General features: G+C 46.6%; 3 protein-coding genes and 1 non-coding gene across 9 annotated transcripts; all 4 read right to left on the bottom strand.

Moving 5' to 3' along the window:
• Positions 1-54,049: 54,049 nt before the first annotated feature.
• LOC112668417 (melanoma-associated antigen 9-like) lies at positions 54,050-59,365 on the bottom strand. 4 transcript variants are annotated; one of them, XM_025460690.3, is made up of 3 exons: positions 59,213-59,365; positions 55,841-55,934; positions 54,050-55,678 (listed from the first exon to the last, which is right to left on the bottom strand). In XM_025460690.3, exon 3 carries the CDS (start codon positions 55,655-55,657, stop codon positions 54,569-54,571), a length of 1,089 nt encoding a protein of 362 aa, XP_025316475.1. In that variant the 5' UTR covers positions 55,658-55,678; positions 55,841-55,934; positions 59,213-59,365; the 3' UTR covers positions 54,050-54,568. The 4 variants fall into 4 exon arrangements, with proteins under 4 accessions (XP_025316475.1, XP_025316477.1, XP_035567400.1 ...); XM_025460692.3 differs by having other exon boundaries at positions 59,161-59,331; XM_035711507.2 differs by lacking the exon at positions 59,213-59,365 and adding an exon at positions 58,284-58,753.
• A 4,484-nt stretch (positions 59,366-63,849) lies between these two features.
• On the bottom strand, positions 63,850-70,198 carry LOC112668418 (melanoma-associated antigen 8-like). Of its 3 annotated transcripts, none has more exons than XM_025460693.3 (3): positions 69,806-70,198; positions 65,641-65,734; positions 63,850-65,501 (listed from the first exon to the last, which is right to left on the bottom strand). In XM_025460693.3, the coding sequence occupies exon 3, from the start codon at positions 65,478-65,480 to the stop codon at positions 64,362-64,364; it is 1,119 nt and encodes a 372-aa protein (XP_025316478.1). In that variant the 5' UTR covers positions 65,481-65,501; positions 65,641-65,734; positions 69,806-70,198; the 3' UTR covers positions 63,850-64,361. The 3 variants fall into 3 exon arrangements, with proteins under 3 accessions (XP_025316478.1, XP_025316479.1, XP_025316480.1); XM_025460694.2 differs by lacking the exon at positions 69,806-70,198 and adding an exon at positions 68,763-68,911; XM_025460695.3 differs by lacking the exon at positions 69,806-70,198 and adding an exon at positions 68,169-68,675.
• Positions 70,199-81,673: 11,475 nt separating this feature from the next.
• LOC112668603 (small nucleolar RNA SNORA62/SNORA6 family) lies at positions 81,674-81,823 on the bottom strand. The gene has a single exon (XR_003141735.1). It is a non-coding gene; the product is annotated as a small nucleolar RNA SNORA62/SNORA6 family (small nucleolar RNA).
• A 667-nt stretch (positions 81,824-82,490) lies between these two features.
• GABRQ (gamma-aminobutyric acid type A receptor subunit theta) lies at positions 82,491-104,807 on the bottom strand. The gene is made up of 9 exons (XM_025460683.3): positions 104,608-104,807; positions 102,419-102,507; positions 95,405-95,472; positions 93,826-94,046; positions 91,810-91,892; positions 91,232-91,369; positions 90,555-90,707; positions 88,874-89,124; positions 82,491-88,256 (listed from the first exon to the last, which is right to left on the bottom strand). Exons 1-9 carry the CDS (start codon positions 104,754-104,756, stop codon positions 87,276-87,278), a joined length of 2,133 nt encoding a protein of 710 aa, XP_025316468.1. The 5' UTR covers positions 104,757-104,807; the 3' UTR covers positions 82,491-87,275.
• Between the last annotated feature and the right edge of the window lie 2,142 nt (positions 104,808-106,949).

The following is a 106,949-nucleotide window of genomic DNA, read 5'->3' as shown; positions in this document are numbered from 1 at the left end:
AGTCCAAGTGGGGACATTTTAGAAAGACCCTGGAGAGGGACGCCTGGGTGGCTCAATAGGTTAAGTGGCTTCCTTTGGCTCAGGTCATGATCCCAGTGTCCTTGGATGGAGACCCACATTGGGCTCCCTGCTCAGCGGAGGGAGTGTCTGCTTCCCTCTCCTTCCTGCTCATGCTCTGTATTGCTATCTCTGTCGCTGTTTCTTTGTCTCTCTCTCTCAAATAAATAAATAAGATCTCTAAAACAAAACCAAACAAACAAACAAAACCCAGAAAGATCCTGGAGAGTGAGAAGGGGCTGAGAAGTAGAGGGCCCAAGGTCAGTCCATGAGGAGAGGAAAAAGTGATTCAGGCGGGGGGGGGGGGGGGGGGGGGGGGGGGGGGGCTAGGGCACAGAAACAGAGCAAGGGTTGGTTTCTATGTAGATGGTCCAGCACTGTAGGGGCTTGGGGGTGGGGTGCTTGGGGGTGATGGGGAGGTGGAGGAAGCAGAGGTCAGTTTTCATGGGGCTGGAGGGGTGTGGGGGTGGGATTTCACACCGAGAGCTCAAAGATTGGTTCATGACAATTGGGAGGAAAGGGGGGGAGGGGGGAAGAGATTCCTTCACGTGGAGTTGAGGGGAATGCGAGAGAGGTTAGTTCATGTGAGGGTGGAGTAGAGAAGTTTAGGGGTGTAGTAGGATGGAGAGCAAGAGAGAGAAAGAGAGAGACAAGGTATTCCGTGTTGAGCTGGGTATCGGGAAGGAGAGGGAGATGAAGCTGGTGATGTAAGATGGACCAGAGAGAGGCATGCGGAGGTAGCAGGGATGTGGGTAAAGAGGAAGCAAAAGTGCCTTCCTATGGAGCTGGGGCAGAGAGTTGGAGGGGTGGAGGGGTGGAGGGGTGGAGGGGTGGAGGGGTGGAGGGGTGGTGGGGTGGAGGGGTGGTGGGGTGGGGATGAGAGGGAGCTGAGGTCACTTCCTACAAGGATGCAGCAGAGAGATCCAGGGAGATGGTGGGAGTGGGGACTTTAGGGGAGGGTTGGAGAAGGAGAAGTCAGTTCCTGTTGGGCCTAGAGGACCTTCTTAGTAACTCAGGGACGTAGGGAATTTCCTTGAAAGACCTCTCCAGTGGAGTAGTCTTTTCTTTGCTCCAAAGTGTTCCAACTGCTAGCAACAAGTTCTTTAATCCATAGCCGTATCAGGCTCCATAGGAGTAAAATCTATCTCAGAAAGTTGTTTAAAGAGAGGAGGGCAGTCCTTGGCTTTCAGACCTGGACTTGATGCTGGAACCAGGAGGTTGATAAGGCATGACAGGGCGGACATGTACACTGGCTGCCCTGGGTACCTCTTGGGGTCTATTTGCCTTCTATCAGATTTTACATGCTGATTTTTGTCACACTTTCAAATACTGTGAGTTTTGCCAACACACTGCAAGGGAGTGATACACTCAAAGCAGCCCTTTGCCAACAGCCACAAGTCAGCCACATTTCCACAGTCATCCTGAGACACACTGAAATGTCGCTTTGACTAGAACTGCTTGCACCCTCACGAAGCCAAGTTCCCCCACAGTCCAGGTACCACCTTTTTGGAGCCCTCCATGGCCATTGTGATAAGTGCCTTGTAGCAAGTGGCTCCCTCCTCCACGCCGTGTCTCAGCACCTGCTCAGCTCCACATCCTATATTCTAGAGGTCGCTGGCATATTGCGCATCTTCAGCTGTGGCAAAAGCAATCAGTCTGCACTGATCACAGCTGTAAAGCAGTGACACCATTCTAGCGGGCCATGCTGTGACATAGTGGACACATTTAGTGACCCAAATCTTCATCGGTGGCTCCTAGAACTCTCATAGAGGCTCCAGGTTCATTTCTAAAACGTGACAACCACAACTTGTTTTCTCTAGCTTTTCCCTGCTGACCCTCAGTCTTCTCTTCTAAGTAACCACTGCCTTTCTCCTGCTTTCTGATTGCTACCACTTAGAGGCTTATAATTTTCATTTCCTTTTTCCTCCTTGCCCCAAATGTCTAGTAATGTCACCAAGATGACTCTACAGGAGTCACTCTGATCCACCCCTTCCTTTTTTTATTTCTGAAGCTAGCATGTCAACCCAAATTTGGGTTGCTGTAATGTCCTTCCTTCCTTGCCACGTGGCCCCTGGGATCTCTATGATGCGGTGTCTGCCCCATCTAGACTTCCTGGCAACTGTTCACTCCCTGGAACCCCTGGGATCCAGCAACCTTGCCACTCGCCTGGATTTCCTGCCATCTCGCTTTCCTATCCTCCGGCCTTTTTGAGCTTGAAAAATCAATCCTCTTGAAAGAATATGCCAACAAAAGAGGATTTATTTTCTTTCAGAAAGTTGCTCTTTTTCTTCCTTGCACTGACTAAAAAGCTTTTTACTTATCTGTCCTCAGCAGTTTTTGAAAGCCTCAATCCATTTTCAGCTTTAGCCTCCCTGAGACTTTTCTTTGGGATCCACATCATTGCTTTTTTTTGAAAATGCATTATTTGATGCGTTCTCTCCTTCTAGCTTTTACATTTATTTATGTATTTATTCATTCATTCAGCAAATACTTAACAAGCATCCAGGCCTTGACTCAGGCCCTGAAGTGAAAGAGACACACACTTGCTAGCTTCATGGGATTTACACTAGTGCTAGTGAAGGATTGAGAGGGGGCTATTTTAGACAGGGTAGCAAGGGAAGATCTCTCTGTTGAGATAACATTCTAGCAAAGACCTGAAGCCAAGCAGAGATCTGGGGAAAGAGTAGCCAGGCAGAGAAAACAGCAAGTGCAAAGTCCCCGAGTCAGGTGCGACCTTAGTGTGAGTGGGGAAAGCAAGCTAAGTGCAAAATGCCAAGTTGCAGAAGGAGGCAGGGGTTGGGTAAGTTAAGGTCTTGTAAACACCCCAAATGAGGGTTATGTTGTATAGGTTGGTGGTCAGCACTGGGATCTGAGCAGGAAAGTAACATGCCTTACACTGGAGTCTCACACTGGCAGCTGTGTTAAGAATTGCCTACTGCAGTATATATCTTTTCACAGTATGAGCTCATTTAGAGGTCTCCCTGGATAGTTACATGGCTGACTTAGAAAATTTTTTTTTGAATTTGGATTATTTGAGATTGAGAAATTTCTGGGGCAACTTTTGCTCTGAAATGCAAAGTGAGAGAGGCAGATTTCTCCTTCTTAGAATCCCCGTCTTTCACCAGCCACATTCCCTTCTAGGGTCTCTAGCAATGGGATCACAAATTATGCTCTGTGCTATTTTGCTTTCTGCCTTTTTCCTCCTCAGGTCCTCAAAATGTCATTATTATTTTCTCCCAAGTTCTGGTTATTTTCTCAGCCACAGCCAGTTCTTTCTTGCTGGTCACGTGTAATAGATCATTCTAGGGACAGTGGCTTTATTAACTCCCAGACCTAGGGTTTCCGAAACTCCTTATGGTTTAGAAAGGACTTGATCCTTGCATTATCAGTATTGGGCATGGATAATTATTATCCCATTTTACATATAAAGCAACCGAGGCTCAGGAAGTTTAAGCATGATAGCCAAGATTTAAGCTCAGAGTTTCTGACTCTAAACCTCATGTTCTTTCTACTCTATCACTCTTTTAAGTAAGACAATTTGATTCTTATTTCAGTGACTTTAAATACTCTTAAGTGGAAACAGGTTGGTTTATCCAATTCTCTTTCTCTCTGGTTTGGCTTACATTATTTCTATCTTAATTTCTCATTTAGAGTTTTGATTGCCTACAGCACCCACTAGGACCATTACTTAAATACATCACAGCTTCCTGCTATGGGTTTAGGCCCCCAAAGAGGTTCACATGACCAGTGCAATGATCAAGTTTATGTATCAACCTGACTGGGTTATAGGGTGTCAAACATCATTTTAGGTGTTTCTCTGATGATGTTTTTGGATGAGATTAACATTTAAATCTATAGACTGCAGGAAACAGATTGCCCTTCCTAATGTGGGTGGGCCTCATCCAATCAGAAGGTATTAATTAAACAAAAAGATTGACCCTTCCCCCAGTAACAGAGAAAGAATCCCTCCTTTGAACTGGGACATTGGCTTTTTCCTGCCTTCTGACTCAAACTGAAACATGAGCTCTTCTTGGATGTTGAGCCTGCCAGCGGTCAGACTAGAACTAACTACACCATTGGCACTGCTGGTTGTTAGACCTTCACAATTAGACTGAAACTTACACCATTGGCTCTCTTGGGCCTCCAATTTGATGATTTGCCCTGCATCTCCATAATTGTGTGAGCCAACTCCTTATAATCCATCCATCCATCCATCTCTCTATGTCTCTGTCTCGATGATAGATGATAGATAGATAGATAGATAATTATATGATTATATGTATATGTACAATCTATTGATTCGGTTTCTCTGGAGAACCCCAACTAATACAGCCAGCAGAGGGCAATCTCCTATCAAACACTGCCTGTTTCCCGTTTGGAACTCTTACACAATTGTTCTCTTCAAAAGGGAAAAAAAAAGTCTTCTTTTCCCCTCCAGACAGAAGAAGGTAACTTCAGACAGAGAAAGAAGCATAAAGAGCTGTTGGTATATGTGATAGGAAAAAGTCATCCCCAGAACAGGCCTGAGGCCTCCTGAGAAATGCATTCTGCATGAACTAGACACCAAGGTTCTGCTGGAAATCAAAGACCACATTATAATCAGTGGGATAAGCTAGAGGGCAAGATTTCACAGGTGGAACTTCTCTGACAGAAAGAACAATGGAATGAGCGGGAAGGATGATGGAAACTGACATTACTGACATAGTTTATGTGTATACATTATGTATAATCTTACATCCATTCCTATGTAAGAATGTAAATGCAGAAAACAAAATCTGGAGGTATGCATACCAAACTTTTTTTTTTTAAAAACAACAGAAGTTTTTATTTTATTTTTTATGATAGTCACACACACAGAGAGAGAGAGAGAGGCAGAGACATAGGCAGAGGGAGAAGCAGGCTCCACACACCGGGAGCCCGACGTGGGATTCGATCCCGGGTCTCCAGGATCGCGCCCTGGGCCAAAGGCAGGCGCCAAACCGCTGCGCCACCCAGGGATCCCTGCATACCAAACTTTTAACAGTGGTTTTCTTTGGAGAGAGGAAAGTGCTTGGAGGGGGCTAGAGTGAAATGGAGTTCTTCCTTTTATTCTGTTCTAGGTTTGAATTTCTTCAAGATTGTATTGATGTATGACTTATATTTTTTAAATGTTATTAAATAACACTTCACACATATTATGAAGGCTATCCTATTAAAAAAAAGCCAGAAAATAATAAGTGTTGATGAGGATGTGGAGACATGGGAACCCTGATACATGGCCCATGGGAATGTAACATGGTACAGCCATTTTGGGAAACAGTTTGGTGGTTTCTCAGGTTAAACATTGAACTATCATATGACACAAGAGTTTCACTCTTAAATATATTACCAAAAGAATTAAAAGTAGAAGGGGCTTGAAAAGATATTTGCACATCGATGTTCATAATAACACAATTTACAGTTGTCAAAAGATGCAAATTCAAGTGTCCATACACAGATGAATTGATAAACACAATGTGGTATATATACACAATGGAATATTATTTAGTTATGAAGAAGAAGTAAATTTTTATATATGCCAGGGTGCCTGGGTGGTTCAGTCATTAAACATCTTCCTTCGACTCAGGTCATGATCTCAGTGTCCTAGGATTGAGCCCCACATCAGGCTGCCAGCGCAGCAGCGGGGAGTCTGATTCTCCCTCTCCCTCTCCCTCTGTGATCTTTCTCATTCTCATTCTCTCTAAAATAAATAAATAAATAATAAATAAATAAATAAATAAATAAATAAATAAATCCTTAGATTTTTTTCTTATATGCTATAGCATGGATGGATCCTGAAAATGTGGAAAAGGGCAGACACAGAAGAACAAATATTATATAGTTCCAGGTATCTGATATACCTAGACTAGGCAAATTTATAGAGACAGAAGGTAGAGATTACCAGGGGTTGGAGGAAGGGGGAAAGAGGATCTATTATTTGATGACTATAGACTTTGCTGGGGATAATGAAAAATTTGAGTATAGATAGTGGTAATGGTTATACAGCCATGTGAATATATTTAATGTCACTGAGTGGTACACTTATGAATTGTTAAAATAATAAGTATTATTTTACCTATATTTTGATCACAATATAAAACCTGAACAATTCTTTTCTTCTTTTAAAAAAATATTTTATTTAAATTCCGTTAATTGACATAATGTATTATTAGCTTCAGAGGTAGAGTTCAGTGATTCATCAGTCTGATATAATACCCAGTGCTCATTCTATCACGTGCTCTCCTAATGCCCATCACCCAGTTACCCCATCCCTACCCCGCTCTCCTCCAGCGGTGCTCAGTTTGTTTCCTACGGTTAAGAGTCTCTTTTAAAACCTAAACAGTTCTGGGACAGCTGGGTGGCTCAGTGGTTGAGCGTCTGCCTTCGGCTCAGGGCATGATCCCAGGGTTTCGGGATCAAGTCCCAGTTGGACTCCTTGCATGGAGCCTGCTTCTCCCTCTGCCTATGTCTCTACCTCTCTCTCTCTCTGTGTCTCTTATGAATAAATAAATAAAATCTTTTTAAAAAAATCTTAAAAAAATAAAACCTGAACAATTCTTAAAAGAAAGGGCTGTTGCACTATTTAGATCCAGTTGCATCCTTTCACAAAAAAGAAAAGAGTGGTTTCTAGGGACTTTTTTTTTTTTAATTTTTTTTATTTATTTATGATAGTCACACAGAGAGAGAGAGAGGCGCAGAGACACAGGCAGAGGGAGAAGCAGGCTCCATGCACCGGGAGCCCGATGTGGGATTCGATCCCGGGTCTACCAGGATCGCGCCCTGGGCTAAAGGCAGGCACCAAACCGCTGCGCCACCCAGGGATCCCAGTTTCTAGGGACTATAGAGAGGTGGCCTTGGTTTTATGGATGATGTATTTGGGTGAAGCAGTGAGTGCTAAGGAAGTTTCTGAAAGTTGGAATATAATAAGGAGATGTGAGAATTCATTGTCATCCACTTCATGCTAAACTCCCTGAGAGTGAGTACTGAAATCATCTTTGCTCATCATTGCAACCTTAGAACCTAGTACGGTGTTTGGTGCACCATGGGCACTCAATAAATATGTGTTGAATAAATGAATGAATTTCTGTGATTAAAATTTACTATAAAATACAATTTCTGGGACGCCTGGGTGGCTCAGTGGTTTAGCGCCTGCCTTTGGCCCAGGGCGTGATCCTGGGGTCCCAGGATCGAGTCCCACGTGGGCTCCCTGCATGGAGCCTGCTTCTCCCTCTGCCTGTGTCTCTGCCTCTCTCTCCCTCTCTCTCTCTCTCTCTCTCTCTCTCTGTCTTTCATGAATAAATAAATAAAATCTTAAAGAACAATTTCTATCCTATCATTTTAGGCACCATGGTCAATTATTTGATGCACAATGAGAAGTACAAGCCTGGAATTCACATGCTTGGTTGTCATTAGCATAGAAATAGTGTTTTGGTTGGAGCATGCTAACTGCTGTATCAAACCATCTCTGTATCTCAGTGAGCTGAGTCAACAAAGGATTATATTTCACTCATGTTATAGTTCAAAATCAGTGGAAGTAGGTTGGAGAGGGGGTTGGGCTCTACTCCACACCAGCTATTAGAGACCCAGCTTCCTCTATCCAGTAGCTCCACAGGTCCTAGGCACTCCAAGACCTCCACTAGCTTCTTTGCATCTGAATGGCAGATGAGTGAAGACAGAAATCTTCGAGGACCATAAGTGAAGTTTGAGTGTCCAGATCCTTAAAAGGGCATACATCTTTTTTTCCTATACCCATTGGTCAGAACTCAGTCACATGACTACACTGAACACAAGGAATTCTGGGAAATGTGGTCTAGCTCCAAGTAAAGGAGGAAAAGGAAATGGTGTTTGATGAACACGTAGCATCCCCTATGTCATAAATAAAATAGATGTGGGGAGCACTCCTGGGGCAACTGTGTATTGCGCATGGTAAGGGAAATTTGCCAAGGACCAGAGTCCCAGGAGCTTCAGTGCTTAAGAAATAGGAAGAGGAGGAGAGGCAAAGCAAAGAGACTGAAAATAAGGAAAGTGACTGCAAGAATGTTACTAAGCAAGGGGAAAGTGTGTCGAGAGAGATCTTAGAAAGAGCAATGTATGTGGAAATCAGACTGTGGTAGCTTAGGGGTGGAATGTGAATGAGAAAGTAGACTACTATAAAAGGGTAAGAAGAAAAGGGTAGCAGCTAGTGGTCATGCAGAACTGACTGATCATGTAGAAGTGGCACAAGGAGGGGCACCTGGGTGGCTCAGCGGTTGAGCGCCTGCCTTTGGCTCAGGGCAATGATACTGGAGTCCCGCATCCGGCTCTCTGCAGGGAGCCTGCTTCTCCCTCTGCCTGTGTCTCTGCCTCCCACTGTGTGTGTGTGTGTGTCTCCTGAATCTTTTTCTAAAGATTTTATTTATTTATTGAGAGACACACAGAGAGAGGCAGAGACACAGGCAGAGGGAGAAGCAGGCTCCACGCAGGGAGCCCCATGCAGGACTTGATCTCGGGACTCCAGGATTACACCCTGGGCCGAAGGCAGGCGCTCAACCGCTGAGCCACCCAGGTGCCCCTTATTTTTTAATGGGAGAGACTTCAGAATGTTTGAATGTTTAAAGGGAAGGAACCACAGTAAATAAAGACAGTGTGGTATAGGGCAAGGAACAAATAAATGACTATTGGAACAGAAGAAATGGTCCCAAATCAGACTTCAGTGTATACGGTGATTTGGTTTATGTCAGGAAAGGTGTGAAATGACAGACTGTCTCTGATACACCTATGTATGTGGTCATCTATGTGTATACTTTTATTTTTTCAAGAAAGGACTTAAGGCAGCCTGAAAAGGTACATTCTGGTGACAAAATAAAACAAATGTTTAAAGAGGAAGAAAATGACATGTTGGGACAATGACATGAAACATGCATTTAGGTTTTATAACTGAACATCTCTTTAATACTTACTGCTTTAAATATCAGTCCCAAGCTGATTTGAGATGCCTTGATCAATTTGTGCTGTGAACCATTAGATAATTCCATTTATGTAACTTGTCTGCAATGCCACTTTTCAGGCAGAGACTCAAATTTATTCTAGATGTTGCTAAGAGAATCATGCAGTCCCTGCTCTTTGCCCTGTGTATTGTGCAACAGCCTTTGACCACAAGCAATAAAACCTGACACGAACGTTAGACAGGCACTGACTGTTCTGGCCTCAGAAACAGCTTCTAAGTAAGACAGGAAGTTCGTTTTCATTTCTCTATGATCGTATCTTGTTCCTGATCCCAGTGGCACCCTATAAGCCATCCTATTTACTATGAACTTTTTCCTAAGCTGTTTGATATCACTAAGGCTTCACGCATCCTTTTGTCTACAATGTCCTCTTATTTCTCCTCTTCCCACAGCAGACTCACTCTTAGCCTACAAGATCCAGCTTACCTGTCACATACTTTAGGGAAATTTTTTTTGTGACTGGCCTGGGCTGGATCTGTACTCCTCCCTGTGCTTCCCCAGCCCCTGTCTTTTCCATCATAGCTCTGGTGCTGCTAGATTAGCAAGATCACCCACTCCACTGACCTTGTGCTTCACCTCTGCATCCTTGGGGCCCAATGCCCAGCCTGGCCAGAGCTGGCATACTATGTGTGGTGAGACATTGTAGCACAGAGGTAGAGATTTCTGTTTAAAACCACAACTGACCTTGGGAATGCTTACATGAGAGTGCACCCTTGCCAAATTTTTCATCAAGCCTTACACTTACGATCTGTCCAGTGTGTTGGATATAAATTGTACCTTGATCAAACACTGTTAACCTAGAAAAAATTTAAAAAAGAAAACAGAAGAAAAATGTCCTTAATTACCTGCAATTGCTTTTCCTTTCCAGGAGAGTGACATGGTTTTTTTCTCAGTAGATAGCTCTTTGCTTAGGGAGATACTTGGCTGCCTTGGGGATGAGAGGAGAAAGTTAAAGAGAGAGCTTAATTGCTCCCCACATGAAGGCAACAGAATCTGGTACAGCCACTTTAACACTAAAGAAAGGTGTTGCCCTAGTGCTGAAGGACTTAGGGACCTCATGCAGCTGCCACTTTACTTTGTGACACCTATCAAAGGCCTTGCACATCCGCTCTTTTGTTTGATCATCAGGACCAATGTCCAAAGGCTTCAGAGTCTTTCTGTGAAAGGAACCAGCTGGGGTGATCACCTCAGCCTGGGGCATGGGTACCAACCACCAAGAAGCTTTGAGACACCAGAACCCTGAGCAGAAATACGCTGGTCATGGGCACCGGGGCAGGAGAACTGTGCCATAAGCCCCTGAGCCCACAGGACAGCAGAGGGACATACATGCCCTGGAAACTGCTCCAGATGTTCAGAATTGGGTGAGCTAGGGTACAGTTCATCCAGGCTGGGTGAGTTAGAAACACAGGCTTGAGGGGCAGACTAAGCTGAATCAGAGTCCTAGCATGGCTGCCTGGTAGCTTGTTACCCTGAGCAGGATACTTAACCTCTGCGTTTTGGGTCCCTTCTCTGTGAGAAAGTCATAGTCCTTACCTCACAGGCCTGGAAGTGCTGAAGGATACTGTATTAGTCTGCTTGAGCTGCCATAACCAAGTACCATCGACTGGGGGCTTAAACAACAGAAATGTATTGTCTCCCAGTTTTGGAGGCTGGAAATCTGAGATTCAAATATCAGCAGAGTTGATACCTTCTGAGCGCTTTCTCCTGGGCTTGTAGAGGACCCTTTTCTCTGTGTCCTCACATGCTCTTCTTTCTGTGTCTTAATCTTCTCTCCTTATAAGAATACCGATCAGATTTGATGAGGGCTCACCTATAGAACCTCATTTAACTTTAATTACTCCTTTAAAGACCCTGTATCTAAATATAGTTACATTCTGACTTGTTTATATGTTGTTGAGACTTCAATATATAAATTTTGTGGGGATACAATTCAGCTGAGAACAGATATTATCCCAGAGACTGGCATGCAGGAAGTCTCACTAAATATGTGTATAATTTTGCATGGGGATTTTCCTGTTGCCATACAATTAGTGCCTAGGGGACAAAGAGACAGGAAAAGTCCACTTTCTAAAGAATCCAGGCCAGTAGGAAGCAGACAAACTCCTCTGGGCTTTCTAAGACATCAGCAGAATCAGTAAGTACTGCTACCACCGCCCTGCTACAGACCATAGTACTGCCACCACCTCCACTTTTATTCCAGTTGTATTTTCTTAATTCTGGCAGTCTCCTCTACTAGACTGGAGCTCCCCAAGGCTCTGCTCTCTCCAGTTCTCTGTTCAACCCCCAGAACAATGGAGGGGACCATGACTCTGGCTATTCCTATCTTCCTGTGAAGAGGATCTCAGGAATGCCTTCCCATACTGAAGACCTTTTGGGGTTAAGCCTCTCCAGCTGCTGGTCTCTAAAGGCAGTTAAGAGCAAATACAGTGGTCCCTAAGGTGTGCTTTCCGACACATGAATTTGGACTCATTATATCTGCTCCCTATCGGTCAATTTTCTCTTTTGTAAAATGAGGGTTATAATTACGACTGATACATAATTTCTGGAGCCCAGTACAAAATAAAACTCCAGGGCTTCTTGTTCAAAAATTGAATTTCAAGGTGACAACAAAACATTATATCAACCACTTAGAGCCCTTCTAAGCATGAGACCCTGTGGGATTGCCTAGGTTACACACCCATGAGGGAGGCTGGTGTTAGTTCTAACCTTGGGCTTGCTCCTAAAACCAGACAGGTGTTGCTGCATGATAATCTTAGAGAAAATGTTTTACAAACAGCTGTTAGACATGAAGACCATAAAGCTTCCTAAAGCTCAGGGTCCTGACATCTGTTGGGCTCATTTGGACTTTCCTAATTAGTTTGTTTACTGCACAACATTCCTTGCTTATCCCCCTCTCAAGATCCCTCACCCAGTGTGCAACCCTCTTTCACTTGGCTATGGGCCAGGATGACCTACAATGATTAGAATTAAGGGAGACCACCCATTTCTTAATTAGGATTAAGATCCACAGCTGTTCTCACACCTCTGCCCTCAGTCTAGAGAAGTCTTGCTCATGGGGCAGCCTAGGAAATCCCAGCGTTCCCTAGCAACAAGGCAGAACCAGAGCTGTTGCTAGGGAAACCCTGGGATTTCCATAGCTACCGGGAGCACAGTGAGCATCTCCGCTGCCACAGCTGAATATATATCTGGTGTCAGCAGAAGAGGGGGAAGGGGAGGTGATGTTATGCTGCCAAAGGAGGCAGGGCTGGTTGCTCTGAATTTCATGATCTGCACAAAGAGGGGCGAACAGGTCACAAAGGGCAGGACATCCTCAAGGCTGACAAGTGGATGCTCTCTCCTAATACAAATAGAACTCTGAGAAATGGCTGGTCAACTCTTGTGTAGAGTTGTGTAGCCTGCTGGGCTCCCACGATGCCTGGTGCCCCTGGCACAGAAATCACCTACTATGTTGTATCTACACATTTGTGTGCCCTCTTAGTCCCAGCATCTGAGATCTTTCCAAGGCTGTGTCATGGGCTGCTGTGTCCCTAGTGGCCAACATAGGCCAGGGCTTCCTAACCTTCTCCTCACTCATCTGGGGAAGTCTGTGGGGTTTTTTCCAGAGTGTTTTTGAATGCATGAAACAAAAGGTAGGATAACAAAGAAAAGCAATTTTATTGAAATAGTCATTAAAAGATTTTTAAAATCGGGATCCCTGGGTGGCGCAGCGGTTTGGCGCCTGCCTTTGGCCCAGGGCGTGATCCTGGAGACCCGGGATCGAATCCCACATCGGGCTCCCGGTGCATGGAGCCTGCTTCTCCCTCTGCCTGTCTCTGCCTCTCTCTCCTTCTCTCTCTGTGACTATCATAAATAAATAAAAATTAAAAAAAAGATTTTTAAAATCACGGTCATGATATTATAAAATATATATGCATCTTCATTGATGCATTAAATAATAAGATTGGGGGATCCCTGGGTGGCGCAGCGGTTTGGCGCCTGCCTTTGGCCCAGGGCGCGATCCTGGAGACCCGGGATCGAATCCCACGTCAGGCTGCTGGTGCATGGAGCCTGCTTCTCCCTCTGCCTGTGTCTCTGCCTCTCTCTCTCTCTCTCTGTGACTATCATAAATAAATAAAAAATTAAAAAAAATAAATAATAAGATTGGATAGTAGGTCTAATAATCACTGTAATTTGAAAGTAGTGACAAGTGTAAAGGATATTTGAAGGGACCTGCTGCCACAGAAACATGATATGAAACTATCAGGGATTTCTCTTGGTGACAAAGTCAGAGGTACTGCTAATCCTCCTGTGGTTGGTTGCCTGTACTCGTTATCCATAATGCTAAATTTCAGTGAGAGGTCAGTGAAAATAAAGAATATTCTTCCTTCTTCTAAGTTCTATTTGGTTGTGAGCTCTGTGTTTGGAAATTGCACATCATATGAATGAATGGGAAATGAATGAATAAATGATGAAAGAGTAGAAGCTGAATAACTTGCTCAGGTTCCTTGAGCAAGTTAGTATCTCATCAAGAGGAAGGACGTTGTTCAGTCACCGCATTCCTTGTCACTTCTTTCTTTAAGAGCTGAGGAATTTCAACAAGTGGTCTTGTAACAAGTGGGTGCCTACATGCAAAAGAATTAAATTGGACCCTCATCTTATACCATATTGAAAAATTAACTTGGGCAGCCCAGGTGGCTCAGAGGTGTAGCGCCACCTTCAGCCCAGGGCGTGATCCTGAAGACCCGGGATCGAGTCCCACATCAGGCTCCCTGCATAGAGCCTGCTTTTCCCTCTGCCTGTGTCTCTGCCTCTGTGTGTGTGTGTGTGTGTCTCATGAATAAATAAATAAAATCTTTTTCCAAAAAAAGAAAAATTAACTCAAAATGTATGAAAGACCTAAAGAGATATGCTTAAAGCATAACACTTTTTGAAGAAAACACAGGGGAGAAACTTCATGATATTGTATGTGAAAGTGATTTCTTAAATATGACACCAAAAGCACAGGCAACAAAAGTACAAATAGATAAATTGGACTACATCAAAATTAGAAACTTCTGGGCATCAAAGGACACAACCAACAGAGTGAATGGGACAGAACATATTTGTAAATCATATATCTGATTAGGGGTTAGTATTCCAAATATATAAAGAACTTTTGCAACCAAACAACAATAAAACAAACAACCTGGTTTAAAAAAATGTGCAAAGGACTTGAGTAGACATTTCTCCAAAGCAGATATAGAAGTGGCCAATAAACATGAAAAGGTGCTCAAATTTACTAATGAGTAGGGAAATGCATATCAAAACCACAGTGAGATACAACCCCACACCCATTAGGATGTCTTCTATAAAAAAAAAATAAACAGAAAATAACAAGTGTTGGTGATAATGTGGAGAACTATCATATAGATCCAGCAATTACACTTCAAGTATATACCCCCAAAGAATTGAAAGTAGGGCCTTGAAGAGATATTTGTCTACCCATGTTCTTAGCATTATTCACAATAGCCATGAGGTGAAAACAAACCAAATGTCCACTGATGGATGAATGGATAAACAAATGTGATATATACATGCAATGGAATATTATTCAGTCTCAAAAAAGAAGGGAATTCTGACACATGCTACAGCATGAGTTAACCTTGAGGACATTATGATACGTGCAATAAATCAGTCATAGAAAGACAATTACTGTTATGATTCCTCTTACATGAGGTCCTTACAGGAGTCAAATTTATTGAGACACAAAGTAGAATGGTGGTTTCCAGGGGCTAGAGGGGGAGAAGGAAATGGGGAATTAGTGTTTAATGGGAATTGAATTTTAGTTTTGCAAAGTGAAAAGAGATCTGAAGATGAATAGTCATGATGGCTGCACAATAACGCAAATGCACTTAATGCCACTCAACTGTACACTTAAAAATCTGTAAAATGGCAAATTTTATGTTATGTGTATTTTACCATAATTAAAAAGATGTGAGGGAAAGGAGGAGGCAGCCTCTTGGCTTTAAAATGCTTTGTCAGGGAAAAAGCTGCCCATGAATCCTGGTGGGGGACTAGCTGGGAATCCACAACCTTCCTACATGGTCCTGCAACCTGAGGATGAGTGAGCTAGTATTTGGGATAAATGGGATAAATGAATCGCACAACACAACTGCTTTGTGGCATATTGGAGAAGGATGCCTGCTACAAGGACTCTTCGGTGGTGGGGGTGGTGTCAGGTGGCGCTGAGGGATATACTAACAGCCCTCAGGCCTTGCAGCCTTCTAATTTTTCAGCTTCTCATGTTCTGCAAGTAGGGCTGACACTCATGCAGCCATAGTGGCTTCTTAGCCAAATAGCTGGGGAAGCGAAGCCAGAGGAGGTGCTGGTCTACAATCCCATTATTAGTCATCAGAGGAGTGGGGGCCTGGTAAGCCTGAGTCCTGCACAGGGTGGCCCTCATAGGCCATAGAAGCTCAAGGGCACAAAGGTAGTGTCCGTTGAGGCCCCCAGCATGGCAGATCAGAGCTCCATTTGAGGGACGTGAGGACACTGGTCCTGAGATTGCAGCCAAGTGGAGAGAGTGGCAGGAAGCAAGGCTAGATAGGAGGCTAGCATCCTTGTTGTGCAGGACCCTGTGGGCCATGGAAAGGAATTTGGAATTTATTCTGAGGGAAGTAGGGAGCCACTGGAGGGTTTAAGCAGGAAAGCAATATAATCTAACTTACTTTTTAGTTAAGATCTTTCTGATAACTGTGCTGACCAGCACACAGTGAGGCAGGCTTCAGGTACTGGGCTCTCAGACAGTCCTTTCCACTAGTGGCAGCTCAAAGAGCCAAGGTCCCAGCCCAGTAGCCTTTCTTTGGAACTGCTGAAGCACAGTGGTGAGAGGCTGGGGCCTGCTGTCCCCTTCCTTTTTTTTTTTAATTTAATTTAATTTTTTATTTATTTATGATAGTCACAGAGAGAGAGAGAGAGAGAGAGAGAGAGAGAGAGAGAGAGGCAGAGACACACGCAGAGGGAGAAGCAGGCTCCATGCACCGGGAGCCTGACGTGGGATTCGATCCCGGGTCTCCAGGATCGCGCCCTGGGCCAAAGGCAGGCGCTAAACCGCTGCGCCACCCAGGGATCTTGCTGTCCCCTTCCTTTGTTGGCTTGTGCTCCTGGATTTAGAAGTTGAGACTTTGGGTCCAGGTACCAGTTGCAAACTAGTAAAGTTAGTGAGGGCAAGGGGCTAAACTGACTTCACTATCTTGTAAAGGCTCCCACTTCTAGGACTTTTGTCTCATGTGTCTTCTCAAGCTCCACTGCCAGAAACTCTGCTTCCTACCTCCAGAACTGCAAGCTCAAATAATGGTGCAAATTGTGCATTCTGTGGACACCCTCTGCCATGTTTGGTGACACCAAAATTGTCACATTCTGCAGAGTGATCCAATGAGGAAAAGACTGCAAACCATCCATTATATTTAGCAACACAGAGACAGAAAGCAGAGACTGAGGTTGTGTTCCTTTATCTATTTAACTAAATGTATTGAACATCCTCTATGTTGCAGGTACTGTGTTAAGGGAAACAGTAAATAAAGAATGACAAGAACCAGGAAGGATCCGGATTTCAAAGAAAAGAGAAAGTCCAGGCCCAAACCTGTGTCCCTTCTGCCTTCTCATTTTCTAAAAGAGGTTCTGGTGGCCATGAACTCTACCAATAGGCCCATATGACCCAATCGACCCACCTTCCCCCAGGTAGGTCATCCAGGTGGCACGACCCTAGGAGATCATGGGCCCCAGCAGGCTGAGCCAGGAGCTGGGTGGAGGGATATTCTCCTACCTCCTGTTGCTGGCAGGAGTATGGGTAGGATTTGAGGCAGCTTCAGGGATCAAGCCCCATAACCTGGCCTTTCCATCACTGATACCTACCGAGCATGCAGCAATACCCAGGGATCTTGACCTGGGACTTATAGCTCTAGAAGATGATAGACCAGGGCAGGTTGGCATGGGTTTTGATCAGGGAAAACTCATTGCTCCCTGCTTCCCTTCTGTTTACACTTATTGTGATTATTGTTGTATTTGGATGTGTCTCTACTATCTTATTTTGTGCTTTCTGTTTCTATGCTTCTTTCTTCTCCTTCCCTGCCATGTAATACATCCATCAAGGTTTCTTTGTTTTATTTTTTGGGTTTTGGGTTTTTTTATATTGAATTCTTTTCCCTTCTACTAGTTTGGAAGTTATGTATCTCAATTTTTTTTAGTGTTTTACCTTTGAGTATTCTATATGCACAATTGACTAAGTGAACCTGAAATTAACCGCTATGTCTACAGTCCTTTCAAACTGCACAATGATCTTAAAACATTTTTGCTCCCCTTTCCCATCTTATATTTTATCGTTGTCCAGTTATTTTTCCTTGTTTCTATTCTCCTCAAATTTAGCATTTTCTTTCTTTTTTAAAGATTTTATTCATTTATTCATGAGAGAGAGAGAGAGAGAGAGAGAGAGAGAGAGGCAGAGACACAGGCAGAGGGAGAAGCAGGCTCCATGCAGGGAGCCCGGCACAGGACTCAATCCCGGGTTTCCAGGATCACGCCCCGGGCTGAAGGCGGCGCTAAACAGCTGAGCCACCCAGGCTGCCCCAGATTTAGCATTTTCTTAATAATAATAATAATAATCATCATCATCATCATCATCATCACCATCATCTTCACTATTGTTTTATATATATAATAAATTATATTACAAAATTTTATTTTATTTGTAAGTATGATATATAAACTTACAAATGTAATTTATGATATAACTATATTTTATATAAATATGAATTCATAAATATATAAACACCTTTGGTGAACCCATCATCACTACTATGTAACGAACTGCAGGTGGTGGCAGTAATGAAAAGCTGCCCTTGCCTGGCTTCCCTGGACATCAAAGTGCACAATGGTAGCAGGTATGATAAAGGAAGAACATACTTTGTGTTCCAGGCTAAGCATAGGTGAGGGACTTGCTCATGAGCTCCTGTGCTACCATACTGTGGGAATTCCAGAGAACCCTGGGTGAAGCTTTGATGTTACTGACAAGTTTGTACTACCTATTGGAAGCCAGTTAAGATGATGGACTCAATGTAACATATCTCTGTGGTCAGATTCTGTTTGTCTTGAAATATTTACCAAAAATCATATGTTAAAACCAAGAAATGTATAACCCAACTCCATCACCTTACAAAAGAAAAATAGGCCCAGAAATGGGCAGTGGCCTGACCAGAATCACACCGGGTAGTCAGGACTAAAACCCAGTTTTGCTGCCTTTTACCTCCATGCTCCTTCCACTACAACATGCCATTCTCCTCCAGTCATTTGTAGCTTCCAATTCTGCTCTGCTTCTCCAGGATTATGTATCTCCGTTATCGACATCACTATCCACTGAATGGCCCAAATTAGAAATCTGGGAGTCATTCATGACACTTCCCTCTCCTTCAGTCCCCACACTCCCTCTATTTCCAGGTCTTACAACTTCCTCAAATCAATTCACTTCTCTCTACCTCCACTACCCTCACCCCAGTCAACTAATAAATATTTATTGAGGACTTAAATCTTCTGAGGCACCATTCTAGATAGTAGGACACAGCAAGTAGACAAGACAAAATCCCTGTCTTCAAGGATCCTACATTATAGAGTGTTTCTGTGTGTGTGTGTGTGTGTGTGTGTGTGTGTATGAAAGACAGATATATGCAGAAACAGACACATGCAGGCAGAGAAGTGATGGATAACAGGTAAATAAATACATGACTAAAAACATTGAATTCTTCAGTTTAAATGGATGAATTATATGGTAAGTGAACTATATCTTATTAAAGCTCTTTTAAAATGTATGTAGATAATTTGTTCTTCTCTTTATGTGGAACCTGTGTATTTTGCCCATTTTTATAGTGCATTGACTTTTTGCTTGTTAGCTTATAGGAGTTCCTTGTACTTCTGCATATCATTTCTTTGTTACATATACTTGTTTTAAATATATTTTTATAGGTGGAGCGCCTGGGTGGCTCAGTTGGTTGAGTATCTGGCTTGATTTCTGCTCAGGTCATGATATCAGGATTCTGAGATTGAGCCCTGAGTTGGGCTCTGCACTGGGCATGGAGCTGCTTAAGACTCTCCCTCTTCCTCTGCCCCTCCCCACCCCCACTCATGCTTTCTCTTTCTAAAAAAAAATACATTTTTTATAAGTGTGAAATATAGGTACAGAAAACTGCATATATATATAGTTTAATAATGATTATGAATACCCATATAACCACCATACAAGTCTAGATATAGAATATCACCAGCAGTGCAGAAGTGCCCCCCTGCCAATGTGAATCATAACCAACTTCCTCTACACTAAAGAGGGGGTTATAATAATAATTTCATTTTTTTTAGTTTTACCAACTTCCAATACATTTATTAACAATATTGTTTTGTTTCAACTGAATTTTGAACATTTTACTCACTTTTTATTTAAAAAAATGACTTACATATGTCTTAAGTTCATAGTTATGTGAGTTTTGGCAAGTGCATACATCTATGTATCCACCACCAAAATTAAGACATAGATCTTTCCCATGACCTCAGAAAGTTGCTCCATTCCATTTCCCATTCAATTTTCCCTCATCCAAGGCAACTGCTATTCTGATTTCCATCACTATATATTAGTTTTACAAGTTCTCAACCTTTATATACTTGGAATCATATAGTATATACTCCTGTGTCAAGATTCCCTCCCTCAAGAAGAAATGTGTGGGAAATATCAGAAAGGGAGACAGAACATAAAGATTCCTAACTCTGGGAAACGAACTAGGGGTGGTGGAAGGGGAGGAGGGCGGAGGGTGGGGGTGAGTGGGTGACGGGCACTGAGGGGGATACTTGACGGGATGAGCACTGGGTGTTATTCTGTATGTTGGTAAATTGAACACCAATAAAAATTATTTTATTAAAAAAATTCCCTCCCTCAATGTAATGTTTTTAAGATTCACGCATTGTGTTGCATGTATCAGTCTTGTATTCATTTTTATTGCTAAATTCCATTGTAAGGATAAATAAAATTTTGTTTAACCATTTATCTACTAAAAGACATTTGTATTGTTCCCATTTGGGGCTTTTATAACTCTGTTATGAACCTTTCTAAATATTCTTATACTTCTTTAGACATATGGCTTCAGTTATTTTGGAGAGAAAACCCAAAAATAGAATTTCTGGGACACAGGCTTAGTGTGTGTTTAAACATTAAAAACTACCTGTTTAAAAAAAAAACTACCTGTTTGGTCAGAGTCCTAAGAGATTTGTATATAGGAAGATTATTGGAAATACTTTCAGGGACAATATCTGAGAGGGAATAAAGAAAGTAGGAAAAGTAGCAGAGTGAGAGTTGAATTGTGGCTCAGTCATATTATGACTCTCCAAACCCTTGAGAAACTCTGGAGTTGGCAAAGAAGCCCAGTTTTTATACATCAGCACTGATCAGTCATTGGATGAAGTGTTTTCCTGGGGAGACTACGTAACCTTTGGTCAGGTTAAACCCTCCAGTTAAGGGCAGCCCGGTGGCTCAGCGGTTTAGCGCCGCCTTCAGCCCAGGGCGTGATCCTGGAAACCCGGGATTGAGTCCTGTGCTGGGCTCCCTGCATGGAGCCTGCTTCTCCCTCTGCCTGTGTCTCTGCCTCTCTCTCTCTCTGTGTGTCTCTCATAAATAAATACAATGGGTGACGGGCACTGGGTGTTATTCTGTATGTTAGTAAATTGAACACCAATAAAAAATAAATTAAAAATAAATAAATAAATAAATACAATCTTTAAAGAAAAAATAAACCCTCCAGTTAAAAAGTTTGTCATATTGGGGATCCCTGGGTGGCGCAGCGGTTTGGCGCCTGCCTTTGGCCCAGGGCGCGATCCTGGAGACCCGGGATCGAATCCCACGTCGGGCTCCCGGTGCATGGAGCCTGCTTCTCCCTCTGCCTGTGTCTCTGCCTCTCTCTCTCTCACTGTGTGCCTATCATAAATAAATAAAAAAAAAAAATTAAAAAAAAAAGTTTGTCATATTGCATTAAAAAGCATGATCCCATTATATTTTCTTTATAAAATTCTTTTTAAAAATATTTATTTATTTATTTATTTATTCATGAGAGACACATGGAGAGAGGCAGAGACATAGGCAGAGGGAGAAGCAGGCTCCATGCAGGGAGCCTGATGTGGGACTCAATCTTGGGTCTCCAGGATCACATCCTGGGCTGAAGGCAGGCGCTAAACTGTTGAGCTACCCAGGCATCCTTTTATAAAATTCTACTTTAAATATGAAGAAACAGATAGACTGAAAATAAAAGAATGGTAAATGATATACCATGGATTAGCTGCATTACTATCAGATAAAATAGATATCAGAGCAGGGAATATTACTAGAGAGTAAAAAATAGATCATATTGATGAAGAGGTCAATCTACCAGGAAGACACACTAATCTCAAATGTGTATCCACCTAATAATAGAGTTTCAAAAGAAATAAAGCAGAAACTTATAGGAGAAATAGACAAATCCACAATTATACTTGTAGATTTCAATACCTCTCTTTTAATAATTGATATTGATATCAGTAAAGATATGGAAGACTGGAACAGCAAGTCCACCAACATGACATAATTGGCATTTACAAAACACTTCACCCAACATCATCAATGTACACATTCTTTTCGGAAAACATATTTTTTAGGTGCACATGGAATATTCGCCAAGATAGAATATATTCTGAGTCATAAAACAAGATCAACGTATAAATGTATGTTCCCGTACAACAACATAATTAAATTAGAAACCAATGAAGAAAATCTGGAAAATCCTAAAATATTTGGAAATTTAAAATTAAACTTCCAAATAACTCACAGACCAAATATGAAATCCCAGGGGAAATTAGAAAATTTCTGCAGTTGAATTTGATTGAAATACAACACATAAAAGTTTGTGGGATTCAACTAAACCAGTACTTAAAACTATAAATGTTTATATCAGAAAATAGGAAAAGTTTCCTTTTTCCAACTTTATGTAAGTATAGCTGGCCATTAAAAATGTATATATTTGGGGTACACAATTTGATGGTTTGATACACATACACATTGTATGATATTCATCAGGCTAATGAATATATCCATTGCCTCACACTATTACCATTTTTTTCCTGTGGTAAGAACATTTAAGATGTACACTTTTAGCAAATTCAAAGCAATAACAATACAATATTGTTAACGATATAGTCACATTGCTCTACATTAGGTCTTCAGAATTTATTTGTCTTGCATAACTGAAATAAACTAAGATTCTACTTAATGAAATGAGAAACAGAAAAGTGAATTAAAACCAATGTAAGCTGGAAAACAGAAAAAAGCAATGACACTAAAAGCTGGGTCTTTAAAATGATCAATAAACTGCTAACCAAAATTCTGAGGACAAAATGAGAGAAGACACATAGTACCAGTGTCAGCAATGAGATGAGTAATGTAATCACAGACCCTATAGCTATTAAAAAGAATATTATGAACAGGTTTATGCCAATAAATTCAGCAACTTACAAGAAATGGGCAAATTTCTTATAAAGGAAACTACTGAAAAGGTAGTAAATAATATAAACAGCTTCATATCTATTAAAGAAATTGAATTAGTGGTTAAAATCTCCCCATCAATAAAGTTCTAGGCTTAGATGGCCTCACAGGTGAATCCTACCAAATTTTTAAGGAAAGAATCGTGCAATACTCCACAAACTTTCCCAGGAAATTTAAGATGAGCAAATACATCCCAACTTATTTTATGTGACCCTTATTACTGTGATACTGAAGATATCCACAGATAATACTACTACAACAAAATACTATAGACCAATATCCCTCATAAACTTAGATGCAAAAATACTTAACAAAATATTAGTAAATCAAATCCAGAAATGTATAAAAATGTATACACCATGACCAAGTGAGATTTATTTCAGGTGTGCAAGGCTGGTTCAACATTTGAAAATCAGTCATTGTAACCCACCATATCAATAGGCTAGAGAAAAATAATATAACTATAGTATTTTGAGCAGAAAAAGCATTTGACAACACCCAACACCCAGTTACGATAAAGACTCTAAGCAAAGTAGCAATAGAGTGGAATTACTATTACTTGATAAAGAGCATCCACAAAAACCCTACAGATAGCATCATACTTAAGGGTAAAAGACTAAATCCTTTTCCCCTAAGATTGGGAACAAGGTGGGATGCCTGGATGGCTCAGCGGTTGAGCATCTGCCTTTGGCTTAGGGTGTGGTCCTGGAGTTCCAGGATCGAGTCTCATATCTGGCTTCCTGCATGGAGCCTGCTTCTCCCTCTGCCTATGTCTCTGCTTCTCTCTTTCTGTGTCTTTCATAAATAAATAAAATATTTTTTAAAAAAGGAGCAAGATGAAGATGTTTGTTGTTACTACTCTTATTCAACATAGTACTAGAAGCTGTAGTCACTGCAAAGAGGCAAAGAGAACCGATAGATGGAAAATAAGCACATAATCAGCCATCAGGGAAATGTAAATTAAAACTACAATGAGATATCTCTATATATTTATCATAACAGTTCATAGAAATCATGACAACACCAAATGCTGGTAAGGATGTGGAAAAACTGCATCATTCCTATACCACTGGTAGGAATATAAAATGTTAGTCACTCTGAAAGATAGTTTGGCAGTTTCTAATGCAAGTGAACATGCAATTTACTTCCTAGAAATTGTGCTATTGGGTATTTATCACAGAGAAATGATAACTTAAGGAGATTTAACTTCAGTACTCAGTCTTTATCCAGTCCTTGTACTCAATGTCTGGCTAACTGTGGACCTAACAGTCTGGCCCCAACCCTGTAGAACCCACCTTCTCCATTCTCACACACTTGCCTTTTCCTTCCTCCCTCTCCATCATCAAAAACTCACAGACACACACATCTTGTCACAATTTGATTTTATCTTAGTCATTCTGACGGTATACCCTATTGGTGTAAAATTTGATATCTACATAGCTGACTATTTCTCAGTAGCCAGATCACAGAAACTTTGCAGGTAGTTCTGAGGCCTTGGGCATCATTCCAAAGTTACTGGCTACCCAGGTTGTTACTTGAAGTAGTGGGATTATCTATGCTTTCTTAGTCCTGGTAAGTCTCATTTTTTAATGATAAATTCTTTTTAAATATTTTATGTATTTATTTGAGAGAGAGACAGAGAGAGAACACAGAGGAAGAGGGAGAAGAAGACTCCCTGCTGAGAAAAGAGCTTAACTCGGAGCTTCATCCTAGGACCCTGAGATTGTGACCTGAGCCACCCAGGCACCCCTGGCTCATTTTGATTTAGCCTGAGACAGTGGCCTAATAGTGTTGACCCTCTAGGTTTCTTAGATTATATGGAAGGGGCGGGAATTTTTGGAGAAGTTTTTTCCTCAACCTCCCTTGAAGGGGTCTATTTACATCCATGGTTGTTTTGGCCTCCTGAAAGGAACAATAGAGTGAGCATAGAAAGGCACTGGTTTAAGGGGAACAGGAGGAGGGATGGATAAGAATAGCAGCTTCAGGAGAAGGGGTGCACTCTTCTTCTGAGGGCATGTGTGCCGGGAAAAGACAGGGGAGTAGTCTTATTGAGGGTATTAATGGAGAAGAGTAGGGGGAACTTGGGTTTGGTTACCTCACTTTGACACAACATCTGGACCTGGATTGATAGGGCATTTTCTTCTCTTCATCTCTTTGGTGCTTGAGGTAGGTTGTTCCATGGATGCACTAGGAGATTGTGGTTTTCTGGTCACTTTTGCCATGTCATCCTCTCTCTGGTCTATCCCAGATTCCCTGAACTCCCTATATATACCACCCCACCCCACCCCAACAATGAGGGGCTACACCCTTCAGCTTTGATTGGTCTGCAAGGCACTCCTCCAGCAAATGGAAGCCCTAAGAGCAGCTGAGACACCACAAGCACACTTTTGGCATTCCCATGGGGGAGGGGAGGCGCTGGGGAAGCCAAGATGCAGCTTACACATCTCACAGTGCATCACCCTGACACCTCTATAGTCCAAGAAGGGATGCTGGAGGGCCTAAATATCTGGTTGGAGGAAAGAAGTATTTTTAGCACCTCTAAAGAGTCCTCCAAACTGACCTTCCACCCCCTTATCATCTTCCCATGTTTAATTATGGTGGGTCACATGTCAGGGAGAAGGAAATACTTTTCCCCATGGCCACTCCATTCAGTGGTTCATTGTCTTCTCTCCTCTCCTCGTTACCTAGTGTTTGTATGTCTAACCTAAAATTCCTCCAAGGTATTTTAGATGTATTTAAGTCTACATGAAGATGTGAATTATCCCACTTTCCACTTACAAACTGCTCTTATGCACCATAAAAACTATACATTTTCTGGCTACCCCAGGTAATTTTTCCAACCATCTCCTTTTCCCAGTGTCCATGTAACTCTCCCAATTTTCTGTTTTCCAGTCCAAAATCACTGATTTTGGCTGTCAAGACTTCAGTGAATAAACTTGTTCCACCAAATACCTTGTTTCAAACCTGGGGATCATGTTCATCTCAGTAGGTATAGTATCCAGGCTTGGGTTTTAACAGTGCAGGGGGTATAAGGGAAATATTTCTATATATGAAGGTTGTGAAGGATGTTTTCATGTAGAAAACTAAAGCCTAAAATTAACAATATCACAGTGAGCTGTTCAAGATTCTACTTGAAGTTCTGTCTAGTACAAGAAGGTGAAAAAGAACTCCTGATTGAAAGGGAAGAGTAAAACTGTCTTTTTTCAAAGACCACAAGATAGTGCAGAAAATCCTATCAATCTAAAAAATGCTTTTGAGCTAATAATTGGGTCTATCAAAATTGCAGAGTATAAGACTAATATAAAAATCAATTGTATTTTTTATATTATAGCCACAAATATTTGGAAATTGAAATAAACAACACTGCAATTTTTAAAAAACCTTTAGAAAATATGGGATATTTAGAAATAAATCTCAAAAATATGTAGAAGATCTGTAAACTGAATACTACAAAACATTGCAGAGATAAATTTAACCTAAATATATGGAGATAGATATATTTTTCAAGGGTTGGAAGACTCAGTATTGTTTTTTTTAAGATTTTATTTATTTATTCATGAGAGACAGAGAGAGAGAGAGACAGAGACATAGGTAGAGGGAGAAGCAGGCTCCATACAGGGAGCTTGACATGGGACTCGATCCCAGGACTCCAGGATCACGCCCTGGGCCGAAGGCAGGTGCTAAACCACTGAGCTACCCAGGGATCCCCTGACTCAGTATTGTTAAGGTGTCAATTCTTTCCAAGCTTATTATAGGTTTAAGGCACTCCCAACCAAAATCCTGAAAACTTTTTAGTAGAAATTGGCAGCTAGATTCTAACATTCATATGAACATGGAAAGGGCCTACATAACTAAAAACTGTAAATAGAGGAACAAAGTTGAAAGGGTTGCACTCCTTGATTTTAGGCTTATTATAAAGTGGGAATAATAAGTACAGTATGATATTGGAATAATGACAGAAATATATCAATGGAACAGAATAGAATGCAGAAATAGATTCAAACATATATGCATATACAAACAATTGGTTTTCAATAATGATGCAAAGAAAGATTAAAGAGGGGAGAAACTATCTTTTCAACAATAGGATCTGGAATAATTGGATATCCATATACACCAAAAATTTTTTTGTCATATTTTTATTTTTATTTATTTTTTATTTTTATAAATTTATTTTTTATTGGTGTTCAATTTGCCAACATATAGAATAACACCCAGTGCTCCTCCCGTCAAGTGCCCACCTCAGTGCCCGTCACCCAGTCACCCCCACCCCCCCCCCCCCCGCCCACCTCCCCTTCCACCACCCCTAGTTCGTTTCCCAGAGTTAGTAGTCTCTCATGTTCTGTCTCCCTTTCTGATATTTCCCACTCATTTTCTCTCCTTTCCCCTTTATTCCCTTCCACTATTTTTTATATTCCCCAAATGAATGAGACCATATAAGGTTTGTCCTTCTCTGATTGACTTATTTCACTCAGCATAATACCCTCTAGTTCCATCCACGTCAAAGCAAATGGTGGTACACCAAAAATTTTTAATCCATATCTCAAGCTATATAAAAGAGTAACTCAAAATGGATCATAGACCTAAGTGTAAAAAAAAAAACATATAAATCTAGAGGAAAACACAGATGAACATCAGAAAACACAAGCTAAGAACACAGATGAGGGGATCCCTGGGTGGCGCAGCGGTTTGGCGCCTGCCTTTGGCCCAGGGCGCGATCCTGGAGACCCGGGATCGAGTCCCACGTCGGGCTCCCGGTGCATGGAGCCTGCTTCTCCCTCTGCCTGTGTCTCTGCCTCTCTCTCTCTCTCTCTCTCTCTCTCTCTCTGTGACTATCATAAATAAATAAAAATTAAAAAAAAAATTAAAAAAAAAAAGAAAACAGATGAACATACTTATTGTCTTTGGTTAGTCAACAATTTCTTAGATATAGCAAAAAAGCCTGATCCAGTAATAAAAATATTGATAAATTGGAGTTCATCCAAATTAATATCTTCTGGTCTTGAAAGACATTTAAGAGAGTGAAAAGACAAACTATAGACTGGGATAAAATATTCTAAAAACAAACATCTGAAAAGTTCTTGTTTTTAGAATACATAAAGAATTTTCGAGGAGGGGCAAGATGGCAGAAAAGTAGGGTCTCCAAATCACCTGTCCCCACCAAATTACCTAGATAACCTTCTAATCATCCTGAAAATCTATGAATTCGGCCTGAGATTTAAAGAGAGACCAGCTGGAATGCGACAGTGAGAAGAGTTCATGCTTCTATCAAGGTAGGAAGAGGGGGAAAAAGAAATAAAGAAAGAAAAGGCCTCCAAGGGGGAGGGGCCCCGCGAGGAGCCGGGCTGAGGCCGGGGCGAGTGTCCCCAGGACAGGAGAGCCCCGTCCCGGAGAAGCAGGAGCTGCACCGACCTTCCCGGGCGGAAAGGGGCTCCAGGGAGTTGGAGCAGGATCCAGGAGGGCGGGGATGCCCTCGGGCTCCCGGGGACACTAAGAGACACCTGCGCCCCGGGAGAGTGCGCCGAGCTCCCTAAGGGCTGCAGCGTGCACGGCAGGACCGGGAGCAGCTCAGAGGGGCTCGGGGGCGGCTCCGCGGAGGGGGCTGCGGGGCGGGAGCAGCTCGGAGGGGCTGGGGCAGAGGAAGAGGCTCCGTGCGGAGGGGGCTGCGCCGCCCCGGGAGTAGCTCGGCTGGGCTCCTAACTCTGGGAAACGAACTAGGGGTGGTGGAAGGGGTGGAGGTGAATGGGTGACGGGCACTGAGGAGGGCACTTGACGGGATGAGCACTGGGTGTTATTCTGTATATTGGTAAATTGAACACCAATAAAAAATAAATTTATTAAAAAAAAAGAATTTTCAGGGCAGCCTGGGTGGCTCAGGGGTTTAGCACCACCTTCAGCCCAGGGCATGATCCTGGAGACCTGGGATCCAGTCCCACATCCGGCTCCCTGCATGGAGCCTGCTTCTCCGTCTGCTTATGTCTCTGCCTCTCTCTCTTTCTCTGTGTCTCATGAATAAATTTTAAAAATCTTAAAATAGAGAATTTTCAATGCTCAATAAGAGAAAATAAAGCAATCCAATTAAAAAATGGACAAAAGGGATCCCTGGGTGGCGCAGCGGTTTGGCGCCTGCCTTTGGCCCAGGGCGCGATCCTGGAGACCCGGGATCGAATCCCACATCGGGCTCCTGGTGCATGGAGCCTGCTTCTCCCTCTGCCTGTGTCTCTGCCTCTCTCTCTCTCTCTCTCTCTGTGACTATCATAAATAAATAAAAATTTAAAAAAATGGACAAAAGATTTAGACACTTCTCCAAAAAACATACAGATGGCAGATATTTACATATATAGAAGCTCAACATTATTAGTCATTAGGGAAATGCAAATCAGAACCACAATAAGATACCACTACAGGTCGATCAGAATGTCTAAAATTGTAAAGACTGACCATACCAAGTGGTGGTGGAGTTATGGAACACTGAATTCTCATTATATGCCCTGGTAAGAATGTGAAATGGCACAACCATCTTCCAAAACAGTTTGGCACTTTCTCAAAAATATTAAACATACAGTTACTATGTGACATAAGCATCCCACTCAAAGGTAATTATAGAAAACTTTTAAAATGCAAAATAATCTATTGTGACAGAAAGCAGGCCAGTGGTTTCTTAGGGATGGGGGTGCAGGGAGGTGCAGGAAGGAAGAACGACGAATAGCTATGAGGGACCTTTGGGGATGATGGATATGTTCACTATCTTTATTATGATGATGGTTTCCTGGATGTATACAAGTGTCAAAACTTACCAAATTTACATTTTATGCAGTGTTTTGTATGCCAAATATACCTCAATAAAACTGTTTTTTTCAAATAAAAAATCATATTTTCTGCAGGAAAAAACACAACCTTTCAAGACAATAATGATAAAAAGATTTGATGAGAGGTACCTGGGTGGCTCAGTCGGTGAAGTGTCAGCCTTCAGCTCGGGTCCTGGGACTGAGCCCCAAGTCAGGATCCCTGCTCATGGGGAGTCTGCTTCTCCCTCTCCCTCTGCAGGTTCCCCTGCTTGTGGTCTCTCTGTCAAATAAACAAATAAAATTTTTAAAAAGATTTGGCGAAAGAGTATATGTATTTAATCACTGGGATTATTTAGTTATATGGATTATGATGTTGATAAAATAAGAACTGCTTTTTAAAATAGATTTTAGTTTTTAGAGCAGTTTAGGTTCATAGCAAAATTGACGGAAAGTACAGAGTTACCATATATCTCCTGTTCCCACACATGCACAAGTTCCCCTGCCATCCACATCTCACACTACCAGATACATTTATTACAATTAATATCCTTCCTTAACAGAAAGCACCATACCCAGATGGGTTCACTGGTAAATTATACCAAACATTTTAAGATTTTTTATTTATTCATAAGAGTCACACAGAGAGAGGCAGAGACTCAGGCAGAGGGAGAATCAGGCTCCCCGTGGGGAGCCGGATGTGGAGGTTCAATCCTAGGACCCTGGGATCACACCCTGAGCCGAAGGCAGACGCTCAACCACTGAGCCGCCTACACATCCCTCTACCAAACATTTAATGAAGAAATTATACCAATTCTCTACGATCTCTTTCAGATGATAAAAGCTATGAGGCCAGCATTGCCCTAATATCAAAATTAGGGGCACCTGGGTGGCTCGGTGGTGGCCTGCCTCTCCTTCTGCCTATGTCTCTGCCTCTCTCTGTCTCTCATGAATAAATAAAATCTTAAAATATTCAGACAAAGACATTACAAGAGAAGAAAACTGCAGACCAACATCTTTCATAAACATAAATGCAATATTCCTCAACAAAATATTTCAAATATAATCCAACGATGTATAAAAAGAATTATACACTAGAACCAAATGGGACTGATCCTAGGCATGGCTGGTTCAACATTAAAAAAAATCAGTTAATGCACTCTACCATATCAATAGGCTAAATAAGAAAAATCACATGATCATATCAATAAATGCAGAAAAATAATTTGACAAAATCCAATGTGCATTCATGATTAAAAAAAAAAACACACCTCTCAGTAAAGTGGAGGAACTTCCTTCCTCAAGTTGATTTTAAAAAATCTTTAAAAACCCTGGAGCTAACACCATAGATAATAGTGATGTGATAAACTCCAAGCTTTCCCACTAAGATCAGGAAAAAGGCAAGGATGTCCCCTCTCAACACTGCTTTTCAGTATTGTACTGGAAGTTCCAGTTAATGCAATGAGACAAAAAAGGGAAGTAAAAGATACAGATCGAGAAGGATGAAATAAAACTGTCTTTGTTCACAGATTACATGATCTCTATACTAAAATATGAAAAACTATCAACAAAAGTAATTCTGGAGGGATCCCTGGGTGGCGCAGCGGTTTGGCGCCTGCCTTTGGCCCAGGGCGTGATCCTGGAGACCCGGGATCGAATCCCACATCGGGCTCCCAGTGCATGGAGCCCGCTTCTCCCTCTGCCTGTGTCTCTGCCTCTCTCTCTCTCTCTCTCTCTCTCTGTATGACTATCATAAATAAATAAAAATTGAAAAAAATAAAATATTTAAAAAAAGTAATTCTGGAATAAGCAGTTTTAGCAAGGTTGCAGGATATAGGCTAGTACACAAAAGTTAATTACTTTCCTATATACTAGCAATGAAAAAAATTGGAGTTAGAAATTTAAAACACAATACCACTCATATTAGTACCATCCAAAATGCAATAGGTAGAAATCTTAAAAAAAAAAAAAAAAGTCGACAAGGTCTATATGAGGAAAACTACAAAACTCTGATGAACAAAATCAAAGAAAAGCTAAATTAATGGAGAAATATTTCATGTTCATGGATAAGAAGACTCAATATTGTCAAGATGTCAGTTCTTTTTTTTAAAAAAGATTTTATTTATTTATTCATGAGAGACAGAGAGAGAGAGAGAGAGAGGCAGAGACACAGGTAGAGGGAGAAGCAGGCTCCATGCAGGGAGCCTGACGTGGGACTCAATCCCAGGTGTCCAGGATCAGGCAGGCCCTGGGCTGAAGGCGGTGCTAAACCTCTGAGCCACCAGAGCTGCCCAAGATGTCAGTTCTTGAGACACCTGGGTGGCTCAGCAGTTGAGAGTATGCCTTTGGCTCAGGGCGTGATCCCAGGTTTGGGATCATATGGAACCACCTCACACCAGTGAGAATGAGGAAAATTAACAAGACAGGAGACCACAAGTGTTGGAGAGGATGCGGAGAAAAGGGAACCCTCTTGTACTGTTGGTGGGAATGTGAACTGGTGCAGCCACTCTGGAAAACTGTGTGGAGGTTCCTCAAAGAGTTAAAAATAGATCTGCCCTACGACCCAGCAATTGCACTGTTGCGGATTTACCCCAAAGATACAGATGCAGTGAAACGCCGGGACACCTGCACCCCGATGTTTATAGTAGCAATGTCCACAATAGCCAAACTGTGGAAGGAGCCTCGGTGTCCATCGAAAGATGAATGTATAAAGAAGCTGTGGTCTGTGTATACAATGGAATATTCCTCATCCATTAGAAATGACAAATACCCACCATTTGCTGCGACGTGGATGGACCTGGAGGGTATTATGCTGAGTGAAGTAAGTCAATCGGAGAAGGACAAACATTATATGGTCTCATTCATTTGGGGAATATAAAAAATAGTGGAAGGGAATAAAGGGGAAAGGAGAAAAAATGAGTGGGAAATATCAGAAAGGGAGACAGAACATGGAAGACTCCTAACTCTGGGAAACGAACTAGGGGTGGTGGAAGGGGAGGAGGGCGGGGGGTGGGGGTGAATGGGTGACGGGCACTGAGGGGGGCACTTGACAGGATGAGCACTGGGTGTTATTCTGTATGTTGGCAAATTGAACACCAATAAAAAATAAATTTATTATTTTTAAAAAAGAGAGCACATGAAAAAAAAATAAAGTTCATATGGAAAGAAAAAACACCCAGAATATTGAAGGAAACAGAATATTGAAGGAAAAGCACAAATTTGGAGGTTTGACACTACCTGACTTCAAAAGTTATAGAGCTACAGGGGCGCCTGGGTGGCTCAGCTGGTTAAGCATCTGCCTTTGGCTCAGATCATGATCTCAGGGTCCTGGAATCGAATCCACTGTCGGGTTCCCTGCTGAGTGGGGGATTTGCTTCTCCCTCTCCCTCTGCCCCTCCTCCCCCATGCTCTCTCTCTCAGATAAATAAATCTTTAAAAAAAATAAATAAATCTTTAAAAAACGTTATAGATCTACAGTAATCAAGGCAGTTTAGTATTAGTGAGAGAATAGACAGATAAATGACACAGAATAAAGAGCCCTGCATAAATATGGTCAACTGATCTCTGACACAGGATCAAAAGCAATATAATGAAGACAGGCAATCTTTTCAATAAATCGTGATGGGAAAATTGGATATGCATATGCAAAAATGAATCTACACATAGACCTTACACCCTTCACCATAAACTCGAAGTGGATCATAGACCAAAATGCAGAACACAAGAATATAGAACTTCTTGAAGATAATATAGGAGAAAATCTGAGTGATCTTAGGCTTGGAGATGATTCTTTAGATACAACGCCAAGGGCATCATCCATGAAAAAATGATAAGCTGGACTTCACTAAAATAAAAATAGTTTGCTCTACAAAAGACACCACCAAGAGAATGGACAGACAAGCCACAGATTGGAAGAAAATCTTTGCAAAGACTGATAAAAGACTGCTGTCCAAAATATACAAAGAACTCTTAAAATTCAATAATAAGAAAATAAAGAACCTGATTTAAAAACGGTCTAAAGATCTAAACAGAGCACTCATCAGCAAAGACATATGGAAGGAAAATAAACATATGAAATGATGCTCCACATTATAAGTCCTCAGAGGAATGCAAATTAAAACAAGGACATACTACGGTACACCTATTAGAATAGTTATAATCGAAAACACTGACAATACTAAATGCTGTTGAGAAGGTGAAGCAACAGGAACTCTCATTCATTCCTAGTGAGAGTGCAAGATAGTACTTCCACTTTGGAATGCAGGTTAGAGGTTTCTTACAAAACTATGCTCTTACCATACAATACAGCAATTTCATTCTTTGGCATTTACACAAAGGAGTTGAAAACGTGTCCATACAAATATCTGCACATGGATCTTTATAGGAGATTTATTAATAATTGCCAAAACTTGGACACAACCAAGGTATACTTCAGTAGGTGAATGGATTAAAAAAAAACTGGGGTAGATCCAGACAATGGAACATCAAAATTTCACAAATAAATAATGAAATAAATAAGCTATTGAGCCACAAAAAGGACTTCAATGCAGGCCACCTGGGTGGCTCAGTGGTTGAGCATCTGCCTTTGGCTCAGGTCATGATCCCGCGATCCCTGTGGGGAGCCTGCTTCTCCCTCTGCCTGTGTCTCTGCCTCTGTGTGTGTGTGTGTGTGTGTGTGTGTGTGTGTGTGTGAAATAAATAAATAAATAAATAAATAAATAAATAAAATATTAAAAAAAGAAAAGAACTTCAATGCATATCACTAAGTGAAAGAAGTCAACATGAAAGGGTTACATACTATATGACTCCAATTATATGACATTTTGGAAAAGGTAAAACTATGGAGACAGTAAAAGGGTCAGTTATTGCCAGGAGTTAGTGGGAAGAAAGCATGAACAGGCAGAGCACAGAGGGGTTTTAGGGCAGTGAAACTACTCTAGTATGATATTATAATGTCAGATACATGTGATTATACATTTGTCCAAACCCATAGAATGTACAACACCAAGAGTCAACCCTAATCTAAATTATGAGTTTTGGGTGATAATGATGGTGTTAATGCAGGTCAATCAATTATAACAAATGTACCACTCTGATGGGAGATATTGATAAACAGAAGATTATCCATGTGTCGGGGCAGGGAATATATGGGAAATCTTTGTACCTTCCTCTCAGTTTTGCTGTGAATCTAGAACTGTTCTGAAAAATAATCTTTTTTTGCACATATTTTTTATTGGAGTTCGATTTGCCAACATATAGCACAATACCCAGTGATCATCCCATCAAGTGCCCCCCTCAGTGCCCGTCACCCAGTCACCCCCATCCCCCGCCCATCTCCCCTTCCACTACCCCTTGTTCATTTCCCAGAGTTAGGAGTCTCTCATGTTCTGTCACCCTCACTGATATTTCCCACTCATTTTCTCTCTTTTCCCCCTTATTCCCTTTCACTAATTTTTATATTCCCCAAATGAATGAGACCATATAATGTTTGTCCTTCTCCAATTACTTACTTCACTCGCATCAAATACCCACCATTTGTTTCAACGTGGATGGAACTAAAAAATAATTTCTGATTAAAAAATAAGTGTCAGACTTAGACCTTAACGTTTTCATAATTACATTAAACTGACCAGCCTAAATGCATCAATTAAATGACAGTGGAAGAATAGATTTAACTATAGACCCAACTATATGGTATGTATAAAGAACTCAATGCAAATATAATGACATAAGTAAATTGAAAGTAAACAAGAATATCACTGTACTTTTATTAGTAACAGTAAAAAATTGCAAACAACCAAAATGTCCTTTACTAAAGAAATGGTTAAACTGTGCTTCTTACATATCATGGACTACTACTCAGCAATAAAAACGAGGAAACTCTTGGATACATGCAATAATTTGAATGACTTAAAGGGCATTATTCACAGTGAAAACATCCAATCTCCAAATGTCTCATGTTGTGTAATTCCATGATAAACTTTCTTGAAATAATAAAACTATAGAAATAGAAAACAGGTGGTTTTCAAGGAGCTAGGAATTGTGAAGGGAGAGGGATGAGTATGATTATGAAGAGATAGAGGTAGCACAAGGGAAGTCTTTGTAATGATGGAATAATTCTGTATCATGATTGTGGTGGTGGGCGCACAAATGTTTGGTTGTGAAATATTGGTAGGACTATACTAATACATTGTATCAGTGTCAGTCTCTGGGTTTTGATATGGTGCTATAGTAACCCCTGGGTGAAACTGGATAAAGGGTACACAGGACCTCTCCATACTATCTTTGCAGATTCCTTGAATCTTTAATTACTTCAAAATAAAAAAATTAAAAAGTGAATGCAGACTTCAATTTTTTACAATGTATATTTTCTTAATATCCTGAAAACCTTCCTCATGAAAACAATTAAAGTGCCACATAAGTAAATCAAAATTTCTTTTTAAAAGAAGACTTGTTTATTTATTTTGTGGACAGAGAAGGGGGAGGAGGGGCAGAGTGACCGTGAAAGAGAGAATCCTCAAGCAGACTCCCTGCTGAGTGTGGAGCCCATTACAGGGCTTTATCCCAGGACCCTGAGATCATGACTTGAGCTGAATTCAAGAGTCAGATGCTTAACTGACTGAATCACGCAGGTGCCCCAGTAAATCAAAGTTTCTTAATGCATCGCTTTTTGGCATCCACGTATGGAATTGACAGAAGCGATAAATGAAATGCTAGTGGGAATCCTGGGAAGTAACAGAGTTTCAAAGTTAGCTTTCATCCCTGGGGTTTCTAGAAAATCTTGGAAGCCCAGAGCTTCCATTTTGATGGGAGAACATAGGATTGGAAGTATACAGGATGGAAGATAAAGTCTAGAGCTTGCTCAAAGTAGGGAGTCTAGGGACACCTGCGTGGCTCAGCGGTTGAGCGTCTACCTTCGGCTCAGAGTGTGATCCCGGGGTCCTGGGATTGAGTCCCACATCGGCTCCCTGCGAGGAGTCTGCTTCTCCTTCTGCCTATGTCTCTGCCTCCTCTCTGTCTGTGTATCTGTCATGAATAAATAAACAAAGTCTTTTTTTAAAAAAAGTAAGGAGGGCAGCCCCGGTGGTTTAGCGGTTTAGCATCGCCATCTGCCGGGGGTGTGATCCTGGAGACCCGGGATCCAGTTCCTCATCGGGCTCCCCGCAGGGAGCCTGCTTCTCCCTCTGCCTGTGTCTCTGCCTCTTTGTCTCTGTGTCTTTCATGAATAAATGGGTAAAATCTTTTTAAAAAAGGGGGGGGGGAGTCTAATGGGAGATTAATTAATTAATAGGAGGTTTAATAGAAGGTCCCCTGCCTAGGAACTCACTACATTATCAGTAAAAGGATAAACAGTAATATGCCTGCCAGATAGGATGGTAAGGGAACTTGTTATTGCCTTGGCAATGGGTAGAGGAAAGAAATGCATCCTGAAAAATATTTTTAAATAATATATTTTATAAGGCCCTGGTACCTAGAGCATATAAAGAATTCTTACAACTCAAAAATAAAAGGACATATATTGCAATTAAAAATATGGGCAAAATATCTATTTATTTATGATAGTCACAGAGAGAGAGAGAGAGAGAGAGAGAGAGAGAGAGAGAGAGAGAGAGGCAGAGACACAGGCAGAGGGAGAAGCAGGCTCCATGCACCGGGAGCCCGATGTGGGATTCGATCCCGGGTCTCCAGGACCACGCCCTGAGCCAAAGGCAGGCGCCAAACCGCTGCGCCACCCAGGGATCCCCTGGGCAAAATATTTAAATAGGCATTTCTCCAAAATATGTATATGAATGACCACCAACTACATGAAAAGAAGCTAAAGGCGCTGCGGTTTGGCGCCGCCTGCAGCCCGGGGTGTGATCCTGGAGTCCCGGAATCGAGTCCCACGTCGGGCTCCCTGCACGGAGCCTGCTTCTCCCTCTGCCTGTGTCTCTGTCTCTCTGTTTCTCTGTCTCTCTCTCTCTCTCTCTCTGTCTCTCTCTCTCTCTCTCTGTGTGTGTCTCTATGAATGAATAAATAAAATCTTTAAAAAAAAAGAAAAGAAGTTAAAGATCATTGGTTATTAGCAAAATGCAAATCAAAACTACAGTTAGGGGCAGCCCGGGTGGCTCAGTGGTTTAGCGCCGCCTTCAGCCCGGGGCGTGATCCTGGAGACCCGGGATTGAGTCCCGCGTTGGGCTCCCTACATGGGGCCTGCTTCTCCCTCTGCCTGTGTCTCTGCCTCTCTCTCTCTCTCTCTCTCTGTGTGTGTCTCTATGAATAAATAAATAACATTTTAAAAACTACAGTTAGATACCACTTCACATCCATTAGGAGGATAGACTGTAAAAGGCAAGTAATAACAATTGTTGGCAAAGACATGGAGAAATTGGGACCTACTGTGGAAAACAGTTTGGCAATTGTTCAAAAAGGTAAACATTGAGTCATTTGTTTGACCCAACAATTCTACTTCTAAGCATACAACCAAGGGAAATGAAAATACATGTTCACACTAAAAGTTGAACATGCATACTTCCAGGAGCATTATTAATAATACCTAGAAGCTAGAAATAACCTAAATGCTCATCAGTGGATGGATAGATAAACACTATGTGGCATATCCATATAATAGAGTATTATTTGACCATACGAAATGAAGTAATGATACAGGCTATATAACATGGATGAAGCTCTTGAAAACAACCTAAGTGAAAGAAGACAGACATGAAAGGCCACTTGTTATACGATCCCATTTATCCGAAAGGTCTGTAATAGGCAAACTTGTAAAATAAGAAAGTAGACTAGTTAGGTGTCTGTGGCTGAGGATGTGGGATTGGAAAGAAATGGGGAGTGAATACTAATGGATACAGGACTACTTACTGGGTTGATGTTCTAATGTTGGCTGTGGTGATATTTGCACAACTGTGAACATACTAAAAAACACTGAATTGTATACTTTAAATTGATGAATTTTGTGGTATGTGAATTATAACTCAATAAAGTTATATGTAAAGTAGTGGATGGTTGGGAGTGTTAGAAACCTCTCATAAACAGCTAACATTTGTATATGCTGAATCCATTTCTTTTTTTTATGGAAGAGGAGAGCTTTCTTTTTTTAAGATTTATTTATTTATTCATGAGAGACACACACACACACAGAGGCAGAGACATAGACAGAAGGAGAAGCAGGCTCCATGCAGGGAACCTGATGTGGGACTCGATCCCAGGACTCCAGGATTATGTCCTGGGCCGAAGGCAGGTGCTAAACTGCTGAGCCACCCACGGATTCCCTAGTAAATCCACTTCTAATTTGAGTAAATGTTATATATCCCCATTGACAGCCTAATTCTGTGTTAGCAGGTCTATCTTTCTCCCATGACAACAAAGTATTCAGGAACCTTGGTGGAAGATCTAAGTCTCCACATACCCCTAGTGCACAGATGAGGAGACTGAGACCTAGAGAAGGGATTGCACTTGTAACTTACTAAGTCAGTGGCAGAGCAGTGACTAGAATGTGAATTTCCTAACCTCTTGTCGAGGGCTTTTAGTCACTGGACAGTTTTTCATTAACCTTATTTTCTTCTGCTTCCCCCCTTTTTTTCTGCCCACCAACAAAGCCCCCCCTCGAAATAAGCCCTTTTAGCTGTTTACTTCGTGAATTTATAAGTAGTTTTTTTCCTTCCCTCCATTTCTTCCTCCCCTTTCTCCTTCCTCTCTACCCCCTTTTCTTCTTTCCTCCTTCCCTTCCCTTCCTGTTTTAAAAAAACAGGCTACTATTTTCTCAGGGAGTGATTTTAAGGGGTTCTTTGGAGTTTACTGTAATCAAGGCCTGACTCTCCCTTTAATCCTCATCATTCCTCAAAGTCTCAAGTTTATCCTCTGGGGTTTGCTTTACAAGCACCATAGGCAGTGAGGATTGCAGACTTGGCAGGGGATAGGGGAAGTCAGGCAAGAAAGGAGTGGGAGAGAGCCGGGGCAATTACTATTCCACACAGGTCTGAGGCAATGCACCTTCTAACTGAGTGTCTTGGTTTCTTAATCTTATTTCCTCCTCTCCTCAGTGCTGCTGAGTGTCTTTACATTCAAAGTGGGAAGTATGCATTTAAATCATTCTGTCTGCTGCTTGGACCAAAGACCGCTATTTTTTTCTCCTTAATAATCTATCTTGTATTTGCAGCCTTTGTTTCTGATTATTTAGAGGGTGACTCATGTCTAGCTGTTGGATGGAGGGAGAGAAGAAACCTTCAGGGGCATGTGATGTGGGTAGGGGATGTGGAGAAACTCATCCATTAATGCCTGAAGTCTTGCTGCAATGCAGCAAGTCCTAAGAAGGCAAATGGGGCCTTAGGTAGGGGTGGGTGCTCTGCAGGGTGATATTGCCCCAACATTGATGTTTTCCACTACTTGGGGGCTTGTGTTCTTTTTACAGAACTAAGTCTGGGCTGACTGTCCAGTTCTGGCTTTCCTGCTGTCTCTCTGATTTTGAGATCCTTGCTTTCACCTTTGCAGAACTTACAGAACACTATTAAATCAGTTTTCTGTATTTGAAATACAATCACAGCAGTGACTATCACCTCCCCTCTTACATACAAAGGGATTGCTTTTCATTGCCTTCCTCAATGCTTCAGTATGGTTAGTCTATTTCTGCAGTCCTGATATTCAGCCTAGAGATCAGGTCTATTCCTCCTTCCTCTTTTCTTTTACCATTTCCTCTTTCTATTATTTTGCCTGGAAGCTGACTAGAGTGGAGGCTGTGCCTGCAGTGGATCCAGAATGGAAAGGACTCCAGGGACCTTGCCTTAGTCAAGGCACAGGCCTGACACTACCTCCCCGCAACTTCTAGCAGCCTTTTTAGGCACCAGATTTTAGCACACAGTGGATAGTGGACATAACTGTGCTTAGTCTCCTCTCTGGTGCAAACATTGTATCATAACCTCTGTCTCCTGGGCCAAAGGGCTTAGGCTGAGTGAGCAGGTCTCTGTCTGGCCAGTCCATGGTCTTTTCAGAGGGTGAGCACTTGAGCACTTGGCATTGTGGCACCTGGAAGAACCTCTAGTAGTGAGGGTACAGCTTAGGAAGGCATGGAGCTCATTTCCTGGATTGGAAAGGGCCTGTTAATATCAGACAGGCTGGAAGAGACTCAGGTAATATCACAAGGAACCCACAAGTTCAGCAAGGTTGCAGAATACAAGATCAATATACAAAAATTAATTGTATTTACATACAACTAAAATAAAAAAAATTGGAAACCCAAAATTAAAAACTTGTTTTCGGGGATCCCTGGGTGGCTCAGCGGTTTAGCGCCTGCCTTTGGCCGAGGGTGCGATCCTGAAGTCCCGGGATCGAGTCCCGCGTCAGGCTCCCTGCATGGAGCCTGCTTCTCCCTCTGCCTGTGTCTCTGCCTCTCTCTCTCTCTATGTCTATCGTGAATAAATAAATAAAATCTTTAAAAAAATAAAAATAAAAACTTCTTTTCAATAGCTCCAAAAATGCAATACTTAGGTAAAAATCTAACAAGAAATGCAAAGGATCTGTATGCTGAAAACACAAAATGCTGATAAGAGAAATCAAGACTTAAATAAATAGTAAGTACAGAAATATACTGTGTACATGGACTGGTAGACTCGATGTAGTGAAGATGTCAATTCTCCCTAAATTGATCTATACATTCAAAGCAATCCAATCAAAATTCCAGCAGGGAGTGAAATAAGTCAATCGGAGAAGGACAAACATTATATGTTCTCATTCATTTGGGGAATATAAAAAATAGTGAAAGGGAATAAAGGGGAAAGGAGAAAAAATGACTGGGAAATATCAGAAAGGGAGACAGAACATGAAAGACTCCTAACTCTGGGAAATGAACTAGGGGTGGTGGAAGGGGAGGTGGGCAGGGGATGGGGGTGACTGGGTGACGGGCACTGAGGTGGACACTTGAAGAGATAAGCACGGGGTGTTATTCTATATGCTGGCAAATTGAACACCAATAAAAAATAAATTTATAAAAAAATAAATTCAAATTAAAGAATAAAAAAAAATTCCAGCAGGATGGTTTTGGATATAAACTAGCTGATTAAACAAGTTTATGGGAAGGCAAAGGAACTAGAATAGCTAAAACAACTATGTAAAAGTAGAATAAAGTTGGAAGAATCACGTTACTTGATTTTAAGATAAGGCTATAGTAATCAAGATGGTATGGTATTGGTGAAAGGATACACACATAAATCAGTAGAACTGATTACAGAGAGCCCAGAGATGGACGCACACAAAGAAGACCAGTAGAGCTTTTTATGAAAGAGTAAGACAATTCAATTGAGACATGTTGGTCGTTTCAATAAGTGGTAATAGAACAATTAGACATTCATATTTTTAAAAAGGAAACAAAAGAAAAAACCTTCTACTTAAACCTCACACTTTATAGTACAAAATAAAGTTAAAAATGTATCATAGATCCAAATGTTAAGTGGAAACTGTAAAAATTTTAAAGAAAACATCAGAGAACATCTCATGACCTGGAGGTAGACTTCCTTAAAAATCAAAAACTTTTGCTCTGAGAAAAACAGAATAAAAAGTCAAGCTACTAAAGTCAAGACTGTTAGAAAATATTTGCAAATCATATATACAACAAAAGGCTTGTATCCAGAATATATAAAAGTTTTTCAAAACTCAAAATTTAGAAAGCAAATGCCCAATTTTAAAAATGGGCAAGTGATCTTGATAGACACATCACCGAAGTGGAGATATGGATGGCAAACATGCACATGGAAATTGTTCTACATTAATGAAGAGAAATGCAAATTAAAATTAAGATGAGGGGGGTGGGATCCCTGGGTGGCTCGGCGGTTTAGCACCTGCCTTCGGTCCAGGGCATGATCCTGGGGTCCCGGGATCAAGTTCCACATCGGGCTCCCTGCATAGAGCCTGCTTCTCCCTCTCCCTGTGTCTCTGCCCCTCCGTCTCTCTCGTGTGCGCACGCTCTCTCTCTCTCTGATGAATAAATAAAATCTTTTAAAAAAATAAAATTAGATGAGGTAACACAACATATATTTGAGAATGACTAAAATTTTAAAAATTACTGACATTACTAAATGTTAGCAAGGATAAATAGCAACTTGAACTCTCATATATCACTGGTCAGAATGTAAAATGATACAGCCTCTGTGGAAAATGATTTGGTAATTTCTTCTAAACATACACACACTAGATGACTCAGCAATGCCACTCCTGGAAGAAGTAAAAACTTATGTTCACACAAAAACCTACCTGTGAATGTTTATGGCAGCTCCATTCATATTTGCCAAAATCTGTTCATTTTTTGCCCAAACGTCCTTCAATGGGTGAATGGATAAATAAACTGTGGTGCACCCATACAATGGGTTACTACTCAGCAACAGAAAAGTAATGAGCTATTGATACACACAACAACTTGGGTGAACGTCAAATGCAATTTCCTGAGTGAAAGAAACCAGTCTCGATAAATTACATGCTCTGTTCTTCCATTTCTATAACATTTTTGAAAAAGACAAAACTACAGTAAAAGAAAACAGATGAGTGGTTGTCAAAGTTAGGTGCTGGGGGAAAGTATGACTATAAATGAATAACACATGAGAGGTTTTTTGAGGGGAGGGTTTGATGATACAGTTTTATATCTTGGTTGTGGTTACATGAATCCATATATCACTTTTAGTTGTATACCAAAAGAAAGAAATATTTTTACTGTTTGAAGTTTTAAAAAATAAAAACATAGAAAGCTAGAGTGACTATATTAATATGAGATAAAGTTAACTTTATAAGAAGGAAATTTACCATGGATAAAAGGAACATCACATGATGATAAAAGAATCAATTCACCAAGAAAACATAATAATCCTAAGTGTGTATACACCTGAAAGCAGAGCTTCAAAATATAAGAAAAAAAGTCTGATCCAGCTGAAAGAAAAAATAGTCACATCAACAATTACATTTGGAGACTCAACACTCTCTTCTCTGAGTAAATGACAGAAATAAACATCTTTGCAAAGTTCTGGGGAAGCAGAAGCAACATATGTAAAGAAAATGAGCCAAGCTCCATACTCTTGCTGAGAGCACTTGAATGTGATCTGAGGATACCTGAATGTGAACTAGTACGGCCGCTCTAGAGAACTGTGTAGAGGTTCCTCAAAGAGTTAAAAATAGGGCTACCCTACGACCCAGCAATTGCGCTACTGGGGATTTACCCCAAAGATACAGATGCAGTGAAAAGCCGAGACACCTGCACCCCAATGTTTATAGCAGCAATGTCCACAATAGCCAAACTGTGGAAGGAGCCTCGGTGTCCGTCAAAAGATGAATGGATAATGAAGATGTGATTTATGTATACAATGGAATATTCCTCAGCCATTAGAAATGACAAATACCCACCATTTGCTTCAATGTGTATGGAACTGGAGGGTATTATGCTGAGTGAAGCAAGTCAATTGGAGAGGGACAATCATTATGATTTCACTCATTCAGGGAATATAAGAGATAGAGAACAGGATTATAGGGGAAAGGAAGCAAAATGAGTGGGAAAAATTAGACAGGGTGACAAAACATGAGAGGCTCCTAACTCTGGGAAATGAACAAGGGGTGGTGGAAGGGGAGGCATGTGACGGGGTGGGGTGACTGAGTGATGAGCACTGAGGAGGGCACTTGATGGGATGAGCACTGGGTACTATACTATATGTTGGCAAATTGAACTTCAGTAAAAAAAAAAAAGGAAGCCTGGGCAAGAAGATAAAGAAGGCCCACCATATTTCTTGGAGTGGAGATATATCAGGTAAAGCACTAGTAAGAGCCTCTTTTCAAATGAGACTTTAAATCAGGTCTGGAAAGAAGAGACAGGGATAGTAGGTTGGAGGGAGGGTAGCCAATTCCTTGCTGAGAATAGAGACTAGTCAAGTGGGCAGAAAGATAACGTGTGCTTATGTGTGTCTGGGTTGGAGTGGGAGTAGGAGAGGGAGTGGGCAATGAGGAGTTTGGAAAATAAATGGGATGATAACTTATGCTGAGAGTGCAGAGGTTAGGGCACTATTTGCTGTTGGCATTGCTGGAAACCTAGACTGCAAAAGTAGCAGTCAGTGCACTGGGCACATTGGAGTCCATACAGATAGGTGTCTATGCAGGAGCAGGAGAGAATTCATGTCTGAAGAAGGGTCTTCTAGCACACAGATTTCCTATCTGTGCTCAGGAAGACACCAGCATTCTGTGGATGGGTGTCAAGGTCCACTTTGTGGGGTTAGGCAGGACTTTAGGATTATAGTCCTCACTTCAACAGTTCAACCAGACTGCTCTGCCTTGCTCATGTTCATGGAGTGGATTTCTGTGTGAAGGCTTCAGTCAATAAAGGAGGTCCTACATCTAAAATCTTGATGACCACAGTCCACAAGGTAAATGACACATCACAGAACCCTAGCCTCTAGATACCTGAGTCAAAGGGTGTCTCCAGGCCCCCGATCTGCTTATTATGAGCAACTTCTGTTACTGAAGAGCTGCCAACTGCCTAAAACTCACAGAGGAGGTTTGAAAAGATTGTGTCTGGATATGGGGGAAGGCGGAGAGTAAGCTCAGTTTTGCCAAAGTCTGCCAAGAGTAAAATCCTAACACATGATCTGACACAGCAGATGTGAGATTGAAAGGTCATTATTTTAACTGTATATATGAGCCACAAACACCAAGAATATATATATATATATTTTTAATGCCCTGAAATTGATTTTCTGGTTGAGTATTTTCTCCCCTTAACGTCTTTCCCAGTATTTATTTATTTATTTTTTTATAATAAATTTATTTTTTATTGGTGTTCACTTTACCAATATACAGAATAACACCCAGTGCCATTCCCCCTAGTGCCGCCCTTAGTGCCCGTCACCCATTCACCCCCACCCCCCACACTCCTCCCCTTCCACCACCCCTAGTTCGTTTCCCAGAGTTAGGAGTCTCTATGTTCTGTCTCCCTTTCTGGTATTTCCCACACATTTCTTCTCCCTTCCCTTATTATCCCTTTCACTATTATTTATATTCCCCAAATGAATGAGAACATATAATGTTTGTCCTTCTCCGGTTGACTTACTTCACTCAGCATAATACCCTCCAGTTCCATCCACGTTGAAGCAAATGGTGGTATTTGTCGTTTCTAATGGATGAGGAATATTCCATTGTATACATAGACCACATCTTCTTTATCCATTCATCTTTCGATGGACACCGAGGCTCCTTCCACAGTGTGGCTATTGTGGCCATTGCTGCTATAAACATCGGGGTGCAGGTGTCCCGGCGTTTCATTGCATCTGTATCTTTGGGGTAAATCCGCAACAGTGCAATTGCTGGGTGGTAGGGCAGGTCTATTTTTAACTGTTTGAGGAACCTCCACACAGTTTTCCAGAGTGGCTGCACCAGATCACATTCCCACCAACAGTGTAAGAGGGTTCCCTTTTCTCTGCATCCTCTCCAACATTTGTGGTTTCCTGCCTTGTTAATTCTCCCCATTCTCACTGGTGTGAGGTGGGATCTCATTGTGGTTTTGATTTGTATTTCCCTGATGGCCAGTGATGCGGAGCATTTTCTCATGTGCATGTTGGCCATGTCTATGTCTTCCTCTGTGAGATTTCTCTTCATGTCTTTTGCCCATTTCATGATTGGATTGTTTGTTTCTTTGGTGTTGAGTTTAATAAGTTCTTTATAAATCTTGGAAACTAGCCCTTTATCTGATACGTCATTTGCAAATATCTTCTCCCATTCTGTAGGTTGTCTTTGAGTTTTGTTGACCGTTTCTTTTGCTGTGCGGAAGCTTCTTATCTTGATGAAGTCCCAATAATTCATTTTTGCTTTTGTTTCTTTTGCCTTCGTGGATGTATCTTGCAAGAAGTTACTGTGGCCGAGTTCTAAGAGGGTGTTTCCTGTGTTCTCCTCTAGGATTTTGATGGAATCATGTCTCACATTTAGATCTTTCATCCATTTGAGTTTATATTTGTGTATGGTGCAAGAGAGTGGTCTAGTTTCATTCTTCTGCATGTGGATGTCCAATTTTCCCAGCACCATTTATTGAAGAGACTGTCTTTCTTCCAATGGATAGTCTTTCCTCCTTTATCGAATATTAGTTGACCATAAAGTTCAGGATCCACTTCTGGGTTCTCTATTCTGTTCCACTGATCTATGTGTCTGTTTTTGTGCCAGTACCACACTGTCTTGATGACCACAGCTTTGTAGTACAACCTGAAATCTGGCATTGTGATACCCCCAGATATGGTTTTCTTTTTTAAAATTCCCCTGGCTATTCAGGGTCTTTTCTGATTCCACACAAATCTTAAAATAATTTGTTCTAACTCTCTGAAGAAAGTCCATGGTATTTTGATAGGGATTGCAATAAACGTGTACATTGCCCTGGGTAACATTGACATTTTCACAATATTAATTCTTCCAATCCATGAGCATGGAATCTTTTTCCATCTCTTTGTGTCTTTCTCAATTTCTTTCAGAAGTGTTCTATAGTTTTTAGGGTATAGATCCTTTACCTCTTTGGTTAGATTTATTTCTAGGTATCTTATGCTTTTGGGTGCAATTGTAAATGGGATTGACTCCTTAATTTCTCTTTCTTCAGTCTCATTGCTAGTGTATAGAAATGCCACTGACTTCTGGGCATTGATTTTGTATCCTGCCATGCTACCAAATTGCTGTATGAGTTCTAGTAATCTTGGGGTGGAGGCTTTTGGGTTTTCTACGTAGAGTGTCATGTCATCTGCGAAGAGGGAGAGTTTGACTTCTTCATTGCCAATTTGAATGCCTTTAATGTCTTTTTGTTGTCTGATTGCTGAGGCTAGGACTTCCAGTACTATGTTGAATAGCAGTGGTGAGAGTGGACATCCCTGTCTTGTTCCTGATCTTAGGGGAAAGTCTCCCAGTGCTTCCCCACTGAGAATGATATTTGCTGTGGGCTTTTGGTAGATGGCTTTTAAGATGTTGAGGAATGTTCCCTCGATCCCTACACTCTGAAGAGTTTTGATTAGGAATGGATGCTGTATTTTGTCAAATGCTTTCTCTGCATCTAATGAGAGGATCCTATGGTGCTTGGTTTTTCTCTTGCTCTTATGAGGAATCACATTGATTGTTTTACAAGTGTTGAACCAGCCTTGTGTCCTGGGTATTTATCAATCCTACTTGGTCATGGTGAATAATTTTTTAATGTACTGTTGGTTCCTATTGGCTAGTATCTTGTTGAGAATTTTTGCATCCATGTTCATCAGGGATATTGGTCTGTAATTCTCCTTTTTGGTGGGGTCTTTGTCTGGTTTTGGAATTAAGGTGATGCTGGCCTCATAGAACGAATTTGGAAGTACTCCATCTCTTTCTATCTTTCCAAACAGCTTTAGTAGAATAGGTAGGGTTTCTTCTTCAAATGTTTGATAGAATTCCCCTGGGAAGCCATTCGGCCCTGGACTCTTGTGTCTTGGCAGGTTTTTGATGACTGCTTCAGTTTCCTCCCTGGTTATTGGCCTATTCACGTTTTCTATTTCTTCCTTTTCCAGTTTTGGTAGTTTGTGGCTTTCCAGGAATGCGTCCATTTCTTCTAGATTGCCTAATTTATTGGCGTATAGCTGTTCATAATATGTTTTTAAAATCGTTTGTATTTCCTTGGTGTTGGTAGTGATCTCTCCTTTCTCATTCATGATTTTATTAATTTGAGTCTTCTCTCTCTTCTTTTTAATAAGGCTGGCTAATGGTTTATCTATCTTATTAATTCTTTCAAAGAACCAACTCTTGGTTCTGTTGATCTGTTCCACAGTTCTTCTGGTCTCGATTTCGTTGAGTTCTGCTCGAATCTTTATTAACTCTCTTCTTCTGCTGGGCGTAGGATCTATTTGCTGTTTTTTTCTCTAGCTCCTTTATGTGTAAGGTTAGCTTTTGTATTTGAGTTCTTTCCAGTTTTTTAATGGATGCTTGTATTGCGATGTATTTCCCCCTTAGGACTGCTTTTGCTGCATCCCAAAGATTTTGAATGGTTGTAGCTTCATTCTCATTATTTTCCATGAATCTTTTTAATTCTTCCTTAATTTCCTGGTTGACCCTTCATCTTTCAGCAGGATGGTCCTTAACCTCCACGTGTTTGAGGTCCTTCCAAACTTCTTGTTGTGATCTAGTTCTAATTTCAAGGCATTATGGTCTGGGAATATGCAGGGGACAATCCCAATCTTTTGGTATCGGTTCAGACCCGATTTGTGACCCAGTATGTGGTCTATTCTGGAGAAAGTTCCATGTGCACTTGAGAAGAATGTGTATTCAGTTGAGTTTGGATGTAAAGTTCTGTAGATATCTGTGAAATCCATCTGGTCGAGTGTATCGTTTAAAGCTCTCATTTCTTTGGAGATGTTCTGCTTAGAAGACCTATCGAGGGATCCCTGGGTGGCGTAGCGGTTTGGCGCCTGCCTTTGGCCCAGGGCGCGATCCTGGAGATCCGGGATCGAATCCCACGTCGGGCTCCCAGTACATGGAGCCTGCTTCTCCCTCTGCCTGTGTCTCTGCCTCTCTCTCTCTCACTGTGTGCCTATCATAAATAAATAAAAATTTAAAAAAATACCTATTGAATATAGAAAGAGCTAGATTGAAGTCACCAAGTATAAGTGTATTATTATCTAAGTATTTCTTCACTTTGGTTATTAATTGATGTATATATTTGGTAGCTCCCACATTTGGGGCATATATATTGAGGATTGTTAAGTCCTCTTGTTGGATAGATCCTTTAAGTATGATATAGTGTCCCTCTTCATCTCTCACTACAGTCTTCGGGGTAAATTTTAGTTCATCTGATATAAGGATGGCTACCCCTGCTTTCTTTTGAGGACCATTTGAATGGTAAATGGTTCTCTAACCTTTTATTTTCAGGCTGTAGGTGTCCTTCTGTCTAAAATGAGTCTCTTGTAAACAGCAAATAGATGGGTCCTGCTTTTTTATCCAATCTGAAACCCTGCGCCTCTTGATGGGGTCATTAAGCCCGTTCACGTTCAGAGTTACTATTGAGAGATAGGAGTTTAGTGTCATCATGATATCTATTCAGTCCCTGGTTTTGTGGATTCTTCCATTGGACTTCTTAAAGGGGAATTTTAAGAGTCCCCCTTAAAATTTCTTGCAGAGCTGGTTTGGAGGTCACATATTCTTTCAGTTCCTGCCGGTCTTGAAAGCTCTTTATCTCTCCTTCCATTTTGAATGAGAGCGTTGCTGGATAAAGTATTTTTGGTTGCATGTTCTTCTCATTTAGGACCCTGAATATATCCTGCCAGCCCTTTCTGGTCTGCCAGGTCTCTGTGGAGAGGTCTGCTGTTACCCTAATACTCCTCCCCATAAAAGTCAGGTATTTCTTGTCTCTTGCTGCTTTAAGGATCTTCTCTTTATCTTTGGAATTTGCAAGCTTAACTATTAAATGTCGAGGTGTTGAACGGTTTTTATTGATTTTAGGCAGGGATCTCTCTATTTCCTGGATCAGCTATGATTTGTTCAAATACATATTCTGGCCCTCTGTCCCTTTCGGCGCCCTCGGGAAAGAAAAGAGAAAAAGAAAAAAGAAAAAAAGGAAGAAAAAAACAAAAAAAAAAGAGAAGAAAAAGAAAGGGAAAAAAGGGTGGGGAAGCAAACAGAAATCAAAAAGCAAAAAAGAAAAAAAGAAAAAAAAAAAAACCACGGGCGAGTATCTTCTAATTCTGTTATCTTTAAGTCCTTTGACTTCCCCTGGAACTTGTCCGTCTAGCTGGTCTTCTGGGGGAGGGGCCTGTTGTGTTGATTTTCAGGTGTTAGCACTTGGGGGAGCTGCTCTGCCCCCTGCCTGGTGCAGGGCTCACTGGGGGTTGTTTACCCCGTGAGGCCCCAGGAGGAACAACCCCAGTGGCGGCGGCCAGCTCTGGAGCCCTGGATTCAGCTCCCGCAGTAACTACAGAGCTCTCCGTCTGCAGGGGCCTGGAGGCTCCGGGGGCGGGGCCGCTGATCTGTTCAGCTTGGGGCAGGAGCGTCCTTGGGGTCCTGGGCCCTCCCGGCCTTTGCCTGTCCCAGGGGGAGGCCGGGTCCTGGGCCGTTTCCCTGGAGCCCTGTGCTCCCGGGCCTGCGCTGTTGGATTTGCGCTCCCGGTCTCGCAGCCGCCTCTCTGCGGAGCCTCCACCCGAGCCCCTCCGAGATGCTCCCGGGTCCAGCCCTCTAGGGAGCTCGGCGCACTCTTGCCGGGGCACAGGTGTCTTAGTGTCCCAGGGAGCCTGAGGGCATCCCCGCCCTCCTGGGGTCCTGCTCTAACTCCCTGCAAGAGCCTTTCCGCCCGGGAAGGTTGGTGCAGCTCCTGCTTCTCCGGGACGGTGCTTTCCTGTCCTGGGGGCACTCGCCCCGGCCTCAGCCCGGCTCCTCGGGGGCCCCTCCCCCTTGGATGCCTTTTGTTTCTTTATTTCTTTTTCCCTGTCTTCCTACCTTGATAGAAGCGTGAACTCTTCTCACTGTAGCATTCCAGCTATTCCCTCTTTAAATCTCAGGCTGAATTCGTAGATTTTCAGAATGATTTGAAGGTTATCTAGGTAATTTGGTGGGGAAAGGTGATTTGGGGACCCTACTCTTCTGCCATCTTGCCCCTCCTCAGACTCTTTCCCAAATTTAATCTGTACGGTTAGTTGCCAGTTGTGTCTGCTGGAGAGAAGACTATACTTTAGCATGTAGGATACTATCAATGCAACACTTTTTTAAACCTAAACCTATGGTCTCAAATTACCCGTACTGATGCAGCCTAAAAATGCCCAGCCTAAGCTTCTCTCCTGTTAGACCTCTGTTTCCTACTACTCACTGGACAGCCCCATCTGGAAAGCTGGCAAGGGCTCATCACTTACAAGGTTCACCCTGTCTCCTCCAACCTTTCCTCAACAACTCACCACAAATTTTTCTTCTCTTATCCTCATTCACTGATGAGAGTTAGAGTTTCTGCCAAGTGAGAAACCCCACAATTCAGGGTCATTAGAGACTCTCCCCACCACATCAATCTACCAACTATCTAAAACACTTTCACATCAAATTACTCACCATCCTCCCACTCAGGCTGAATTAAGTGCTTTGTCATGTTATTTTGCTTTGCTTACTTGATATTCTTTCTCAGCATATGTTCAATAAATCTTTGCTGGATGAATGATGAATCAATCAAGTTGCTAGATAGGATCATTCACAGACTCAAAATGTGGAGCATGCCCCCTGCCTGGGCCTTCCACCTTCATGGATAAAACTCACAGTTCTCCAACTGCTCACATAACCTGAGAATTCGCAAGGGAAACTAAAATTGAGGGTATCACCATGGACGTCTCTTCCCAGTTCCAAACACCATCTTGGAGGTGGGGATGCTCTCCACAGGATGGTCCATGGTGCTTCCTTCCTAGGAAACGTGGTCTATCAGGAGATTCCCCAGCCCATGCATGCGCCTTCTCCTGCCCTGGAACCCACCCTTCCTCACCAGTTGAATAAGAAAAGGCGCCATCTCCACAGGATTCCCACCCACCCCACAAACATGTGCACCTTGGGCCAGTCCGGTGACACAGGCCAGCCATCATGCCACAGCACGTGACTCGCGCCCCTGCTACGCCACGACCTCAAAAGCCCCGGGAGGCCTCCTGAGCCAGGGACACTATCATTACACAGTAGGTGCTCAACCAAACACGACTACATGATTTGTTATGACAACTGACTTTATCGCTGGGAGGAGTTTCTGAGGTCACATTTGCCTTGGAATTCTTTGAACTTTTTCAAGCATCTCTTGTGTGACACCTACTTCCAAATACTTCCAAATACAGGACCACGTCTAGTTTTCAAATGATTCTGTAATCTCAGCGGGGACGATTCGCTTTATGCATTTAATGGCCAGAGGCTACTACAGAGTAAGGTTCTGTGTCGGGGGAGAGAAGGTGATTCCTACCTGTTCTACACGGACCAGTGATGACTCATTAGCGGGCCAGGTCCAAGAGGTAGACAGAAGAACATGAGGGGAAAACCAGGGGAAGGCGCTGTCATTCGGGAAAGTGCTAAGTCTGGAAACATTGCCAGCACCTGGGCAGCCAGTTCCCGAAGACCTCTGGGGCTCAGACAGAAGAACTCTAGGTTAACGAGCCCACAGACACGCCCCAAATCCTGTTTGATTCTCAGTGTCACCTGCCTTCCTTAGCCCGGGTCTCGGAACCTTCACCACGGTATACTTCCTTTTGTCACCTGGGAGACACCACGCTGTCCTCACTCCTGATGTAGGAGTCAGAAAGCTGGCCACAGGCTGGGCAGGGAGGGGACAGCGTGGACTCGACATGGCTTCACACCAGGGTTGTAGTCTCCATCTCATCACTCACCAGCCATGTGATCCTGGGAAAAGGACCAACCCTGAGAGCCTCGGGGTTGTCACCTGGGAAGTACGTGGTTTGGAGCTGCCCCACCCCGTCGGACGGCAGGAATGTGTGTCGGGGATGGGAAGCACCTTGCAAGGCACCTGGCATATATTGGAACCTGGATGAACGGCAGCTATGTTGAATGCTGTCCTGTCCTGACCCCGGGGCCTCCCGCGCTCTCCTCTGGGATAGGTTTTGTTAGCCCGGCCAGAGTTAGAGTACCTGCAGCTCAACCTGACCTGGAACAGCTAATCGGCCAGAGAGGGTGCTTCAAATGAAACTCAATCCATTTTCTAAATCAGGGGCTGTATGTGGGCTATAGGAGGCTATGTGTGGAACTTGGGTGCGGGGAGTTGTCCCAGCTGGATACAACACAGAGGTGCGACAAGCCTACAGTTCGAGTCAAAGACCGACTCCTTCCCTCCCTCCCGGCTGCCCTTGCACCCAAACCACTGCTTTCCTTCAATTCTCCCCACCCAAACCTAGACCTTGCTGACGTACAGCTGTCCCAGTGACACTCAAGATAACCAAATTAAAAGTCTTTTTGATGCCGTGGGTTCTGACTTTCCATGGTCAGGAACAAGACAGTCAGTCGAGAGTCTTCGGGGCTCCACTTCAAGGAATATAGGACTGTGTTCCTCCGGAAATCCTTGCACAGGATGCATATAAAACACCTAGTCTGTGCACTGTGTTCCACTGCCCTGGGACCAGAGTGCAGGACAGCTTCCTCTCCTGCCCCTGGAAGACATAACTCTCTGGTTCGTCCATGATCCAGAAGGAAATTCTCAGAGCAATTGACCATGTTAGACTTTGCTCCCACCCCTAAGACACCCTGTCTCCATGTACGGGCGTGTCACCCCTCAACATCATGGTCATCAGCTGCACACAAGGAGTCACTGTGACGAGAGAACCCCAGCCACGGGGGCCTTGGCCCCTGCAGAGCCTGGCCCGGGAGCCGCCCCACCCCCTCATCCTTCTGCCACTTGGGGCTGGCAGGCTGGCCCAGGTCTCAGGGCACCCCTCCCCACCTTCCTGCAGGACACCGGCCGCTAGACACAGTCCCCAAAGGCTGCATGGCCCCAGGGCCCTCGTGTCCTCACTGCTCACACACAGGGCCTTGCAGGGAACAGAGCTCAGCCGCTGTGGGGCTGTGAGGGAGCCGCCAGCAGGGCTCCCCTGGCCTCAGACAGGACCCTTCTCTCACTTTCCCGAAAAACCAAGTGAATGCACGAGCGCACATCTATGTTACTTTGGAAAAATGACACACGGCACGGGTAAGAAGCAAAAGTGAACAAGGTTTATTTTCCTATTTCCACGCTCCAGCTCTTGCCTGCTCCACTCCTGGCCTTTCCAACAGATTCCAACGCCATTGCCCTGTGATTTTAACCACAACTCAAACAAAGAGCAAAGAGGGAAGGTCTCCCAACTTGTTTACAGGACATGACAAAACTGTTAACTCTTGAACTGGGGAAGTATGAACACAAAGGGGTGTGTGTCACTGACACACTGGGCTGAGGAAACCTTCTATCCCAAGGAACAAACATGGAGAGCTTCCTCAAAGAAACCAAGCTCTGTATTTCAGGGTGTTGCAGAGCCCAGGCCCCCAGAGAGGCTCTTGGCCATACTTTCCCCCAACCTGCCCTGACCCTTAACTGCTTAGAACGCCCAGGACTTTCTCTTTACACACCAAACAGGACAACACTGGGAGGAAGCACCCTAAGGCCTCCCTTCATGCCGGCCCCACCAAAGCTTGGAAAGGGCCTGGCCGCCTCTGGGGCTGTGGCCCCCTCTTCCTTATCTCAGAATCTGTTCACACAGGGCCAGGGAGGAAACCATGAGGCTGCTACTGACCTGGAACGCGTAGTCCATGACCTGAAACTTGCTGGTTTCCACATGGGCCCTGGGCCCCCACAGGAACTCATAGCGGGCAGGGTTACTGCCCACCACTGGCCGGCACTCCAGGTAGCCTTCCTGCACCCAGACATTGGTGAGGAGGTCCCTGGGCTCCCCATAGATGATGTGCTCCTGGCCATCGTATACCTCCATGACCCTCAGCGCCTCCCACACCTCCTCCTCAGGGGCACAGTCGTCCTCCAGGACGATCAACCCTAGGACCAGCCCCAGGAGGCTAGTCTTGGGCAGGCCCCCCTGACCGCTCACCATCCCATCCCAGGTGAGGCCCAGGATGATGTTGAGGTGATAACAGTGCTCGCTGGGATCCACTTCTATCACGTCTAGGCCAAGGACCAGCCGCAAGCAGCGGGATGCTTGGCTCAAGATGACGGGGAAGTCGTCCTGGAATTCTGGGGTGATGACCTCCAGCATCTCTGCCTTGCTGATGGGCTGCTTGATGCGATACTTGAGGAGCAGTAACATCACCAGCGCAGCCGTCTTCATGTGGAAACTGCCCTCGGGCTGCTCATCTTCCTGCTGTTCAGGTGGGGATGAACCCACCTCCTCTGGGCTGCTGGGGACAGCAGGTTGGGGCTGGCCAAGGCCACCCGATGCCCCACCACGGGGGTACGGGTCAGCATCTTCCTGCCCTTCACTTCCACTTGCAACCACCTCCCCTGGGCTGTTGGGGCCAGCAAGCTGGGGCTGGCCAAGGCCACTGGCTGCCCCATCATAGGGGAAGGAGTTGGCACTCTGAGAGCTCTGGAGAGGACTCAGGGACCCCTCAAGAGCAGACCCCTCCTGTGGGGTGCCAGGTAACACACCAGACAAGGAGAAGTAAGGGGAGGAGGACAGAGAGGGAGATGGGGGAGATGGAACCTGCCCCTCCTCCTCCTCCTGAGCCCTGGACTGCTGGGTATCCAGCAGGCCCTGCGCCTCTTCCGGGTCTTCTCCCAGCTCCCAAAGCTCATTGCTCTTCCCGAGGGACATGGTGTCAGATTCGGGCTGAAACTGAAGAGACAGGAGGGAAGGCCTGTCAGGGGGCAGCCCGGCCAAGAGACCCTGAGGTGCCAGGGCTGACAGGGGGCTGTGCCGGGCTCCCCTGCAGAGGGCTCCCCTGTGTTGGGCTGGGAGAGCCCCTGACACCAGGCTCAGAGAGAGCGTGCACCTCACCTGGACAAGTGGCTCTGGCCCACGCGTCCTCAGCTCTGTGTCCTGAGGGACCCCCGCCTCAGACCCAGGCCTCTGCTGCCAGTTCTGGAAGTCCCTGCAGGAGGGAAGGAGGAGGCACCTCAGGGTGCAGACTGCCAGCCCAGCCCTGGGGCCCAGTGTGGACAGGAGGGCTGGCTCGCATTCTGAGAGGTCCCCGGCAGTCCAGGTGGGGCAGTCCCCCACTGGGCCTCTCAAGGGACTGCCCTGGCCCTGTCCCTCTCAGGCCAAAGTGTCCCTGCAAGAACACAGGGCCCCGACACTCCACAGAAGGAAGCCAGGGGCCCAGCCATGGCCACACCTGCCAATGTCTCCAGTACTGGTCCTGGATCATGCACAAGGGATGGGCCAGCTCTGGCTTCCATCTGGGCTGGGATGGGGCACCTCTGGGTCTTTACCTGGACCCCACACAAGGCCTGGGAAGACTCCCCAGCTGGCCCTGAAACACCCGCCTGGTTCCTTGCAAGACCCCCTGCTACGACCTGCCACCAGCCAAAGTCCAGAGAAATCAGTCGGCCCACCCATCCTGCCTCTCCCCATGGCCCACACACGTGGCCGGGGTGGCCTGGTCCCTAGGGATCCTGTTGTGGGAGGCATCCCCTCATTTCTCACCTCGACCCCCGCCAGGGCTGGGAACAGGACCAGAGGGCACCTACCTCCTCTGCTGACCTGAGTCCAGACCCTCAGGCCCAGGCCCTCCCCTCCCTGAGCCCAGGAATCTGAACAAGAGGAGGGGCTCTGTGGCACAGGCCCCGCCCCGGGTTCCTTCCCAGGGTTGCCAGGGAGGGGCACCCAGATTTCTGGGACATCCCCTCCTGGGCTTGAGGGCTGGCTTGGGAGCCACTCACCCCTTCAATGTGGGGTGGGCGGGGGTCCCCGCACTGACTCTTGGCAGGCCCTAGGACTCCTGGGTATCTATCCCCTAGGTGGGCTTCCTCCCAAGCCCTGACTGGGAGCTCTCCCAGTGGGGTCCTCACCTCCCTGAGAACTGGGAGAGGAGCAGGAGGAGGTACCCTGTTGTGTCCTGTGTCCCCGTCCAGGCGGGTCACAGTCGCAAACCCCCCACCAAGTCCCCCAGCAAGATCAGGAAGGGCTGGCCTGGATTCTGGCCCCTCAGTCCTGGGGCGCGAATGCCCTCAGGCTCCTGGGAGGGTCCTCAGCATTATCCTGCCAGGGCCTGCTCTTCCTCCGGGCCCCTAACCTCCCATAGAGGACACGTGCCCCTCACACCAAGACCTCACCCTCCCCAGGTCAGCCCACCTTCCTGCCGCCCACCCGCCCCAGGGACAGCATGCCATTGAGGTCCAGCGCTCTCCCATCCTCCGTGGGCTGCCCACAGGGCAGGGCCTCACTCCGACCCACTCTGCTGCACTGGCTTCTTCGTTCACCTGCTGGGTGGGGCAAGCCAGGGTGTCCCCAAGGTCCTCACCCTGACTTCCCACAGGTTGTGTGCCCTCCACACACACCCTCACCCCAACCACCCCCAAGGCCCTGCTCCTTTGAAGCACAAGCCCTCAGGCTCTAACACCCACAGGTGGACATCAGGACGGCAGCTGGGCTTATCCTACAACAGGGCCTCCTGCCTCCTTCCTCCCTGGACTGCACGTGCTAGGGCCCAGGGTCCATCAGTCCTCCCTCTGGTCCTCACCTTCAATCCCACCAGGCCCCGGGCTGGCCCCCAGCCTGCTCCTTCCACCAAGCCCCCAGGCTCTAGGAGACTTGGCTGGCAAACCAGGGCATGCCCCAGGTGGTCATCGGCCCCGGGGAACCCCAGGACCCAGTCTAGGCTGCGTTCCTAGGGCTGCAGTTCCCCTGTGGTCCTGGCCTTGGCCGCCAGCCACACGTGGGCCATTGTCCCCCACCCAACCCGACCCCACCCGCCCACACCCTGGAGGCAGTGCTCCAGCCCAATGGCCAGTGTGGGAGGCCCTGTCGCACCAGGCAGCTCGGGACTTGTCCACCCCCTGCAGCCTCCCGAGGCTGAAGCAGAGGCAGGGTCTCGGTGCTGGGGGCTCCCTGCGAACCCACTCCCTCGGGGGTCTCAGTCCCTCGGGGGTCCTCGCCTCCAGTCCTGGCTGACCCCAGTCCTCTCGGGCAGCCATCCCGAGGCCCGGCCGCTCACACCAAGGCCCTCCCCTCCGCCCGGACCCCACCGGGGACAGGGAGTGACCGTCTTTCCATCAGGACCAGGACCCAGCCCGGGGGCCTCCCAGGGCTCACAGAGGGGGCTGAGCTGGGTGGCGGGGGACAGGCTCCCTGGGCCCTTCTTCCCCCCTTGCTGGCGGGGCTCCCTGGGTGCCTGGGCCTCTGCCTGGCTCCACTGCCTGCCGGCCCATCGGCTCCCAGACACGGACACGAGGGGCGGGCAGAGCTTCGGGGACCCGGATGCGCCGGTCGGGATATGTACACAGACACGCGGCGTGGCCTCGTCCCGCACTCGGCCTGCCTCCCGGGACTGACTCTGGGCTGGGGTGCGGGGTCCGTCCGTCCTCCATGGACATCCTCGCCTGGAACCCAGCAGGACCTGGGCCCACCGTCTGCCCCCTCAGGGAGGCCCTGCTCTGAACACCAGCCCCCTGGTCTCTCAGAGCCCGGATGCGGAAGTGGGGCCTCACCACGTGTTCCCATCCCCCACCCACGACCTTCCCGGGACTGACTCTGGGCTGGGGTGCGGGGTCCCCCGGGCCTCTTCCGCATCCTCACGGGGATTCCCAGCAGCACCCGGGGCCCTCCCCTCTGCCCACGTGTCCTAGGCCCTGCTCCTGACGCCAGGGGCCCCCAGTGCCTCAGGAGGCCCGGATGTGGAAGTCTGAGCACCCATACTCCCACGTGAGAGCAGGTACCCATCCCCACGGGGGCCTCACAGCCCTGGCGACCCTCTACCGGGGTCCCCTCTGTCCCCCTGGGGGTCCATCCCTGCCTCCCCCTAGCCCCTGGACCCTCCCCTCCGCCCTCAGCGACTGCTCCCGCCACACCAGGCCCCAGGCTCTCGGGTTCCCGGATGTGCCAGGCCTGCCGCACCCGCCGCCACCATTCCGGCCCCGTCCCGCTCCTCTGCGGCCTTCCCGGGCTCACCATGGGCCCTGCCCTCCGCCGGGTCCCCTCTGTCCCCGTCAGGGTCCATCCCTCGCCTCCCCTTAGCCCCTGGACCCTCCCTCCGCCCTCAGCATCTGCTCCCGCCACACCAGGCCTCAGGCTCTCGGGTACCCGGATGTGCCAGGCCTGCCGCACCCGCCGCCACCATCCGGCCCCATCCCGCTCCCCCGCAGCCTTCCCGGGCTGACCGTGGGCCCTGCCCTCCTTCGGGTGCCCTCTGTCCTCCCTCGAGGTTCGTACCTTGCCTCCCCTTAGCTCCTCAGCCGTGGACTCTGAGCACCTAAGAGCCGCTCCTAGTGCCAAGTCTCTCAGAGACCCGGATGCGGAATTGGGCCCTCATCACGTGTTTGATGCCACACCAACCCCCCCCCCCCACCTTCCGGGGACTGACCCCCTGGAGTCTAGGGTTCCGCATCCCGCCCCTCCTCCCCATGCTCACCGGAAATCCCTGCGGCGCCTGGGTCCCCCCGCCCCCCTCTGCCCACCGTCCAGACCCCGCTCCTGACACCAAGGAACCCCAGTCTCTTAGGGACCCAGACGGGAAAGTCTGACCGCCGGACACCTGCCCAACGGAAGATCTCCAGTCGGCCTGGAGAGGGGCGTGCTCCCCTCCCTGGAGACCTTCTGCCAGGTGCCCTCTGTTCCCCTTAGAGTCCATCCCCTGCCTCCCCTCCTGCTTCGCGCCGGGGCCCTCCCCTCCGCCCTCAGCATCTGCTCCCGCCACACCAGGCCTCAGGCTCTCGGGTTCCCGGATGTGCCAGGCCTGCCGCACCCGCCGCCACCATCTGGCCCCGTCCCGCTCCCCCGCGGCCTTCCCGGGCTCACCGTGGGCCCTGACCTCCGCCGGGTCCCCTCTGTCCCCCTCAGGGTCCATCCCTCGCCTCCCCTTAGCCCCTGGACCCTCCCCTCAGCCCTCAGCGTCTGCTCCCGCCACACCAGGCCTCAGGCTCCCGGGTACCCGGATGTGCCAGGCCTGCCGCACCTGCTGCCTCCATCTGGCCCCATCCCGCTCCTGCGCGGCCTTCCCGGGCTGACGTTTCTGAAGTCCCGAGTCCCTCCATCATCCCTCCATATCCTCACCAGGAGGACCCGGGTCCATGCTCTGTCCATCTGAAGGACACCCTGCTTCTGAATCCAAGGGCCGTCAGTCTCTGGGGAAACCTGGATGTGGAAATCTGGCTGTGCTGCCCCCCTCCCCGCGGTTCCCCCTCCCAGCCCAGGGGCCATGCAGGCCTGACATCGCTGATGGCCTTCTGCTGGGGTTCCCTCTGTCCTCCCTCCGGGTTCATCCCTTGCCTTCCCTCCCGATACCCGCAGGACCCTCACCTCTCCTGCCTGAACATCTGCTCCTGCCACCAGGCCCACAGGCTCTCTGGGACCTGGATGCAGAAGTCACACTTGACCTTGTCCCCATGCAGCCCTGGGGTCTTTTGGGCTGACCCTGGGGCCTGACCCCTGTGAGGTCCCCTCTGTCCGCCCTGCATCGTGAACATTTTCCACCTAAATAAAGGGCGTTACGGGAGATCCCTGGGTGGCGCAGCAGTCTAGCGCCTGCCTTTGGCCCAGGGCACGATCCTGGAGACCCAGGATCGAATCCCACGTCAGGCTCCCGGTGCATGGAGCCTGCTTCTCCCTCTGCCTATGTCTCTGCCTCTCTCTCTCTCTCTGTGACTATCATAAATAAATTTAAAAATTAAAAAAAAAATAAAATAAAGGGCGTTACAATGGATTCATGGAAAGCTACCTCCTCGACCCAAAGTTGTCTTTGCTCTGTTTTTCATGAGTACTTTTAGTTACTGCAGAGCTTCCAGCTGCCTGATGCAAGGTTAGGGGAAGTAAATATTGAATACTGGTGGACCTATGCCCAGCCTTAACACGGATGTCAGGAGCAGAGTATTAAAAAGTAACCCAAAATGATAAAAAAAAAAGTAACCCAAAATGGCATATATATGCCTGTACTCAACCAGAAATCCACCCATCAGAGGAATTTTTCCATGTTTCCTTAAAAATTGCATAGATACATACATACATATAACATATGCATATGTGAATCAAGTTGCCGTAGGGTCATTCACTGACACAGAATGTGGAGCGTGCCCCCTGCCTGGGCCTTGCAGCTTCATGGATAAAACTCACAGTTCTCCAATTGCTCACATACCCGAGAATTCCAAGGGAAACTAATATTGAGGGTATCACCATGGACGTCTCTTCCCAGGTCCAAACACCATCCTGGAGGTGGGGATGCTCTCGACAGGATGGTCCATGGTGCTTCCTTCCTAGGAAACGTGGTCTATCAGGAGATTCCCCAGCCCATGCACGTGCCTTCTCCTGCCCTGGAGCCCACCCTTCCTCACCAGTTGAATAAGAAAAGGCGCCATCAGACGAGATTGGGCGCGTTCAGGGTGGGATGGCTGTAAACATTATATGGTCTCATTCATTTGGGGAATATAAATAATAGTGAAAGGGAATAGGAGGGAAGGGAGAAGAAATGGGTAGGAAATATCAGAAAGGGAGACAGAACATGAAGACTCCTAACTCTGGGAAACGAAGTAGGGGTGGTGGAAGGAGAGGAGGGCAGGGGGTGGGGTCAATGGGTGATGGGCACTGAGGGGGGCACTTGACAGGATGAGCACTGGCTGTTATTCTGTATGTTGGCAAATTGAACACCAATAAAAAAAATTTATTATTAAAAAAAAAAGAAAAGGCGCCATCTCCACAGGATTCCCACCCACCCCACAAACATGTGCACCTTGGGCCAGTCCGGTGACACAGGCCAGCCATCATGCCACAGCACGTGACTCGCGCCCCTGCTACGCCACGACCTCAAAAGCCCCGGGAGGCCTCCTGAGCCAGGGACACTATCATTACACAGTAGGTGCTCAACCAAACGCGACTACATGATTTGTTATGACAACTGACTTTATCGCTGGGAGGAGTTTCTGAGGTCACATTTGCCTTGGAATTCTTTGAACTTTTTCAAGCATCTCTTGTGTGACACCTACTTCCAAATACTTCCAAATACAGGACCACGTCTAGTTTTCAAATGATTCTGTAATCTCAGCGGGGACGATTCGCTTTATGCATTTAATGGCCAGAGGCTACTACAGAGTAAGGTTCTGTGTCGGGGGAGAGAAGGTGATTCCTACCTGTTCTACATGGACCAGTGATGACTCATTAGCGGGCCAGGTCCAAGAGGTAGACAGAAGAACATGAGGGGAAAACCAGGGGAAGGCGCTGTCATTCGGGAAAGTGCTAAGTCTGGAAACATTGCCAGCACCTGGGCAGCCAGTTCCCGAAGACCTCTGGGGCTCAGACAGAAGAACTCTAGGTTAACGAGCCCACAGACACGCCCCAAATCCTGTTTGATTCTCAGTGTCACCTGCCTTCCTTAGCCCGGGTCTCGGAACCTTCACCACGGTATACTTCCTTTTGTCACCTGGGAGACACCACGCTGTCCTCACTCCTGATGTAGGAGTCAGAAAGCTGGCCACAGGCTGGGCAGGGAGGGGACAGCGTGGACTCGACATGGCTTCACACCAGGGTTGTAGTCTCCATCTCATCACTCACCAGCCATGTGATCCTGGGAAAAGGACCAACCCTGAGAGCCTCGGGGTTGTCACCTGGGAAGTACGTGGTTTGGAGCTGCCCCACCCCGTCGGACGGCAGGAATGTGTGTCGGGGATGGGAAGCACCTTGCAAGGCACCTGGCATATATTGGAACCTGGATGAACGGCAGCTATGTTGAATGCTGTCCTGTCCTGACCCCGGGGCCTCCCGCGCTCTCCTCTGGGATAGGTTTTGTTAGCCCGGCCAGAGTTAGAGTACCTGCAGCTCAACCTGACCTGGAACAGCTAATCGGCCAGAGAGGGTGCTTCAAATGAAACTCAATCCATTTTCTAAATCAGGGGCTGTATGTGGGCTATAGGAGGCTATGTGTGGAACTTGGGTGCGGGGAGTTGTCCCAGCTGGATACAACACAGAGGTGCGACAAGCCTACAGTTCGAGTCAAAGACCGACTCCTTCCCTCCCTCCCGGCTGCCCTTGCACCCAAACCACTGCTTTCCTTCAATTCTCCCCACCCAAACCTAGACCTTGCTGACGTACAGCTGTCCCAGTGACACTCAAGATAACCAAATTAAAAGTCTTTTTGATGCCGTGGGTTCTGACTTTCCATGGTCAGGAACAAGACAGTCAGTCGAGAGTCTTCGGGGCTCCACTTCAAGGAATATAGGACTGTGTTCCTCCGGAAATCCTTGCACAGGATGCATATAAAACACCTAGTCTGTGCACTGTGTTCCACTGCCCTGGGACCAGAGTGCAGGACAGCTTCCTCTCCTGCCCCTGGAAGACATAACTCTCTGGTTCGTCCATGATCCAGAAGGAAATTCTCAGAGCAATTGACCATGTTAGACTTTGCTCCCACCCCTAAGACACCCTGTCTCCATGTACGGGCGTGTCACCCCTCAACATCATGGTCATCAGCTGCACACAAGGAGTCACTGTGACGAGAGAACCCCAGCCACGGGGGCCTTGGCCCCTGCAGAGCCTGGCCCGGGAGCCGCCCCACCCCCTCACCCTTCTGCCACTTGGGGCTGGCAGGCTGGCCCAGGTCTCAGGGCACCCCTCCCCGCCTTCCTGCAGGACACCGGCCGCTAGACACAGTCCCCAAAGGCTGCATGGCCCCGGGGCCCTTGTTTCCTCACTGCTCACACACAGGGCCTTGCAGGAACAGAGCTCAGCCGCTGTGGGGCTGTGAGGGAGCCGCCAGCAGGGCTCCCCTGGCCTCAGACAGGACCCTTCTCTCACTTTCCCGAAAAACCAAGTGAATGCACGAGCGCACATCTATGTTACTTTGGAAAAATGACACATGGCACGGGTAAGAAGCAAAAGTGAACAAGGTTTATTTTCCTATTTCCACGCTCCAGCTCTTGCCTGCTCCACTCCTGGCCTTTCCAACAGATTCCAACGCCAATGCCCTGTGATTTCATCCACAACTCAAACAAAGAGCAAAGAGGGAAGGTCTCCCAACTTGTTTACAGGACATGACAAAACTGTTAACTCTTGAACTGGGGAAGTATGAACGCAAAGGGGGGTGTGTCACTGACACACTGGGATGAGGAAACATTCTATCCCAAGGAACAAACATTGGAGTGCTTCCTCAAGGACACTAAGCTCTGGGTTTCAGAGTCATCACAGAGCCCAGGCTCTTGGCCCTGCTTTCCCCCAACCTGCCCTGCCCCTTAACTCCTTATACATCCAGGACTTTCTCTTTAGACACCCAACAGAATAACATGAGGAGGAAGCACCGTAAGGCCTCCCTTAATGCCCAGCTCACAGGAGAAGCTGTGTACCCCAGTAAAGGCTGGAATGGGCCTGAATGCCCTTGGGCTCAGGTCTCCTCTTCCTCATCAGTCCCCTCCTCTTCAGAAAGGGACAGGGAGGAGCCCTGCTGCCTCCTATTCACCTGCAGCAAATACTCCAAGACTTGCAACTTGCTGGTTTCTGTGTAGGCCCTGGGCCCCCACAGGAACTCATAGCGGGCAGGGTCACTGCCCGCCACCTGCCGGCACTCCACATAACCTTCCTGCACCCAGACATTGGTGAGGAGGTTTCTAGGCTCCCCATAGATGAAGTGCTCATGGCCATCATACACCCCCATGACCCTCAGCGCCTCCCACACTTCCTCCTCGGGGGCACAACCATCCTCCAGGAGGATCACCCCCAGGAGCAGGACCAGGAGGCTGGTCTTGGGCAGGCCCCTTTCACCACTCAGCATCCCATCGCAGCTGAGGCCCAGGATGGTGATCAGGACGTAGGAGTGCTCGCTGGAATCCACTTCCTTCACGTCTATGCCAAAGACCAGCCGCATACACTCGGAGGCTTGGCCCAAGATTATGGGGAAGTCATCCTGGTATTCTTTGCTGACGATCTCCAGCATCTCTGCCTTGTTGGTAGGCTGCTTGGTGCAATACTTGAAGAGCAGAAACACCATCAGGTCACACACTTTCACGTGGAGCCTTCCTTGGGTTGAGGGCTGGGTATCTTCCGGCTCCTCCGAGGTGCTTGACCCCTGCTCATCTGGGATGCTGGAGCCATGTCTGGGCTGGCTCCAGGCAGTGGCTTCTCCGCTGCTAGGAGATGCGTCAGCACTCTGAGAGCCCTGGGGAGGACTCAGGGACCCAGCAGCAGTAGACCCTTCCTCCATGGGGATCAGGAACAGGGCAGAGCAGGAGGAGGAAGGGGAAGAGGAGGAAGAAGAAGGAGTGGAGGAGGAGGTAGAAGTGGAGGAGAAGGAGGAGGAAGAGGAGGAGGAGGAACAGCAGGAGAAGGAGGAGGAAGAGGAGGAGAAAGAGGAGGAGGAGGAGGAGGAAGAGGAGGAGGAGGAGGAGGAAGAGAAGGAAGAGGAGGTTTCCTCTTCAGCCCCAGACAACTGTGCGTCCACCAGGTCCTGGGAGTCTACTGGGTCTTCTTCCAGCTTCCAGAGCTCATTGTTCTGCTCCATGGACATGGTGTCAGTGTCCGGCTGAACCTGAAGAGAGAGGTGGAATGGCTTCTCACAGTGCAGCCCAGCCAAGAGAGCCTGCAGTGCCAGGGCTGAGAGGGGGCCCTGCCAGGCTCCCCTGCAGAGGGCTCCCTTGTGTTGGGCTCAGAGAGGGCGTGCACCTCACCTGGACAAGTGGCTCTGGCCCACGCCTCCTCTGTTCTGTGTCCTAAGGGACCCCCACCTCAGACCGAGGCCTCCGCTGCCAGTTCTTGAAGTCCCTGCAGGAGGGAAGGAGGAGGCACCTCAGGGTGCAGACTGTGAGCCCAGCCCTGGGGCCCAGTGTGGACAGGAGGGCTGGCTCACACTCTGGGAGGTCCCCAGCAGGCCAGGTGGGGGGTCCCCTCCTTTGCCTCTCAAGGGACTACCCTGGCCCTGTCCCTCTCAGGCCAAAGTGTCCTTGCAAGAACACAGGGCCCCGACACTCCACAGAAGGAAGCCAGGGGCCCAGCCATGGCCACACCTGCCAAAGTCTCCAGGACTGGTCCTGGATCATGCACAAGGGATGGGCCAGCTCTGGCTTCCATCTGGGCTGGGATGGGGCACCTCTGGGTCTTCACCTGGACCCCACACAAGGCCTGGGAAGACTCCCCAGCTAGCCCTGAAACACCCGCTTGGTTCCTTGCAAGGCCCCCCTGCTACGACCTGCCACCAGCCAAAGTCCAGAGAAATCAGTCGGCCCACCCATCCTGCCTCTCCCCATGGCCCACACACGTGGCCGGGGTGGCCTGGTCCCTAGGGATCCTGTTGTGGGAGGCATCCCCTCATTTCTCACCTCGACCCCCGCCAGGGCTGGGAACAGGACCAGAGGGCACCCACCTCCTCTGCTGACCTGAGTCCAGACCCCAGGCCCAGGCCCTCCCCTCCCTGAGCCCAGGAATCTGAACAAGAGGAGGGGCTCTGTGGCACAGGCCCCGCCCCAGGTTCCCTTCCCAGGGCTGCCAGGGAGAGGCACCCAGATTTCTGGGACATCCCCTCCTGGGCTTGAGGGCTGGCTTGGGAGCCACTCACCCCTTCAATGTGGGGTGGGCGGGGGTCCCTGCACTGACTCTTGGCAGGCCCTAGGACTCTTGGGTATCTATCCCCTAGGTGAGCCTCCTCCCAAGCCCTGACTGGGAGCTCTCCCAGTGGGGTCCTCACCTCCCTGAGAACTGGGAGAGGAGCAGGAGGAGGTACCCTGTTGTGTCCCGTGTCTCCATCCAGGTGGGTCACAGCCCCAAAACCCCACGACCCCAAGTTCCCCAGCAAGATCAGGAAGGGCAGGCCTGGATTCCAGCCCCTCTGCCTGGGGCGCGAATGCCCTCAGGCTCCTGGGAGGGTCCTCAGCATTATCCTGCCAGGGCCTGCTCTTCCTCCGGGCCCCTAACCTCCCATAGAGGACACGTGCCCCTCACACCAAGACCTCACCCTCCCCAGGTCAGCCCACCTTCCTGCCATCCACCTGCCCCAGGGACAGCATGCCATTGAGGTCCAGCGCTCTCCCATCCTCCGTGGGCTGCCCACAGGGCAGGGACCCACTCTGTTGCACTGGCTTCTTTACTCTCGGGCCAGGTGGGGCGAGCCAGGGTGTCCCCAAGTTCCTCACCCTGACTCCCCGCAGGCTGCATGCCCTCCACACACACCCTCACCAAGCACCTCGGAGGCCCTGCTCCTTTTTTTTTTTTTAGGCCCTGCTCCTTTGAAGCACAAGCCCTCAGGCTCTAACACCCACAGGTGGACATCAGGACGGCAGCATAGGCTTATCCTACAACAGGGCCTCCTGCCTCCTTCCTCCCTGGACTGCACGTGCTAGGGCTCAGGGTCCATCATTTCTCCCTCTGGTCCTCACCTTCAATCACACCAGGCCCGGGGCTGGCCCCCAGCCTGCTCCTTCCACCAAGCCCCCAGGCTCTAGGAGACTTGGCTGGCAAGCCAGGGCATGCCCCAGGTGGTCATCGGGCCCCGGGGACCCCCAGGACCCAGTCTAGTGTGTGTCCCTAGGGCTTCAGTGCCCCTGTGGTCCTGGCCTTGGCTGCCAGCCACATGTGGGCCATTGCCTCCCACCCCACCCGACCCGACCCCACCCGCCCACACCCTGGAGGCAGTGCTCCAGCTCAATGGCCACAGTGTGGGAGGCCCTGTCGCACCAGGCAGCTCGGGACTTGTCCACCCCCGCCCCCGGCAGCCTCCCGAGGCTGAAGCAGGGGCAGGGCCGTGGTGCTGGGGGCTCCCTGGGGACCGACACCCTCGGGGGGACTCAGTCCCCCAGGGGTCCTCGCCTCCAGCCCTAGCAGACCCCGGGCCCCTTGGGCAGCCATCCCGAGGCCGGGCCGCTAACACCCAGGTCCTCCCCTCCGCCCAGACCCCACCGGGGACAGGGAGTGACCGTCTTTCCATCAGGACCAGGACCCAGACCGGGGGGCTTCCCAGGGCTCACAGAGGGGATGAGCTGGGGGGCGGGGGACAGGCTCCCTGGGCCCTTCTTCCCCCCTTGCTGGCGGGGCTCCCTGGGTGCCTGGGCCTCTGCCTGGCTCCACTGCCTGCCGGCCCATCGGCTCCCAGACACGGACACGAGGAGCGGGCAGAGCTTCGGGGACCCGGATGCGCCGGTCGGGGTATGCACACAGACACGCGGCGTGGCCCCGTCCCGCACTCGGCCTGCCTCCCGGGACTGACTCTGGGCTGGGGTGCGGGGTCCGTCCGTCCTCCATGGACATCCTCGCCAGGAACCCAGCAGGACCTGGGCCCACCCTCTGCCCCCTCAGGGAGGCCCTGCTCTGAACACCAGCCTGCTGGTCTCTCAGAGCCCGGATGCGGAAGTGGGGCCTCATCACGTGTTCCCATCCCCCACCCCTCACGTACCTTCCGGGACTGACTTTGGGCTGGGGTGCAGGGTCCCTGGGTCCTCCCCTCTGCCCACCTGAGGCCCTGCTCCTGACACCAGGCCTCTGCATGCTCTGAGACCCGGATGTGGCTGTCTGGACTCCCCAAATGCCCGTCTCCTCCCCGGCCCGCGAGGGGCCTTCCCAGACTGTCCTGTGTTTCTCCGTCCTCCCTCTGCAACCTCATGGGGAATCCCAGCAGGACCTGGGCACTCCCCCTGCCCACCTGAGGGAGGCCCTGTTCCGACGCCAAGGCCTCCTGACTCCCCGAGACCCAGATGCCGACGTCCGGACTCGGCCCGTACTCCCACCCCCCACGGGCCTTCCTGGACTCACACTAGGACCCCACCACCTAGAGCACTCCTCTTTTCTCCCTGAGGGTTCGAACCTTTGCCAGGTGACTGCAGGGCCTCCTCTCTGCCCACCTGACGGAGGCACGCGCCTTAGGCCTGTGTCTCAGAGACCCGGATGCGGAAGTGGGGCCTCACCACGTGTTCCCACGCCCCCCGCCCCCACGACCTTCCCAGGACTGACTCTGGGCTGGGGTGCAGGGTCCCTCGGCCTCTTCCGCATCCTCACCGGGAATCCCAGCAGCACCCGGGGCCCTCCCCTCCGCCCTCAGCATCTGCTCCCGCCACACCAGGCCCCAGGCTCTCGGGTTCCCGGATGTGCCAGGCCTGCCTCACCCGCCGCCACCATCCGGCCCTGTCCCGCTCCCCCGCGGCCTTCCCGGGCTGACCGAGGGCCCTGACCTCCGCCGGGTCCCCTCTGTCCCCCTCAGGGTCCATCCCTCGCCTCCCCTTAGCCCCGGGACCCTCCCTCCAGCACCCTCAGCGTCTGCTCCCGCCACACCAGGCCTCAGGCTCTCGGGTACCCGGATGTCCCAGGCCTTCCGCACCCGCCGCCACCATCCGGCCCCATTCGGCTCCTCCGCGGCCTTCCCGGCTCACCATGGGCCCTGACCTCCGCCGGGTCCCCTCTGTCCTGGGCTCCTTGGTCCCTCCCCCCCTCAGGCCCTGGCAAACTTCCCTTAGGATTGGGCTCCTGAGCTCCCTGGGCTCGGGTCCCCAACCCCCCCCCCAGCCCATTTCCCGGGTGGCCGTGTGTGTCCGGCCTCCCCAGGGCCGCCCCCAGCCCCGAGGTGGGGGCCCAGTGACTCTCTCTCGCAGGGAGGAGTGGAGGCATGAAGGTGGGGTGGGGGACCCCCGCAGTTCTCCCTCAGCTCCTCACCCCACTCCGGGGAGGGCCCGGGCCCGTCCTGCCTCCGGGGATCCGAGGCCTCTGCCCCAGGCCCCGGCATCCAGGCCTCAGCTCGACGCCGCGGCCCCACCTTCCCCCGTGTGGTCTCTCAGGGTTCAGAAAGAGCCCCCCCCACCCCCCGCCGCCCTCCGGGGCCCCTCCCCCGCCCTCGGAGCCCCCTCCCGGGGCTACCTGCTGCCCGGCTGCCGCCGGCCCGGGCCTGGCCTCCTTCCAGGGGACCCCAATGCGCCCCCCACACGAGGCCCTCCGCTCCCTCAGACCTCCGAGGCGGAAGTCGGCCCACGTCACATCCGGACCCCGTGCCAGGGGTCCCTAAGGGCTGGTTGCACGTCCGCGGGAGATGGGCTCTGCGTGGCGGGGGTAGGAGGACACCTGTGGGAGGCTCCCTGGGTCCTCTCGCGGGTCCTCCCTCCCCGGACTCGGGCGGGCTGCGGCCTCGGCTCTCTGCAGACCTCAGTCGGTGCCCCTTACACCGAGCCTCTCAGGCCCCGACGTGTCGTCCCTGAGCGCCCGAGGGGTGGTTGCTGCGGCTCGGGCCCCACCGGCTCTGCAGGTCCCGGGGTGGCCCAGGGCTGCCGGCAGGGGCACAGCAGGGTTCGGCGGCCCCCAGCGTCCTGGCACAGGTCGGCTCTCAGTCCTCACCCAGGAGGCCCTCATCAGGACACAGGCCTGCTGTGCAGCCGCAGCGCCCATAGCCCCGGGGCAGGGCAGGGGCAGGGGCCGGGAGGAAGCGCCCCTTCCCACGGGGTCCCTTGGCCAGCAGCCAGACTTTAGGGACATCGTGTTAAAGGTTTAGTTTCCTGGGGGCGGCCGAGCAGCTGCAAGGGTGTCTAGGGGTGTCCCGTATTGCGGGGCCCACTGCAGGGAGTTTTCCCCTGACATGCTGCGTCATCGGGAGAAACACACCGTCCCTCTCTACCTAGCGTGTGTCCTGTGCACGCGTATGAGTGCTGGCATGCTTATGTTATATATGTCTTTATATAAGTGTGTATTTATATACGTGTAGACTATGCTTATTTTATGAAGACTACCTTCTCTTACTCTGTGTGATTTGCATTGATACTCTCTATTCTATTTCTAGTCTGTTCTTTACAGTCTATTGAAATAATTTTTTGAAAAGGTATCCTTACCACTAAGGTGACTTCGGGTGGTTATTAGCACAGAATTTGGAGTCAAATGCCTCAATCATCATCTTTCCCTCTGTCCTGATAGTTCCCAGGGCTGCTGGCATGTGTGTTCTGAGAACTCACCTCAGGCTTGTGCCAGGAATTAGGGGCAGGTAATTAAAATAGTTTCTCCTATCCATCCTGTCATCTGCATCTATGCAGCTTACATAGGTCCCCTCACATCCCTGCTCTTCCTCAGACACAGGTACCAGCTCACCACTCCTCATTCTCCTGTAAGACTTTCTTCTGTTTTGTTGTTCAAATTTTGTTGATTTTCCTCCTCCCCGCTTCCTTCGTATAGTCCTCCAGGTTTGATGAGAAGTCAGCACTCTGAGCTTCCTTGTCATCTTGCAAGCTACATGGTAAGGCATTAAGTCTATAAATCATTTCAGCACAATTATATGTTTGGAAATTTTTGGTCCCCATTAATGAATATAATATACTGGTCCATTTGGGGGGGACTTCTTTTACCTGAGTCTATCAGTAAACTTGTATACTTGTATATTTAACTATGTTTAAATGGATATATAGAATGATATGACTATATATAATATATTATACCTATACATGATATATATCATATATAGTCATGTAGTTTTATGCATAGTTACATAGATCTACATTTTTCTTAGGCTTCTTTATAGGTGATTTTTCGTTTTGTTTGTTGCTGTTGTGAATGGGATATTTTCTATTAACAGGTTCTAATTAGTTACTGATTTTGTGTGGCAGAGCTATGTATTTTGCTATAATGATCATTCATACAGTGTCTGAAATCTCATCCACTTGAATATCCCACATGCCTATTCCTTTAACTTTTCAAAACAGAGGATGAGGGACACCTGGGTGGCTCAGCGATTGGGCATCTGCCTTTGGCTCAGGGCATGATCCCACCCTCCCGAGATGGAGTCCTACATTGGGCTCCCCACAGGGAGCCTGCTTCTCCCTCTGCCTATGTCTCCGCCTCTCTGTGTCTTTCATGAATAAATAAATAAAATCTTTAAAAAAACAAAATAGAGGATGAGATTTTTATTAAACACTATCTCTTTATTTTCAATATTCACACATCTATATAACATCCATAGCTCTGGCTTTGTATTCCAGTACAGTTATGAATGGTGGAGGTGAGAGTATCTAAGTGTAGTTCCTGACTTTAACGGGGATGCTTCTGATATTTGACATTTAAGTATGTTTACTGTCTATTTTAGGAAATGGAAGTTCTTACTTTTTACTATGAACTCAACTTGAGTTGCTTTAAAAGATTTTTTCTATGGGTGCCTGGGTGGCTCAGTCAGTTGAGCATCTGACCTGTGGTTTTGGCTCAGGTCATGATCTTGGGATCCTAGGATTGAGCCTTGTCTCCTGTACCAGCTCCGAGCTCTGCAGGGAGCCTGCTTGGGATTCCCCCTCCTCACAGGGGCTCTCTCCCTCTCAAATGAATAAATAAATATTTTTTTAAAGATGTGTTTACCCACTGATGTAATCAAATATTTTTTATTTCCTCTAATTTGTTAATGTAGGGCATTACAACCAAAATTATTTTTATCCCTCAGACACAGACTGTTCATTTAATTCACTGCTATATCGAATATGCTTTTAATTTATTTAGGATATTTGCTGTTATATGAATGAACTAGGCTTAAGTATTCTTTTGGTGGCGTGTCCACATTTAGTTTTTGAATCAAGAATAGCTAGACTGGGAGAGTAAGTTAAACAGTTGCCCATCTTTATACTGTATAGATTTGGAAGAATTGCATAAGATGGTTAGTTTCCCTGATATTTTGTAGACTTGGCTCCCCAAACTTCCTGTGCTGGAACTTTGAGGGTGACTTCAGTTTTGAATACAGTTTCGGTTTGTATTTTTAAGGGTTTTTATTTTTGTATGGGCCAATTTGCTCATTTTTTCCTCTAGAAAGTGGTCAGTTTCACTTAGGATTTCAAATTTAATGACATGATAATTATAATGAAACGTTTTCTTATAGAAAGTATAAAATACATACAATAGTAGAGATAATAGTATAAGGAACCCAATGTACCTGATCTTCAGCATCAAAAACCTTAAATACATGGCCAATCTGTTTTCAGTTATTTCCCCACCTACCCTGCATCTCTGCAGCTTCTGGAATAATCTTTATGTCTAAATATTCAATATACATTTCTAAAAAGATAAAGACTTTAAAAAATAAAGCATAAAGTCGGGATCCCTGGATGGCGCAGGGGTTTGGCGCCTGCCTTTGGCCCAGGGCGCGATCCTGGAGACCCGGGATCGAGTCCCGCGTCGGGCTCCCGGTGCATGGAGCCTGCTTCTCCCTCTTTGTCTCTGCCTCTCTCTCTCTGTGTGACTATCATAAATAAATAAAAATTAAAAAAAAATAAAGCATAAAGTCAATACAAATTATCATTTCAAAAAAATTAAATGTCTAATATCATTACATGTCCAGTTATTTTTAATATTTCCCTGAGGGCCTTATACTTCTTAAAAAATTTGAATTGGTGTCCAAATATGGCTCATAGCTGTGATTATTTATTATATTCCTTAAGTCTTTAAAAATCTATACGTTCCCCTCATATCATATCTTTTTCCTTACATTTCTTTTTTGTTGTTGTTATTGGAAAAAGGAAAACAAACCAAGTCTTGTGTTGTGCCCAGTTTCTTAGTGTAGATTTTACTTAGTGTAACACCTTGGTGCCCTTTAACATGTTTTTTAGCCTCTTGTATTTTCTTTTAATTAGTGGTTAGAGGTATAAGCTTAATCAGGTTAAGATGCTAGTGTGTTTGTTTTATTGCCCTTATTGCTGTTGTTTTGCAAGACCATTAGGCATTACATATTTGTCTGGTTGTCTCCCTTTGTGCTGATGCTGGCAGTCATTAATAGTTACTACCTTTATCCACTAATCCTTTAGAAATGGTAATTCTCTCATTCTCTCTTTCTTAGTGTATTGGCTGAAATACTTCCATGTTATGTTAACCTTAAAAATAAAATAGCCAAGTATTTTACCCACAAAAATGGGTTTATTTGGGAATAAAAGTCACAATTCAGGACACGCAAGTTATGGTGCAACCATAGGCCATGCAGGAAAACAAAGGAAAGGTTCTTGCTTTTATAGAGAAAATGGAAAAGTTAGGAGGGCTCTTATGAGCAAAAAAAAAAAAAACCCTATGAGAGTAAACTGGAAGTTTGAAGTATAGCGGCTTTTTTTTTTTAAATTTATTTATGATAGTCTCACAGAGAGAGAGAGAGGCAGAGACACAGGCAGAGGGAGAAGCAGGCTCCATGCACCGGGAGCCCGACGTGGGATTCGATTCCGGGTCTCCAGGATCGCGCCCTGGGCCAAAGGCAGGCGCCAAACTGCTGCGCCACCCAGGGATCCCTATAGCGGCTTTTTATTGGCTAAATTGTAACCTTCTCTTATTGGCTGGGCTGTTGTCAGGGGATAAGGAAACCTTTCTTCCGGTACTGGAATAGTAAAGTAGTAGCTAAAATAGAATCTTCTTGCAAGGTGGGGCTCTTAACTGTTGGCTCGGCAATTGACCTAGGCTCGTAGGGTGTAAGAGCTCCCCCTACTGGCCTTCTGACTCCATTTTAGCTGAAGTTTCCTTAGTTTTCACAGTTGAAAGCTTTCCTTGTGCACATCCACCATTGGTTGTACTGAGGGAAAGGTATAACATATTTGTAGTGTTCTCTTATAATATTTAAATCTATTATGCATCTGTATTATGTACAATTTTATTCAACGTGTTTGTTTATGCTTTTTTCTTCAGTAATTTATCGTATTTGCAAAAGGTATTTTTAAGTATTTTCAAAGAACTGGCTTTGGTTATTTAGCTCTATTGTTATTTGTTTCATTATTTCTACATTTATAGTCATTATTTCTAACTTTACACCTCTTTAGGTTTATTATAGTCTTCATGGCCTAGCTTCTTGAATTGCTTGGCTGTTTTAAATATTTTTTTAATGTTTTAAATATTTCTTATTTTTAAAAATACATTCAAGGGTGTGTTGCCAGCCAAGTATCATTTAGACTATATCGCGCAGGTAGGGTTGTATAGCTTTATGTGTATTACTCAAATTTTTTACAATTTGAATATATTTTTCAACATACATATACAAAAATTGGAGAGTATAAGCATTTATTTATTTGTATTAAGACAATATTTTAGAGCAGTTTAAGGGTCATAGAAAAATTAAGGGAAGGTACAGAGATTTCTCATATACCCACACACATGCATACACTTCCCCATTATTGACACCTTCTACAAGAGTGGTAATTCCCTCTAGTGTTTTTTTTTTTTTAAATTTCAGTTATTGTATTATTCAACTATGATTGGTTCTTTTTTATATTTTCTGTCTCTTTATTGAAGCTGTCACTCATTTTTTCCACTCTTCTCTCCAGCCTTGTGGGCCCACACTTTGGCCATCTGGGTGGGTTAGCTGGGGCTGTTGTGAGCTAGGGACCTAGGGTCAATGAGGTAACAGGCCAGTTAGGGTGCCCAGATTATGCACTGCTCTGTGATTTCAAGATGGAGGTGGAGGTGGAGTGTTGAATGTGTCTGTTGGCCTCTCCCACCTGGGGAATGTTCCAGAAGCTCTCCCCACTGGTGGAGTTCTAAGGCTGACTTTTAAAATTCTTTAAATTTTCATTTTCTCAAGATTATTATTATTTTGTTAATTTAGAGAGAGGCTGGGGGGAGGGGTGGAGGGAGGAGAGAGAGAAAATCCCAAGCAGACTTCCAGACAAGCACAGAGCCCCTCCTGGGCTTGAACTCATGACCCTGAGATCATGACCTGAGCAGAGATCATGAATCCCTTCCTCAAGAGACTGAGCCACCCAGGTGCCCCAGGGCTTACTCTTTTACATGCTAGTTGATCTTTTCAATTGTGGCTTTTTAAAGAAAGAGAATAATAATGACAATAATAGTAATATAAAATAAGTTTTAAAATAAATAATAGAAAAAAAGAATAAGAAGCAAAAAAGAAATGAAAAAGCAAGACCAACAAAACAAAACCCCCAAATAAAAACAAAAACACAAACAACAAATCTCATGGCTTATTTTCTGTGCTCCTGTACTATTGGGACTGGTGTGGGCTTGGGGACTCTTGGGTTCACTGTGGTTTCAAGCTCCCTCTTATGACCAGAACTGCCAGTGATGGCATTCAGACCCTGCTCCCTCCTGGGCTTGTAAGCTGGAGCAGGAATGAAAATGTGTTGTTCTTTACTCTCCCTAACCTGGCGAGTGTTCCCACAGCTCCTCTACCATTTGGCAGAATTCTAGTTCTCTTTTACATGCCAGTTGCTATTTTGTTGTTGTTGTTGTTTGTCTGTTTTTGCTAGTTTCTCTTTTAAACTGTGGCTTTCTTTCTCTACCCAAGGATGCAGGAATCTGCTCCTGGTCTCTCAGTGCTATCCCTCCCTCCTGCCATCCTCAGTGTTAGGGGGTAGGGGTTCCCTTTGTTACTGTCTCTCCATCTTTCTTGCCATTCTCTTTTGTAGTTGTTTTTATTTTTGGTTGTGCAGAAGCTCTTCCATCAGCCCTCTATTCTTCTTCAGGAGAAGTTCTTTAATTAGTAGGGGTAATTTCATGTGTTCTGGCCCATTTTAAAATCAGGTTATTTTCCTAATTTTGAGTTTTAGGTGTGCTTTTTAATTTTGGAACAGTCCTTTGCAATAGTCCAGATGTGTCTTTTGCAAATATTTTCTCCCAGCCTAGGATTTATTTTTTAAAAGATTTTTAAATTTATTTATTCATGAGCGACAACAGAGAGAGAGAGAGAGAGAGAGAGAGAGAGGCAGAGACATAGGCAGAGGGAGAAGCAGGCTTGATGTGGGACTCGATCCTGGGACTCCAGGATCATGCCCTGAGCCAAAGGCAGACACTTAACTGCTGAGCCACCCAGGAATCCCAGCCTAGGATTTCTCATCTCATTCTCTTGACATTGTTTTTCATGGAATGGAAGTAATCAATTTTAATGAAGTCCAGCTTAATTATTTCTTTCATATATTGTGCCTTTGGTGTTGTATCTCAAAGGTCATTGCCACACCCAAGGGCATCTAGGTTTTCTCCTATGTTATCTTCTAGGAGTTTTATAGTTTTGCATTTCACATTTAGGTTTGTGATCCATTTTGAGTTAATTTTAGTGAAGGTTAGGATTAGGGTCTGTGTCCAAATTAATTTTTTTGCAAGTAGTTGTTTAGTTGTCCAATACCATTTGTTTGAAAGGACTGTCTTTTCTCTGTCATACTGTCTTTGCTCCTTTTTAAAAGATCACTTGACTATATTTATATTTGTCTATTTGGGGGATCTCTATTTTCTTCTGTTATTCTATTCATCTGTTCTTTCACCAATACCACACTCTCTTGATTACTGTAGTTTTATAGTAAGTCTTGAGGTTGGGTAGTGTCAGTCTTCCAACTTTATTTTTCTCTTTCAATTTAGTTTTTGGTTTCTCACGTTTCTTTCTGATTCTTAAAATTTTTTCTTTCTTCCTACATTGCCTATCTGATCTTGCATGCTGCCTGTCTTATCCATGAGAGTCCTTAGGGTATTAATCATAGTTGTTTTAAATTTCTGGTCCAGTAATTCCAACAACCCTGCCACATCTAACTCTGATGCCTGCTTTTTCTCTTTAAATTGTATTTTTGGCTTTTGGAATGCCTTGTAATTTTTTCTTGATAGCTGGACATGATGTACTGGGTAGAAAGAACTACTATAACTAAGCCCTTAATGTGGTGGTAAGGTATCTGGGGAGAGGAAGTTTTCTACAGTCCTATGTCAGATCCCCTCTTTTAGTGAGATATCACATCTTTATTCTTCTGTAGATGGACATCTGGGCTCTTTCCATGCTTTGGCTATTGTGGATATTGCTGCTATAAACATTGTTATTATAAAAATATGCAATTCCACATGTAAATATATGCAATAGTAAAATGATCCTTCATATATTCTGTCATCCAGAGAGCCAGCAGTCCTGGTCAGGTAGGGTATGGATAATACTGGAGTAGAAAGAACTAAAAGAGGCCAGAGATATTGGTCAAATCAGTGGAGATTATATGAATTAGGGAGGATGAATGAAAATGGCAGTTTGTTTTGGCCCCTGTTGCCAGCATTGATGGCTTTGCCATCTTCTTGGGCCTTTGCTTTCAAAGAGCAGGACCTGGTACTTAGCAGTGGCTTGGGAGAAAGCTACATGGGCCAATAATCTTTTATTCTGCCTCCTACCGGACCAGTCTTTCTCCCGCTCTCTAGAGCTCTAGAGAGTATGTCTTGACATACTCATACATGTATGACTTGACAGTATAATTCCAGAGACTCAGGGTAATGAGATGTTGGGCTGACTATAGATACCCTGAACTGGTCCAGGGGGGTCCTTTGCTGACTTAGAGTCAGTGCCAGGTTGTTGACATGTGATGGGAGCAGAGTCCTTCCTCCCTCCCCACCTAGATTAGAGTTCTTGCCAGGGGGAATGACTTGGAGGCCTTGGACTCACTCCATTTTTGCTCTCGTGAAGGTGACCTGCAGATCCTGTTGTCTTGCAGCAAACCCTTTCTGTAGACTGCCACTACTGGGGATTGGGGTACTTAATGGAACAAAAGAGGGGTCTCTCTCCTCCCTGAGGTCAGGGGTACTCTAAGTGGGGAGAATATAGGAATCATGGAATGATTCCACAGTGGTCAGGGAGCTAGGGGGAGCATCTTCCCTTCTACCACATGAACTGCCACCAGTCTGGGCAGGATGTCATGGAAGTGTCTAATAAAGTTCCTCCACCATAAAAATAGGATTTGAAGCTCCTAATTGGAAAGGCTTTAGGCTGGCAGTCTCATTCTCCAAGACTGGCATCATCCATAAATAGGGCCATAGGGTTATTAGCTGAGGGGACCCACAGGAGGAAGGAGTCCATTTTGGTCACCTGATTCACCCACTGGGAGTTGCTACTCAGAAATGAACCCATGTAATCGCTGCTCCACACACCTTTTTTTTCAGCTGCTCTCCCTCTTGACAGGACTCTCAGAAGAAGTCTGAAATATTTGGAAATCCTAAGATCCCAAAAGAAGCTTACTTGTAGTTCTATCAGAGACTTCAGTGGAGGCTTGATTTGTCTCCAGATCCACTTTGCTGAGGACCAAGTCAGCCCAGAGTGGGTAGAAGGACAAATTGGATTCCTGTCTATAGGGAGGGTACAACTTCTTCCAGAGACTAGAAGCCTTCCTTTAAGAATGGCGAACACTGGGGATCCCTGGGTGGCTCAGTGGTTTGGCGCCTGCCTTTGGCCCAGGGCGTGATCCTGGGGTCCTGGGATCAAGTCCCACGTCAGGCTCCTGGCATGTAGCCTGCTTCTCCCTCTGCCCGTGTCTCTGCCTCTCTCTCTATGTCTCTATGTCTCTCTCTATGTCTATCATGAATAAGTAAATACAATCTTTTTTTTAAAAAAAAAAAGAATGGCAAACAGTCTTTCTGATGATTGGCAATATTTTGGAATTTTAATGTATAACGCTGGCTCATGTGTCAAAGTTAAAGATGAGAAAACCACTACAAAGGAGGGCATAGGTACCTCTGAGTAGGAAGAAGAGCAAGTAATATCCCTGCAAAGATCAAGGGAAACTCCCAATGGTTGTCATTAGTACTTCTCAGTGATATGTGGTTCACCTCTCCTGGGTACATAGCAGACTAAATGTCCTGGCTCTTCATAGTTGCGTTGGGCTATAATTTCTAGTTAATGAATTGTGAGTGTAAGTGATGTATATCCTTTTTGAATGAAGCATTTAATCAGTAGTGTGAGACACTCCCCCTTTCCTTTCCCTTCACTACAAAGATTGGAGGAGCACATACCAACAATGCCTCTGTCAGCTTGTCCGAGTGCCTACAATGAGCAGAAGCTCCCCTAATGACATACATTGGACACATAAAGTGAGATGGAAATAAAAGATATTTTGGGGTTAAGTTACTGGGATTTGGGGATTGCCATCACAAGCAGCACTCGCCTAACCTTCCCTCACTGGTTATCTTATAACAAATTGGACATTACATGGTTACCCATTCTCTGGTGGTGTGATAGGACAGAGTCCCTTCTACTCATTGGACAGGAAGGCGGAGGTCTCACTTCCCTTAGCAAAGTATCCTCATATTCCTCTATGTAGAGAGTGCCAGGATGGAGACTGTCCTGGAGCCCTGGCCTATGCCAAACCACAAACACAGGGTCTTTGGTTAGATGCAAAATCGTATGCTGTTCCCATCCAATGATACAGCATGGTAGAGATAACAGTGCTGGCCTGTTCCAGCCTGAGTACCACCAGAGGACTCAACTGCATGAGCAGATAGCTCAGACCCCCTTACCACCCACTACCACTTCCCCAGATTGCACCTATGACCATATGGGGTTCCTCTGGGCCCTGGCTGGTTTAAGTGTGGGCTGGTTTAGTATGTGGTATAAGCTGAAAATGGTTGGCACTTGGAGGTGGTCTTGAAAGAGAGTGGGAAGGGAAAAATCTTCCTAATAGGCAGAGCTTTGAGTGGTGCACCAGACCTTAGAGTGAGAATGGGCTGGGAAATGAGAGGGCTGGAAGATGCCTCCAAATAAACAGGGTCTTACCCAAGGGCACACAGAGTATTCTAGATGGAAGAGGGGCTGGGTCCATTATCTCCAATAAATTTTTTACTTCTGCCCCCCATGCAACATTAAAGGGGGATTTTCTAAGCAGCTGATTTGTTGTTGTTGTTGTTTTTAAATAAAAGATCATTTATTTATTTGAGGGGTGGGGCAGAGGAGAGGGAGAAGCAGATCCCTGTTGAACAGGGAGTCTGACACAGGGCTTGACCCCAGGACTCTGAGATCATGACATGAGCCAAAAGCAGGTGCTTAACTGACTGAGCTGCCCAGGCACCCCTAAGAAGCTGATTTGTAATTGAAATAGAGAAATCTGGAGTCAAGGAGGCTGAACTGCATTCTGTCGCAGCCAGTCTTAGCTTGGTCATGGGAAGAGTTCATGATCAAATTCTGGCACTTGCACATTGGGTGTAGTCTCTGCTTTCAGACCATTGGACAGAAACTCATTGAAGTCTCATGATGAATATTCCTTCTTCCGTGTTACTTTAAAAAATCAGTATAAAATTGCACTTAAGGTTATTAAAAAATAAAACGGATCTGCCTCAGTCCTGTATTCCTTACTAATTCTCTTTTGAGATTCTTATCAGGAAGAGAGCTTAGGAGAGACCTGGACTGGGTAAGCAGTGCCAGGGCCATATCAGGGGGGCCCCTGGAAGCCCCTGCTAGGGCTTGGAGGAGGCTGAGCCAACATGGGAGGCTGGGAAGGGAGGCCTTGCCAAAAGCCTAGAGAGATTGTGGCAAGGGCTTTTCACCCTAAGGGAAGCTGTAAAGGGAGAGGGAGGCTATATCCCCCTTCTTCTACCCTGTCTCTTAGGGTGGGCGGCAAGTGACAGTAGGACCATTCAAGGGCAGCAAGCTCCACTTGGGGCCACTGGCCACCTTCAAAACCTGACTTGGAAAAAACAAAACCTGGCTTGTGGCAAGAGCTTAGCCTGCAAAAAAGACCTCAGTAGCTAACAGTAGGTCCCAGGTGTACTGTGAAAACTCCTCCTCACCTCCAACTGCCTTTTCTCCTTCAGTGTGCACCTGTAACAACACCAGGCCCCTCTCACCATGGGCAGATCAGCAAAGCAGGGTGTGAAGGCATTGCTTTCCTGGCCCGTTTGGGCACAAAATGAACCACAGAGAGGGTCCATCAGCTTAGGGTTCCTGTCGCAACTCCAAGGTTTTCATCAAAAGGTGCTCATTGAGGGTGGGTGCACCAGTGGCAGGATGTTTTAATATGACTCTACAAAGCTTATTTCATTTCATTTCATTGTTTTTATTTTTCATATACTTATAGCAAGAATCACTATCAAACTCATCACTCGGCCAGAGACCTTTGTGGTTAAGGAAAGACTTGCCCCTCAAGTGGCACACTAGCTACACTTGTGAGTTCATCCGCCAGCCAGGGACCTCAACTCCAAGCTCCAACAACGTGTAGGATTCTACAAAGTTTTTAAAACCTTAGCATGCCCTCTTCCTACCCTCACTGGGCTTGCTTTTCTTCCTTCCTTCCTTCTTTCTTTCTTTTGCTTTCTTTCTTTCTTTCTCTCTTTAAAGATTTATTTATTTATTCATGAGAGACACAGAGAGGCAGAGACACAGGCAGAGGGAGAAGCAGGCTCCATGCAGGGAGCCCGATGCGGGACTCGATCCCAGGACCCCGGGATCACGACCTGAGCCAAAGGCAGATGCTCAATCACTGAGCCACCCAGGTGCCCCCATAGGGCTTTCTTGCTCTCTATTCTGTACATCCACATTGGCAAAAGAGATTTTTAAAAAAATGTTCTTAATAAAGATCCTCCTGCCAGTGGAAATAAATGTCCACATTGTTATTTTGGCACTGCAATGGCTTGACCTGTTCCATAATTTTTGTCTTAAATGATTAAAATGGCTTGTGTGCAAGTGTAAACTAATTGCAACTATACATTACTACTTCCACTCGGCTTGAAAACCATGGATTCAAATATCTTAGGGGACGAGTAGGTCAATGTACAAAGCCTTGGGAGGGCAAAGGTGAGCAATGGAAGCCAGAGACTTCCTGGGCCCAAACTCCATTCCAATCTGACAGAGAATAAACACAACAACCCATAAGTGTAATTGCTATCATATATATTTATTTTCTCCTTTTGACTATTTACACACCTTTATTTTGGCATACTTTTCAGAAACATAATTTGATGTTTCTTCATGTTTTCCTTCTTTGAAGTCCAGATTGGTCAAGGTCTTTTTCATGCAACACTGTACATTTAATGAGGACAAAGAGGCTGGGTTGTCTTGGGGGTAGGGGGTGGTCTCTGATGTTCTGCACCCTTCTGCAGGTCAGGCCAGTAAGACATGTGGGTCTTGGTCCTCCTCCTCTCTTGGTTTCCTTGAAGATGTCCATGTTTGTGGTTTTACTGTATTTCATTTGCCTCAGAATGGCACTGCCTTGCCTGTGCACTGAAGAACTCTCTGGCACTGCCCAAAGTCAGGCACTACAGCCAGTTTCACTACACTCGGGCACCTTCAGTTCTGCTGATGACCCCTGACCCCAGGGATGCAGTCTGGCAAGATAGTGGGTGCAAAGTCTCACGCACGTTGACAGAGGTGACCCTGACCAACCGGGGCTATTTTATAATTGAAATATCAGAGAGATACTGTAACACACTCCCCCCCACCCTGAAAACCCAACACTGATAATAGAGATTTCATATGGATCACAGGATACTACACAACAAACACAAACACACTGCACTTTCAATAGAAGTCACGATTTCCTCTGATGCTCATCACCACGGCAGGGTACCATGCAGGTTGATAGCTGAGCAAATGCATTCATTAGTTAATAGCTCAAAGGGTTAGTTCTTTTATGTACAGAATAAAGAAACCTCATTAGGAATGGCCACAGTCTCAGCAAAACTCAGTTCTAAATATGCAAAGACCTCACTGCCTTGCTATTAACAAGATGACACGGGTTGTATGAATACATTTTACAAGTTCCAGTAAGAACCATAAGATCATCCGTTATCTCTGTAAAGGCACCCCACAGTGGCAGATGGAACGGGCAAAGAGTGGCAGGAAACGTGTCACATGTCCTCACAGCAAGAGGACACTCTGAAGAGACAGAGGGTGTCCTTCCTGTGGTAGTGCAGGAAAAGGAATTCTAGGGACAGAGTTAATGGGATAGCCCATGTGAAGAAAAGAAAGGAAACGTGGGTAGGAAAGCAAAGTGAGGGGTGCTCCATCCCAGGCTCAACGAGACACTTCCTTTCACCTGAGCTCCAAATGATTCTCACCATAAGCACTCTCTGATTGGCTGGGGCTGAGAAAGGCTCTGTTCACTGGACCCCCAAGAGTGCCCTGCCAGATGCTCTGCACTTCCAGAGTTACCTGGTGCTAGATGAGGCGTGGGAGGGGATGGAGGCAGCTGGCTAAGGATGGGGCTCAACGATGACGCTGACGACAGAACACACACAGAACACGGCAAGGGGAGATTTGGCAATCTGCAGGCTAGAACGATCAAATCCATGATGAACGACTCAGAAGCTTCGAACTTCCGCAAAGGTGTCATTGCCAAACCTCCACCTCACCTTGACACTTAACCTCACATGGTGTGAGTTGCAGTCGAGTTTGACTGTTCTTGTTGCAGCACTTTAGGGCAAGATGTTCTTTTTAAGGTATAAATATTTTATCTAGCTACATGGATCTACAGAGATATTTACAACTGGCCTCTCCACCCCCTCCTCTGAGCTCTGATGCCTTCCTGTGCATTGATGTGAAATACATCTTCAAACCTACTTTCTGGTCTCCACTGCTCAAATCTCTCTGTATGCCATCACCCCAAATAAATGGCTCAATTCCCACAGGGCTCCAAGGCCCCCCAGGGTCCTGGAAACTCAGATCCCAATCAACCGACCAACGTTTAGGCTCCAGGAAGCAAGTGTTTCAATAGCCATGATGGGAGCCTCAGATGTGGGGTCATTTCTCTCCTTCCAACCTGCATCTTCCTGTGAGAGGTGTCCAAAAAGAGAGACGAGCTTAGACATTTCAGTGGCAACTTCTTTATTTTTAGCTGTTTTGTGTGTGTGCATGCACACAACTAGGAGGGTGATAGTGTGTGACTGTGCATGTGAATATGTATGTGGCTGTGAGTGTAAATGTGTTTGTGTATACATCCATTTAGTGCTGAGGGTGAGTGCCCACATGTGTATACATGTATGCATGACTGTGTAGGTCTCTCTGGCTGTGTATGTGTAGGAGGCTCTATTTGTACCTTGTGTGTATAGAGAAGAAGACACAAGAAGCTGGGCTGATCTAGGTAATCAGCCCCTGGGGCTCCTCTGCACCTCTCTCCTTGGTGAATCCTCTCACTCTTTTGACAATCTCTTTCCCTAGAGAGGGTGAGAGGAGGGACTCCTGGATTCCAAATCCATCATGGTCCCAAGATGCAGGATGGGTTACTATAGTGCTGTGACCCCTAAAGGACCCGTCCCCACGGTCCATACCTGCAGCTCTCTCCCAGGCACCTCTGGTTCTCTGCATCCGGTGTTGCAGTTGATTCCCCTGGGCTATTTCCTCACATCACCCACCTGCTTTTGGCTGCCTTCAGCCCCCACACGTGTCAGGCTTACAATATGATTGCAATAAGGGGATGAGTTATAAGGGCTATATACAACTCCCTCTCCAGTTCTTGTGCTTTCCCCACCCATTGTCTACATCATGTATCTGTTCTTGATGCATCTTCAAGGCATGCCCTCGGCCCTCCCTTGGCCAACCCCTGCCTTTGACCTCAAACATGTCATTCCAGGACAAACAAAGCACAATGCTCTGTGTTCCCAGCTTATCCCATGTTCGAGCACCTCCTACCTCAAGGCACTAAATTGTCACTTCCTGGGACCACATTCACTTCTCCTGTGTCTTCTGTCCAGGAGACAGCACAGATGGGTGGAAGGAGGAGAAGAGTGGATGGGGACCGGGAGACACTGCTCCCTGGAACAGGGAATTGGAAAGGAACAGTCAGTTAACCAGCCCGGCCAAATAAGGCCCTCCCCCACTTATATGGGAACAGGCCAAAGGAAATCAGGTGGTTCTAGAAGAGCCACCAACAGGAAATATATAGGCTCTCAGGTGTATTTCCTTTCACACTTATTCAAATCAGATAAATAAATTTGAGTATGCACATATGCTCCCACACACACACAGCATATACCCATGTGTGTACACACAAGCACACACACTCTTTCATAGGGGTGTGCACACACAAACATGCACCACATGTTGTTATATATACACTCTTATACACACCAATATAGATTTACACTGATATACATAGGTCTGTACAGCTTCTCAAATGGTTGTATGTACATAATTACCTTGATGCACACATGCACTCAGGTATACACAGAAACACAAACACAGAAACACAATCAAGAGGGGAGGTGGCTGAGGGGCTGCAGGAGAGGCTGCCTGGGCAGGAAGGAGAAACATAGGCTGAGCGCTTGGTAAATCTTATTCTCCCATGGCCTCTACTAATGAGGTGGAGCTGCCAAGAAAACTGGGGTGCAGGCTACTTTCTGTTTCCCTTAGCCGCCTCACTGGGTGGGCGGTGGCTGTGTTCCACATGCTGGGTTCACGCTCAGTGGCTGGTCACTGGTCACTTCCTGCACAGCTGTTCCAGGTGCTATAGAATTTGGTCTGGTGCCTGGCAAATAAACAGAACCTGATGGAGCACCCCCATTTGTAAAGATGGGGAGGAGAGAGGGGAGCACTTCAGTTGAGAGAGTTAAGAGGATAAGAAGAGAGAAGAGCAAGTGGAGTGACTCTACCACTTACTAGCTGAATATCCTGAAGCATGATACATAAACTCCATTTTTTCCCCTTGGAACACTGGGGACAATGTGCTCTGCCTTCCCTGGCTACTGGGCTCCTGTGAGGGTGTAACAACGTGATGGGTCAGTGAGCTTGTTGACATTTGCTATGCACTAGACACACAGGATTACTATAGAGATTCACAACAATTGTTTGTCTGCTATTCTAGATCAGGTGACGAAAGAGCAAGTCAAAAATTTCCTGACCCTAGTCTCCGTTTGGCAAGTGCTTGCTCTGTGACTAGTGATCAAGTCAGCATCCAACATCCGACCGACAGATGTACCCCATCTGTACAGTCAAGCACTGTGAAGCAGAAATATAGACAAGAGAAGGTCCAATCCCTTCAATGATGTCAGTTCAATCTGGGAGTCTCCAACTTGACCTCATCACCCCTGCAAGCTCCTGCTGGAAACATGATCTGTCACTCACTCTGACATCTCACTCAGTACCCCTACTCACCCACACTCCATTTCCAATCCCACACCACAACACTGCATTCAAAACATAACAGAAGAAAATAGTGAGGAAGAGGCACTTTCAAGCCATGGCTAATCCTTCCCCTGTGTACCCTTGCTCAACCCAGCTGGACTTTCTCCTGTCAGGGGGTGAACAAGGACCATAATCCCTAGGAAGGAAAAACAGAAGTATAAAAGTAACGAAAAAGAAAAAAAATCCAATACCTCAGGGAGGGGTGCAGAAAACCCCCCAGAAATATTCATGCACAGGGCTTGGATCCTTCCTCTGTCTCCCACCCTGACTTTGTCCTCCAAACATTTCTAGGGGCTTTTCTGTGCTTCAGAGATATTGGAAGGCTTTGAAAAGGTGATAGTCTTCTAGCAGAAAAGGAAAATCAATGTGGTATTCACCTCCAACTCCTCTTCAATCCCTTTCCTTCCAGCCAGAACACATCCTTTCCAACTACTTCCCACCTCATGTTTATAAAGAGAAAGGCAGAACTGATTCAACTGCCCAAATAACCAGAAAATAAAATGAAGAAAGAAGGCAAAATGGAATTGAGAGGAGCCATGAAGGGGCACTATGGGACTAATTGAGATGATATGCCCAGTAGACAATGTTGAACACCACAAAGGCAAGAGGGAAGAGGATCCGGGACCACTTGTCGACCTTAGGGACATAGTCAGGGTCAAAGAGCTTGGAGGAGAACCCTTCGGTGAAGGAACACCCAGGACTTGGCGGGCAACTGTCATCAGACTCGGAGTTACTGTCCTTGCGTCGGTTAAGGCGCATAAACTTCTTAGCATTAGGCCTCCAGTTGTAAAGATCATACCTGAGTTGCTTCTCAAGGTCAAGGTAGCCACTCTCAACTCTGATGTCATCAGGCAAGCTACGGATCTCATCAAGGTTGCTACGGATCTCATTAAGGTTGCTACGGATCTCATCAAGGCTGCAGCTTGCTTCCCGCACATGCCTGTGGCCGTAGAGCAGCAGAGGCCTCCCACTAGGGATATGGACAGGACTCTCATCCAAGCTGAAGTTCTCTTCAGGGTCTTCTGGGTCACTGATCTCAGCGTGGTCATGGGCCTCAGCAAGGTTGCGCATTTCAGTAGGAGTAACACTGTCATCATTCTCAAAACCATTAACGTGAATGCCATACCTGTGTGGGGCCTGCTCTGGGGTGGAGGGGAGATCGCTCAGGCTTTCTCTAGAGGCCAGCGAGGCCAGCTCTGAGAGAGAAGACAGTGAGCTGAGGCTTTCTGCGGTGGCCAGTGGGGCCTGCCCTGGGATGGAGGTCAAAGAGCTGAGGCTTTCTAGGCTTGCCAGGCAGGCCCGCGCTGGCCTGGATGACAGAGAGCCACTTTCATCTTCTATGCTAATCTGGTCTTCCCTCAAGGAGATAGTAGACACATTTATGGCATCAGGATTTGCAAGCCCTACATGAATAAGCACTGGTGGTGGGGAGGGAAGAGGAGAGAGAGGGCTTTCCTCATCAACAGTTGCAATGTGAGTGTCGATCTCTTCCACTGACAGAATCATCTCTTCTTGGGATCTTCGGTTTGCAAAGGGCTGAGGAACAGGACCAAGAAGCTATTAGCATGTAAGGGAAATCCACGGGGGCTGCCAAGCCTGCGTTTCCTTGGGGCAGCTGCTCTCCCTGGAGTGCTATGCAGTGGATAGAGACAAGGCCTCCTCGGGCAGATGTGGTTGGGCTTCCTGTGAAGGAGGGGGGTACCACTGGCCATGAATGTGCTGCTGGCAATGAGAGCCTGAGCATGGCATGGCTTTGGGAATTGAAAGAGCAAAGGATGGAGGGGTAGGCCAACCCCTTTGGTGTCTTTCTCTTCCTTTCAGCCTCCCTATGCTCCCCTTCCCTCTGGTTCTATCACCTGCCCTTGAAAGTATACTAAGTGGACTGGATTTGAGGTCAAAAGGTCTGGGAAAATCTAGTTCTGCCACTTACTGCCTTGTGACCTTTGGACAATGATTTGACCTGTTAAGGAGTGATGATAAATTGTTCTAGTTCTTTGTTATCTGATGTGTGTGTGTGTGTGTGTGTGTGTGTGTGTGTGTGTGTGTGGTGCAAGGATTAAAGGAACCAAGAAATGTGAAAGGGTCAAGGGTTAAGCTTAGGCATAAGAGGTGCCTAATCCCTCCCTAATCAGGGAAAGCTGAAAAAACCAAACCTGCAGCATTACTTCCCGATATCGGTAGCGGGCCATGACTCTTCGGGCTCTCCTGCGTCGCCTTTGGTTGCGCCGGGATCCTCCTCGGCTGTAGTAAAGATAGTTGATGTAGACATATTCCAGCAAGGACAGGAACACGAATAAGAAGCAAACGACCATATAGATGTCGATGGCCTTAATGCAGGCAACTTGGGGGAGTTTATCCCGCAGATGTGAGTTGATGGCGTTCAGGATGAGCATTGAAGTCAGACCTATAAAGAACATGGCACAGGATTAGTCTCCTCAGGTGGCTGAAGTTCTGGGTGAGCCATCAGGCCCCTGTCCCACAGGAAGGATGTATCTCTGGGGTGGGGAGGACCCTCAGCTAAAGGCCTTAGGCTCTCTAGGCCTGGGGACTTTGCGCTCTCTTTGCTCTTCCTCCCCAGCTTTATACTTGGCCCACGCTTTGATGATTGTGACTTTCTCATTAGAATCAAGTCCAAAATCTCCAGCCATGGTTTCACAGTGACTTACATCTCCAGCCTCTTTTGCCTTTCAGTATGTAGGCTTTCCTTTAGCTCATGTCCCTCAGAAAGGTTTGTGAGCCCTTAAAATATTACCCAAATCTTAAAGGCTCAGTCCAACATGTGCTCCTAAAGAAGGAGGCTGAGAAGTCTGCCCCAAAGATGGTGAAGGATAAACCAGACCTGGACATGGGGCACACTGGGTCCATAGAAACTTGGGAGCTGATTCTGTAGGCCCCTCCCAGGTATTGCTCAAAACCACCTGGTTCTCCCCATTGCTGGGACAGGAAGTTCTAACTGCTTAAACTGGAATTTCGAGGTCTTTCCCAGTTGGCCCTCCTGTCTCTCTGTGACTCTTCCTACTTCCCCAGCTTCTGCCCCAAGCACCCTGGGATGTCCTCCCCTTTTAGGGCCCCTGTGCCTTTTAATAGTGATTTCCTGTTTTACTGAATGACAAGTCTTATGCCTCTGCGTCCTGCAAGCCTTGAAAACCCAGTTTGAGCAATACTTTTTTTTAAGATTTTTATTTATTTATGATAGTCACACACGGAGAGAGAGAGAGAGAGAGGCAGAGACACAGGCAGAGGGAGAAGCAGGCTCCATGCACCGGGAGCCCGACGTGGGACTCGATCCCGGGTCTCCAGGATCGCGCCCTGGGCCAAAGGCAGGCACCAAACCACTGCACCACCCAGGGATCCCGAGCAATACTTTTTTGGTGCACTTTTAGCCAACAAGACCTGGTCATTTCCTCCTTTGGCATCTCACAGTGTCTATCCCAGCATCCCACTAGACACCCATTGAGGGCAGCTTCTCTGGAAGTCCTCTACTGCCATTTTGATGGGCATTTTGATATGCTGCTTAATCAACGTTTGTTGTATTGCATTTCTGATCTAAATGTATGACTTGTTCATTCATGCATCCAGCAAATAATGATTTCTAATACTTCAGGGCCAACAGGGCAAGATCCCAGCCCTGATGTTTTTTTCACATTTGTCTCCAACATCGGGCTCTCTTTTGGGGACTTGCTAAGCCCCTGGTTATAAATGCCTGCTGGGCAGGCACCATATTGCTTCCTTCCCTGTGTGGTCACACACCATTCCAAGTATTCCTCTCTTACTCTCGACTTTTTTCTGAGCAAGATCATCCAAGTTCCTCCCTGGGATGAGGACAGGACCTACCAACTGTCACCCTGGCTGCAGAGGATTCATAGTTCATCCAAAATGATATCCAAGAGACGACAGTGGTAAGAACAGTAGGCCAATAGATCTGCACAAGGTAGCTGGTAACTTCCCTCTGGACCAGGAACCTCAGTATCAGGCGCACATAGGAACCTGGCAAGGAGACACAATGGTATTAGAGTGGCAGGGCCGAGGGGATTTTCAGGGTGAAGTACAGGATGGAGGAGGGGAAGCCTCTAATATTCCAGCCTGGGCAATCTGCCAATGTGACCCTATTTGCTGCCTTAAGGCCAGTGACCATGGCATGTCAGTAGGCCCATATGGCATGACAAGTCTGTTCTCTCCTCCTTCCTTCGTCACTTGTTTCATGTCAACTGGTTTTGAGATGGGGGATACAGGAAACATTTAAAAGATACAAACAGAGTGGGGAGAGGCTGACTCAGGAGAGGAGGCCTGTTTTTATCAGCAAGCACATGAACCTTTTGCACTCATAGAGTGTCAACTGGGCCAAGCACTCCCACACTGATTTCCTCATTTGAAGGGGATTTTGGAAGGCGTCCAGAGCCAGAAGGCAATAGGAGAGGAGGCAGCAGAGAGTGTAGAGGTCAAAGGCAGACAGACATGCAGTTTACCAGGGTACCAAAGACAGAAGAAATGGGAGAGAAGATCACACCCACCTGTGTAGAAAAACACCTCTTTGCTACTCATCGTCTTTCCCAGGAAGCTGAACTGAGGAATGTGCAGCTTCTCAGTCCCCTGGATGGCATTCCCATTGCCTTCCCAGTATAATACAATGTCTTCAACCGTGTAACCATCTGCGAGAGGGAGAGAGAGTTGGTCTGAGAAAGCAGGCATGGGCAGATTTCACGCCAGAGCAGTCTGTGGAATCCAAAGGATGGTCAGAACGTGCACTTTTGGAGCACCTTTGTGGTTTTCTGTGTCTGAGCACAAGGGAGGGGGGCACTAGGAAAGGAAGTCTCACTTAGGAATTTCTTAGCTAGTTAAGGAAGCAGAGTAAACAGATGTGCTCCTACCCACTGGCTTGTCCACAATGTCCCTGTGGAACTATTTACGCGTGAAAGGCCACTTTCTGCCAGATGCTACATATATACCTCTGTCTGCCTGCCTGCCCATCTACTGAAGAGCGAGAGAGTGGGGAGGCAGGGAGTAGGGGAGATAACGCCCTCCCTCTCACTGTCTACTCCACCTTTTGAACCCCAGGTAGAACAGAGGCAGCCTCGGAAGATATACGTACAGCTCTCCACTTCCAGCTTGCAGGTCTGCTTGTCCAGAGGGAATTTCTGCAGATCCAAGGAACATGCTGCTGTGGTGGTAAGTCTGCAGAGGAAAAGCAAAAGGAAGGGAAAAGTGAGTCAAGGCTAGGCCAGCAGCCACTCCTGAGAAAACTGCAGGGGTGTGGAGGAGAGAGGCGCTCCATGTCCCGACCGACCCACCCAACACCTTCCCAAACTGCCTACCCTCGAGCTGGGTTGTCCTTCCCTCCCTCTGTTTTTTTTCCCCTCCCTCTTCCTTTCCTTCCCTTCCTTCCTAGGGCTGAGCTGACTCACAGTTGCACAGGGAGGAGAGGGCAGGTGTATGTGACAGGGAAACCAAGAGGTGTGGCAGGAGGCAAGGAACAGAGAGGTACAGTAGGAAACCACAGGGCAATAGGATGGGAAAGGCTCTGGAGGAAACTGGATGGAGAGACAGGGAACGGACTTTCTTGCTGAAAAAGGAGCAAAACTGGCAAGAGCCAAATGGGCTGCACAGAAGCAGCTGAGGTACCCAATCTGACGTGGAGTGCCCGTATGTGTTGTGCATGTAGGGATGCGAGCTGTAGCCCAGGCCCACCTTGGGCTCCGGGGTGGGAGGTGCTCCCACTGAGCTCTCCTCTCTCTGTGTCTGCCTATGCACGTAGGCCACCAGGGCCAAGCAAAACAACGGGAGTAGGTATAAATGGGTAGGACGTATTAACATGTCTCAGGTGGGATACAGACTGTTGGGCAGGGGCTTCAAGTTGCCATGTGGTGGGTCTGTGACAGGAATCTGAGGAAGGATCTGGGAGGAGCTGGGGAAGTGAGACAAGTGACCCACCACATAGAAGGAAGGCTAGACCTCGAAGTGATTTCCAATTTTTTTTTTTTTAGGATTTTATTTTTTGTTTATTTTATAGAGAGAGAGAGAGAAAGAGAGAGAGAACACAACACGAGCAGGGGTAGCGGCAGACAGAGAGAAAGGGAGAAGTAGACTCGCCAATGAGCAGGGAGCCCAAAACAGGGCTCGATCCCAGGCCCCTGAGATCATAACCCGAGCCGAAGGCAGACGCTAAACCAACTGAGCCACCAGGTACCGCGGTGATTTCTATTTTGTACACCGGGTAGGGTGTGTGTGTGTGTGTGGGGATGTGTCTGCCTGTCTGTCTGTCTCCCTTCCATGAATCGTCCACACAGCATTTATTAGCTGAGGGCCCTTTTAACTGAAACAAGTATGACCAGTGACCTTGTTTCCTGCAAGCTTTGTTGTTCTCTGACTCTAGCACCTTGGACCATGGAGAGAGAGAGAAACAAAGGGATAGAGCAGGAGCACCCCAGGGGAAGAGAGACTCAGAGACAGAGGCTGAACCCTGGTGCAACTACCTCTTGGAGAAATTTTCTGAGCTCCGTTTATCTCTTATGCTTGTCTTAAGTGATGGTTTGTAAGAGACGATGCTGTGACGAGAGGCTCAGTGACCATATGCTGTGCTATAAATAAGCCAGTGAGGATTTCCAGTGTGTACACATCCTACGTGTAAGAGCCATAGACAACAGGCATAGTACCGCACACCCCGGGCCCCCTGCATGATGCAAATATGACCAATGGCCGAGATTGAGCCCCTCCCTCCCTGAATGGGCTTCACCATTCATTTGTCTCCCTCCCTCACTTGATGGAAGAGAAAAGAAACAAATATAAATAACAGAATGTATAAAATGCATAAAAGGTGGAGGTAGAGCTCTTCGAATTGAGAAAATTGAGGAGGATTTCTTGACAAGGAGGGCATTGAAGTTACAGACTGAAGGATGGCCAAGGTGTGGGGACAGGGCAGCCAAGGATGGCTGTGAGAAACTCTGAAGGTTTCACTTTGACTACTGTGCAGGAGGAGTGAGGGGGCAGTGCAGGACAGACGTGGAAAGCCACGGGCTCCTTAGTGTGTCCCTTACGGTGCATTTATGGGATACGTGGTGGGAAGAAGGAAGCCTGCCAGGATGGTCGTCAAGGCCCTAAGGAAACTCACCGCATGCCATACCGCACCGTTCCATCCGGGTGAAGCTGAAACACGCGGTTTTCCACAGTCACATCATGCACAAAAGCATCCTTGCTATTTAGAAAGTAGCAGTCAGGCACCCACAACTTCTCCAGCATCCGATAGTCCAGGGTCAAGTTCAGGTCGGTCTCATGGTATGCTAAACGTGGATCTTTCCAGGTCTGATGGAAAAACATTGTGATCGTATAGTCCTGGAGAAAGAAAGGGAAATTCCAGTCATAAGTGAGCTCATCCAATTTTCCATCCTCAAAGTGTGTGTGTGTGCGCACATGCATGCAGGTGTACAAAATACATCACAAATACAGACGAGTATTGGAACATATAAGAATGTTAGATGTTAAGAATAAACTGAACTTCATGTATTTAAACTCCAGGTTAAGGAATGACATATTACCAATAACTTTCAAGTTTCAGTGTGTTCCTTCTAGAGCATATTCCCCACACCTACCTCCCAGCAGTATCTGTTATCTTAGATTTTAGTGATAATAGCTCTATTGGTTTGTTAGTTTTATTTTCTATATAGGTATTTCTAGGAAACATATTGCTTGGATCTATTTTTAATTTTTTCTTCCAAATGGAATTACACTGCATGTATTCATAATTAGTTTCTTTCACTCAAAATTCTATTTGTGAAACTCATTCATGTTGATGTCTGTAATTAAAATCTGTTCACTTGCCCTGGAGAGACTATTCCCTTGTGTGAACACACAGTACGCACCAAAATCAACATGAAATAAAAATTGTGATGTGAAAGTTCCCCTTTACCCCCTCACTGGAAGCAGATGAGAGTTCCCAATGCTCATGCCTGGCCAAGACTGGTACTGTCTGACTTTGGACTTTTGTCACTCTGGTGCATATGTAATGGATTCTTGCTCTGGTTTTAGTTTGCATTTCACTGATTCATAATAAAGTCTGACATATTTTCACATGTTTATCTGCCACTTTGTTGTCTTCACAAAAGGGAAGTTCCTGTTCAAATTTTCTAATTATTTTTCTATTGTTTTTAAAATATTCCCTGCATAGAGCCTGCTTCTCCCTCTGCCTGTGTCTCTGCCTCTCTCTCTCTCTCTCTCTCTCTCTCTCTATAATGCCCAGGAATTATATAGATTTCCAAGAGCAGCTCTTCGTGTTGCATAAATCTTAGTCCACTCTGACTTATCCTTTTACACTTGTTATACTGGTTTTGTTGTCTGTTTTGTAAAACAGAAGTTCCAGAAGTCTTGGCTAGTTAGAATTTTAATATAGGGGAAATTTCCAGAATTTATTTGTATGGTTTCTGTTTTCCGTGACTTTTTAAAAAAGTCCTGCCACAAAGACATAAAGACAATATTCTACATTCTCTTTTAAAAGTTTCATAAGCCTTTAACTTTTAGGTTTATAACTCATTTGGATTTATTTTTTTGTTCAAGGTGGCTGTAGTTTCTAAAAGCTACCATGTTCACTTATGTGGGCTCTGCCGCGAGTCAGAACAACTAGAGTTGGCTTATGACCATGCTCCTTGCCACATGTGCCCTGTCCCCAGTCCCATTACTGAAGCTGACACACTTACCATAGTCATTTCTGAGATCTGCTCGATACTGGAGACATACATGGATACTCCCACGGGCACAGGGGCACCTATAACACAGGAAGACACTATTACATGCAGACTATGGGAAAGCCTGGACTCAGGAGCCAGACTGCCTAGCTTTGGACCCTCTTGCGACACTTACTAGCTGTGCAACCTTGAATAAGTTATGTAACTTCTATATTGTTTTCCGGAGTGGCTGAGGTTCCTCCAAAAGTTATAAATAGGGCAGCCCCAGGGGCCCAGCGGTTTAGCACTGCCTTCAGCCCAAGGTGTGATCCTAGAGACCCGGGATCAAGTCCCACGTCAGGCTCCCTGCATAGAGCCTGCTTCTCCCTCTGCCTGTGTCTCTGCCTCTCTCTCTCTCTCTCTCTCTCTCTCTCTCTCTGAGTCTGTTGTGAATAAATAAATAAATCTTTAAAAAATGGTTAAATAAAAGAAAAAACAAGTTACAAATACAACTACCCTATGATCCAGCAATGGCACTACTCCATGTTTACCCAAAGAATACAAACAATACTCATTTGAAGGGACACATGCACCCCAATGTTTATAGCAGTATTACCTACAGTAGCCAAACTATGGGACTGGCCCAAGTGTCCATCGACTGATGAATGGATAAAGAAGATGTGGTGTTTATACAATGGAGTATTACTCAGCCATCAAAAAGAATTAAATCTTGCCAATTGCAATGACATGGATGGAGCTAGAGAGTATAATGCTAAGTGAAATAAGTCAGAGAAAGGCAAGTATCATATGATTTCACTCATATGTGGAATTTAAGAAATGAAACAAACGAGCATAGGGAGAAAAGAGAGACAGAGGCAAACCAAGACATGGACTCTTAACTAGAGAGAATACACTGAGGGTGACCAGAGGGGATGAGCGGGTAGGAGGACAGGGATGGGCGAGACAGCTGATGGGGCTTAAGGAGGGCACTTGTGATGAGCACTGGGTGATGTATGGAAGTGTTCAATTGCTACATTATACACCTGAAACTCAAAGGATACTGTACGTTAACTGGAATTTAAATAAACATTACAAAAGTTACCTAACCTGTACAAACCTAAATTTCCTCATGGGTAAACTCAGAATAATGACAGCACTGATCTCATAATTAATGCAAACCAACCACTTAGAGCAGGGCCTGGCCATGACAGGATAAAAGGAAGGGGTCAGGTGAGATAAAGAGAAAATAAGGAGATGAAGCACACTTTTTCTAAATGTTTCTGTGATAAAAACTCAAGAGCAATGAGCCCAAAAACAAGAGCTAAGGTTTGTGTTGTGTATGAGCATATTTGCATGAGTGTATGTGAGTTAATATGTGTCTTTGTGTGAATGAACATGTGTGTTGTGCACATGAGTGTGGGTGAGTACATTCATGTGCATGAGTGAATGTGTGGTTGTGCTCATGCACAGGTGAAGGTGTCATTGTGCACATGAGAGCATGTGAGTATATGAGTGAGAATGCATGCGCACATTTGTGTACTTAAGTGTGTTGTGTGGGAGTAAATATGTGAGCATTTGCATGTATGTAGGCATGTTGTATGAGAGTGAATGTGTGTGTTCATAGGCAAATGAACGTGTGTTCGTGTATGAGTGTAACTGAGTGAGTGAATTGTGATTATGTGTGAATGTATGTAAGCTTGTTAATGTGCAAGGGAATGTTTGAGCGTGGGTGTATTTGTGAGCTTATCTGTGTGTGTAAATGTGTGTGTGTGTACGTGAGCATGTCCATGCATAGAAGTGAATGTGTGTGTTCATATATGACTGATTCCATGAGTGTGCTTGTGTGCTTGCATACACTGCATGTAAGTGTGTAAGCATGTAGGCAGGTTGGTGCGTGGAAGTGAGTATATGAAATGTGTTCATGTGCAAGTGAACATGGGAGGTTTGTATTTGTGAGTTTGTGTGTGGGCAAATTTGTATGTTCATATATGTGAGCATGTTTGTGTGGGAGTCAATGTGTGAGCATGTACATGAGTGGATGTGACCATGTCTGTGTGTATAAATATTTAAACATTAAATATTTTAAGTGTTTTGTGAGAAAGTAAATGGGTGAGCATGTCTATAAATATGCTGCATTCATATAGAAATGTGGGTGAATATATCAGTATTTTTAAGTGTGTTTGTGAGCTAGTACATGTGAACACGTATGTATTTAAGTGTATTTTGTGGGAGTAAATATGTGGGTTGTCTGTGAGCCTCTACCTATAAATGTATTTTTAAGCATGTCCACGTGTGAGCAAATGCATTCATGTTTGTATGTGAAAGATACTTTTACGTGAGTGTATGTATGTTTGTGTGTTGAATGGATGTGTCTGTGCATACATGTGTCTGAGCATATTCATGTGTAAGTCTGTGTGTGAGCATGTTAAGTCCATATATGAAGGAATGTGTAAATGAAAGTGTTTGTGTGAATGAATGAGAATGTAAGTGAAATTTTGTATGTGACTGTGTCAGTGTGAGTGAGCATGTTCATTGTGTGAATATATTTGTGTGTGTGGCCCTATTTGTATACAAGTTAGAAGTGTGATCAGTGACCATGTTTACATCCTCACACTCATCATACTTATATATGTGGGTGTCTGTATGTAAGCTCATTTATATGCTTGAGTGGGTGTGTGTGAGCATGTTTGTGTGTGATTAAATGAGTGTACATGACTGTGTTTGTGTGTAATTGAATGTGTGACCATACTGATGCACAAGTGAATCCATGAGCATATTCACCTGTGATCATGTGTCACTGTGCAGGGATGAGTAAATGTGTGAGCAGGTTAATGTGTGAGTGTTTCCACATGTGGATGTGAATGTGTGTTCCTGTGTGGGCACATTTGTGGGAATTGATAAATATGTGGACATGTTTGTGTCATGTTCATGTGTATGAGCAAGTTCCTCTGTGAGTGACTGTATTCGCCTATGTGTGTGCAGTTATGTTAGTGTATGTGCATGTATAAGCATGTGGAGATTAGTTTATGTGTAAGCTCTTTTCTGCGTGTGGGTGAATGTGACTCATGTATATGAACGAATGTGTGAACGTGTTCATGTGTACATCCATGTATGTGAATATCCCAGCGTCTGTGTGTGGAAGTTGGTATGTATGTGAGTGAATTTCACAGTGTGTTTGTATATGTGAGCAAGTTGGTGTGCAAGTATAAGTGAACATGGGAGCAAAAGCAGGTGAATGTGTGTATGAATACATTTTTTTAAAGATTTTCTTTATTCATTTGAGAGAGAAAAAGAGTGCATGAGTGGAGGGGGGAGGGCAGAGGGAAAGGGACAAGCAAACTCCCCACTGAGCAGGGAGCTTGATCCCGGGACCCCAAGATCATGACCTGAGCGGATGTTGGACACCTAACTACCTGAGCCACTCTGGCACCCCTGTGTATGAATAAATTGTTGAGTGCATTTGTGAGAACATGCTCCTGTTGTCTGTGCATGTGTAAGGTGTGAGTGTGACTGAATGTGTGTCTATGTGAGTTTCTACCTCCTGGCTTTCTTTTTCTGTCCTAGGAGTTAGCACTGCCCACTCAAACGTGATAAAGGATGTGAAAATATGTAGTAAACTATACGGTGCAGTGGAAAAACACTTTTTTGTGGTTTCCCTTTGGCTGAAAGCTGCCTTTACCCAGGCCCACAGCTAAGCCATTATTTTATATGTATCACACCACAACACTGCTAGGGGAACATGCGGGACACTTGCAACTTAGCCCACTGGCTTCACTGCAGGCTGACAGCCGAGAAACTGAGCTGCGGGCAGTCTGGGTGGCTCAGCGGTTTAGCGCCACCTTCCACCCAGGGCGTGATCCTGGGGACCTGGGATTGAGTCCCATGTCGGGCTCCCTGCATGGAGCCTGCCTCTCCCTCTGCCTGTGTCTCTGCCTCTCTCTCCCCCTCTCTCTCTCTCCTCTCTGTGTATTCTCATGAATAAGTAAATAAAATCTTTTAAAAAATGTAAATTTAAAGAAGAAAAGAAACTGAGCTGCAAAGAGGAAAAAGTGTTATTCCTATTCTAGTGCTTCAAAAAGTGACAAGTGACGGGGCATTGGCATATGAATGGCAGCTGAGAAGTAAATGGGCCTCTCTGTGAGGGCGTAGCCCAGACTCCAGCACTTAGGGCTCCCGTGAATGATCCCTGGCAACACAAGTAGTGATAGGGGTTTCTAGAAATGTAGTTCTTTTATTATTATAGCCTTTGAGGTTCCCTACAGGCCTTTAGAGGGTGGAAAGTGTGTTCACCAGGCAACGAACCCTAGAGGGGCCAGGCAGCCATCCCTGCCCCCACTTCACTCTTGGGTCAGACTTCTCATCTTAGTGCCACTCAGGTAACCCCATCTCTTACAGTGGAATCCTGGGGGACCTCAACCCTAAAGGGCCAGGAGGTAGCCCTGTCCAAGGGCCCCCAGTGGAAGAAGCATGTGGGAGCTGAAATGAAGTTCACATTCCCCTCACCAAGCCAGGAATCCTGGCCTGGGGATGCAGCCTGGAGGAAGGACACCTGGGACTGTTTTCTAATTTACCCATCTAGAGGGGACACCTTGTGGGAGTTTAGCCAAGGTACCCCACAGAGGGGAACAAGAGGTTTCCAGATAAGGTGTCTAAATGCTATCTCTCGGGTGATGGTCTCAGCCTCACTTCCCATTGTTATCCCTCCTGATGGGCTCAGGAAGGCAGAAAGGGGTTAACCACTTCCTCCCTCTTGAAGGTTTTGGTACCACGAGTCCTTGTCTTTCCTGGCAGCCATCAGAGTAGGAGAGGAAGAACAGATAAATCAAGGAATGATGAAGATGTCCCACTCGTTCCCTTCCTCTAGGCCTATGTCATGCCAGGTGCTGAACCAGGTGAAGTCCCCAAGGACTTGCCATTGGTAACACTGTGGAATCCCTACCTCTCTTGCCCAGAAAGAAGCAACTGGCTCTTCCTCCTCCTCTTCCTTTGCCTCCTGAAGTGATAAGGTTCCCATAGCTTCATTACTGACCCACCCACCCTGACCAGTTAGGTGAGGCCTCTGTATCTGAGGTGTGTGTGTGTGTGTGTGTGTGTGTGTATGTCCTAGAATCTCAATTTCATTTGGACAGAAGGGAATTTGATTCTGTGTCTAGTGGGAGGCATTACAGGGAGTCCTGGGTTACCCCAACCCTGAAGCCCCTGACCCAGGGTCCCATTGATTGACACCCCCACCCCCAGCCCATATAACAGTTGCAGACAGAGCATGTAGCGCCTCCTTCTCTCTAAATGCCGGGAAGTCATGCACTGTCCTCGCTCTACCACCTTCATCTACTATTTGGCCAAATCAGGGACCCATCTTTTGTCATATGGCCCAGGTGTACATGCCCATAAAGCTTAGTGTAACTTCGGAGGTTAGGCATCAGGTGTTAACAAATCCGAGTTAGTTCAGAAGACGATTGTGAGGTGCCCTGGTGATACTGTGGACCAGCCACACCTGATAATCCCCAGAGGCTGGGGTTCTTGCCCTTGCCCCCACCCCACCCCCATGCCTGCAGAGACTGCAACCTGAAAAAGTGCGAAGGGTATGCTTGGTGTACTTGACCAGCTGTTGGTCAGCATTTCCTGAGAAGCGTGACCATGAAGAAGGGAGGAAGTGTAGTAGCAACTCCCTTGATAGCCACAGGAGTTTGGTGCAGCATTTCCAAAACCAGTGTCGCACAATGGGGTGCTGGCTGGGCCCAAGCATCTGGGAAAGAACCTGCCTTCTCCCGGCTCCACTCCAGCTTTCTAAGGTGCAGCACACACTCACCCTGGATCTGGGACTGCCCCTTCTGTCCCCAGGCAACACCAGTTAAGCAGCCCGCTTCCAAAGCATGAAGCTTTGGTTTTCCTGGGGGCTCTCCAGGCAAATCACAGCGCCCCCATCGGTCGACCTCGCTGGCTGTGTGCCCTTCAGCCCTTCAGTGTGGAGGTTGTTGTGAATTCCAGAGACCTCTATTCATATGTACCCAGGGGGACCATTAGCATTAATTAACCCTTTAGAGTTATGTGTGTAGTTCTAACACTTGCAGGAAGTGGAGTGCTTTCTCCAACGTAGCCACTCTGACTTTTAGCTCTTTCTCTGTTTCCTTTGGACGGAAATGTGACTAACTTTTCTTTAGCGTACCCCTCCTTTTGTCCGCCCTTGGTCTAGGTCTCCTGGATGGCTCCTGGGCCAAAGGATGCCACTCCTGTTCTGTGCGGTGGGAGTAGATTGGCTGTCCCTTCAAGCTGTGTGATTGAGCCCAGGCACCCCTTTCCAGGGGGGAGGATAGGTGGAATTAAAGTAGAAACTCATCTATTGGCTTCCCGTTTCAGTTTCTTGGTCATTTCTCTTTTCTGTGCTTGAGATCTCAGTGCTGGGTAAGGAGTTTGGATTATATTTGGCAGTTAAGTAATGCCATCAAAAGTTTGAGAGGTAAGTGACAAGGCTGGATTTACAAAGATCACACCGCAGTGTGTTGAATGAACTGAACTTGGTGGGAGCTGAAGGCTTTGGCTGAGGGGTGGTGGGGTACAAGTGCCCAGGACCTGGGTGGGAAAAGTAAACTAGACTGAGATGATGGTGCCCTTAGTTTTGAACTAGCTAATCACTTTGCAAGTGTCCAAGGTGCAAAGAATGTGGGCTCAAGTAGAAGAATGCACGCCCCAGCCCCCAGAGATGGAGCAGAAAAGTCTAGCCTGTGAGACACAGCAGTTTTGTCTGTGGTTACTGCTTCTCCAGCCACACCAGGGAGTGCACTTCAGGCTGTTGTAAGGGAAGGGGCATAAGAAGGCAGAGAAGTGGGTGAAATTGCAGGGGTAGAGCAAAAGGCCTGGGGGTTGGGGGCCTCGAAGTGCTCTCGTGCAGCTTTTCCACAGAGTGGGGAAGGTGGGGTGTGGAGAGGCAAAAGTGTTGAGCCTGGGGAGTGCCACTGGTCAGCGTCCAGAACAGGGCTTGTCTCCTTGCATCTGTCTCAGCTCTATTCCACCTAACACAAAGGCTTCTAGAATCTGGATACGTCTTACCTCCAAAATTTGGCCTCAGACGGACATCATAATTCGACAGGACCCTGTCCAAAATCTTGTGAACCACACCTTCATTTGCACATTTTTTGCTGAAACAGAGAAGTCATTGGGAAATGCTGGTCATCAGTACATGCCACATTGCATCTCAGGGAACAAAGAACACCCCAGATGTCAACTTGCAAGGGCCTTCTTTTCTCCTCCACACATGCAGACATGTACAGTCATACATGTACCCGTCTCTCCCTGCTCCCCTCCCTTCCAACAGTGAGTCAGCCAGAAGCGCAGCAGTGACGCAGACTCCTTTTCCCCCCTCCCCCTCTTCCGCTGTTATCCAGAGAATGGGGCACAAAGACTGGATGCTTGTTACTGGGCAGGATTGGGGAGGGGGGGAATGAGGAGGGGAGAGTGGAGGGGAAGTGAAGGGGGGAGGGAGTGGGCAGCTTCCAGCCCTGAGATAAACACATTACTTCAACCCCTGAAGAAGCTCCATCTTGTCAACATCCTGAATGCAGCTTTCCAGGTCAGTGGGAGTGTTCCCAGGGACACCTGATGGCCTTTGGAAAAGTCATCTTCCACCCTCGGTGTCTTCCTGAGCTGAGCCAGCCGGTTTACATCCTCCAGCTTAGTCACATTTCCCCTACATAGGCTACGACTGGGCATTTTGTTGTCACGTCTATGTAAATCTTGTGCGTATACAACTCTGTGTATGAAGACTTGACATATGGCACATGACGCAGAGAGAGCCTTGCTCATGGAGCAGAGATTTAAGACCCTCACCCAAACAATTTTAGATTTCTGGGGCCCAAGGGCTGTTCTCAAAAAGACATAGCAGACCTCTCTCTGGCAAAGCATATGCTTCCAGCCTAGACGTGTTTTGGGTGAGCACATGTAAGTGGACCCATCCCAGCCCTGCAGAGAGCTGGCCTTTCTAGAAGTCTCTGAAGCTCATCCAATTCACCTGGATCTTCTGTGGGGCTCTTTTCCTCAAAAGGGGTTTGTGAATGAGAACAGGCCCTGGGCTTCACTAGGACTCTTAGGATGTTTGACGCATTGACCAGGGAAGGAACATCAGCCCCTGCAAATCTGAGCGTGTGTGTGTGTGTGTGTGTGTGTGTGTGTGTGTGTGTGTGTGTTGGTCAGGGAGATGGAGAGGGAGAGGGGGAGAGAGTTCACTAGCGCAGTCTGGTATGTCGGGTGGAGGACATTGCAGGGCTGTCTGCTGGAACCTTGCCAGACTGCCCCCCCCCCACTTTTTTTCTGAATACATGTTCATTTCTGGTTTGTCATTTAAAAATCATTCCTAATCATCTTTCATGACAAAATTTCATTTTGCATCATTCCAAAGTGTACACATGTATTACTCTTGAATTAAAGCTACGCATTCCCACCTGTTCAGTACCACACTTTACCCATTCGACAATGCTCAGGATCCGTAGCTCCTGCAAATACACATTTTTGTGTGATCTACATGTAAAGTCTGTTTGTTTAACATCTCTTCAGATATTTGCAGACCCAAACAAACTTGAAATCACATAGAAAAGAAAAAAAAACCCAAACCTCGAATCCTCAAATGTTTTCACAGGAGTGCGTACAAAGCACACCCATCTCAAGCCACACGGCTAATAGGGTTATGTAGCCACTGATCCACTCTCTGGGCTCCGATGAGGTTGAGTCAATAATTTCTATCTGCGGCATCGGAAAAGGTCTCTCACCGCTCAACACACACGAACACACGCACAAGCTTCAGGGAACATTCTAAAATCCTGACTCAAACAGGTGTCTCTATACTGTCTATGTTTTGTGAGTTGTCCATCACCCCGTACTGCCTTACCCCCCCAATCCCACAGGTGCCAATGGATATGACTGGGGAAACCTGCCCGCGGCCTCGGTCCCGGGGGTGCGTGGCGGACCCCGCGGCGAGGGCATCGTCGTCCCCCTGCCCCCGGGGCTGCAGTCTGGGCACCTGCGGGGCTCCGCGGTAACAGGTGGGCTGAAGCACCCAGCTCTATCTCACTCGCCGCCTGCACTCCCACCCACCCGCTCCAGAGCCCCGCAGGCGGGACCCCAGCGCCGGGGCTCGGCGAACCGGGTTCAAGTTACCCCAGCCCGCTCCGTCCAGGAGGCCCGGGGCCGCACCCCCCCCCCCGGTCCCTGTCGCCGCCATGCCCGGGCTGGCGGCACCCGCTTACCAGTTGAAGAGGTTCAGGATGACTTCGGGCACGGTCGGGGAGAGCTCGAAGTGGAATTTTGGGGTAGGACTGGGCTCGTTGCCCTCCGCGAGCCAGGTCCTGATGAGGAGCAGGAGCACGGCGGCTCGCAGGATCCCCCTGATACCCATGGCCACCCCGCCCCGGGCTGCAAGGCGCGCGAGACGGCAGTGCGCGGCCGGGGAAAGGGATGGGCTGCGGGGAGCTGGGGAGGGGTCGCTACGAGTCTCTAAGGAGACGCGGCGACGGGCCGAGGCGCAGGCGGCGCGGGCTCGGGCTGGAGCCCAGAGCCCAGGAGCAGCAGCCCCGCGGCAGCTCTGCCCGACGCAGCCCCAGGGCGCACCCCGCCGCGGCGAAGTGCGCTCCGTCTGCGGCCGCTCGGGGCTGCGACTGGACTCTGGGCGCCGCGCCCCGCCGGCTCCGCCCACTCCGACGGCAGCGCCGACCCAACCAATCCGCCGGGGCCCGGGAGCCGCACAAAAAGGCGCGCGCGGCTGCCTCCGCCCGCAGCCTGCGCGCCGCGCGCCCCCCGCCCCTCCAGGCCTCTGCAGTCGTCCCCAGGCCGGCTCCAGACACCGGTAGGGGCGGGGCCGGGCCGGGGGAGGGGGTGAAGGGGGGAGGGGGGCCGGGCTGCTGGGGGCGGGGCACAGGTCTGCGGCTTTGGGCCCCCAGGGCGTCTTCTTCTTCCTCTCTGCGAAAACGCCAAAGGTGGGTTTCTCTTGGAAGAGCGCGTGTCCAAGAGTTTGTTTGGGATTTTCGCCGTTGTTTGCTTTTTGCTTTTTGGTTTTTTGGGGGGCTTTTTTGGTGTTTGTGTTGAGGTTTTTTTGCGGTGACAGGAGGGAGGCGATTTGAATGCCCTGGCTGAATGTGTGTTCTGAAAGAGCTGGACACAGCTGGAGATCTGAAAACATCTATCTTGCCCCCCTAGTAATCCCGCTTGCCTTGCCTCTGGTCGCAGTAGTGGGGCATCACCAGTGGGCTTTATGGCTGAGCTCTGGCCATGCGGGGGTGCCCCTCCCATCAGGCCGGACACTGGATTCCAGTAGCCCAAGAATTTCTTAAAGACTTTAATTTCTCGGAGTGCTCTTGGCACCAAGTTTAGGCGCCCAGGGAACTGGAAAGATTCACCAGCCAGGATCACTCTGAGATGTTACTCTGTCCCATAGCGGGGGCACGCAGAGTGGAAGTGAGAGTCCACGGTTGACACCTTGAAGGATAAAGAAGACCAAAGCCAGTGTTTCGGATGTTCAAGGGAGGTAGCCTTCAAAGAGCACTCCACTGCAATGCTTTTGCATTCCAGCTCCATAGTGTGGAAATGTTGGCATTTTGACTAGAGGGCTCTTATTCTTGTCACTACTTTGATTACTGTCCTGTGAAACAAAAGGATGTCACAGGATAAGGAAATTACTTCACTCAATCCCCTCTGCTTTTCCCACCTTTGATACATGACAAAGCAAGTTCAGAAAAACCGCCCTTGAGCCCGTGGGCCAGATGGGCAATCAACAAATCGACTTCAGTCACATTTACCAACAGTGAACCTCCTAAGGCATGCCATTGAGAAAAGTTGCAATGAAAATGAATTTGAAGGTCCCTCTTAGTTAGCTAGAACATTCACACAGAAATACAGCCCTCTTCCACTTTCGCTCAGTAATTGGTGAGGTGAGTTGGAATTGCTTGTACTCAGAAAAGCTTCAATCACCTGCTTAGCTGAGTGTTTCCCGCAGCCTTCTTAACCATTTTAGAATCAAACTTTTAAAGAATGAATATCGAAGCTCCCTGTCTTAAAAGCAGAGCACCCTCACACCTCTACTCATCTCCTTGTCCCCTCTTTCCCTTGCCATTGCAGCAAATGCTCGAGCCTTTCCACATAGGTGCAGAAATAAAAAAGGATGGTGGGATCCATATGTCTCTATCACATACAGATGTGGGTCAGTTGAACCCACCCCTGCTGCTGTTAGTTATGCCCCCATCCTCCCTGGTCACCCAGGCATCCTAGAAAAAAAATCCTTGCTTGATGAACATGGAACGGCCATTCTAGGTCATTTTGTCCAAACATCCAGATTGTAATATAGGGAAACTGAGGCCCAGAGAAGGAAAGGGGATTGGCCTGAGTTTACATAACAGTAGAGGCCCAAACTAGAATCTCTGTTTCTAAGTTTGCCTACTTCCCGATCATTATTTTGTTTTTTGGTGTGATAGGACTTTGACTGGATATTCAGGCAATCGCCAGCAGATGGGAGTAGATTTATTTAGATGCAGGATGTTCCCAGCACCTAGAATCAAGTTTCACAGGCAACCCGTCCCATATTTTTCATGGAAAACAA

This window comes from Canis lupus, chromosome X, assembly GCF_003254725.2.
Source record: "Canis lupus dingo isolate Sandy chromosome X, ASM325472v2, whole genome shotgun sequence".
NCBI lineage: Eukaryota > Metazoa > Chordata > Mammalia > Carnivora > Canidae > Canis > Canis lupus.
Note: the sequence above shows the minus strand (reverse complement) of the source record. Positions and strands in the feature narration are given on the sequence as shown.

Excerpts from the sequence above, each read along its gene's own strand:
- LOC112668418 (XM_025460693.3), bottom strand. The coding sequence starts at position 65,480 with ATGTCCATGGAGCAGAACAATGAGCTCTGGAAGCTGGAAGAAGACCCA.
- GABRQ (XM_025460683.3), bottom strand. The coding sequence starts at position 104,756 with ATGGGTATCAGGGGGATCCTGCGAGCCGCCGTGCTCCTGCTCCTCATC. Across the intron at positions 102,508-104,607 it reads ATCCTGAACCTCTTCAACTG|CAAAAAATGTGCAAATGAAG; the intron begins GTAAGCGGGTGC and ends TCTCTGTTTCAG. Across the intron at positions 91,893-93,825 it reads ACGGTGCGGTATGGCATGCG|ACTTACCACCACAGCAGCAT; the intron begins GTGAGTTTCCTT and ends TTTCCTCTGCAG.
- LOC112668417 (XM_035711507.2), bottom strand. The coding sequence starts at position 58,723 with ATGGGTACCTGCTCTCACGTGGGAGTATGGGTGCTCAGACTTCCACAT. Across the intron at positions 55,935-58,283 it reads AGGCCACGCCGCGTGTCTGT|GGACTTCCAGAACTGGCAGC; the intron begins GTACATATCCCG and ends TCCCTCCTGCAG. Across the intron at positions 55,679-55,840 it reads GGCCAGAGCCACTTGTCCAG|TTTCAGCCCGAATCTGACAC; the intron begins GTGAGGTGCACG and ends CTGTCTCTTCAG.